This window comes from Carcharodon carcharias, chromosome 15 (genome assembly GCF_017639515.1).
Source record: "Carcharodon carcharias isolate sCarCar2 chromosome 15, sCarCar2.pri, whole genome shotgun sequence".
Taxonomy (NCBI): domain Eukaryota; kingdom Metazoa; phylum Chordata; class Chondrichthyes; order Lamniformes; family Lamnidae; genus Carcharodon; species Carcharodon carcharias.
This window is the reverse complement of record NC_054481.1, coordinates 121,000,875-121,145,053: the sequence shown is the minus strand read 5'-3', so window position 1 is coordinate 121,145,053 and position 144,179 is coordinate 121,000,875. Positions and strand designations below refer to the sequence as shown.

The 144,179-nt window shown below is 42.9% G+C and overlaps 1 protein-coding gene across 2 annotated transcripts; it reads right to left on the bottom strand.

The window, feature by feature from the left end:
* Positions 1-29,808: 29,808 nt before the first annotated feature.
* On the bottom strand, positions 29,809-138,263 carry mmel1 (membrane metallo-endopeptidase-like 1). 2 transcript variants are annotated; one of them, XM_041205783.1, is made up of 23 exons: positions 138,215-138,263; positions 118,937-119,100; positions 103,616-103,675; positions 101,332-101,493; positions 93,544-93,624; positions 88,891-88,986; positions 86,457-86,575; positions 85,418-85,483; positions 84,373-84,507; positions 79,456-79,545; positions 78,780-78,916; positions 76,516-76,609; positions 51,898-52,026; positions 50,691-50,789; positions 49,672-49,755; positions 48,330-48,433; positions 43,375-43,433; positions 40,382-40,501; positions 39,405-39,538; positions 36,564-36,629; positions 35,173-35,268; positions 34,324-34,400; positions 29,809-30,810 (listed from the first exon to the last, which is right to left on the bottom strand). In XM_041205783.1, exons 2-23 carry the CDS (start codon positions 119,088-119,090, stop codon positions 30,711-30,713), a joined length of 2,262 nt encoding a protein of 753 aa, XP_041061717.1. In that variant the 5' UTR covers positions 119,091-119,100; positions 138,215-138,263; the 3' UTR covers positions 29,809-30,710. The 2 variants fall into 2 exon arrangements, with proteins under 2 accessions (XP_041061717.1, XP_041061716.1); XM_041205782.1 differs by lacking the exon at positions 138,215-138,263 and adding an exon at positions 119,204-119,310.
* Positions 138,264-144,179: the final 5,916 nt, after the last annotated feature.

Genomic DNA, 144,179 nt, shown 5'->3' with positions numbered 1-144,179 from the left:
GTCACATCTACAGCAACAGAAATACCTGTCTGTTCCCCTAACTAATGAATGCCCTATCACCATTGCTCTTCCACTTTTCTTCCTCCCCTCCTGTACAGCTGAGCTGCTTGTGGTGCCACAAACGTACACTCCTCTGAGGAACCAGTGCCCTCACCAGTATCTAAGACAGAAAACTGATTAGCGAGCAGGACCCCAGGGGAATCCTGCACTACCTGCCTGTTTCTATTTGACTGCCTAGTGGTCACCCATTCCTTTCTGCCTGCATGGTTCCAGCCTGCTGTGTGACCACCTCTCTGATCATGCTATTCATGTAGCTCTCAGCCCCGCGGATATGCCACAGTGACTCCAGCCACCGCTCGAGCACTGAAACCCAAAGCTCAAGTTTCTTTCTGGCAGCACTTCCTGCGCATGTGGTCAGCGAAGGCACCAGCAGTGCCCACGACTTCCCACATATTACAGGACATGCATTCCATATGACTGCACTGCCCTGCCACGTCTTAACTTTACTTTCCTTATGTTAACTTTAATGTTCTTTGGTTTACTTCATTTTACTGGCCCTGGCTTAAAAATATTCCCCTATTCCTAGTGTTTCTTACTTTAATCCAAGTATCTACTTCTTTAAAGATAATGCTCTTTTCTAATTTACAGCAATTTAAAGACACTCCCAAATAGTAGTTTCTCACCAACCAATGAACTTATGTTTTTCAACGATGTCACTCTTCATTTTTCTTTCAAATCTATCATTCTAGAGCTGGAGCTGGAGCTGAAGCAGCTTTCTCCCATGTATTTTCCAACCAGGTTTGCTCTCTGCCTCTCTCCCAGGTAAATGTAGGCCCTGAGCCCTGCTTTCTCTTTATATACTTGCTGTCTCCTGTGTATTCTCCCACCAGGTTTGCTCGCTGCCTCTCTCCTGGGTAAAGTCCAGGGCCTAATACTATGTCCATGGGAAGGGGAAGGGGAATGGGGAAGAGGGAAGGGCCTTTTCTTCTTGTGTAGAGGGTATTATTACTGACAGGAAGTTTTCATTTCAGGTTGGGATGATCTTAAGGTCTGCCTGGATGAGGCTTGAGTTGTTTCTCAGCATATAGGGAGTAGGGCGGGGGTTGGGGGTCTTTTCTCCACATTGAGTGAGGAATGAGAGTTTGCTCCCTGGGGTTGGGGGGGGGGGTGCGGGGGTGTGGGAGGGGGTGGGGGGGTGGGGGGGGGGGGGGGGTGGTGGGGGGGGGGGTGGGGGCAAGAACTTGTTATAATTGGGAGAAAGGTGATGGCTTAGTTTGTCCTTAGTTGCAGGAGAGGCTGATTTGTTCTTTGGTTGAGAGAGGATGATAGTCTAGTTCCTCAGTGGGAGATTGTGGAGTGGGAGGTAGGGGATGGGGAAGGTTTGGCCATTTGCTTTGGATGAATATCTTAATGATTAAAGTGTGTTTGCTGAACCATGGGTAGATTGCTTTCCACTATTTAATGTTGTGTGTATGTTGTATTTGCATGCTAGGGAAGGAGTTTGCCAGTCAGCTGGGGGTTTTGAACAGTTGATTTACAATTGTTGGTTTATCATTTCAGCAATCTGGTGATGCATGGGGTCAGTGGGGCTGTCCACTCAGTCCAGTCAAGTTCCAGTGCAAATTTGAGTTCACCAGAGGAGGTTAAAACCACTCACTGCCGACTTTGGTGGGGTTGCGGGTGTATATTTGTGGAATGGGGGGGGGCGGGATTGTCTATTACAGATACTGAACTTAGCTGTGTCATTACGTCCTCACTTATTGAACTCTTGTCCATGTATGTGTTATCCAGTCACAATTAGTACCTAGCGGTTGTGGGACAGAAACCATAAGTCCAAAGTTACCTTTTATCTCCCAAGCATGCTATGCTTACTGCATGTCATGGCTTAAATTACTCATATACTGTCTCCCATTTTGTGATCATGGAATGGCTCTGCTTTTGTTATTCTAAGGCCCCAGAAGACACAGCAGCCTGGCCCTGGAATGATTTATTGGGAACACAAGTAACGGAAGGGGAAAATTTCTCTGCCTTTGCAGCTTTCTGGAATTGTCGGTCAGTGTGTTGGGTGCTGATTGGGCCTATTTTTAAATTCCAATGTGTGTTGTGTTGTGCACCTCTGAGAGCAAAGGTTTTTGCTGCCTTTCAACAAGAGGGAAGAGTAAGGAGTAGGATTAAAAAAAAACTGACTTGCGCCCATACTAACTGATGTTTCTGCCCTTGGGTACAACACATTCACTCTTCTTCCAGCAGCATTGGGCCAGAAGGTGTGGCAAGCTGTTACCAGGTGAGCAGCAACTCATGATTGTAGACAACCTTTGACTGTTGCAATCCTAAATGATAATCCCTGTCTTGACTGCATCTATTTCATGAAATCGCCTCCCAGGGATGAACATTTAGGTCACATGACTGGCTTGGCAAACTCCCCAGTCATTGGCATTTTACCTTTCCAGACCTCCAAAGGGCATGCAATGTTGGGTGCTTTCTGAAAGTTGAGAATAGAAATGACTGTTGTCAGGACCAGAGAGAGAAATCATGGATCCTGGTGCTTCTCCTCTTTCTGGGCCCCTTATTCCCCCTCCCTCTCACATCCTTTGGGTGCCTAGAATTGGGAACCATAGTCACAGTGGAGTCGAACTGTTTTATATATGTTTAGTAAAACCTTTTGGCTTTTGTATTCTATGCTCCTACTTATGAAGCCCATCGAAAGCTTACGTTCCAGTATGATACTTTAAACTATGGCTTTGTCAGACAATTACACACAACTTGGCCTTTCATATTATGCAACTAGCTTTGCTTCTCTGAACCTGGCTCTGTACAATATCCGACAGCAACATCCAAAAGATTTGAACCTCACAAGCACCACAAACAACAATCCTATGTACAAATGAGAATATTTTGAACTAACAGTGACATATTCTATTGGCGCATGACTCCTGATTTCATTTCCCAAGTTTAATAATGGCAAAACCTCCCAGTAAATTAGCACCATCCAATTCCTCTGCAGTCATGTGCTATTTTTACCAACACAAGTGGGTATTGTCAACAGAAAAATTACACTTTGCATTGAGTGATTTTTTTTTCTAATTTTAAATTGAAACTATCCACACTTACAAATTCCCAGCATGGAGCATATAACAGGAGAGAAAAGTACTGGAAATCTGAAATATAAACAGAAAACACTGAAAATACTCAGCAGGCCAGGCAGCATCTGTGGAGAGAGAAACAGAGCCAATGCTTCAAGGTCCCTTATCTGTTGTACTAGTTCTGATGAAGGGTCAATGACCTCTGTTTCTCTCTGGATGCCGCCAGAAGTGCTGAGAATTCCTATTTCTGTCGGAGCAAAATTAACCCCCTTTTGCCAGCCCTCCAAAAACCAACCAGGTTTCTTATGAGCCTCTCATTCTCCTTCAGCAAGAAACCCAGCAGCAGCTGCCTGAGATCTGGTTTCACACAACATTAAACATGGCTTTCATAAGGTATGAAGAAAATATAAGCAACTTCCTGGGAAAATAAAACCAATATCAAAGCAATAAATTGACAATTCAAAGAGATGAGTAATTAGGAAAAATAGCCAATAAGAAGTAACTAATAAAGCCTTTTTTTGGTTTTGCGCTTAAGAAGCAGAGGTGAAGACAGACAGACTAGGCCCCAAATCCTGGTCACCAGGGAAGGGAGAACAGACCAGGGCCAAGCTAAGGAGTTGGTTTTAACTAACACTGACCTTGCTTTCGCCTCTGGTGGTTCAGTTGGCCTTGGCGGAATTCATATGGAAGTGGGGGTTGGAAGCAGATTGCCTTTCAGTCCGGGCTATCCACTTCTCCTGGCCCAGTGTATGGATAGTTTTTAGAGAAGGAAGGGGATGGGGGTATGTGTGTGTCCATCTGTCCGTCCATCTGCATCTGGTCCTTTCTGTTTGTGAATCTTGCTAAGTGCAAATTGGGTGTCAGAATTCCCTACATAACAACATTGACTACAATAGTACTTCACAGTAACTGTGAGAAGCACTTTTGTGAGGTTGTGAAAGGCACTGTATAAACCAATTGGCATGCAAAGTGGAACCAGGGCCATATCATCGACTCGAGGGAGGAGAGGTCAGTACTGACCGAGCCATTGATGGTGGAGCAGTTTCCAAAGTCCTTTACTGCTGAGCACCTCCTATCATGATGCACTATCATTACATCTCACACAATTTCGATGCCTCTTCTAGCCACAGGCTCAGGAATTCATAAAATAATCTATGTTCCCCTGACAAAACTTCCCAATATATTAAGTCAGTCTTGGGAAAGTGAAGTAAATAAACTTGTGTAAAGTGATTTATAGCAACAATGGAGCCATCAGTAACATTTCTGTTAAAGATTATTGTGCTTTCTCTTTTTACTAATTAGAAGAACTATCTTGGATAAAATGCTACTCAGCAGTAAAAATGAGTTCTCATGAGCTTGTCAAGCGAAGTATATAGATTCACAGTTTAACATGAATTAATTGAAAGTTTAATAGGTATAAATAGTCATCTTAACTAATTTCATTAGGTTTAAAAACTGATCTTATCTACACATGCAACGTGATAATGTCAGACGAGATCCACGTCCATAATATGTCTTAAGACAGCTGCATGTTAGAGCTCAGAATGGTTATCCTTCATATTTGTTTGAAAACAATCAAAACACTAAGCAGACTCTTTGGGCTGAACCTTGACAGGGATGGACTATTGTGGTCAGGAAGGGCCAGGACCACACAATTGTCGAAGGAGGAGAGGTCGGGAGGGGAATTGCCTTTTGGGGGTAAGTTAAATGTCGAGGCACTAGGTGCTTCACCTTACCTTGCACTCCAGCCAGGCCTGAAGAAGAGTGAAGAAAGCAGCAGCTGATAACAGCCAACAGAAACAGAACCATCACAAGGTGGGCAAGTAAGGAAGGACTGGAGAACCTGGTGTGTCCTACCCAGCCAATGATTGCTGTTGTTCAGAACAACAGGTTGGCTGCTTTGGACACTGCCGCAGGGGCCTTGGTGTTTTGCATTTTGTGCACCTCCCCAGCTCCCACCCCCATCCCGGACCTGGCTGTTAAAGATCTCACTAACGTGACAACATATTGCTTGGTGATTATTCGTTGTATCAGCTACAAACGCACATTTGATATCCCTGACACTGCATGTTGCAGAGCACAATGTGGATTGTTCTTGCTGACTAAATGCCCCCCTCCCCCATCCCCACCCCCTTTCTGCTTCCCCCTTCCTTTTGTTTTTTTTTCCAATAAATTATATAGATTTTTCTTTTCCCACTAATTTCCATTATTTTTAAATATTTAAAATCTTTTATGCTCCCCCCACCCCCACTAGAGCTATACCTTGAGTGCCCTACCATCCATTCTTAATTAGCACATTCGTTTAGATAATATCACCAACTTTAACACCTATGTGTTCTATTGTTGGTGACATCTTTTGATGATCTGCTTCTATCACTGCTTGTTTGTCCCTACAACCACATCAACCCCCTCCACTTCTCTCTCTCTCTCTCTCTCTCCACACCCCCCCCCCACCCCCCCGCACCCCCAGCCCCACACACACACACACACACACACCTTAAACCAGCTTATATTTCAACTCTTTCTTGGACTCTAACTCAAGTTCTGTTGAAGGGTCATGAGGACTCGAAACGTCAACTCTTTTCTTCTCCGCCGATGCTGCCAGACCTGCTGAGTTTTTCCAGGTAATTCTGTTTTTGTTTTGGATTTCCAGCATCCGCAGTTTTTTTGTTTTTAGCCCCTTGAAGGTTGTTCACCTCACCCCCACCTCTCCCCTCTCCTCAATGCATTATTTATTCAAAGCAAAATTAGGGGCAATTTTAATTTGAATCACCATCGGGAACTGATGGGATCAGGTGCAATGCTGGGTTTACACCACACCTCATTTTACTCTCCATTGAAGTTAATGGAGCAAAATAGCAATATTGAGCAGGTATAAAATTGGCATTCCACCTAATACTATCAGTTACCTACCCACTGAATTAGGTTCTAATTACCACCCAGAGTCCATAGAGTCATAGAGGTCGACAGCACAGAAAAAGGTCCTTTGGCCCATCGAGTCTGCGCTGGTCAACAAGTACCTAACTATTCTAATCCCATTTTCCAGCACAAGACCCATAGCCTCGTATGTCATGGCATCGCAAGTGCACATCCAAATACTTCTTAAATGTTATGAGGGTTTCTGCCTTTACCACCCTTTAAGGCAGTGAGTTCCAGATTCCCACCACCCTCTGGGTGAAAAAATTCTTCCTTACATCTCCTCTAAACCTCCTGCCCCTTACCTTAAATCTATGCCCCCTGGTTATTGATCCCTCCACCAAGGGGAAAAGTTCATTCCTGTCTACCCTATCTATGCCCCTCATAATTTTATACACCTCAATCATGTCCCTCCTCAATCTCCTCTGCTCCATGGAAAATAACCCCAGTCTATCCAATCTCTCCTCATAACTAAAACTCTCCAGCCTAGGCAACATCCTGGTAAATCTCCTCTGCACTCTCTCTAGTGCAATCATATCTTTCCTATAATGCGGATTCCAGAACTGCACACAATACTCTAGCTGTGACCTAACCAGCACTTTATACAGTTCCAGCATAACCTCCCTGCTCTTATATTCTATGCCTCGGCTAATAAAGTCAAGTACCTCATATTCCTTCTTAACCACCTTATCTACCTGTCCTGCTACATTAAGGGACCGGTGGACATGCACACCAAGGTCCCTCTGATCCTTGGTGTTTCCCAGGGTCCTACCATTCATCGTGTATTCTCATGCCTTGTTTGTCCTGCCCCAGTGCATCACCTCACATTTATCCAAATTAAACTCCATTTGCCAGTGATCAGCCCATCTGACCAGCCCGTCTATATCCTTCTGTAATCTAAGGCTATCCTCCTCACTATTTCCCACCCACCAATTTTCATGTCACCTGAGAACTTACTGATCAACCCTCCTAAATTCAAGTCTAAATCATTTATATATATCACAAACAGCAAAGGACCCAACACCAATCTCTGTGGAACCCCACTGGACAAAGGCATCCAGTCACAAAAACACCCATTGACCATCACCCTCTGCTTTCTGCCACTCAGCCTGGATCCAATTTGCCAAATTGCCTTGGATCCCATGGGTACTTACCTTCGTTATTAGTCTCCCATGTGGGACCTTATCAAAAGCCTTGCTGAAGTCCAGGTAGACTACATCAAATGCATTGCCCTCATCTACACACCTGGTCACCTTTTTGAAAAATTCAATCAAATTTGTCAGACATGACCTCACCTTATCAAAACCATGCTGACTGTCCCTGATTAATCCCTGCCTCTCCAAGTGTAGATTAATTCTGTACTTCAGAATTAGTTTCCCCACCACTGAGGTTAGACTGACTGGTCTGTAGTTCCTTCGTTTATCCCTTCCTCCCTTCTTGAATAATGGTACCACATTGGCCGTCCTCCAGTCCTCTGGCAGCTCTCCTGTGGCCAGAGAGGTATTGAAAATTATTGCCAGCGCCCCTGCTATCTCCTCCCTTGCCTCACTCAACAGCCTGGGATACATTTCATCCAGGCCCGGAGATTTATCTACTTTTAAGCCTGCAAGACCACTTAGAACCTCCTCCCTTTCTATGCTAATTTCTTTAATTATATCACAGTCCTTCTGCCTGATTTCCATACCCACGTCGTCCCTCTCACTTGTGAACACTGACAAAAAGTATTCATTTAGAATCCTACCTACGTCTTCCGGCTCCACACACAAATTACCACTATGGTCCTTAATGGCCCTACTCTTCCCCTAGTTCTCCTCTTATTCTTAATGTACTTGTAAAATAACTTTGGATTTCCCTTTATTTTACCTGCCAATGGATTTTCATGCCCCTGTTTTGCTCTCCTAATTTCCTTTTTAATTTCTCCCCTACACATTCTATACTCCTCTAGAGCTTCTGCTGTTTTGAGCCCTCAGTATCTGCCATAAGCCTCCCTTTTTCTCTTTATCCAATCCTGCATATCCCTCTACATCCAAGGTTCCCTGGATTTGTTGGTGCCACCCTTTATCTTTACTGGAATATGTACTCTCCCTATTTCCTTCTTGAATGAGCCCCACTGCTCTGACGCAGATTTACTTAAAAGTAGCTGCTCCCAGTCCACTTTGGCCAAATCATATCTGATCTTATTAAAATCGGCCTTCCCCCAAATTAGAACTCTGATTTCTGGCCCATCCTTGTCCTTTTCCATAACAACCTTGAATCTAACGACGTTATGATCACTGTCTGCAAAATGCTCCCCCACTGATATCTCTATCACTTGCCCAGCTTCATTCCCTAAAATTAAGTCCAGGACCACCCCCTCTCTTGTGGGACCTTCTACGTACTCACTTAAAAAGCTCTCCTGAACACATTTTAAGAATTTCATTTCCTCTAAACCAATCACACTATAACTAACCCAGTTAATGTTGGGGAAGTTGAAATCCCCCACTATTACTACCCTATTATTTTTCACTTCTCTGAAATTTGCCTACATATCTCCTCTTCTATTTCTCTCTGACTGTTTAGGGGCCTATAGTACACTCCCAGCAATGTGATTCCTCCTTTTTTCTTTTTAAGTTCTACCCATATGGCTTTATTTGAGGAGCCTTCTAAGATGTCATCTCTCCTTACTGCTGTAATTGATTCCTCAATCAGCATTGCGATACCCCCTCCTCTTTTACACCTTCCCTGTCTCGCCTGAAGACCCTATATCCTGGAATATTGAGCTGCCAAACCTGCCCTTCTCTCAACCATGTCTCTGTGACAGCAATGACATCATACATCCCTGTGTTAATTTGTGCCCTCAACTCATCTGCCTTATTTATTAGACTCCTTGCATTAAAATAAATACCATCCAACCTTGCCAAACTCCCTTGTGCCTTAACTGGCCTATAATTTCTCTGCCTTCCAGACTCACTTGCTCTCTCTCTAATTTTGCCTGTGCATCTCCCCCTGCTAAACATCCTCTCAGGATCCCATCCCCCTCCCCAACAGCACTAGCAACCCTCCCCGCAAGGATGTTGGTCCTATCCCGGTTCAGGTGCAACCCATCCACCTTGTACAGGTCCCACTGCCCCCAGAAATGGTCCCAATGTCCCAGAAATCTAAAGCCTTCCCTCCTGCATCTTCTCTCCAGCCACGCATTCATCTGGACTAACCTCATATTGCTATACTCACTAGCGCGTGGCACCGGAAGTAATCCAGAGATTACTATCTTCGAGGTCCTGTTTTTAATCTGCTTCCTAGCTCCCGAAATTCTGCTTGCAAGACCTCATCCCTCTTTCTACCTATGTCGTTGGTACCAATATGTACCACAACCTCCGTCTGTCTGCTCTCTCCCTTTAGAATGCCCTGCAGCCGTTCAGTGACATCCTTGACCCTGGCACCAAGGAGGCAACATACCATCCTGGAGTCACGTTCACAGCTGCAGAAATGCCTGTCTGTTCCCCTTACTATTGAGTCTGCTACCACTATTGCTCTTCCCCTTATTTTCCTCCCCCTCTGTGCAGCTGAGCCACTCACAGTGCCATGAGCATGGCTGCACTCCCCAGAGGAACCATCACTCTCATCATTTTCCAACAAAAATGGTCCTCGAGTGAGATGCACCTGACTACCTGCATGACACCTTTCTTCTGTCTGATGGTCAGCCATTCCCTCTCTGTCTGCACTACTGTAAGCTGTTGGGTGACCACATCTAAAAATGTGCTATCCACGAAACTCTTGGCCTCAAGGATGCACCTCAGTGCCTCCAGCTGCTGCTCAAACTCTGAAATTCAGACCTCAAGTAGCTGCAGCTGGTGGCACTTCCTGCACACGTGGCTGGTCAGGGTGCAAGGAGCGTCTAGGACTTCCCACATGTTGCAGGTGGTGCATAACACAGGACTGAACTGCCCTGCCATGCCTCTAGTTGAAAAAAACCCTTACTTTAAGTTAAATATGGTAAAAAAATTAAATTATTTATGTACTTTAAATAAAAACTAGAACTCTTACCTTTCCTTAGCTTAATCTACTTTAAACTGGAGAAAAACACTTACCCATTACTCACCAATCAGCTCTCACCTTTGTGCTGACGTCACTTTTTGAAGCTTCCCAGCATTTGTGCTGGCTCTGATCTCTCCGCCGATCTCTCACGCTGGTCTTGTGTTGTTACTATTGTTATTTTCAACAAGAACTGACTGCAGGAAACTCTTCCCAGACCACTTCACTGCAATGCTGACTGCAGGATACTCTTCCCAGACTGCTTCACCGTGAGGCTGTCTGCAGGACACTCTTCCCAGACTGCTTCACTGCAATGCTGACTGCAGGATACTCTTCCCAGACTGCTTCACCATGATGCTGTCTGCAGGACACTATTCCCAGACTGCTTCACCCCAATGCTGACTGCAGGACACTCTTCCCAGACTGCTTCACACTGATACTGACTGTAGGATACTCTTCCCAGACTGCTACACCACGATGCTGACTGCAGGACACTCTTCCCAGACTGCTTCACCGTGATGCTGACTGCAGGGTACTCTTCCTAGACTGCTTCACTGCGATGCTGACTGCAGGACACTCTTCCCAGATTCCAAAGTGGAGAATGTGGGCAATGCCCAATGCCATCTATTTTAATACTGATGTGCACTTTGACCCTGAAAGGAAAAGTCTTGCTCTGTGCTGGACTAAAGTTGAGGGAGCCATTCAGCTCTCTCCCTGGATTGCTTTCCAGATAAGGAGAGTTGCACAGGAGTAACTTGGACCTCTGAGCATTTAACAAAATCACTTCTTCAAAGTAGGTTCCAAATGATCTGAACTGGGAAAGTTTTATATTTTTAATGCTGAGAACCCAAACTAACCAACAGCAAAGGAAAAATCACCAGAGACAGCAACTCCCCATATAAATTGTACTGCAAGCTAATAATTCGGTTGTGTCTTCCCATCCCTAGTTCCCCTAAGAAGGTGGTAAGGGATCTTCTTGATCTATTGTAGTTTGTAGTGGTTTGCTAGGCTACTTCAATGGGCAGCTAAGAATCAACCACAATAGTCTGGGACTGGAGTTGCATTAAGGCCAGTCTCTGTAAGGACAAGAGATTTCCTTCCCTGAACCACTTGGGTTTGTGTGACAATCCAACAGCTTCTGGATAACTTTCACTGCCACAACTTTTTATTTCCAGGTTCTTTGGTCAGCTTCTCAAACAGCTGTTAGTGGGCTTTTGAACTCACGTTTTCTGGATTAGAAGTCATGCACATAACCACAATACTGCTGTAATACTAGAATGCATAGGTTTCCAAATAGGCAACTCGGAGACCATCGGCTTGCATGCCAAATTTCAGTGCTTGTTGGCATAATGGCACACTAAGGCCAATTTTAACTTGGCCTGTCTGGTCGAAATAGGATATGGAGTTAAAATACTGTGTACCTCTTACAGGACAGCTGGAGAGAGCTGTTTCTAAAGCATACCGTATTCTAGGCCTCATTTAATAGCGGCATTGTGTGCAAGAGCAGGAAGGTTATATTACACACTGCTTAGACCTCAGCTGGACATTGTGTACAGTTCTGGGTGCCACACTATAGGAAGGCTGTGCGAGAATGGTTTCAGGGATGAGACACTTCAGTTATGAGGAAAGATTGGAGAAGTTGGGACTGTTTTCCTTGGAGAGGAGAAGGCTAAATGGAGACTAGATAGAAGGTTTCAAAATCATGAGGGGTCAGGCTGGAGTAGATAGGGAGAAATTGTTCCCACTCATAAATGGATCAAGAATCAGAGGGCACAGTTTTAAAGTGTTTTGCAAAAGAAGCAAATGTGAGGTGAGAAAAAACTCTTTCACACAGCCTGGAATGCACTGCCTGGCAGAGGGAGGTTCAATTGAGGCATTCACGAGGGCATTGGATTATTATTTAAATAGAAACAATGTGCAGGGTTACGGGGAAAAGGCAGGAGTTGGCACTAAGTTAAAATGCTCAGAGAGCCGGTGCAGACACGATGGGCTGAATGGTTTCCTTTTACACTGTAACAATTCTGTGATTCTGTTTCATTCCTCGTTCTGCTGCTGTATCCGCTGGTTCCTCCATTGCATGGTCCAAACACTGCCCTAAATCAGGTGGGAGCCTCAATACTATGTGTAAGTTAAGGTCCCACGCCAAACATGGAACACCAAGGAACTTTGGAGGGACAGTGGGGCTGAGCACCCACCGTGCATGCTCCACCCAATTGAATTGGCTGGAAAAGAGGAACAGGCAACAAAAACCTAAGTAAGTAACAATTATTCTGAGGCCAGGAAGAGCGGGAGTCCTTCCCCAGACTCAACAAGTATAAAGTGGGCTACTGTCACCCTGGGTTACCCCTCCCTCCACTATCACACCCCACTCCCACCAAAACTGTGTTACTGCCATTTGGTGCAGCCCTTAGGAGCCTGGAGCTTGCGAACTGTGTAAGGTAATGCGATCCAATCTTCAAGAACTGGACTTCCCACTTGTGAGTTTTCTGTCTGCTCATTGCGTGCTGAAGATTAAAATCTATCTTAAAGTTACTTCTGTTGTTGTACACTCCTAAGACATGTTTTATGCAATGATAGCACAGTTCTCTGATGGAAACTGACCTGAATTTAGGATAAGATCACTGGTGGTATGTGAACAATTGCAGCCAGCCCCCCTGCACACAGAAAGCCAATGCAATAATGTACAAGTGCAGACAACTTTGCAGCCCACAGAGGGCGCTATTGCAGCAAATGCATTGCCTGTGATTAAAATTGTATTTCTAATTTGGTGCTGCGTTTAATAACTAACTCTAAAATACTTGCAATCTTTTGCTTCATGGGAATTTAAGAACAGGCAGAGGCCATTTGGCCCTTCATGCCCATTTTGCCATTCAATCAGATCTGTACCTCATCTCTGGTTTTCTGCCTTTGACCCATATTCCTTTGTACTTTCACCCAACAAAAAATCTACTGATCTTGAAAATTGCAATTGATCCCCCAGTGCCCATGTCTTTTTTGGAAGAGAGTTTCAGATTCCCACCATTCTTTCTGTGAAAAAGATGCTTTTGGTTTTCCCTGCTAAATGGCCTTGCTGTAATTTTATGGTTATATCCCTCTTATTTTTGATTTTTTCCAAATGGAGAAAATAGATTCTTTATATCTGCCTTATCAAATCCCTTTATCATTTTAAACACCACAATTACATCTTCTCCATGATTTCTGAGTTAACTGTTAGCTAAATGGACTGGAATTTTTCTTTCTTTTTCACCAGGACATCAGTATTACTGACACTCCCTAAGACTGTGCACCCTGTGGAAATTCTTGTCTGACAAACAAAAAGTTCTTTCCTTTCCCCTTCCCCGGTCAAAATAGTTAGGATATCGGGAGATTTCTGTGGTGATGTGATGCAGAGCGGAGGCATGTTTATTGTCAGCGAAGGTAAATATTCACCTCAGAGTCTTTCCACAAGGTTCAATACGGGCAGGAAGGAAATTATTTCCTGTCACATGTGTGCTGAATGAAGTAACCCCTTTAGTTAAAAACAAAAAACTGCGGATGCTGGAAATCCAAAACAAAAACAGAATTACCTGGAAAAACTCAGCAGGTCTGGCAGCATCGGCGGAGAAGAAAAGAGTTGATGTTTCGAGTCCTCATGACCCTTCAACAGAACTAGGTGAATCCAAGGAAAGGGGTGAAATATAAGCTGGTTTAAGGTGTGTGGGGGGTGGGGGGTGGGGGGTTGGGTGGGCGGAGAGAAGTGGAGGGGGGTGGTGTGGTTGTAGGGACAAGCAAGCAGTGATAGAAGCAGATCATCAAAAGATGTCAAAGACAACAAAACAAAAGAACACATAGCTGTTGAAGTTGGTGATATTAGCTAAACAAATGTGCTAATTAAGAATGGATGGTAGGGCACTCACAGTATAGCTCTAGTGGGGGTGGGGGGAGCATAAAAGATTTAAAAATATTTTAAAATAATGGAAATAGGTAGGAAAAGAAAAATCTATATAAATTATTGGAAAAAAGAAAAGGAAGGGGGAAGAAACAGAAAGGGAGTGAGGATGCAGGAGGGAGTTCAAGACCTAAAGTTGTCGAATTCAATATTCAGTCCGGAAGGCTGTAAAGTGCCTAGTCGGAAGATGAGGTGCTGGTCCTCCAGTTTGCGTTGGGCTTCACTGGAACAATGCAGCAAGCCAAGGATAGACATGTGGGCAAGAGAGCAGGGTGGAGTGTTAAAATGGCAAGCGACAGGGAGGTTTGGGTCATTCTTGCAGACAGACTGAAGGTGTTCTGCAAAGCGGTCGCCCAGTTTACGTTTGGTCTCTCCAATGTAGAGGAGACTGCATTGGGAGCAACGAATACAGTAGACTAAGTTGGGGGAAATGAAAGTGAAATGCTGCTTCACTTGAAAGGAGTGCTTGGACCCTTGGATGGTGAGGAGAGAGGAGGTGAAGGGGCAGGTGTTACATCTTTAGCGTGGGCATGGGGAGGTGCCATAGGTGGGGGTTGAGGAGTAGGGGGTGATGGAGGAGTGGACCAGGATGTCCCGGAGGGAACGATCCCTATGGAATGCCGACAGGGGGGGTGAAGGGAAGATGTGTTTGGTGGTGGCATCATGCTGGAGTTGGCGGAAATGGCGGAGGATGATCCTTTGAATGCGGAGGCTGGTGGGGTGATAAGTGAGGACAAGGGGGACCCTATCATGTTTCTAGGAGGGAGGAGAAGGCGTGAGGGCAGACGCGCGGGCGATGGGCCGGACACGGTTGAGGGCCCTGTCAAGGCCCTCGGTTAAGGAAGAAGGAGGACATGTCAGAGGAACTGTTTTTGAAGGTGGCATCATCGGAACAGATGCAACGGAGGCGAAGGAACTGAGAGAATGGGATGGAGTCCTTTCAGGAAGCAGGGTGTGAGGAGCTGTAGTCGAGGTAGCTGTGGGAGTCGGTAGGCTTGTAATGGATATTGGTGGACAGTCTATCACCAGAGATTGAGACAGAGAAGTCAAGGAAGGGAAGGGAAGTGTCAGAGATGGACCATGTGAAAATGATGGAGGGGTGGAGATTGGAAGCAAAATTAATACATTTTTCCAAGTCCCGACGAGAGCATGAAGCAGCACCAAAGTAATCATTGATGTACCGGAGAAAGAGTTTTGGAAGGGGGCCGGAGTAGGACTGGAACAAGGAATGTTCCACATACCCCATAAAGAGACAGGCATAGCTGGGGCCCATGCGGGTACCCATAGCCACACCTTTTATTTGGAGGAAGATTTAATATTCTAAGCCAGAAGGCTGTGGGTTCAAGCCCCATTACAGCCATTCTTCAGATGAGACATTTAACTGAGACTCTGTCTGCTATCTCAGATAGATGTTTAAGACCCCAGTATGCTATTTTGAAGGAGAGCAAGGCAGTTCCCCCTGGTGTCTTGACTAATATTTATCCCTAAGCCAAAATTTCTAAAAAAAAAATGATCTGCTCATTTATTTCATTGCTGTTTGTGGAAAATTGCTGTGCACGAATTGGCTGCCACTTTTCCTCACATTACAACAGGGGCTACACTTCAAAAACACTAATTGGCTGGAAGCACTTTGGAACATTCTGAGGTCATGAAAGACATCTTACAAATATAAATTTTGATGGCAATGTATTTTTCCAAACCCATCCCTCAATATATGTTGTGTTAAAAGTTTGAATTTAAAATATGTTAAATATCTTTATATGAAAGATATGAAAGACAGTTTTTTTGCATCAGTATTTACTGAGGAAACTGGCATAGTGCATAAGGAAGGAAGGGAAACAAGCAATAGTGTCATGGAACATATAGAGATTAAAGAGGTGGAGGTGCTTGCTGCCTTACAGTGAATAAAGGTAGATAAATCCCCTGGGCCTGACATGATATTCCCTCGGACCTTGAGGGAGACCAATGTAGAAATTGCAGGGGCCCTGGCAGAAATATTTAAAATGTCCTTAGCCACGGGTGAGGTGCTGGAGGATTAGAGGGTAGCTCATGTTGTTCCGTTGTTTAAAAAAGGCTCCAAAAGTAAACCAGGTAATTACAGGCCAGTAAGCCTGACGTCAGCAGAAGGTAAATTATTGGAAGGTGTTCTGAGAGATCGGATATATAATTATTTGGACAGCCAAGGGCTGATTAAGGATAGTCAGCATGGCTTTGTGCGTGGTAGGTCATGTTTAATGAACCTTGTAGAGTTTTTCGAGGAGGTTACCAAGAAAGTTGATGAAGGAAAGGCTGTGGATGTTGTCTACACGGACTTTAGTAAGGCCTTTGACAAGGTCCCACATGGGAGGTTAGTTCAGAAGGTACAGACACTTGGTATCCATGGAGAGGTTGTAAACTGGATTCAAAATTGGCTGTGTGAGAGAAGACAGAGAGTGGTAGTGGATGATTGCTTCTCAGATTGGAGGTCTGTGACTAGTGGTGTGCCTCAGAGATCTGTGCTGGGACCATTGTTGTTTGTTGTCTATATCAATGACTTGGATGATAATGTGGTGAATTGGATCAGCAAGTTTGCTGATGACACTAAGATTGGAGGCGTTGTGGACAGCGAGGAATGCTTTCAAAGCTTGCAAAGAGATCTGGACCAATTGGAAAAATGGGCCAGAAAATGGCAGATGGAATTTAATGTGGAAAATTGTGAGGTGTTACATTTTGGAAGGTCAAACCAAGGTAGGACATACACAGTAAATGGTAGGGCACTGAGGAGTGTGGAGGAACAAAGGGATCTGGGAATTCAAATATAAAATTCCCTGAAAGTGGCATCACAGGTAGACAAGGTTGTAAAGAAAGCTTTTGGCATACTGGCCTTCATAAATCAAAGTATTGAGTATAAGAGTTGGGATGTTATGGTGAGGTTGTGTAGGACATTGGTGAGGCCAACTTGGAGTATTGTGTGCAGTTCTTGTCGCCTAACTACAGGAAGGATATCAGTAAGATTGAGAGAGTGCAGAGAAGATTTACTAGGATGTTGCCGGGTCTTAAGGAGTTGAGTTACAGGGAAAGATTAAATAGGTTAGGACTTTATTCCTTGGAGCGTAGAAGAATGAGGGGAGATTTGATAGAAGTTTACAAAATTATGAGGGGTATAGACAGAGTAAATGCGAGTAGGCTCTTTCCACTTAGATTAGGAGAGATAACCATGAGAGGACATGGCTTTAGGGTGAAAGGGGAAAGGTTTAGGGGGAACATTAAGGTGATCTTCACTCAGAGAGTGGTGAGAGTTTGAAATGAGCTACCATCTGACGTGGTAAATGTGGGCTCACTCTTAAGTTTTAAGAATAAATTAGATAGATACATGGATGGGAGAGGTCTGGAGGGTTATGGACTGGGTGCAGGTCAATGGGACTAGCGGAATAATATTTCGGCACAGACTAGAAGGGCCGAATGGCCTGTTTTCTGTGCTGTAGTGTTCTATGTTCTATGTTTTAACTACAAAGATTGCTTTAAAGAGGATCTTTATCAGCAAGTGACTTAAATTGAGTTTGAAACCATCGCAGTAAATGGCAAATTATCTGAATCTGTTTAAAATTGAGCTCATTTTTAGTTATGTCAAAACAATGTAAGTCTCTGGCCACAAGGTGGTGTAGTTACCCAACTACAATCAGCCACAGCCCTACTGTGGGACTGATAAGAGATCCCAGGACATAATCAGTGATAGCTGCAGGATACTGGATATGTGCAGCAGCCAGCAAAATTGAATTGGTGCATGTTTTGGTATTTATTAGAAAAATTTGATACCTGTCAATTTAGCTCAGCGATGGAACTCTTTTCAAGTTGGAAGCTTGTGGGATCAAGCCCCACCTCAGGACTTAACTACAAATTGAGGCTCACAGTTAAATGTAGCACTCCTCTTGAATTATCAGAGGTACTATTGTTGAATAAGATGTTAAACTGATTTCTCACCTGCCTATTCAGACAGATGTAAAAGATTCAAAGGCACTATTTGAAGTAGACTAAGGTGATCTCCCAGTGTACTGGCCCATATTCCTCCCTCAAACAACACCAAATAGCAATAACAAATTTGCTGTTTGTGGGATCTTGCTGTGCATAAATTAGCTACAGTTCAAAAATAATTAATTGAATTGAAAATGCTTTGGATGTTCTAATGTGAAATATATATAATATCCCTTTTCTTTCCTTAAGACGTGGTTTAATGTCTCATTAAAAGATGGCACCTGTGACAACAGCAAACACCCTCAATGTTATCCTGGACTGTCAGCCTGTCTAATGTGGTCAAATCCTGGAGTAGGTTTGGAACCCATAAACAATTCAGTTCATATACAACTGAGTGCTACCAGCTGAGCTAAGCCATCACTCAGTTAAGCCTGTCCTTGTGTTTCAGGTGGAGAAAAGGTGCTGTTTCATTTTGTCCAGGATTCTCCAGGTGACCTATAATCCATTGGATACCATGCTCCAGATTCTGGACATTTTGGCCAAGGTTGGGGTCGAAGAGGCAAAAGTGTCACAGGTGAGAAACCAAATGTATTCTTTTAGAAGTAAACATTCTAAATTTTCTCAATATATCTCCTAATTTTTCAGCCAAATGACATTTGTGGAGTACATGCATCCACACACAGAAACATGTACACAAATACTCATGAGAACATATACTAGTGTGCTTGGTGACTGTTTTTAACCCACTTTCTTTCCTGTGCTCATGGTTGAGGGTGGTGACTCCAGTTTATTGCTACTGCTTTGGTAATATCTATAACACTTTAACTTGCCAGAGCAATGCTGAGGAATGATTTTGTTTCTGCCCTGCACACAGTTTATGCTCGGGAAAAATAGATAAGGCATTTACTCTCAAGTTGCCCCTGTTGTTGGTCTGTGCCTAAGTTTACAACCTGGGAGGGAACCATGAACATCAAGTTGGATTTGCTCTAGAGCCTTGGGGTGGTAGCATTCTTGCCTGTAAGTTAGAAGGTTGTGGGTTCAAATCCCCCTTCAGGACTTGAGCACAAAAATCAAAGCTGACACTCCAGTGCAAGACTGAGGGAGTGCTGACCTGTCAAAAGTGCCATCTTTCTAATAAGATGTTAAACTGAGACCACCTCTGTTCCTTTTTGGTTAATGTGAAAAATCTCGTCACACCCTTTTGAAGAAGAGCAGGGGAGTTATCTCTGGTGTCCTGGCCAAGCTTTAGCCTTCAATCAACACCACAAAAAACAGATCATTTGGTCACTGTCACGTTGCTGTTTGTGGGAGCTTGCTTTGTGTAAATTGGCTGTCACGTTTCCCACATTACAACAGTGACTGTACTTCAAAAGCACTTCATAGGCTAAGTGCTTTGGGTTGTCAGGTGGTCAAGGAAGGCACTATATAACTGCACAACTTTTTAAAGGGGGAATTGGAATTATGAGGTAGATTTTGAGGGACTGGGCCTTCTTGTTGAAGAAAGCCTTGAGTTAATCGGGTTAGAAAGCTCTTTATGCATGCCATATTTGCATGACAGCATTCTTCAATCAAGCATGAAAATTTATGGAACAGAAGGAGGCCATTCAGCCCATCATACCTATCTGGGCGTATAGTCTGATCTGAACTTCCAACCTGACCATTGGAGCTGAGGCTTAATTTGTCACTGCAAGGGTAACTCAGCACCAAAAATAACATTAGAAAAGAGCCCAGTCTTAATTTTGTTCACTTCAAATTTTGAGCTTCAGCTTTGATAGTTTTTTTTTCTCCGTTTACAATCCAGTTTTGTCACTGAACAAGTTTTTCTGTTTGCTTCTTTTTGTGTGCTGATGCTTGCACCAGATAAAACAGTGAACTTCAATGGGCTGAGGGACTGATAGCATGACAGCCTCCACTGTAGGAGAGAGGATTGCCATATTTTGTGTGCTGATGCTTGCACCAGATAAAACAGTGAACTTCAATGGGCTGAGGGACTGATAGCATGACAGCCTCCACTGTAGGAGAGAGGATTGCCATATTTTGTGTGCTGATGCTTGCACCAGATAAAACAGTGAACTTCAATGGGCTGAGGGACTGATAGCATGACAGCCTCCACTGTAGGAGAGAGGATTGCCATATTTTGTGTGCTGATGCTTGCACCAGATAAAACAGTGAACTTCAATGGGCTGAGGGACTGATAGCATGACAGCCTCCACTGTAGGAGAGAGGATTGCCATATTTTGTGTGCTGATGCTTGCACCAGATAAAACAATGAACTTCAATGGGCTGAGGGACTGATAGCATGACAGCCTCCACTGTAGGAGAGAGGATTGCCATATTTTGTGTGCTGATGCTTGCACCAGATAAAACAGTGAACTTCAATGGGCTGAGGGACTGATAGCATGACAGCCTCCACTGTAGGAGAGAGGATTGCCATATTTTGTGTGCTGATGCTTGCACCAGATAAAACAGTGAACTTCAATGGGCTGAGGGACTGATAGCATGACAGCCTCCACTGTAGGAGAGAGGATTGCCATATTTTGTGTGCTGATGCTTGCACCAGATAAAACAGTGAGCTTCAATGGGCTGAGGGACTGATAGCATGACAGCCTCCACTGTAGGAGAGAGGATTGCCATATTTTGTGTGCTGATGCTTGCACCAGATAAAACAGTGAACTTCAATGGGCTGAGGGACTGATAGCATGACAGCCTCCACTGTAGGAGAGAGGATTGCCATATTTTGTGTGCTGATGCTTGCACCAGATAAAACAGTGAACTTCAATGGGCTGAGGGACTGATAGCATGACAGCCTCCACTGTAGGAGAGAGGATTGCCATATTTTGTGTGCTTCTGACAATAAGTGAGGATTTAAAGGACTCATCTTCACTCTTGCCTAGAGTTTCAATGTAATCAGTCATGGCATCCCTTGTATTCTGGGGTACGGTGGCTGAATTCACCCAGATCTCTATAACAATAGTGACTCCACACACAAAATAATTTGAGGCCTGTGAACAGCCTCGGGTTGTGAAAGATGCTTGCCCTTCCTTTTATGACTGGAATTGAGTCCTTGCTAAGTCCAGCAAAATATTGGCTGGAGACAAGATTGTGAAGTAACAGGCTGCCTGTCTGAGCCACGTGAACATTATACTACCTTGTAGAATTTTATTTTTTTTTTAAAAATCCCATGCGTCCTGATTTATAACGAAACCAGAAGCCAATCTCCAGTCATATGTAATGTACCAGTGCTGCTTTTGACCAGCCAAGTGCCATGAGATTGAGCCGCACGAGGCAATAAAGACACCGAGGGAAAGGTAGTTAGAAATTCAGTGAGGAGAAGCTATCCAGACTCATTTTGTAGACGACAGAGAAATTGTAATTATTGACTAATTGTTAGAGGTTGATTGCTATGGTTTGTCAACAAGTCCATTACCATTATTTCACGTGACTAGCAGGATGGTAGAAGGTGAACTAGATGGACTTCCTATGTTGCTATAGGTGATTCTTTGCTGATGTAAGTGGATAACCATGTGTATCCCAAAGACGAACGCTCCAGGTTGGTAAGCTATCTACCTAGAGGTAGTTCAATAGCAACAACAACTTACATTTATGTAGCACTTCCAAGGTAGTAAAACATCTCAAGGCATTCACTACAGTGTTATCAAAATACTCTGACATTGAGCTACTTGAGGAGATATCAGGACAGAAGACCAAAAGCCCGGTCAAAGGGGTTTTAAGGAGTGGAGAGGTATTGGTAGGGAATTCCAGAGATTAGGCCCTCCGAGGCAGCTGAAAGTGCAGCTGCCAGTTTGGAGAGATTAAAATCAGGGATGCACAAGAGGCCCTAACTGGAGGATTGCAGAAAGGGAGGATTTTCTTTTTGCTCTTTCATGGAATGTGAGCATCACTGGCAAGGCCAGCATTTGTTGACCATCCCTAAGATAGTGATGGTGAGCTGCCATTTTAGGCCACTGTAGTCCATGTGTTGTAGGTACGCTCACAGTGCTGTTAGGAAGGGAGTTTTAGGATTTTGACCCAGCGACAGTGAAGGAATGGCGATATAGTTCCAAATCAGGATGGTGAGTGGCTTGGAGGGGAACTTGCAGGCGGTGGTGTTCCCATGTACCAGCTGCCCTTGTCCCTCTAGATGTTAGAGGTCACGGGTTTGGAAGGAGCTGCCGAAGAAGACTTGGTGATTGCTGCAGGTGCACACTGCTGCCCTTGTGCATCGAAGGTTGAGGGAGTGAATGTTTAAGGTGGTGGATGGGCTGCCAGTCAAGATAGATCCTTTGCTCTGAACGTTGTTGACCTTCTTAAGTGTTGTTGGATCTGCACTCATGCAGGCAAGTGAAGACTATTCCATCACACTCCTGTCTTGTGCCTAGTTGATGGCGGGCAAGCTTTGAGGAATCGGGAGGTGAGTTACTTGCCGCAGAATTCTCAGCCACTGACCTGTTCTTGTAGCCACAGTATTTAAACACACCATTAACACCATCACTTTCAAGTTTCCTCCAAACCACACACCATCCTGACTTGCAACTATGTTGCCGTTCCTTCACTGTTGCTGGGTCAAAATTCTGGAACTACCTTCCTAACAACACTGTGGATGTGCCTACACCACATGGACTGCAGTCATTCAAGAAGGCAGCTCACCACCACCTTCTCAAGGATAATTAGGAATGGGCAATAAATGCTCATCTAGCCAGTGACACCCACATGTCGTGAGTGAATTTAAAAAAAATATGGCTGATCCAGTTCTGTTTCTGGCCAATGTTAACCCCCAGATGTTGATAGTGGGGTATTCAGCGATGGTAATGCCATTGAATGTCAAGGGTAGATGGTTACATTTTCTCTTGTTGGAGATGGTCATTGCCCTGGCACTTGTGTGGCACAAATGTTACTTGCCACTTATCAGCCCAACCCTGAATGTTCTCCAGGCCTTACTGCATATAGACACAGAGTGCTTTAGTATCTGAGGAATTGCAAATTGTACTGTTCACGGCAATCATCATTTCTCATCCCCACTTTGGACTTTATGATGGAGGGAAGGTCATTGATGAAGCAGCTGAAGATTTTTGGGCCTGGGACACTGCCCTAGGAACTCCTGCAGTGATGTCCTGGGACTATGATTGGCCTCCAACAACCACAACCATCTTACTTTACTTTGTGCTAGGTATGACTCCAACCAGTGGAGAGTTTTCCCCCTGTTGCCATTGACTTCAATTTTTCTGGGGCTCCTTAATGCCCCACTCAGTCAAGTTATGCCTTGATGTCAAAGGCAGTCACTCTCATCTCACCTCTTGAGTTCAGCTCTTTTGTCTGAGTTTGGATCAAGGCTGTAATGAGGTCAGGAGCTGAATGGCTCTGGCAGAAGCCAAACTGAGCATCAGGAAGTGGATTCTGAGATAGGGGGTAGTACAGAGATAGTGAGCAAATGTTAGAATGGAAAAGGAAAGGTGACGCGGAGAAATCCAGTGGTGGTAAGTTCATGTAGGGGAAAGCAAAATGCAATGGAAACCTTTAAATATATGATAATTCACTCAAAACACAAAAGATAGAGAGTACAAGGTAATGTTCTCTGCCATATGCCCAGTATTTGAGGAAAGAGGGGAGTTGGCAATGAATTTAGGGGGTTGACATGTGGCCAATATTGGCATGAGAACAACGACATTATGTTGGTCAATAGCCTGGACTCCCTCCACAATAAGAAGGAATATAACAGGGTGCACATAAACCAGGTAAGCAAAGAACTTTACAGTAACAATAAAAAGCCCATTTAAACTAGACGTATGAGGAGGAGAGTAGAGGGAGGCAATGAGATTCCAGATGAGACAGGTGGTACTCAGGGAGGAGGATGGGGAGGACAATTATTACAAGGGAGTCAGTGGCAGGTATCTATAGGCTGGGAACATGCTACAGTGGTGCCCACATTCAGAAAGGAGGATAAAAAAAAATTTCCATTCGATGTAAACTTTTATAAAATAAGGAGTAAATTTGATGGTCAGTACAACAATCTCACTAAGAAAAGCGAGTATGGATTCGGAAAGGAAGATCCTGCCTGACCTCTTGACTTTCAAAAGTTTTTTTACAAAATTCCACATGAAATTGCACACATTAAACAAACTCAAAAGCTTTGGAGATTCAGGATAAAGCTTGGGGTTGATATAAAAAAAACTGGCCGAAGAGGAGAGGGCAATGGGGATAGAAATGTTTCTCGCGCAATGGTGCAGAGTGGATGGAACTGGATTGGTCGCCTGTTACAATGAAGCACCAGATATTCAGTTCCACTGCAATGGAATTGGCACCAACACCCAAGACAAATTTCTAGCCAAATCTATTATGTTTGAATAGTTATGTCAGAGGTGGGGTGGGAAGCACTAAATGCTTATTAGAGCTTGATAGCACGTCTTGTGCACTTGCATAAAAAGCCAGGATCCATAAATTCGCAATGAGGTCAAATCTCAAATAATCTCCAATTAAGGCGGAGCAATGAAACCGAAGGTACTTCCTCAGGAATTACAGAATGAATTGGACAAAATATGTAATTGGCAGAACCATGAATGGTGCTGAAACAACTAAGACTGAAGCTGAAGGAGACCAAGGAGTTGCAGTGAACTCAACCCTAAACTTGGGCAACCAATGTAGAGCAGCTGTCAACAAACACAATAGAATGTTGAACTGTAAGGCTGAAGCATGCAGCATCCTGGGCTTTATCTGTGGGGCGTAGAGTACAAAAGCAAGGAAGTTATGTTAAACCTGAATAAAACACTAGTCCAGCCTCAACTGGAGTGTTGCGTTCAGTGCTAGGCACCACACTTTAGGAAAGATGTGAAGGCATTAGAGAAGGTGCCAGAAAGATTCATGACAATTGTTCCAGGGATGAAGAACTTCAGTTACATAGGGCAGGATCTTCAGCCCTGCTTGCCAACGCATAAAATGATGAGCGGTGACCTGGAGCGTGTGTCCTGACATCACTGCGTGTCATTCTGATCCTCAGTTTGGCGGGCGCGCAGCGGAGTTGGCTGCGCACCCACTGAACTGTCAAAGACCTATTAAGGCCATTTAAAAACTAATTAAAGTAAATAATTAAGCTGCCCATCCAACCTTAAGGTTGGCGGACAGGCAAAGAGCCCAGCTGGCCTTCACATTTATCATGGAACCTCATCCACGGGTGGGATGAGGTTTCATGAAGGGTTTGTAAATTGAATACATTTTTAAATTAAAGTTCATTGACATGTCTCAGCTCATGTGACACTGTCACATGAGGGGACATGTCCAAATTTTTTTTTTCTTTTATTAAAATTTTTAAAAATCACACTAATCTCCCTGAGGCAGCTCCGTGCCTCAGGGAGGTTTCTGTGCTCTTTCGCACACATGCACGAAAGAGTGCAGGCCCCGACTATCCCTCCTCCCCCCGCCTGCACAGGCAGTGCTCAGCACTTCCAGGTGTGCCCAATCTATTATGTTTGAATAGTTATGTTGGAGGTGGGGTGGGGAGCACTAAATGGCACGTATCAGAGCTTAATTGGCCCACCCACATAAAATGGCGGCGCCCAACCAATCGCAGGCGGTGATCGGCTGCGAGCTCACCTGGGCCCACTCCCGCCCAACACCCCCCCGCCGCACCGACAGGGAGAAAATTCTCACCACAGACTGGAGAAGTTGGGATTGTTCTCCTTGGAGAAGAGAAGATTGACGGGAGATTTAATAGAGGTATTCAAAATCATGAGGGGCCTGGACAGAGTAGTAGATAAGGAGAAACTGCTCCCATCGGTGGAAGAATCGAGAACCAGCAGGCACAGATTTAAGGTAATTGGCAAAAGATGCAATGGAAACATGAAGAGAAATATTTTCATGCAGCTGGTGGTTAGGATCGGGAATGCACTGCCTGAGAGTGTGGTGGAGGCAGGTTCAATCGGGGCATTAGGAGGAAATTGAATTATTATCTAGAAAGGAAGAATGCACAGGGTTACAGGGAGAAGGCTGGGGGTGACACTAGGTGAATTGCTCCTTCAGCGGGTCAGCACACACATAGCGGGCCGAATGACCTCCTTCTGTGCTGGAGCCATTTTATGCTTCTAAACAGTGGAATGGGAGTGAGAGGGAGTTATATTCAAACAGTATAGTGCTCTGGTCTGACTGCACCTTGAATATTGTGTCCAGTTCTAGTTGCCATGAAATGAGGGAGATATTCAAACACTAGAGGCAGCGGAGAGAAGAGTCAAGTGGCTGAGTTATGAGGCAGATTTGTGCTTTTTATCCCAGGAAGGTCATTTGAAAGTGACCTGATAGAGGTAGGTAAGATCGTTAATGGTACAGGAAAAAATAACTTAGAATATTATTTTAAATTAAAATTATGGGAGTAGTATTAACAAACACACGTTCCAACCAGTAATGGGTAATGTCAGGATAGTTGCAGAGAAATCGTCTTCACACAGAGTGAACTTCCACAGGAGGCAAAATCCTGGAAATATATATTTTTTTAATTGGATGCTACATTCAGGATCTCTCTGGATGGATGGCTTAATTTGGCCTTCATCATCCAGTCATAAGGTAATTTTAATCTAAAGTCACTGGATCGGGTAGAATGGCAGTTTTTCCACCTTGGCTGGCATTGCTCTCCTTTGACTTCAGTGAAGGGTAAAATCGGGCCGGATATAAAACCAACATTGTAGCTGATCCCGCCAGTTTCCGAACAGAGGACTGGGGTTAAAATTGACCCCAGAAGTGATCTTGCGATCTCTGCACTAGCGATTTAGAAATGTTGCTGGACAGAGGCTGAAACCTGATTACACAAGTGATTGGAGGGCGATTGCTTTCCTGGCAGGACTGCAGCAAGTGGAGGAGAAAACACACTGCAATTTTTTGCTGCTGCTTCCCCACCGTCCTTGGCTAGCTCTCTTACTAAACACACAGATGCACAATTAATACTGTCAGCTTGATTATTGCAGTGGGTCAGAGTTTGGGCTGTGTTCCAGCCGAGCACCTACTGCTGGTAATTACATGTCTGCAATCTGATTGCGCATCTGATCGCTTCAGATGTCCCATGAGTTCAGCTCGCTTGTTTTAGAAACCTTTTCTGGTTTCTGAAACAAAATGCTAGTACATCAGTAAAGGGCAATCACAATAGTGACTTCTTCCTGTACTGTGCTGAAGCTCTACATTGTTACTGCTAAACTGCCCATTACAATTTGGAGACTAATTAAACACCGGCTGATTAGGGCTCTTGAGTTTTTTTTTTATAGATTTCATTCTGAGGCAAGCGATTCAGAAAAACACTTTCCACGGAATGTCTGCAGACAACAATAACTTGCATTTATATAGTGCCTTTAAGGTAGGAAACCAGCCCAAGGTGCTTCACAGGAGCATTGTCCCTAGCCACATAAGATATTAGGACAGTTGACCAAAAGCTTGTTAAAGAGCTAGGTTTTCGAGGAGGGTCTTAAAGGAGGAGAGGTAGAGAGGTTTACAGCAGGGGTTCTCCAGCTTAGGACCTGGACATGATATACCATTCTGGGATACAGTATATGAGTTAAGTTGAGACATGGCAGTAGTAAATGTAGCCTGGTTGGCAAAAACAGGTGACATTGGACCTATGGATTAGCAAAACTTTCCACCAGTGGGAGCTTCCTCACCTCATACCTGGGTCTGTTGTAGACTTACTGATACCTGTGATTACTAAACAACTCCTATTTGTCATCATATCACATGAATACCAGGATGGTAGAAGGCAGACTAGATGGACCTTGGTCTTTTACCTCAAGCAATTCCAACGGAATCATGCATTAAATATGGTTATGGATAATGGATTGAGTGGGAAACACACAATGCAGACTGTGCCAAGTATACCCCTCATTTCCTCACCCTTGGCTATGTTTAGAAATTGCAGACCATGGCGTATGATGGATCACTCGACTTAACTATCTGTCCTTAGTTGTCCTGTCGATATTGCATTACTGTGCTCATCAGTAGTCTAAACTCAGGCCAGAAATGATCTAGTTAATATTTTCTTAAGTCAGCGTTGCTGAATGTTGAAGATCAGAGTAAATAGGGTGGAATTCACCTTGGGCAGTATCCCGAAACAGGCCTCTGCAGCTCTTGTTTTACACACCACCCGATTTATTTTTCCCACAGGAAAGCTGTTTCCACTCGTAAAAGGATCAAGAACGAGAGGGCACAGATTTAAAGAGATTTGCAAAAGAAGCGAATATGACGTTGTGTGAAAAAGTTTTTTTTCTCACGAGTGGCTCGGGTCTGGAATGCACTGCCTGGAAGTGTGGTGGAGGCAGGTTCAACCAAGGCATTGAAGAGGGAATTGGATGGTTATTCGAATAGAAACAAGGTGCAGGGGTATGTGGAAAAGGCAGGGCAACGGCACTAGGTCATAATGCTCATTGGAGAGCCATTTCCCACACAGTGGGCTAAATGGCCTCCTTCTGTGCCATTAAGATTCTATGATTCTGAGGAACAAAGAACGTTTCGTCATTCAATCAGATCCTGGCAGATCCTGTATCTTAATCTTCACCTACCTGCCTTCTGGTTCCGTAGCCCTTAATACTCTTGAAGTAAAACAAATGACTGATTTGCTGCTGTGTTTTGCAGGATCAATTTCACTCCCTAAATTACCCCATTTAGAATAGAATTTGCTCAAACCATATACATGAGCAGAAATGGAATCAAGTAGGATTTTTATTTCACATATTCCATTTTTTTTATGTGGGGGAGGCGGGGTTTAAAGAAAAATATTAAACATGTTTGAAATACCAGATTCCCCCGATCTTGGACAGAAATATCTCTGATTCTTGAATTCTTGAAAAGTCGTGTCACTTGGAAAAGATAATGCACAAACGCCTTTCCCACAGATGCAAGAAAATGGATGCAACCTTTTAAAAGCTAAACCGTGCACTTAAATTTATCAGCCGTGAAAATAAATGCTGCAATTTGTTTGTGGGTCTCAATGTTAGACTTCAGTAACATTCCTGAGAATTTCACTGTATAAGTCCTTCCACAGGATGAATGTTCTCATAGTGTTATTTTTTGCAAATCTCTGTTGACACAATTTGGAAGTGCCCTGTCCAGATCGTTTAATACATGTCTGGGAGGCCTAAAGGGTCAACTCCTGATCTTTACCAAGTTGGTTGATCTCAGCCAGAAATGGTAGGGCCATATAGTCAGAGAGAAAAATGTCAATTGTGCTTTATAAAAAATTCTAAAATGCAAGGGGACTGATAAGTGAGGACAAGACAAATTGCTCACACAGGTGAAGGTTTCAAAAAAATTAGGGGACGTCAGACAATTAGGAGTCAATAGGGCAAGTTTCCCTCTTTGAAGGTGTTGATTCCTTGCCCATTGGGTTGAGTCCAGACTGTGAGTGATAGTAGGCTATTCAACTGCTGCAGGCATCATTGATTACCAATCATGCTTTGGCCTGTTAGCTCGCTTTGTGCCTCTGCTGCCAGCACTGGGTGCTCTTTCTGGACTGCTGTATGTAGCATCCAGTGTTGTCGAGGTGATAACGAAAAGTTGAAAAATACCCTGTCATTATTGCCTCAATTAAACATGGCTGCCCATAGTTAGGTGAGCATTTTGGGCATTTGGTGCCTTTTTTTTTTTAAATTCATTCTCAGGATGCAGGTTGGCATTGATACTCCATCCCTTGTTACAACTTAGTGGCTTGCTCGGCCACTTGAGATAGAAGTTAAGAGTCAGTCACTTCTGGAACTGTAGTGACAGCAGACAGTATGCAAGTATGCTGCCAAATCCTTCATCACTGCCCAGCAAAGTACTGCTGCTAAACTGAAGCCAGAGCGGAAGATAATCCTGACTCATGCCTTTACCTCTGTGCAATCATAGGAAGTCCACAGAAACCTATTTTAACCTGGCTCAACTCCTCATAAAAAGCAGCAACAATGTATAATGGTCAAAGTATTTATCTGAAAATATTGACAGAACAGGAACATATTAAAATTGACACAATGCATCAAGATTAAGTACAGCAATAAAAGACAATTTGCCAAACAATTTTCTGGATATAAACAATACAGTATAAATCATAGATATATATGTTTAAATATATTACAAATAAGGTGCAGCTAGTGAAGGACTTCATACTTTGACTAAAGCACATTGAACTGAAGGCTATAAAAAGGTTTTCAAATACCACTTATTGAAATTTATATTATAGAGCAGCACTGGAGAAATTTTCTTATGAAATATTAACACCAAAATGACACATAGTATGCCTTGAGCTATGAGTACTTTGGGAAATAAAGTAGTTGAAACAGTTATAAGCAACTGGGACACATCATTTTAACAAGTCATAGCCTTGGCATGCAGAAATTGGACATTCATTAAGTCTTGCTCTTGAGACAGACTGAGTTAGTGTGTAACAATAGCCCCAGCTAATCTTCCCGTACCTTCTGCAAAATGGTGGCTCTGTTCTTAAACCAAATTATTAGAGTTTGCAATTTGTGTAAACTCCTGGAACTACAACTCATGAACATAGCTGTCTCTTCTCGAACAAGGAACATTTAGCAGGCTAAAGCACCTTGATGTTATTACTGAATGCAAATATTAGTTAACAGTCATGTTAAGGTATAAAACAGTCAGTGTTTAAAGGACTTGCTTAAACAGCCTAAAAACCAATTCCCCGCTAATTATCCCCTCTGTTTGCCAACACATGGAGCAGCAGAGAACGAGAGCAATAACCTTGGACTGTGATTGATTGAAGGATTATTAGGCACATCTATTGGCTTCTGCCAGCATTCATGTAATCCAACGACGTAGAAGGTTTTGATGTGTGAATTAACAGTGCTGTTGGTCTTTGGTTACCACACTCGACATTTCTTGGCTGGGTGCATTGCATTGCCTCTTTTACACTGGAAGGCCTCAGCAAAGGCTTCAAAGTTCTGGAGGGAACCGATGACTCTGCACAAAGGGAAGAAGAGAAAAGAATTTGCACTTGCACAGCACCTTTCATAGCCTCAGGAGTTCTCAAAATACCATACAGCCAATTAAGAACTTTTGAAGTATGACATCTTATTTGTAACATATGTAAAATAGTTGAGCACAGCAAGTTGCCACAAACAGGAATGTGATAATTGACCAGATAATCTGATACTCATTGAAGGATAAACATTGGCCAGGTCACCAGAGAGAATTCTCCAGCTCCTCTTAGAAATAGGTGAGATCTTTTACATCCACCCGAGAGTGTGGACAGATTTTTAACATCTCATCAGAAAAGTGACACCTCTAACAGTGCAGCACTTCCTCAGCACAGCACTGGAGTGTCAGCCTAGATGTGTGTTCAAGTCTCAAGTGAAACTTTAATCAGTAGCCTTCTGACAAAGAAGCAAGAGTGCTGCAGTGAACCAAGGTAGGAAAAGCAACGGGAAGGCGATAATTCATGATTTCCACAAATGGGTATTGATGTAATGGTGACATTTTGCACATCGCTGTTTTTGGGAAAACAACCAATGTAAAGCTATAACAGGAATTATGCTTCTGGTGGGAGGAGATTGTCTTTGAATTATGCTCTTTTTCTCACAGGAAATAACAAAGCCGTCATATGTGGCACTTCCCAGCAGATCATCAGCAAGTGATAAAATGCATCTCAAGGCCAGTAGATTGGTACTAAGCAGCAGTACTGTTTACATCTACAACAGAGATTCATTGTGATTGTAAATTGATCAAATTCTACATTATGAACCAGCTCACAAAGTCACTACAAATGTATCGAAGGAAGAGGGGGCAAGTGGGCTGTGGTGAATTGGGAAAATACATTAAAAGGTATGACAGCACACAGACAATGGCTAGTGTTTAAAGAATTAATACATGGTTTGCAACAAATATACAATTTTAAGGCACAAAAACACATGAAAGTGAGTCAACTGTGGCTAACAAAGGAAGTTAAAGATTGTATGAAATCATAAGAGGCTTATAAAGTTGCCTAAAAAGTAGTAAGCCTGAGGATTGGGAGCATTTTAAAATTCAGCAAAGGAGGATCAAGAAACTGATAAAGAAAGGGAGAATAAAATATGAAAGCAAACTGGCAAGAGACATGAAAACAGACTGTAAAAGCTTCTATAGGTATGTAAAAAAGAATTGATGAGCAAAGACAAATGTGGGTCCATTACAGGCAGAGACAGGAGAATTTATAATGGGAATAGGGAATTGGCAGAGAAGCCAAATAATTTGTGTCTGCCTTCACTGAGGAAGGTACAAAAAACCAAATAAAACATATTTAAGTTTGCAGATGACAGAAAACTAGGTGGGAATGTGTGGTGTGAGGATGCTGCAAAAAGCATTCAAGGGGATGTGGACAGGCTGAGTGGCAAGAATATGGCAGGAGGAATATAATGTGGATAAGTTTGGTAGGAGAAATGGCAGTGCAGGGTATTTCTTAAATGGTGAGAGATTGGGAAGTGTTGATGTCCAAGGGGACCTGGGGTTTCCTTGTTTGTAAGTCACTGAAAGCTAACATGCAGGTGCACCAAGCAATTAGGAAGGCAAATGATATACTGGCCTTTATTGCAAGAGGTCTTGAGTACAGGAGTAATGATATTCTGCTTCAATTGTGTAGAATCTTGATTAGGCCACACTTGGAGTAGTGTGTACAGCTTTTGTCCCATTACCTAAGGAAGAGTATACTTGCCATAGAGGGAGTGCAGTGAAGGTTCACCATACTAGTTCCTGGAATGGTGGGATTGTCCTATGAGGGGAGATTGAGGAGACTGGGCCTGTATTCTCTAGAGTTTAGAAGAATGAGAGGTGACCTCATTGAAATTTACAAAGTCCTTAAGGGGCTAGACAGGGTAGATGAAGGAAGGATGTTTCCTCAGGCTTGGGAGTCTAAAACCAGGGAACACTGTCTCAGAATAAGGGGCAGGCCTTTTAGGTCTGAGATGAGGGGAGATTTCTTCACTCAGAGGGTAGTGAATCTTTGGAATTCTCTACCTCGGAGGGCTGTGGAATCTCATTCAATGAGTACGTTCAAGACAGAGATCGATACATTTCTAGATTCTAATGACAGTGACAGTGAATCAAGGGATATGGGGATAGTGTGGGAAAAATGGCATTGGAGGTGGAAGATCAGCCATGATCTAGTTGAATGATGGACAGGCTCCAGGAGCTGAATAGCCTACTCTTGCTCCTATGTTCCTATCCAGCATACTGGGTTATCCCATGGGCTTATTTTTGTTTAGCATTAGCATTACCAGCCTCTGCCATCTCCAGAGATTGTGAGTTCAAGCTCTGTTGAACAGATTCCCTCAATCTGCAAGCTGTGAAAACTCAAGCTTGGCATCACCTGGCCATTACATCTCAATGAATATACCGTACAGAAATAAGCCATTCGGTCCAACTGGCAGTATTTATGTACCACATGAACCTTCTCCCATCCTACTTCAACTTACTCCTTTCTCCTTCAAATGCTTATCTAGTGCTCCATTAAATGCATCAATATTATTCACCTCTACTAATCCCTTTGGTTGCATGTTCTAAATTCTCTCCAGTCTCTGGGTCAATAGGTCTCTTCTGAATTCCAATTTGATGTATTAGCTTTTATATTATACTTATGGGGTAATCTAAAACTAGGGACTATAAGTGGAAACATCTTCACTATGAGGGTAGTGGATGTCTGGAATTCGCTGCTCAAGTTGGCGGTAGAGGCAGAAACTCTAAACTCTTTTAAAAAGTATCTGGATCTGTACCTTAAGTGCTGTAAGCTGCAGGGCTATGGGCCAGGTGCAGGAAGGTGGGATTAGGAAGGGCACCTGGGTGTCCTTGGGCTGGCATGTACAAGATGGGCCGAATGGCCTCCTTCTGTGCTGTAACTTTTCTATAGTTTCTATGTCTACCCTGTCAAACCCCTTCCTAATTTCAAAATCCTCTATTAGGTTATGCCTCTTTAAAAAAAAAAAGAGGCACCGTGCCCTTTAAATTAAAGTGAACCATTTCAGAATGGGGAAATAATTCCTGGTGGGCAGCAGTCCACATTCTTACTGAATTTCTAGTGGACCTGCACCCACAATATCTGTTTAACCTGCATGTCCACAGTTTCTGCTGATCTCTCGGGTGATTAGTGGCCATGCAGTAAAGCTACCCAATGCTCATACTATATCCAGTTATTAGTTTGAGTTTGAGTTCAAACAAGCCCAGGAGTAAGAAGAGGAGAAAGGTTATGCTGCAAGAACAGAGATTGCTGTTCAAAGGTGGAAGAAAAGAAACAGATACTATTCTTCCCTCAGTCAGGTAATAACTGTATTAAATATGTTCAGTGCCCCAGTAAGCTGATGTGCATAGATACCAGGCAGCATTTTCTCTTTGTGGCTGAAGTAAAAGGTAAAAAAAGATTTTTTAAAAATTGGTTAAATTCCACATTACATTGTCAATGTCCAACATGAATCCCATGATTACACTGTATGGACAATAGTCATATACCTGAACTTCAGTGGGCTGTGAACATCGGTTTTAATTGATTGACTGGCATACTCAGGCCGATATGACCCACACCATACCTAGAAAATATAAATAATTGTCAAACAGAGGCTGAAAAGGCAGCAGCAGTTTGTATACATAAATATGTAATCAAATGGACCGAACAAACGATTTTCCTTGCAAACCTAATTGCAGCTTTATATCAACCAGGAAATGAGATGAATATGCTATCCTGACAAGTTATCTCAGCAGAAATTCTTGGTTGCTTGAAGGAGATAGGTTTGTATTTGGATTAAAAATAATGTTCCAAGTTTTGTGCTGTTATTGGGGGAACCTCGGTAATTGACAGTAAGCCGGGAGCTTCAACCTTAGGCCACATATATTTGACATCATGGGTGCTCAGCTCCCGACCCAACCCACTGTCAATGAGCGAGGTTCCCCTAACAGCAGGAGAAAATGGGAGAATCAGTCCTTAAATATCAGGTCAATCCAGCGTTGAAATTTTCACTGACTTAGAAATGGATTTGGTTCAGGCCTGCTTTTGGATCCCTAGGATCAATCAGCTTGGATGAGATAAGCTCATACCTGGTTGAGATACTTGGAGGTCTACTTAACTAGGTTCAACATTACCCGATTATGTATAAAATGAAGGACTTAGTAAGAAATCCAAAAATTACTTCAATATTCCCCACTGTATCATAGCACAGTAAAGTGATGGCCAAGGTAAGAATCTTTTCTTAAAGTCCCTTCACTTTACCCTACTCCTGCACTATATATAAGAGGATATCCCATTCCTTTGCCCTCGTGCCCCATTCTGCATGATCACGCACTGTAGGACTGTCCCTGTATTACCTGTGCAAAGTTAAGGAAGAAAAGTTGTTTGTGTGTCAGATCCAAGCCGGGCAGTTTCACTTCTTCACCTTCTTTCTTCACCCATTTTAAATAGGCCTGGAAAATACATGGTGCAGGCAATAAAACCAAATCCAAATTGACTCAATGGGAAATTGGAAGAAAAAATATTCTTCTATGTACAACGTCTTGTCAAATTGCCCTCCCAAGCTGTGACCCTAATCTGCAGCTCACCAGCACCTTCTCAAGGGCAACTAGGGATGGACAATAAATGCTGGCCCAGCCAGAAAATGACATCCCATGAATGAATATATATATATTTTTTAAATCCCGTGGTTACTACAGCAAGCAGTTGAACTACTTTCATTATAATTTCTTTTTTTTAAAAAAATCTTTTTGCATTTAGTTGCCTCCCCTCTCCTGAAGCTGTTGATTTGTGCTAGCATGCAGTTCCATGGTGCTGGCATCTGTGCAGTACAATGTCCAAATGTGTGAATAGACAGTAAATAGTGGCAGGCTACCTGACCAGAGGGAGTTGGGTGGAGTTTGTATCACAACCGACAGTGATACTGTTCTCACCCACTATTCAAAAAGACTGGATGGCATTCAGGGCATCCTGACTGATTTTCTTTTAACCTTAGCTGACACATGGTGAGATGAATTGTAGAATGTCCTTAACAAAAATAAAAATACCTGGAAAAACTCAACAGGTCTGACAGCATCTGTGGAGAGGAACACAGTTAATGTTTTGAGTCTGTATGACTCTTCGACAGAACGTGTTCCTCTCCGCAGATGCTGTCAGACCTGCTGAGTTTTTCCAGGTATTTTTATTTTTATTTTGGATTTCCAGCATCCACAGTTTTTTGCTTTCATTTATGTAGAATGTCCTTATTTACTCTGGCTGAAATGAACTAGCTCAGTGAAGAGTTGGAGTTCTTTGTAGTTGGTATGGTACTGGGGTAGTGGAAGCAAATTCAATAGTAAGTTTCAAAAGGGAATTGGATAACTACTTGAAGGGGAAAAACTTGCAGGACTATGGGAAATGAGCAGGACAGTGGGACTGATTGTATGGCTCTTTCAAAGAGACGGCATGGGTACAATGGGCCGAATGGGCTCCATCAGCATTGTATCATTCTATGATACTGCAAACATCCAATGCAACAAACATGATAATACTTGTTAGTACTTGATAATGCAAACTCAATCAAGCACAGGATTTAACGATTATCTTAAACAGGACTAGCCATAATTCTGTGATCTGGTATTGCCAATGGGGAATGGCAGTCACAGGAGTGCTTTTTCTGTCCATTATTTCTATTGGTGGGATATATTTTTCTGTAGAATATCACTGACTTGTGAATCTGAAGTACGACTGGCAGATTTCCGTGCTGTACCTTGTATGCCTGTCTGACACCTCCATTGTCTGCGATATTTTCACCCAAAGTACTGATCCCGCTCACCTGTGTCAAAAGAAACTCCAGAATGAAATGAAACATTGCATGCCACACATTGGAAAACAAACTGTTACAGGCAGCTGGGGCAAAAAAAAAAATGGGATATCTTGAATTCTGTCTTCAATTATTTGTCTCTGAAAGACATGCACATCATCGTTCTCCAGATCAGGGAACTGAAAGGAGTTAGGTTCATGATCAAAAATAGTGCGACTGGTGAAGTGAGGAATGACTGATGTCAATGATAGAGGACAAACAATGCACATCTACATGACTTTCCTTTGGCTAATACTTTGAATGGAGGTACTAGCTTGTTTAAAATAAACATTAATTTAAAAATTAAAATAAATAAATATACGTTAAAGCAGCAGACATGACAATATAATCTGAACACAACAAGTGTCACCTGATCCTGTTTTTGCTTGCTCGGTTGTGAGCGAATGTAACATGAGACTTAGAAAATAAATGAGAATTGATAGATCTGCACCAGGGCATTCGAAGGGAGAGGGAGTTGGTGATAGAAGGACAGTCAATTCCTATGGCAGCCTTACATCTCAGAGGATGATGGTTTACGTTGCATTGGTCAACTCTGTGTTAATCATTGCTTGGTGTGGCTCAGGATCCCCACTCTGGTATGGAAGTCTCTGTCACATTTGCTGTAGAGGAAGACAGCCTGAGAAGCTACACAATTCGCTGGTCTCTGTTTTCTCTGGGCCCTCTTGGTCGGCTGAACTTCTCATTTCTGCTCACCCCTTCCAATGCCCTTCCAAACAGTTAGTCACCAAAGGTCATGGCCATCAGTGACTGTCTCCCAGTTGTCTGTGTCAATATCGGCCTTCTTCATATCTCACTGCCAGCATCCTTGTAGCACAAGTCTGGACGCCTCCAGGAAGACGTGATCCAGTGGCCAGTTCACTGTACAGAAGCTCTTTGGATATACGGCCATCATCCGTCTGATGAACGTGGCCAAGCCAGTGCAGACGTAGTTGGCTTAGCAATGAGTGTCTTCTGATGGAATTAGCATGCTCCAGGACCCGGATTGGTGACTTTGTCCTGCCAAGAGATGCCAAGGAGACGTCCGAGACAGTGAAGGTGAAAACTGTTCAGCCTTTTCACCTGCCTAGCATTTGTTGTCCAGGTCTCGCCACTGTAGAGGAATGCACTGAGGACGCAGGCTTGGTCGACTCAACAGTTTGGTGTTTTCAGTCAGGTAGCTTTTGTCCTACACACACTTACTCAGCTTGGACATAACAGTTTTGTGATGTGAGTGTTGATTTCAGCATCAAATGACAGATCGCTGGTGATTGTGGAGCCGAGATATATGAAGCTCCCAACAACTCTAGTGTAACCTGAATGCTGACAGATGGTGATACGGCAACTTCTCTGGACCATGACATTTGTCTTCCAGATGCTGATGGTCAAGCTAAACCCTTTATAGGCATGAAAGAGTCTTTCCACTTGCTGCTGAAGGTGTTCCTCAGTGCGACATCATCACCATAGAGCAACAGTCTGATGAAGACTTGGCACACCTTTGTCTTGGATCTTAGGTGGGCAAGGTTGAATAACTTTCTGTCAGTTCCTGTATGTAAGTTGATACCCTCTGTTGATGACCTGAAGGCATATGACAGTAGCCTGGATGAGTGCAGCTCCAACAACACTCAGGAAGCTTGACACCATCCAGGACAAAGTAGCCCGTCTTGATTGGCACCCCATCTGCAAACATTCACTCCCTCCATCACTAATGAACAGTGGCAGCAATGTGTACCATCTACAAGATGCACTGCAGAAACTCACCAAGGCTCCTTATACAGCATTTTCCAAACCCACAACCACTACCATCTAGAAGGACAAGGGCAGCAGATAGATGGGAACACCACCACCTGGAAGTTCCCCTCCAGGCCACTCACCATCCTGACTTGGAAATATATCGCCATTCCTTCAGTGTCGCTGGGTCAAAATTCTGGAACTCCCTCCCTAACAGCACTGTGGGTGTACCTACACCACATGGACTGCAGCAGTTCAAGAAGGCAGCTCACTACCACCTCCTCAAGGACAATTAGGGATAGGCAATAAATGCTGGTCTAGCCAGCGACACCCACATCCCCTGAATGAATAAAAAAAAAGTAAAGAGAAGAATATGCCAAAGAGTCAGCACCAGAGCACAACCGTATTTGGCCCCACTTCGGATCTCAAAGGGTTCCGATGTTGCTCCGTCATAGTTAACCTTACCTATCACTTTATTATGGAAAGAGGAGATCACATTCAGCAATATTCAGTGGGCAGCCAGTTTTCTCCAGCAGTGAATTTATTGACTATACAAAGACATAGCCCATATTTTAAAACATAGAAAGGGTGTATGGATGAAACAGAAAAAGGTTAAGAAGAGAGGGGAATTTTTTTCTCAAAAAGGTCTAAGGAAAATTCTTGACAAAAGTGAGAAAGTCACCGTTGACTGGAAAGATGAAAGAAAAGCAAAACTTTCATCCATATAGTGCCTTTCTCATCCACAGGATGGCCAAAAAGCACCTTGTAGCCAATCAATTTATTTTGTAGTGCAATTACTGCTGCAAGATAAGGGGGTGTAGAAGCTAATTTACATATAACAAGGTTCCACAAACAGCAGTGAGGTAAGTGAATAGTTTACCTGTTTTGGTATTTCTCACCACTACTGACTGACTAGGAACACTGCCCCATCTCTCAGCTAAATAGGAATTCCACCACATTTATTGCTCTTTGCTCTCACTTGAGAAAGAATGAAAAGTAGAGCGAGGATACAGTACTCACGTTCTGTCCACCAGCTAAATCCCATGTGTAGTTTCCATACTGATGTGCCATGCAACGGGATTGGTCATTGAAATGCGTGGCTGAGAAATTGCTCCACCAGTCATACAAGTTGCCATCTTTATCGTAATTTCTTCCTGGAGATGACAAAATGTGATGAAGACAGTTTTTTTTATTGAAATGAGAGCCAAATTAAAATGAAGGCTCTTATGAGGTGTAATGGACAATGTAAATTGGCAGATAATCCTATGTCTGCAAATATTGGTTGTGCATGCATGTTACAGCAATAATCCTGGACACAGCAGTGAAGCTAATTTAAAAACAACAAAAACATTAAAACAAAATGCAATAAACAAAAAAAAGCTGTGTCAAAGGAATGCTTCGCTGGATGTTTTGTCCTGTGAACAGTCTGGTGTATGATTGAGATTATGGATAATGGTTTCATCCTGAAGGATATTTCAATGCTTTAGTGAATTACAAAATGTCCGTGCAAAAGACTGGGAGACATTATAAATGAAGAATTTTTCTTCTGTCCTTGTTGGTTCTCTACTTTCAGATTAAGAGGGTGATTTTTCCAGTGCGGAGCCTTGTCCGTCAACTGCAATTATCAGGAAATTATCGGGTATTAGCTATTTCCTGGTATGTAGGACAGTCAGTATGCAAGGAGCTCCTTGGGAAAACATATTCAAAAAATCTGTCCACTTAAATCAGGTCAACTCAGACCACACCTCTCAACCTGCAACCTATCAAAAGGTCAGAGGGTGTGGCGCCAGCCACAGGGGCAAGACTACCAGTCTCTGAATCACCTAATTTCAGAAGCTTGGGAGTCAGGCTGGCAATTTTATTCTTAAAACTCAGTTGCATGCTTTAATGTCAGGATAAGAGATGCAATGCAGCATCATGGACAAGTAGCTGAGTGCCACATCAGTGATGTCTTTGAACCTATACCACAATCAGATAACCAGTCTGTTCATGCCCACCATTGTCATCAAATCCATGTGTTATTTCATGGCCGATCACCATGCCAATTCCTCCAAAGTTTAGTGCTTGAAGCTGGTGTTTACTGAAGAACGGGGGCTGTAGAATCCCGGCTGGAAATACTGCAGGAAACAAATAACCTGGTCAAGTATTGACATGCAAAACTCCTGAGAAGTGCTTTTGTAAAATACAAGATGTAGTAAAAATATATGAAATAAAGAAAAAAATAAAGTGGAATAACGTAAACATGAGAAAGAAAATTCAATTCAGTTTGTGCTTCATTCTGGACTAGTTTTAATAGAGTAAGTAGGAAGAAACTGTTTCCACTGGCAGGAGGGTCAGTAACCAGAGCACACAGTGAAGGTAATGGACAAATAGACCAGCAGAGAAATGAGGAGATTTTTCTTTTTGCACAGCAAGTTGCTATCATCTGGAATGCACCACCTAAAAAGATGGTGGAAGCAGATTCAGTGGTAACTTGCAAAAGGGAGTTGGTAAATACTTGAAAAGGAAAACAGTTCCATGGCTATGGGGAAAGATCAGGAGCATGGGCATAATTGGATAGCCTTTTTAAAGAGCTGACACAAGCAAATGGCTAAGTGACCACCATCTGTGCTGCATCATTTTATGATTCTACCTAATATAGTGTCAAGTGTCAGCCTTGGCTGATTGGTAGCATTCTCATTTCTGAGACACAAGATTGTTGGTTCAAGCTCCACTTAAAGACTTTGACCCATAATGGGATTTGATATTAGCCCCCAATGATTGATTGGTAGTGGGGGGATAAAAATTTTTCAAGGGGTAAATGGCAGGAAAATTGACTAGTTAAGTAGTTAATTGGAAGAGCTGGCACCGGCACAATGGGCTAAATGGCTGTGTCTGTGCTCTCTGACTCTAATTCAATGTAGGATCAATGTGAACCTAATCTAATGGTACCCCAACAAGATGTGAACTCAGATCTCTATGAAGAACAACTGAACAAAGGGCATTTTAATGTATCTGCAAACCTGATGCAACTCAGTGAGCTCATCTGAAATTAAGTCAATTCAATATGAAATATGATTCGATAGGAGTCTAACCAAATCCAAACTCAACTCAGTTCAGTCTCTAATAAGTATGAACATAGCTTTATGCAAACTCAAGTCAATACAAATCTAAGTTAATATGGATTCACTCAAACCAGGTCCACCCTTTGTGAACACAACTCCAAGTACAGTAACTATGGATTTACAAATCTTCCAAGCTATGAGAAGTAGCTAGCTGAAACCCATCTTGTCCTTGCCCTTGTCATAGTAGTCTAAAAATTCAACTGTGCCAATTTTTGGGAGCAATCCCTGTGCCTGAATAGATTTGCCAGAGGAGCACCTGATATTGGGCCTCTGGCCTCATTATCAAGGGGCCGGTAAACTGCAAACATTTAATAGGGGATCAAAGTTGGGTTTCCAACCCTCCCAGAACTGCCAGAAGTCTCCTGGAACCAGCATTAATCTCCCAGTGGCCAAAGAGAGCCTTCCATGAGATTTTAAAACAATATTTAATTGACGCCATTGAATGAGTTGGGCCAGTTTGATCTACAAGCATCATCATCCCCCAAGCCAAGGAGAGGGGTCCTGCAGTGTTGGCTGGGAAGTGTAGTCTCTTTATCCCTACATGGGAGAGAGTGGGGAACTGGGTGGAAAGCAGACTACAGCTCCCCAGGGACACTGCAGCCAGAGGTGGGGTGGGGGCTGAGGGAGGGCTGGCGGGAGGAGATGGTAATGTGACCTGTCAAGTGGAATACCAGAAGTTGAGGTAAAAGGTAAGAGTTGCGGCTAGCTACAGGTGTGTACAGGAATACAGAGGGTAAGGAGCAGCTCAGCTGAGATTGAGATTTTCTTATAGACTCATAGATGTTTACAGCGCAGAAGGAGGCCATTCATGTCCATGCCACTCAACTAAGATCTGACTACACTAATCCCATTTTCCAGCACTTGGCCCATAGCCCTGGGGGTCATGGCAATGCAAGTGAATATCTAAATACTTAAATGTTACAAGAGTTTCTGACTCAACCACCCACTGATGTTTCCAGTATCTCTCCCCACCAACCCCTGCCAATTATTGCACATCAAAAGCAGTAAGAGGAGGTGGAGCAAGATTTGTATTTATGTTCTTGATTTGTACAGCTAACTTATAAACCTAGAACCCACTTGCGCCACACCATCAGTTTTCTGTGACTTACAATATTCTCCGTCAGAGTTGGCAATCATGGATCAAAGGCAGTTCACCAATAAAGAAGAATGACAAATCAGATAGCTGCAAAGCCAGATACAGCCATCAGCTGAGAGTTTAAAGGGAACCGGGAAGGGGGCATGATGAATAGGAATGGAAGGTAAAAAACCTGGCTGGGAGGGGGTGACTGTGTCAGGAGTTCCTAATCATCAGGCTGGGGAGGGGCTGGGATCAGTGGCAAGCAGTGCCCTATGTACATTGAATGTGGTGTCAGCTCTACAAATCGTAATCATAGTTTAAAATTTTACTTAGTGATTCTGGTATTACAGAGAGGGCTTCAAAGAGATGTTAGGCCCTTTACTTGCATGTACAAAGGGCCTAATGTCTGGGTCAGGCTTGGGTCCTTGATGTTCGTAATGAGCATGCGCTTCCTGTCCGCAAATGTTTAAAACTTAGGAGCCTGTTTAGTGCCCTAAAAATGGGCACTGTGCAGCTGTAATTCTAGGCAACAGAGGTTGCTGGATATTAATCAAGATCAGGGATCCTAGCTGATTTACCCCTTCACAACACTCGGAGGTAGAAGTCACATGTAGCACCCACTACGACTGATCTGGTCGAGATCAGCTGAGTAAAGCACACAATGAGCAATAAACTTGAGACCTTCTTTGTCTATGTGGCTTTGCTAGTCACAGCTTTAAACAACTTAACAATAAGGGGAACCTTAAACATTTATTTCCACAGTGGAACCAATATTCATTTTATGGCAGTGTTTATAATTGTGACATACCTATTTGGTTTTGATTAGGTGAATAAAAAGCATTTATAACTGCAGCTCCAATAACCCATCTGAAATAAAGCAGACATAGTAGCATGAGATCAGAAATATAACAAGCAGGTTTTATAATACCTGCATATTTTACTTGTCTTTATAATGTAAAAACTTGCCTCATAAAAGATTGAAAATGAACATGGTTCAAAGTAATAATGGCTCAAAATGATAATGGGAAGCTATGCTAGGAGGGAGCAGGGAACCAGAGTTATAACTCCTCTGACCTATGTTCCCTGCACTCATGCATACCTGATCATAAGGCAGCTTTGATGCTCAAGTCTTTCAAATAATAAAAGAAACTAAAGATATGGAGGTAAGTAGGTTAAGTTTGCAAGACTAGAGGATCAAAGATTCAAGCTAAGAAACTCCAGCCTCGCTTGAGGTTTCATTAGGAATTTATTTTATCAATGTTGGCAATGGGTGGGATGACTGGACATCAGGGTCTATCACTAAGCTGGTTCAAAATAAAGTTGGAAGATTATTTGGCATGAAATGAAATTACGGTTATAGGTGCAGATGATCATATAGTTTGGGGACATGGCGATAGCGTATTTTGTATATGGCAGGAATGTTCAGAGGAAGCCTTTTGGAAATTTTATTAGGCCTTTCTCAAGTTGGTTGGAGTACATTGGAGAGATTAGACATAATGAGTCAAATGGCCTTTTGCGTCCTTATGTATAGCTGTACAATAATTCTTGGTACCTTCACCATGGCCAGAATTTTATGTCAGGTGTGCATCCTGACGTCTCTGCGCATCCTCGCGATATTTCGCTAGGCAGGCATGCAATGAAAATGGAAGTGGGCCCGCCATTAATTAACGGGCCAATTAAGGCCCTTGAGGCTCCAACTGTCGGGGAGTTTACGTAGCCCGTACGATTTCCAGGGCATCGCATGGACATAACAGACAGGCGGGCAGGCCACATTTTCAAAAACCTCATCCACGGGCGGGATAAGAGGGGTGGGTGGGTTTGCTGATGCGAGTTGTTTGTACTTTAGCTTGTAAGTTGCTGCTGCTTGCTTGTGTGAACAGGACATCTTCACTGCGCTTCAGAGCTGCTTTGACAGAAATAAGAGGCTTCAGTTCAGGATTCCGGAAGAGTCATACCACTTAGGGCCTTCCAAGTATCAGACAGCCTTCCCTTATCCTGGGAATGGGGATTGTGGTCTCTGCTGGAGGCACTTCCTCTGAGGAGGAAGAGAGGGCCAGAAGGGGGAGGAGCCCAGGTGCCCCTTTTCAGCCTCCAGGTGAGTGACCTGTGGGAGGAGAGGCGCAAGCACAAGGGGCGCAGGGCCAACAGGAAGCCCAAGTCAGAAGGGACCGCAGAAGACCTGCTGCTAGGGTTTACAGGCGGCGATGCAGCTACCTCAATATGCCTGAGGTACAATGCCGAAGGAGGCTCTGCCTCTCAAGGGAGAGGGTGACCCCCATCTGTCAGATGATTGCCCCTGAGATCATCTCCGACCGTGTGGATGGACACCCCAATGCCAGTGGCGCTGAAGGTCACAGTAGCCCTCAACTTTTATGTCTCTGGCTCTTTCCAGGGGTCGGTGGGTGATCTGTGTGGAGTCTGCCAATCAGCTGTCCACAGTTGTGTCAAGCTGGTGACAGACGCTCTGTTCAGTCGTGCATTGACTTTCATTCAATACCACATGGACAAGGCCAGCCAGGCAGAGCGAGCCAGAGGCTTTGCAGCGATTGCTGGGTTCCCCCGCGTCACTCATAACATCATGGGTTACCCTGCACCTGCAGAACTAATGAAGCACCCAGTGGCTTGTTGAACAGAAACACATTTAATGCTGTGCTGCCTGGCATACATAATACAAATTAAATTGAAAGGTGTTATCCATCACACCAAATAATATTTAATGTAAATGTGGGAGAAAAAAATATCACCAGTGATAAGCCTGTGTTGTGCTTAAGGTGCTTTAAATTTTCGCTTGCGGGTGCTACGTCTAGGTGCTCCCCCCTCACTGACACTGGCATTGGAGACAGCCTGCTCACTCAGCTGTCCTGTTGGTCATCAAGACCTTAGTGGGGGTCCTTCGGCCCATGGAGCCTGTGCTGGCCCCGCCTAGGAGGGAGCAGCCAGTGCCACAGCTGGCATTTCCCTAGTCGCCACAGCATCATTGGATAACATGGTCACTGGCAGAGGGGCGGAGGAGCTGCTGCCATCGTCCACAGCACCCTGAGAGGAGCCCGCAGAGACGACAAGTAGCTCCTGCGCCAACATGAGGTCGCTTTGGACCTCCCTGCGCACCATTGATGGATAGGCACCTAGCTGGAATACTGGATGCCCAATCCATCTCCCACAGTGACCACCTGAGGTCATTGCTGGTGTGAAGGCTAGCAGGTCCGAGCACATCCCCAAGTACCCCTGATTCAGCTCCTGGAGATGCCTCTCCATGAGAGTTGTCATGCTCTCCATGGAGGGAGCATTGTGCTTGGCCATGAGGGTCATTGCATTGAATGTGTTCCGTAAGGACTCCTCCACAGCGGACACCATGGCACATATTCCCTCATATATCTCCTCCACCAGATCCTCCAGCACACCCTGCTGAACTTCCAGCATCTGCTGCCTCAGGGATGACTCCAGAGGCACATCATCAGCTATTGACTGAGCATGTTCTTGGTCCCCAGCAGTCCTCCGACTGCTGGCAACCTGGGCACTCTCTGCCTCCGTCTGCAACTCAAGCGAGTGTGAAGTGCCCTCACCGCTGTGCACCAAGATACTGCTGCCGATCTAATGCCCACCGAGGTGCTGGCATCTGCTCTGGTGCCTACTTGGCTGAGAGGGTGTGGCGCAGGTGCATTTCCATGGTTGCTGTCCTCTGAAGTCAGTAGTGGGCCTTCAGGCTCCTCAACCCGATGGCTGCTGGGGAGTCTGAAAGGAAGAACAAGGACATGTCATTAGTTGACGTCATTACACTGTTACTGTGCATGCCTGGCACCCGGATCAGGGTGCCTTCATCTTCCCATTATCAAATGGGGATTCCATGTTCAAGGCTCACATCAATATAGAGATTATAGTGGAATGGTTGCTATTACAGACATTCTGACCCCAGTGCATTACACTCTTGCCTCCCTGTGGCACCCCAACCTCACTGCAGCCAGTTGACCTAGGCGCATGGTGTCTCTCCAGCTCCAGGGCCTTCTGCTCATATCTAGTTAGGATTAGAAGGTGGGGGGCGGTCCTCCGCCAGTCCGCAACCCCTCGGCATTGTTTTGGGCTGTCTTCTCCTGAAAGGACAGAGGAGCGTTGATTAGTCCACCCTGTACCTGCATTGCCATTGCAGCCTGGCCAACCCCACCTGAGGAACACCTCGCAGGGCTCAGCCGATTTGTGACCCTGGAGCCACGAGACGCTCGTTCCAAGCAGCTAGGGCTCACCCCTTTCCCAAATGCTGCCTCATTGACATTTGCCACTCACACTGTTAAGAGCTCTGAGGTTTGGGGTGGGGTGCTGCTCCTAACTGCTGTGCTAAGTGACCCATGCCGATACGGTACTCGCCCTTCCTGATCGCAGGAGATCATTGAACCCGCTTACAGCACTGCACCCATGTGCATCTCACCACATCATCAGAGCTCATGTTGGATGCCACCTCCTCCCAGGCATTTTTGATGAGGTGGGGGAGGCCTCCTCCTCCAGTCCCTGGGGACAAGGGTGTCTCTGCACGCTGCCACCTCCTCCAGGAGGGCAGCGAGACACCCATCAGAAAAACATGGGGCCAACTGCCCCGCCGACCTGCTGTGCTCACCAGTAACGAGCTCCATGACGAGGTGCATCTGCTTCACTGGCAGCCTTGGCATGGCTGCCGTGGCTGCTTTTGAATTGGCCGCTGGGTCGCCATTGGACCCAGCAGACATTGAGTTCCTGCCCCCGCCACTTCTCCCCGTTGCCGCTGTCACATCATACACTGGGCGGGCCTTAATTGGCCCGTCCATGTAAAATGGCGGTGCGGAGCTGATTGTGGGGGCCAGTTGGCTTCCTGACTGGCCCCACCCACTCCTGCTAAGCCTGCACGCTGACCGTGAAATTCTGGCCCATAGTTCAAAAAGGGGTGTTAATAGCTGTAATGCACGATAAGATTCCTTTATCCCACTTCAGTTTTCCCCTGAAGGTGCAAATTCGTCCTGTGGCAGGGCTTGCTCACCAGTATCTTGCCTATCATTCATATCTGAGCCAAGATCATAGCCTTGTCAGGCAAAGCAATTGTAGGAGGAATTACAGACCAGCACAATGTTACCATCAGCTAGCGTTTATGCATCCACACATTCCAGCAAATGTCAATGGATAGTGATCAGCAGCATGGGCACAGTTTGTTTCTTTCTCTCGCGTTTATTAAGGCCAATTCTAACACTTCCACCACTGTCCAAACTGGAACAAATAACTAAGAGCAAACTAGGAAACAACCTGAAACTTTGTCTGTACGTCTTAGTGCTACACCGGACAGTACGTTTACCCATTAGCCCAGGGGTAAATTTGTGTAATTATACAGATTATGAACCAGTCTGCTGCTGCAATGAGGATGTATATACCATCTTTAATGTAGTAAAACACTTCAAGGCCCTTCACAGGAGTGTTGTCTAGCTTTGAAACTGTGCCATGTAAAGAGATATTAGCGCAGTTGACCAAAAGTTTGATGAGAGAGGTATGTTTTAAAGAGCATCTTAAAGGAGAGAGGATGGGGGAGATGTATAGGCTTAGGGAGGGAATTCCAAAGCTTAGAGCACAGGCACTTGGAGGTTGCTACATTCACTAATGGTGGAGGGAAGGGAATCAGGGATGTGCACTAGGCCAGAATGGAGAAGTGCAGAAATCTCAGAGCTGTAAGACTGAAGGAATTTAGAGATAGGGAAGGATGGCTCCATAGAAGGATTTGAATACAAGGATTACCACTCACTAGATACTTACACATCCTGATCCACTTGCTCCCGTAGTTTCCCAAGACTTTTTTGCGCTGCTGCCTTCAGATTTTCAAGGACATTTTCAAAGTATTTGTTTTCATTGAAGTTTAGCTGGATAAAGTACAACAAATATAAGTGCTACAGTTTGCAACTTCTGTTCACGCATCTATTAGCCTGAAGATTGAACTCTGATGTGAATGATAGAGTTGGCATAACCTGTAAAGACAGTGCTAGTGCTTTGCCAATATACAGTGGATTACCACTCCATACTGTTGAAACAATTGGTCACAGTTGTTAATCCTTCAGTGTGATGCATTTGTGCATAAACTGCATGAAATACACTGGCACTTGTTGGTTGCTATGACACCTATTGACAGCAACAAGATAAAGAAAGCATTAAAATCAGGATAAATCTCTTTTTGTGACTCTAGTATGTATATTATGAAAGATAATGGATGTATTGGAATGGGTACAAGTCGATGATCTCACTTCTTTGTTTGGATAATGGTTTCAAACTGCCTGAGTTATGACATTACCTTAATCACTTATTGAGATTACTATCTTGTAATCACTATGATCTTGTAATCTTATTATTCTCCATTACATCAATTTAATTATCTCACGTCAAGAAATTTTGCAACAAAGGAAAGCTTTATTCGGTTTCCCAGAATACACAACCAACCCTGATAGATCACTGCCAAAGGCCAAGAAATCAATTGTCCCAAATTTGAAGGTGTAGAAGCCAATGGCATAAACCTGGCATGGAGATGAAGGACTGAAATCAGTTTAACTAAAAGGAGCCTATTAAAACTGCTCTGGAGAACAAAGTGACCACTGGTCACAATTATTTAACAGACAGAGTTGAAGACTCATTTAGCAAATTTACTCTGCGCTTCTTCCCAGACCTCCCTGGATTCCTGACAAAGGTAAAATACTTGCCCTGCACAATTTGGGGACAACATCTGTACCTGAAGACACTTCGCAGTCCTGACTCCAGGTGGTTCTGGCAGTGAAACAGGGGATCTGTAATTTTGACCCCTTAACATTTATCAGATGTTACATGTCACTGGATTTCCTAAAGAGCAGATTTCAGTAGGCAAGACAAGGGTATGTCCATTGTGGATCCATCCCATAATCTGTAATGCTTTAATACTGGTACTGCCAATAGCATTTTAAAGATTGATCAATACTCCTGTAGGCGCGGAGGTGGTTGACATTGTGCTTTTGTTTATTTTACTTCAACAACTGAACTAACAAAACAAAATGGATTCTGTGATCCCATGATGCACTGGCTTGCAAAGTACAGCAAGCTAAACAAGGCATACAGTAAATAACACTATCATACTCACGTGTTCATATTCCTGATCCAGCCTGGGATTGTCCTCTTCCAGAATGTAGTCTGGATATCCAATTTGCTCTTTTATTGCCAGGGCCTTTGAGGTAAACAAAGGGATGTTCAAAATAATTAACAAGACATTGGTGCTACAATAAAACAGAAAATGCTGGAAAGACTCAGCAGGTCCAGCAGCATCTGTGAAGAGAGAAACAGAGTTAACGTTTCAGCTCTGAAGAAGAGTCATACGGACTTGAAACACTAACTCTGTTTCTCTCGCCACAGATGTTGCCAGGCCTGCCGAGTTTTTCCAGCATTTTGTTTTTATTTCAGATTTCAAGCATCCACAGCATTTTGCTTTTCTTGTTAGTGCTAGGATCTTTGCTTGTTACTGACTGACATTTTTATGGTTAGGGTTAGGGTTGTGCAATGGCCTCAGTATCCTGGAACAGGCTTCCCAATGCTGATCCCTATTCAGTGGTTTCTGATAAGAACACTGTGTAAGGAGAGGGCCCAGTTGCGATATCTTTCATTCATGAATAGCCCAATGCCTTTCACGATCTGAGGTCCTGCAAGGCCATAGAATTGGAGCTCATCAAGACTCATTGCCTTCAAGGACAGAGAGAAGAAAGAAAGAAAGCAGGGTCACCCTGGTTGATTTATCTTTTCCCCACTCTCTCTGATAAGGGGTGCTGAGACCAATTGTTGGAACCCAACCGTTACCCTACTTGAGGGAAGCCTGTCACAGCACACAATGGAAGTTTAACCAAGGACCAAATGGTCTGTGTGGCTCAGCACCAAGATGGGGGACACACTTACTAAATGTAAAAGGGAGCTCAGGATTATACTTTTCCCATGACAATGATAAACTGAAATCTTTGAGGCAACAACATCCTGGGATCCAGCCTGATTTATTCAGTGTTTCACTGAATGGAAAACACCGACAGATTTTTATCAGACCCCCTCACCCCCCAGTAACCATTAGCTATCGTAGGAAGTTAAAGCCACGTACAAGCATCATAAATAGAAATTGACCTTTCCCTGTGCTTTCTGCTTGGAAGCTGCATCCATCCACTCCAGCTCATCCAATGTTTCGATAAACACTTCTCGAATTTTATCAATTAAATCCTTTACCTGAGAAAAGGAAAAGTGTCCAATGAAAGAAACTAATAATAAGCTAACAACTCAATCTCTTGCACCTCTCAGTCAGCAGATTGTGGGTTCAAGCCCCACTCCAGAGACTTGAATGCAAAATTCATGCTGACGCTCCAGTGCTAATGGTGAGGGAATGCTGCACTGTCAGAGATGCCCTCCTTTGGATGAGATATTAAACTAAGGCCCCACCTGCCCTCTCAGGTGGATGTAAAATATCCCATAGCACAACTGAAAGAAGGGCAGGGGATTTCTCCCAGTGTCCAGGTCAATATTTATCCCTTAAACAACATCACTAAAACCAGGGCATTATTTCACTGCTGTTCATGGGACCTTGCTGTACGCAAATTGGCTGCAACTCTTCCTACATTTCAACAGTGATTACACTTCAAAAAGTGCTTCATGGCTGAAAGGTACTCTACCAATGTAAATCTCTCTTTCCTTTTATAAAATCTAGAAAGAAAGCACCAGGAGATTGACCTTGTCATCACTACATGACCAGATCAACCTTTAAGTTTCTGAGCCTGGAGTGGCTGAAAATCTGACATTTGGAATAGGTTTTATGTGCCAGCACAGGCTTAGTTGTTGGCAGTCACACCTCTGGGCCAGAAAGCTGTGAGGTGAAGCTACTCAGCAATGTTTGAACTTAGGTTGACGTTCCATGTTGTACTGAGAGAGTGCATTGCAGGATGTGTCATCTTTTGGATGAGTCCCAAAATTGATACCGTCTGCCAGTTCTGCCTAATTCAAAGGAATGCTAAAGGTCTCAAGGCAAGATGAAGACTCATCCGAGGGACATTGTTGCTAACGAACAGCCTACATAACAGCCTATTGGTCTACATAACAAGTCATTGCATGTTATTGTGTGCAGCAATTTGAAGAATGACTTGGGAGTTATCCATGCCATTGCTGCTGTTCTCAGTGATGTTTTGAGCTATCGGAATATACACCAATTAAAATGGAACAGTTGAGAAGTTTGACACAGTTTGCAGCATTCTTGAAAAAGGCTCTCGAATAAAACTTTGGTTGGAATTGTGATCCCTGCCAAAAACAAAACCTAATGACTGACATTGATTTGCGATCTCCATACCATTCTCTTGCTCTCGCCAGCAAATGCCTCTCTTACATAAAGTGCTCCCACTGCATTTTCCATATTGCTGTTGATGTAGCTGGCACATTCTCGCCAACGAGCTTCTTCCACAGTGGTACCATACAGTGCCTGTGGTAATGAAGATTAATTATAGGTTAGTAATAAGATTGCAATGGATATGTTCACAAAGATTGATCACTGCATTACAATGTGTGAAGAGGTTTGAAATGATTCCATCATCAGGATTAAACAACCAATCTTACCCAATTTAGTAATCATAAATTGTGATAACTATCAGTTGTAACTCTGAAATGCAAGTGCCAATCTTGTGTATGTAAAGAGCTCATTTGCTTGCTTTTGGGTCAGAAAGTTATGGATTCAGAACTGCACAAGCACTTAAGACAGTTACATTGGTCATTACTTCAATGAAGTACTGAGAGAGTGCTGCATTGTCAGAGATGCCTTTTGATAGATGAAGTGTTAAACAAGGGCCCTACTCAGGTGGATGTTAAAGATCCCATGTTGCTATTTGAAGTAGGATTCTCCAACCCTGTGAAACATACTTGGTTCAGACTGATGGCATGTTTAATTATTCAAGTGTTTTGAAATACTTTTAAGACCAAAAGATACAATTATGCTAGTCTAAGTATGGTTGTTATTGATATCAGTCAACGAGAGTTTCAGATGACATTCCTCTTTCCACTATTTTAAAGTAGTCACTGAGCTGTTTATTTAAAACAATTGAAACCTCTTAAAATTGTGGATGAAGAATGCCACACTTTAAACATTCACCAAGAATTATTTCTAGGACAAATTATCATTGGTGCCAAAATTCCTCAGGATATCTACCAGTCCTCTCACATAACTTTGATGAGAAACCAGTGTAATGCCCAAAGAAATATTTGTTACAATGAGTCTCCACCTTCACTGCAAACTAGTTTGATGTGTCGGAGGTAGAACTTCAGTTCCTCCTTGCCAGGCAAATGATAGGCTGCAGCAGGGACTCCCAAATTTGGGAGTTTATGCCAAGTGTATTAGGAAGAGAAGGTGTACTGTTTTCACAAGAGCACATCTGGGCACTACCAGTGGGGCTCACATTGGCAAAGGACACAAACATGAGAAAAGGATGTATCATTAAAGTATTCTTTGTTATTTTTGCTTTGGGTCAATTGGAATGCTGATGAGGTCAGCTGGAGGTGAATCCCCATTACCTCTCCACTTTTTAAAAAGTTATTTTTTTATTCATTCATGGGATGTGGACTTCACTAGCTGGGCCAGCCTTAATTGCCAATCCTTAGTTGCCCTTGAGAAGGTGGTGGTGAGTTGCCTTCTTGAAGCGGTGCAGTCCATGTGGTATAGGTGCACCCACAGCACTGTTAGGTAGGGAGTTTCAGGACTTCAATGTTGGGCAACTGCCTTTTATTCCACATGGTTCAGGTGGGCTAGGATGATGTGGTCCCCTGCAAATTGCAGCAGAGGTTAGGGTTCAGATCATGGTTCAGAAAATTCCAGGGCCATTTGTTATTGCTAGTAAATTGCCTGTTGTGTGGCCCATGGTCTGATGATGAATAAAAGTTTTTCTAAGTGTACAAGATAATGACAGCGGAAAAAAGACTTTGTAGTATAAAGGGTGAATGCTAAACATGTAAATATATAGTCTACATCATCAGTGACATATGATGATGATAACAGAGCAGGGAGAGAGAGAGTTCTATGCAGAGCTTCATGCTGAGTCTACCGTGTAAATTGTTAGCATAAGGTTCAATAAAAGATAGAGGCCCAGATCTTCCATTCTCTGAAGGGTGGTACCCCAGAGATGCACCAGAAGATACACTGGGGAACCTCTAGGAAGGACTGCACAGGAATTGCCCAGGAAGTTTTAACTTTAGATGGGCATTTACCTTGTCTCTGGAACCCTCCAAAATTCTGACTGAAAATCGGAGACTTTGTATCATTCTGACTTACTTAGCAGGATAGTTACCAAAGAAAAGTCAGAAGGATTGAAAACAGTTCTAACTCCTGCTTACAGACCCAGTTCCAACATAGACAAAAGAGCTGAATTCAAGAGGTGAGGGGAGAGTGATTGTCCTTGATATCAAGGCAGCATTTGACCGTGCGCGGCACCAAGGAGCCCGAACAAAATGAGTCAATGGGAATCAGGGGGAAAATTCTCCACTGGTTGGAGTCATGCTAGCACAAAGGAAGAAGATTGTGGTTGTTGGAGGTCAATCATCTCAGTCCCAGTACATCACTGCAGGAGTTCCTCAGGGTAGTGTCTGAGGCCAGCCATCTTCAGCTGCTTCAACGACCTTCCCTCCATCATAAGGTCAGAAGTTGGGATGTTCACTGATGATTACCCAATGTTCAGCACCATTTGTGATTCCTCAGGTACTGAAGCAGTCCATATGCAGCAAAACCTGGACAACATTCAGGCTTGGGCTGACAAGTGACAAGTAACATTCACACCACACAAGTGCCAGACAATGACCATCTCCAACAAGAGATGAATCTAACCATCGCCCCTTGACATTCAATGGCATTACCGTCGCTGAATCCTCTGCTACCAACATCCTGGGGGTTACCATTGACCAGAAACTGAACTGCCCTAGCCACATAAATACTGTGGATACAACAGCAGGCCAGAGGCCAGAATCCTGTGGGAGACTAACTCACCTCCTGACTCCCAAGGCCTGGCCACCATCCACAAGGCACAGATCAGGAGTGTGATGGAATACATTGTTACTCAGAATAAGAGGTGGCGAAGAAATTAAGAATTGATCTTTTGGTTCAAGCTGGTTTATTTTCAAGACAACTCCTCAGTACTACAAACTTCCAAATAGCTTCCACACAAAATGTTCCAGCTGTATCTTTTTATTCTATCTCGATAGGATAATCAATGCTCATCACCTGTTTAACTAGCAATTGTTTTTAACAAGGTGATTGCCATATTAACATACTCCCCGCTTGCCTGGATGAGTGCAGCTCCCACAATACACTAGGAACTTGACACCATCCAGGTCAATGCAGCCCGCTTGATTGGCATCACATCCGCAAACATTCACTCCCTCCACAGTGGCAGCAATGTGTACCATCTACAAGATGCACTGCAGGAATTGAGCAAGCTCCTTAGACAGCACCTTCCAAACCCACGACCACTACCATCTAGAATGACAAGGGAGCAGATAGATGGGAACACCACCACCTGGAAGTTCCCCTCCAAGTCACTCATCATCCTGACTTGGAAACATATCGCTGTTCCTTCACTGTCACTGGGTCAAAATCCTGGAACTCCCTTCCTAACAGCACTGTGGGCGTACCTACACCACATCAACTGCAGCGGTTCAAGAAGGCAGATCACCACCATATTCTCAAGGGCAACTAGGGACAGGCAATAAATGCTGGCCCAGATAGTGATCCCCACATCCAATGAAGGAATATTTCTTAGATAGATTGTAATTTCCCGGATATTATAAGGGTCCAGGTGAAACTTCGCAGTAAATATTCTCCCGCTACAAGAAAACTGGATTGGAGGTTCGTGAGTCTTTGATACAGAAGTCTAAATGAGATGATTAAAGTTTTAAGTACGCACAAATTTATTCTAATAAGGAAGATTGCAATTGTGGTGGTTATACAAAAAGGTATAAATCACAAGCTAGATAAATCCCAAAAAGATAAGATAACTAGTTTTTATTTCTATAAGAGAATCCTAGGTTTAGACTTCACTTGTTACAGATATTTCATTTCAACAGAAAGTAAGGATATCCATCAAATATTGAAGTAGTATTACCTTAATCCTTGAGTATGTGAGGTTTGCTAGGTTCAGAACAGATCTGAAGTCAATCTATAAGAATCTAATGAATCTGAAAATTCGCATTTGGGTTGAGATATTTATATGGTTATATGGAGATATTTTTGGGGTTGAATAATTAATGATTATGTCAGAGATGTTCATTTGATTAGTAAAAGACCAGCCATAGTTAACATCCCATATTTGGTGAAAGGACTGCCCATTATGATGAGGCTGCCCATTCAATTTCTAAGAAATGTTATTTTGAATTTATTCCTGAAAACTGGACTTTATGTACAATCATATTAGTCAATGTTGCTTATTCAAGGTCCAGTGTTCAGCAAGAAAATTAAGACGTGAGACCTAGCATTCTTTTTTCTGATTTGTTTTAATTATCAGGGGTAGAATTGTATGCATACATGCTAGTGTAATGGCAAGAACCACAGAATACCATTTTTCTTACTGGTGAATTCACATTACTGTGAAGGGCATTAATCTCGTTGATTTTGCAAGCCAGTTTTGAATCCTGTTAAAATATGTCTTACTGTGAGTCGACCCAAAGTAACTGTTAATGTAACATTCCTGCATATTATTTGACCCATATTCCTTCACAACAAAAGGAGCAACAAGTAAAGAGCCCAGCGACTGGTAGGAGCTGGAACAGAAACAACTGCGGGGCAAGGACAATGCAGGAAAATCTTCAACCGAACTCCAGAAAAGGTGATAATAAAAGGAAGAGATAGAAAAAAAATCCTACCTTTACCAGAGTGCTTCGACCACATGGATAACTCGGATCAAACAGAGAAGTGGCAAACTGACATCATGGGTTTATCAGGTACACAGAACAGCATCGGGACGAGCAGAAAAGACTAGCAAGGAGCAGGTCAGTAACTTAGTCTATGCCATAGGCAGTAGTGCAGATGATGTTATGGTCAGACAAGACATAAATGAAGACACAGTGACTTAAAAAGAAATTATCAAAGCCTTTGATACTTTTTTCATTCTTCAGAAAAACATCATCATCAAGAGAGCAAAATGTAATAGGCGCATCCAAAGACCGGGAGAGAGCATAGCCTTCTTTATCAATGAGCAATATCGATTAGCTGAAAATTGTGAATATGCAGCCCTGAAAGACAAATTAATTATCCGTTGTTGTGGAAGTCTTAGAAGAGTCACCATTGCATTTTTTGCAATTGAGGGAAGACTTGACCCAATCGAAAGCTGTGCAAATAATGAGGCAGGCAGAAGAGAGAAAGCAAAACAAAATTTTTATTCAAAGTGGAGAAGAAATCTTATGGAGAAAACTGCCTGATACTGTTCAGTTTATAGCACATAAAAATTGCAGTGCACTGAACCCCAAACAGAGAAAAAGAAAATAGGGTGCGGTAGCCGCCATTATTCAGTGATCTTGCTGTGGCAGGAAAGGCTACATCAGTGCGAAGAATGCCCTGCCAAAAATGCGGTGTGCCATTCCTGCAAGAAGATAGGCCATTTTAAATCAATTTGCCGCATCAAACGGCTCTTAACAAAACAATTAAAGGAAGAACCAGTCAAGATCATCCACCATTCAAGAAATTGTAAGCATTTAGGAAGTTGAAGAAGAAGAACCAGAAGTACCATTCTTGGGAGATATTACAGGATCAAACGGGAATATTGGAGCACAGATATTATGGCCAACAGACATAAAACAAACTTCAAATTAGACAATGGAGCAGGAATTTCAATTCTGTCAGACACAGAAGAAAATACTCCAGCCATTGATCATAAACCATCATAGTTCAGGAGGCATTCAGCTGAAAGTCAATTTGACTGGTAAATTCCAGCACAAAGGAAGAGAAATCACAAAAACTTTGTATGTGATTCACAATCAAGAATGTTCACTGTTAAGTCGAAGAGCTTGCACAGATCTAGAACTCATCTTTGAAAGAGATGAATTTAGAAAACCTTGAGGAAACCAGACAAGATTTCCCTGGAATAGGAGATGAAAGAACTAAGCAAATATGTGTGAGGCAAGCAGCTAACAACAGCAGATGCATTGTCATGCATCCTGTTGGGAGGCCTGAACAAGAGGACATAAATCCTGTTGAGGAGGCAGAGACTTGGGGGAGATGTAGGATATTGTAAATAGCATTTATTGAGTCGGAGACGTGGGAGGAGATGTAGTCTAAAGGGTTAATGTTAAATATATAAATATATAGGGCCAGAACTCCTGTGGAGTGGCAATCACAGTGCAGACAGCAGGTTCCCGAGGCCTTCAGTCGAGTACAGGAGAGTCAAGGGAAAGGAAGCCATGGCCCTTTTACACAGCACTAGCTCTAATTAAATAAATTTTTAAAACTCTCAGAACAATATGTTACCAGCAGGAATGGGATTCTACAGTTTGAATTGTTCCCTTTCTGGACCTCCAAGGTTGAATGTCTTTGCTGAAATATAAATCTCATCAGTAAGTGGGTCCTTAGATTGTGAAATACCAGCCCTGATTCTCTGTGGCAAGTCTAGTTTGTTTTAAGAGCGTAAATGTGACAATAACTCGAAACTCACCGAGCCAGACCAAGAACATACCAGGTTATTGGCAGGGCAAAGCAACAAATTGTTCAGCATTTTGTGGTGCCTCGCAAAACTAAATGTTTGTCTCTTCCTTGCACAAGTTGCTGTTTGTTAATTTTTAAAACACATTAATAACAGTGTGTGCATTAAACTTGCATCTACTACTGGAGAGAAAATATACATCTTTCCACAACATTTCTAATAATACTTACTACTCCCTGTGGTCATGTAAATAAGCAGCACATAATGGAGCTTAAGTTATTTGGCTGCAGGTTTAACAATGCCCACTAGTTTCCTTCTTCATACTAAGATTGAAGTCATAAAGTCTAAAAGTCTGATGAAGCTACAGGGTGCCTCTCACAAACACAAGCAATACACTTGTAAAAACCTTCAGAGTTATAACAACTTCTTAAAAGGCAGAAAACCTAGCAACTAAATCGGATAATGATGAATATCAGAACAATGATTCTGATAATAGCTTTTACTGTTATATTCTGACAAAGAATTGTCCCCAAAATGTGAACTTGCCTTTTATCTTAACAGAAGCTGGCTGATCTGCTTCATCTGTTTACTGAGTTATTCTAGTTAATCGAAGATTGAGAGTTATGAAATGCTTTGATGTAGCTGTGAAACTGTGCTCCACTGAAAATTATTCCTTGGTCTTTGGATTTATGCTATAAGGACATAAGCAGAGATGATTTAACCTGTGTCCTGTGCATTAGCAACATTGTAAACATAACTATTGAACAGGAAAAACTGCCAAGGCTACTAGGTCAGATGGGAAGCTGGGTATTCTCAAAGCCTTTCCGTCACCTATAAGGCACAACCCAGAAGGAAAAAACAGTAAAAACTGGGAAATAAGAATACTGGTGTGAACTGCACTTGTATAACTTAAAATGGAACACTAGTAAGACTGGGAAATAAGAGTACTGGTCCAAATTGTTTCTTGCTTCTGGGAAGTCATGTGTATGATTGAATAGTCTCACTTGTCTAGGTGGGTTCAACTACAACAACACTCAAGAAACTCAACACTGCGCAGGACAAAGCAGCACCCTTGACTGGCTGCCCAATCATCACCTTTAACATATAGTCTCTTCGACACTAGTGCTCCACGGCTGCAGTATGTATCGTGTAGAGGATGCATGGTAAGCAACGCACGAAAGCTTCTTCAACAGCACTTGCAAACTTGTGATCTCCACTACCTAAAAGGACAAGGACAGCAGGTGCCTGGGAATACCTTCACTTCTAAGTACCCCACCAAATTACACACCATCGCAACTTGCACATTTATCACTGTTCCTTCATCATCACCAGGCCAAAATCCTGGAACTCCCTGCCTAATTGTTGGAGCACCTACACTCCATGGACTGTAGCAGTTCAAGGAGAAGACTTGTCTTCACCCTCTCAAAGGGAAATAAGGATCAGCAACAAACGTTGGCCTTGCCAATGATGCCCATATTGGAACAGGAGTGAGCTATTTAGTCCTTCAAATCTGTTTGGCCATTCAATGAGATTATCAATCAGATTGTGTTAGCTGTGGTTCAGTTGGTAACACTGTCATCTCTGAGACAGAAGATTCCAGATTCTAAACCCATTCCAGGACTTGAACAGTAATGAGGGAGCACTGCATTGTCAGGTGGGATGTTAAACCGAGGCCTGGCCTGCCCCCTCAAGTGGACATTAAAAAATCCCAGGGCATTATTTCAAAGGAGTGGTGATGGGGAGGGGGCGGGGGGGAGAGTTATCCCTGGTGTCCTGGTCAAGATTTATCCTTCAATCAATTTGTTTGCAAATTGGCTGTCATGTTTCCTAAATTATGACAGTGGCCACACTTTAAAAGTACTTCATTGGCTGTAAAGCGTTTTGCGGAGTCAGATGGTTATGAAAAGTGCGATATAAATGCAAGTCTTTCTTTATTGCTGATCTGTAACCTAGCTCCCTATACCCCAAGAATGAATTTTTTTTAAATTTTAGTGACAAAAGCAGAAATTCTTTTTTGTCAAAGAATTCTTAAAACTGAAATTTTCTACAAATTAATTTCACTTAATCACTCAGACAGCAACATATTGATGCCCAGGTTGGTGTGGAGTGCTGGCTCCCAACAGTTAGCCAGCAGTGATGATATTAACTGATGGTAGAAACAGCAGCAACTAATATTGCTGCAGCTGCTGCTCTGACAGAACAGTTTTATCCTCTTGGGACGCATTTTGATTTTGCTTCAGGAATGTGACCGAGCATTTTATGGTCCAATTAACAATTTAAGTGGGCAATGGAGGCTTTTTAAGGGCAATAATCCAGAGATGATGAGGGGGCCCACCTCACCGATTGCCTCTTCCTTCTAGTTTATGATAATTTATGCCCAGGCCTTGAGGAAACTGCATGAAGGGGAAAGGCCCATAGCCCAGAATACCCCAAGGATGAAGACATAAGGAGCGAGGTTGAGAAAACTATTACAAAGAGCTTTTCATCAGCATTGCTCTCATATTATAGATACCAAAAGAACAATATCCAGGACACAAAACTCACGTTGTTACTAATTTCAATGACAAAGTAGCTATGGATAAAATGAGTGGAGTTTGCAGGGATTGAGCAAATTGATCAATAATCTGTTTTTAGTGCTTCTGTAAGGAAGTGACAATGTCATTTGACTGTAGAAATCCCTGAATTCATGTACAGTGTCTCCATTTTCAAACTTTGTCCGTCTGAAAGGTTTTTGTGAAACAAAATGCTGTCGGAAATCAAGTCATACCCTAGGAATGCATAAAATAAATTTGCTGCAGAGTGGAAAAGAATGAATACTTATTAAAGGAGGTTTGGAAGAAATTACCAAGTGGGGCGCCCCAGCACTCAGTTAGGATTCCTACAGTTTCTAATTGACCTTAGTGACTTGGATTCTGAAATTCAGTACAAAATGGAAAAATTGTAGATGACTAGGAGGGGACAATAGAATTGAAGGAGGCATCACTGAAACTACAGAATGAGCTGATAGGATATGTAAGTGAGCAGCACAATGGCAGAAGAAATTTAATGCAAACAAGCACATCAGTAGAAAAAAAATGCTTTATAAGTGGTGTTGCAATGGCTGAGGGTGGAGTTGAACTAGACTAGTGTGTCCGAGCAGACTTGACACTAAACATTTTCAACAAGTGCAGAGCAGCAACCAACAAAACCAATGTCAAGTTACATTGAATGTCAAACTACATAGCCAAGATATCAGAACACAATTCAGAAATAGTAATGGTCAAATTGTATAGTTCTCTGATCAGATTATAACTTGATTAACTGTACCTGGTTCCAGTCATGGGAACACATTTATTCTTTAAAAGCAGGGTAGGGATACACTACAAGGATCGGCCTTGTAATCTTTCCTTGAGGAAAGATTGGACTTTTCAGCCTGGAGGGTATGTTCAGAGAAGGTGATCTTATAGCAGTGCAGTATAGTGGTAATGCATGGCCAGGTCAGATCTCTTTATTGATGACTAGGCCAGGTGTGTGCTATGTATTTTTTAGTTCTGATGAAGGGTCATATGGTTTCAAAATGTCAACTATAAGACCATAAGACATAGCAGCAGAAATTAGGCCCTTCGGCCCATCGAGTCTGCTCCGCCATTCAATCATGGCTGATAAGTTTCTCAACCCCAACTGTATCCCTCTCCGCAGATGCTGTCAGACCTGCTGAGTTTTTCTAGGTATTTTGTTTGTGTGCTGTGTACACTTGAGCTTGCATTGCTCTGTATTGAGAAAGTGGAGATAGGAGTTGTACTTGGGGGAGCAGTGATTGATTTATCAGTGTTCCCCATCTCATGTTTCTCCCCCATACATCGCAGTAGTGGCAGATTTACAGTTAGTGGGGCCCCTGAGCTTCATTTCCCCTCCCCCCCAACCCCCAGGATCCCCCAGGGCCCAAAGGCTGAAGCCAAGAAAATACACAAATTGATCAGTGCTTCTTCACTTGTTAAAACATGCCTGTGTACAGTAATTGTGAAATAGTCTTACCACCAGAGTAGGACACCCTTGGCATGTCTGTGCTGAAATCCTGTTCGAGTGCTGTGGCTTGGATCATAAACTTGCTTCCTGCCTGTTTTATATCAACCTGGGTGATTAATATCGCATTAACCGTCTTGAACATTTTCAAAACGAGCGATATAATGTGCACTAGGAACCTATTCCCATCAAAAACTAATCACCTGTTCGGACTTGCTGGGAGCAAGTCGCTCCCTAACAACCTCTTCCAAAAACTCTGCAGAGCCAGGGTGCCGGTGGAAAAAGAGGGCTGGTGGCACCGCAGAATACATTTTTCAAAAATATTGTCCGGTGATCCAGTGGTAAGGTAACATTTGCAGCAATGTGCTAAGGCACTTTATTGGATTGGATATTGATTGACGGAACAATAGTCTTTATCCCCTGAGCATACTTGTGTCTCCTTTACTTAATCCCCTTTCATTCTGCACACAGATAGATTAATAAATCTATCTGACTATATATTTAAAGGTGTTGTAAGGTAAAATAACACTCTAAAAATTGGGTATCATTTGTGCTACCACAGAGCAACAGTGAGTGTCAAAAGCAGTGAATTAAGGAGTCTGACAATAAATGAGTCCGATGGGGAATGTGCAGAGTACAAAGATTTTAAAGCAAAATTCATTTTTTGGGAAACGGTTGCCGCCTTGGCGCTAGCGCAAACCAAGGGCAGATGACAGCTAACTCCGAGGAAGTTGCAGGGCTCAATCAGAACTGACCAAAGCATTTGCAGAAGGAAGGGAATTCAGGACAGTTTCACCTGAAGCATTCTTGTAAATCCAGTTTCAATCTGCTGAAATGGACATTGGAATAGACATTTAGAATGCAGCAGAGTTCCAGACATTGAATAAATGAAATTACATTTGGTCTGTGTAAAGGATAATGTGGGAGCTGATATAACCTATGCTGTTACTAATAACATATCAACTATAAAATTCGCCATGCTTAACACATAGTCCTTTTCAAATAGTACTCAATCTAAAAATAACATTGCAATCTAAATATTATGTGTGATATTCCCAAAGCTGCAGCTGCCAGTTTAAAAAGAGAAATTGCTTCTTTATAGGTTACAGCATTTAAAACACATTTACATATGTACCTGTAAATACTCCTACATATGTAAGGAACTTTACTTGGAAATTTAAAAAAAAAATTGTATAACTCATTATCCCACACAATATCTTGTACATTTAATGCTTATTATATTTGAAGAGCTGGGGAAATGTTAAAAAGACATTTGCTTCTGTGGGTTTTATATATATAGCTTATATCTGTTTGGTACAATGTGTTGTTACTGGTAGCCTACCTTGTGATCAGGGGGCTGTTGAAAAATGCTGTGATCTATCCGAATCTTGAGTGAAGAGGAGAGTTACCGTTTCCCTGTATTCGCTAACCATTCAGCCAAAATTCAGAACCAGAGCGGATCAATTCACAAGCCCACTAACTCCGTGGTATTTTTCTTGCCATTACGGGTCGCTGTTACTCCTCATGCATTGGCATCTCTAACCCCAGTACCACCTCAACACCATAACTCAGGCTTATCCAACCTTTTCGCTTGAGGGGCCACATTTCCATTTCTTTCACATTCAAGGGGCTGATGAGCAAATTTTGGAAAGGTAAGGTTTGGCACAACATCAAACTGAATTTCAACAAAAAGTTGTGATTTTAAGAAAATAAACAATTGCTGAGCAAAAATAAAGCAATGTCAAAGCAATAAATTGTCAAGTTAAAAAAAAAAGCGATTAATAAAGATGCCCAGAGTATGACTCACACTCAGTCTCAGGGTGCACAATCAATCACCTTCACCCACTGTGACTGGGTGTGAGTATGTGTTGGTGTGCGATGGTGAGAATGAGTGAGTAAGACAGACACTCTCACTCCCACACACAATCCCGCTCCCACACAAACACTCACTCCCATATACTCACATACTCCCATACTCCCACGTCCACAAACACCCACTCCCACACTCTCAAACACACCCAAACACTCACTCCCACACACACTCCACACACACCCACATGCACACATACTACAGCACACACCTTCACTCCCACACACACCCATTCACTCCCCTACACCCACACATACATTCACTCCCAAACACACTCCACTCACCCACACACACACTTAATCTCTCACATGGACACGTCAGCCAGCCTCTTCCCCAAGCCCCTCCCCAGACCACAGGCTCAGCAGCGTCTTGGTCCTGGGCCTCGCAAACAGCTTCTCCTCCATGGGAACCAGGCCCTGGGGCCCAGGGAAACAGCCTCTCCTCCCTGGGGAACTCTCCCTTCTCTCCCCTCCTTCGCTGAAGGGAAACCTCTTTCTCCCCAGCAAACTTGCCGCCTATAAGCAGCAAACACGGGAGAGGAGCAGCCTATGATTGGAGGATCGGCTCCGAGAACGACCTTGCAATCCAACTCTGCTCTGGAGAAGGGTCATACAGACTCAAAACGTTAACTCTGTTTCTTGTTCCACAGACGCTGTCAGACCTGCCGAGTCTTTTCAGCATTCTTTGTTTTTATTCCACTCCAACTTACCTGTTTGACTGGCATTTTGAAAACTAGATTGGGGGGCTGCATAGAGGAGCTTCGGGGGCCAGATGTGGGCCACGGCTGGATGAGCCTGCCTTTACCAGGCCCCCTCTCCTTACAGTTTGAAACTCATTCATTGATTCTCAGCCTTATGGCTAAGGTCAAGTGTAGTCGTGAAGCGATGGCTATTACCAGTCGAGCCCTATACCATGGGGTATGTAACACTATTCGGGTGGCGGTGAAGGACAGCGAAGGACGAGCACCCATGGATTGGGCCTTCTTCATCAAGCGGATCCTGTTGAAGGCATGTGGATTTGAAGCTGCGGAGATCTACTCCCTGCAAGACTTCCCCAGCGCTGGATTTTTCGACGTGACTTTCAGGAGTGTGGCATCTTGTGTCAAGTTCCTGAAGGTGTTCGAGGAGAAGAGAGACCAGCTGGAGATGAAGATCCTGACGGTGGAGTCGCTCTTTGCTCTGCTGTTGCAATGGGACCATGTGCTGACGGTGCATCTCTACAACCCCCACGTCCCTGCCGCCGATGTGTTCACCTTCCTCACCAGGTATGTCGACAAGGTTAGGAGCTGCACCGAGGTTAGAGATGCCTTCAGGATTTGGACAAGCAAACGCCAGGTCAAGGTCATGCTTCGCTATCGGGGGAAGCCATGGCTACCTTGTCTACGCTGGGCAGCCCATACTTTGTTGCTCATGCGGCAAGTCTGGTCATGTGGTGGCCAATTGCAGTGCCGTCCTCTGCAAGAACTGCAAGCAGGAAGGGCACCAGACAAAGGACTGCAAACAGACTAAGTGCTGCAACCTGTGTGGCGAGGCAGGTCACCTCTACAGGAACTGCCCCAAATGCTGCGTCACTTATGCACAGACAGGCAAAGCCAACGAGGGGGAGGCAGATGAAATGCTTTGTGTCACTACTACAAAGGACACTTGCTACCCCCCAACCACCAAGGCCCCCAGTGAGGACAATAGGGCAAAGGAGGGCACAGAGAGAGACAAGGTGGAGGAAAAGATTGAGGCAGCAGACAGCCAATCAACTGCACTGCCTTTGAACCTCCCACTCCTCAGGAGAGCAAATCAATGGAGGAGGAAGCAGCGGAAAATCAGCAGGGCGAGGGGCAGCTGGTGAAGAGAGCCAAAAGGAAGAATGGCTAAAAAAGGACCAAGCCACTTCCCAGACAAGTGGCAAGAGGCGTCTCCCATCAGACACGGATGACAAGGGCAGCTGCTCTTCAGACAAAAAAAAGGCAAGGGCGGCACCTACAGAAGAAGCGGCAAAGCTCTAGGGAGTTGGAGGACGAGACACCCGAGTTCCAGAACATTGGAGACAATGAGGAGACCAGCGCACCCCAACCTTGCCCACAACCCAAAGAGGCCAGTGCACCCCAGCCCCAGGAATCTGGGAGCAGTGAAGGGCTCAGTGCACCCAGCTCCGGGAAGCTGGGAGCAACAACACCTCAGAGCGGGAGAGGATCGGAGAGTCTTCTCCAACAGAGAACATTTCAAATCTCGTCCCTTGCACGAACCCCCAGATGCCACCTGAGTGGAACATCTCCAATGGGGTGATTCTAGATAGTTTCCTCAGCCCATCCAAAGTGAGGCAATTTGTGAACACTATGGATATGCAGGAGCAGAACTCTCAAAGACAACAGGTTTGGTAAGAGACTAAATGCTTTAAAATGGGTGTAAAGATTGTATCCATAAATGTGCATAGCATTAAATCTACTATGTGATGTGTTGCGACCTTGGATTACCTTGCCAAGGTCAAAGCTGACCTGTTGTTTCTGCAGGAACGTGCACTGCCGCACCTCAGCTCCTACAGGCAATGGTCACGATGGTGGTCCCATGGGCCATCGATCTGGTCGGGAGGAAATGACTCTCATTCCTCTGGCCTGGGTATTCTGCTGCGGGGAGGCAACTTCACTGTCTCCGAGGTTAAGGAGGTGGTGGGCGGGCGCCTCCTCGTAGCAGATGTAATGTACAAGAATGCTCCACTCCAGTTAATTAACGTGTACGCCCTGGCACAAAAGGGTGAGCGGCAGGCGGTCTTTCAGCAGCTTCCACTGCTGCTGACGATCTCCAGGCCGGTCATTCTGGGCGGTGACTTCAACTGCAGCATCGATGCGGCTGGACGATCCGGCAGGGCCGACAGCAGATTGGACACTACGTCCAGATCCCTGATGGAAACAGTAAAGGATGCCAAGCTGCACGATTTCTTCAGCAACCCTGCAGACAGAGCGCAGCATAGATACACCTGGTCGCGGCCAGACGGATCCATCCGTTCCAGTATAGAGTTCCTGTTTGTGTCCCATGTGTTCACAGTCAGATCCACCGACATCAAGCTGGTGTTCTTCTCTGACCACTGCCTCCTACTGGCTGACCGTCACTTAGAGGAACACCAGAGGGTGGGCAGGGGGGCATGGAAGCTAAACGTGCAACTGCTGACCCCAGACAACATTGAGGAGCTCAAGAGGGATCACAAAGGTTGGAGAACTGTGAAACCCTTCTTTGAGTCCCTGACACACTGGTGGGAAGCGATCAAGGGAAGCATCAAGAGGTTTTTCATCCTCAAAAGCGCCCAGAAAGCTAGAAAGAGGGAAATGTCCCGACTCCAGAAAAACATGCAGAACCTGCTCTGGCTGCAGTCAATGGGGGTCAATGTCAAGGAGGAACTCCAAGAGGTGAAGAGCCAGCAAGCCTCACTCTTTGCCTCTGAGGCCTCCAAGATCATCTTCCATTCCAGAGTCTGCTCCGTGGAGCAGGATGAGATGTGCTCACGTTTCTTCTTCCAAAAGGTACACAAAGAGAGCTCTGTGATCAGCAGCCTGAAGGAACAAGACGGCTCAGTAAAGTCATCACAGTCCGACATTTTGATGATCAGCAAATCCTTTTATGCCGGATTGTATGACGTGAAGCCCACAGACAGCACGGCCTCCCAGTCCTTCCTGTCCTCTATCACTGAGGTCTTAGACAACAGTACACAGAGAGCCTGGACAAACCGCTAACTCCTGACGAACTGACTAAGACCCTTGAGTCTTTTGAGAACAGTAAAACTCCCGGAAGCAACAGCTTGCCAGTGGAGTTGTATTCAGCTCTGTGGGACTGGATTGGCCCAGACCTGCTAGAAGTGTATGAGAGTATGCTTCTGGCCAGCAGCATGTCAGAATCTATGAGGAAAGGCATCATCACCCTCATCTACAAGCATAAGGGGGAAAGGGAGGAAATGAGAAATTGGCGACCCATTTCACTGTTGAATGTGGACTATAAGATTCTGTCCAAGGTCATCGCCAGTCGGGTCAAGTCCGCTCTGGAATTGGTGATCCACCCTGACCAGACCTGCACTGTGCCCGGCAGGAAGATCTCTGACAGCCTCGTGCTGCTCAGGGATACGATTGCCTATGTACAGGACAGGGGTGTGGATACCTGCCTCATCAGCCTGGATCAGGAGAAGCCCTTTGACAGAATATCGCACACCTACATGGTGGATGTGCTCTCCAAAATGGGGTTTGGGGAGGGAATTCACAATTGGATCCAACTGCTCTACACTAACATCAGTAGCGCAGTCTCAATCAATGGGTGGGAATCAGATAGCTTTCCTATTAAATCTGGAGTCAAGCAGGGCTGCCCTCTCTCCCCTATCTCATTTGTGTGTTGTATAGAACCCTTTGCTGGGTCCATCAGGAAGGATCCGGGCATAAGAGCAGTGATGATCCCAGGCAGTGGAGGCACTCAGGTCAAAGCCTCCCTGTACATGGACGATGTTGCCATCTTCTGCTCAGATCCGCAGTCGGTGCGCAGACTGATCCACATCTGCAACCAGTTCGAACTGGCCTCGGGAGCCAAGATAAATCGTGGGAAGAGTGAGGCCATGTTCTTTGGGAACTGAGCCGACTGATCCTTTGTCCCCTTCACCATCAGGGCTGACAGCTTGAAGGTGCTGGGGATATGGTTCGGAGTGACCGGGTCATACGTTAGAAACTGGAAGGAGTGAGTGGGTATGGTGCAAAGAAAACTGGGCATGTGGGAGTGATGCTCCCTCTCCATTGCGGGTAAGAACCTGGTCATCAGGTGTGAGGCACTCCCGCTGTTGCTGTATGTGGCACAGGTCTGGCCCATTCCACAATCCTGTGTGGTGGCGATCACCCGAGACATTTTTCGCTTTATCTGGAGGTCGAAAATGGATCGTGTCCGCAGGGACGCGATGTACAAGCCTCTAGATAAGGGGGGAAAAAAATATGCCCAACATTGCCCTCATACCTTTGTGTGCGGCTGCATCAAGCTGTGCGTAGACCCTCGGTTCGCAAACACCAAGTGTCACTATGTGCTGAGGTTCTACCTATCCCCGGTGTTGCGAAGGATGGGTCTGGCCACTCTGCCGTGGAACGCTCCAAGTAGTTCGACAGTGCCGTACCACCTGTCCCTCATGGAAAAATTTATGCAGAGAAACACCAAGTCCATCAGGCAGTGGTCAGCACAAATCGCCTTAGAGGCCCTGCGGGAAAAGGAGAGGGTGGATCCTGTGGGATGGTTCCCCGAGCAGACTGTCAAAGTCATTTGGCAGAATGCCTCATCACCAGAACTTTACAACAAGCACCAAGATGTAGCTTGGCTGGTGGTGAGAAAGGCCCTTCCATCAGATCCTTCCTACACGCCAGGAGTCTCACCCCCTCTGCACGTTGCCCTCGAGGTGGCTGTGATGGGGACGAGACCGTTGTTCACCTCCTTGTGGATTGTGCCTTTGCAAAGAAGGTCTGGAGAGAGATGCAGTGGTTTCTGTCGAGGTTCATCCCGAGCAGTTCTGTGACACAGGACTCTGTGCTCTACGGGCTGTTCCCAGGGACACACACCAAGACAAACATCAACTGCAGCTGGAGGATCATCGGTGAAAGACGCTCTTTGGTCTGCCCGAAACTTGTTGGTCTTCCAGTGCAAACAGTTCTCCCCGACTGAGTGTTGCAGACTGGCACATTCCAAGGTCCAGGACTACGTGCTGACAGACGCACTAAAGCTTGGGGCAGCTGCCGCAAAGGCGCAATGGGGAAAAGTCGCTGTCTAAGACCTTTCTGCCACAGTGCACTGAGGGGCTGGGAATTGTTTAGAGTCCCTCGGGCTGTACAGCTCAAAATGAACGTATGCGTTGAATACTAGTTGTATTATAATTGTATTGAAGCACCTCAGAGTGCAACATGATGTATGTTGATAACTCCAAACCCATTGTCTGATTGTCTGTAATGACCATATTGAAATGATTGTAATATTCATTGATTGTATTGATGCACCTTGTGATACATGTGTAAAAGTTGAATCTGATTGTACTTTTGTGATGGTGATTTTGAAATGTTTTGGAATGTTCTTCCAGATATTTTACGAATAAAGTATATTTTTCAAAAAAAAAGTTTGAAACTCATTCATTTTGGGGCTTCCCCCATCCATGGCACAGTGTGTTTCATTATAAAAACCGCCCCTGCATCCCAGCATCCAAATGAGTGCAAAGATCACAAAGGTCAGGATTTTATATTCCGCGGGCAGGCGTGCGCCTGATCTGATCGGGCATAAAGTGACGCGCGATCACGTCGGGCAAGCGTTCCCGACATCATCATACACTTGCGCGATATTTCGGTCGGCGGATGCGCGAGGAGTCGGAAGTGCGCCCGCCTACAATTAAGAGGCTATTAAGGCCCTTAATCACATAATAATAATTGAACGCTATTTTCCACTGCCTGTCCAACTTACCGGACGAGCGGGCAAATCAGCCAAGCGGCCTTTGGATTTTTTATGAAACCTCATCCATGGGTGGGATGAATTTTCCAGCAGTAATTTAAAAAAAAAATTTTTCAACGTCATTTATGACATGTCCCTCTTCATGAGACTGAGTCACATTTCTTTTAAAATCTTTATTTTTGATTGTAAAATTCTTCAGCTCCCTGGGGCAGCTCTGTGCCTTCAGGGAGCTTTCAGTGCACGCTCCCCTAGTGCATGTGCAGACTTTAGCGCTCGCGCTCCTCCCGCACCCCCCCCCCCCCAACCCAGCAGCGCTGAGGTTGTCAGCGCACGTTTCACGCAGGCTGACTGTTAGTTGACCAGCCGGCGTGAAATCGCACTTGGGGCCCAATCGTGGGCGGTGGTCCGTTTTGCAGCTGCTTCCAGGCCCGCCCCCCCCCCCAGACGGAGGGAAAATCTTGTCCAAATCTGTGTATGGAAGAACAGCCAATTGAAACATAGCAGGTCAAGAGGGAAGGAGTAGAGATGGACAACATAAATAAATTCAGAATTACCTGGAAAAACTCAGCAGGTCTGGCAGCATCGGCGGAGAAGAAGAAAAGAGTTGACGTTTCGAGTCCTCATGACCCTTCGACAGAACTCGAAACGTCAACCCTTTTCTTCTCCGCCGATGCTGCCAGACCTGCTGAGTTTTTCCAGGTAATTCTGTTTTTGTTTTTGTTTTGGATTTCCAGCATCCGCAGTTTTTTTGTTTTTAATAACATAAATAAATTGCTAGTCAGACAGAGGGAAGCTGCTTAACAAGCAGATAAATCAAGTGCCATGAAAGATGAGAAAATCCAGATGAGGTAGTATTCCTTTACATGTTACACTTTTGCAGAATTTAATGGGTACGGGGAGGGGAGGGGATGTTGGTGCTGAGTGAAAACACATGTTAATATATTACATTTAAAAGTTGATCATTCTACAACATTAAAACTCATACAATATTTGACTGAGGAAATGCCCTAATTATTATTAACAGCTGAACTATACCAGATGGCCAGATTTGTAAGGAGTGGGTACATCTCTGTTGTTTAAATTGCTTTTATTATTACAGAATGCTCTAGGTCTGACACACTTTCTATCGCTTGCACACATTTTCTTTCTACATGGTTTAAGTTTCTCTAGTAGCACATTGGTCAATGGATTTGTTAACATTTCCTTGTGTACTATTCTAAACAGGTCAATAAATCTGTTAAGATTTTTTTATATGCAGCTGATTGTTTCGAGCTTTGCCATTCTGGTTGAAGTGGAGATGACTGCATCCTTCATGAGAAAATTGGCTAATATTTGAACAGGAAAGGACAAGACTACAGGCAGACATTGGGAGCAGTGGGATAAATTCTGAATTGTTCTATTAACAATCAAGTACAGGCATGTTGGACCAAATGACCTCCTTCTATACTGTGGACATCAGTGTTTCTATGACATTTTAAATGACTCCATTAACTCATTACCAGAGGGATAAAGCCTATAAGTCTCTCTCATTCTGCATTTGTCCCATCTGTCTGCCTCACACGTTACATTTAAAAGCTGAATATTCTACAAGATTAAAACTAATACAATATTTGACTCGGGGGAATGCCCTAATTATTAACAGCTGAACTATACCAGATGACCACATTTGTAAGGGAGTGGTACGTCTCTGTTGTTTAAATTACTTTTATTATTATAAGAGGAAGTGGTGACATAGTGGTAATGTCACTGGACTAGTAATCCAGATGTCAAGGCTAGCTCATGGTTCAAATCCCACCATGGCAGCTGTGGAATTTAAATTCACTTAATAAATCCAGAATTGAAAACAAGTCTCAGTTCTTGTGACCATGAAACTAACATCGATTGTTGTTAAAACCCACATCTTTCACGAAATCTGTTGTCCTTATCTGAGGCCTACGTGGGACTTCAGACTCAGAGCAATGTGGTTGACTCTTAAAAACCTTCAGAAAGGGCTAGGAATTCTAATAAAAGGAATGAAACTGGACGGACCACATGCATCAACCTGGGCACTGGAAACAACAATGGCAACCTCAGCCCTGTCACCCCTGCGAAGCCTTCCAACTGTGGGCTTGTGCCAAAATTGGGAGAGATGCCCCACAGACTTATCAAGCAACAGCTTGGAATCATACCTTACAGGCAATGTCCCAGGCACCACCATCACCATCCCTGGGTATGCCCTGTTCCACTGTTAGAACAGACCCATCAGAGGTGGTGGCACAGTGGTATACAGTCAGGATGGAGTAGTCCTCAACATTGATTCCTTACCCCATGAAGTCTCATGGCATCAGGAAACTTCCTGCTGGTTACCATCTACCATTTACCCTCAGCTGATGAATCAGAACTCCACCATGTTGAATACCACATTGGAAGATGCACTGAGAGTAGCAAGGGCACAAAATGTACTCTGGCTGGGTGTCCATCATCTGGTGTGGCTCGGTAGCACCGCTACAGACCAAGCTGGCTGAGTCCTAAAGGACTTGGCTGCTAGATTGGGTCTGCAGTAGCTGGCGAGGGAGCCAACAAGAGGGAAAAACCTACTTGACCTCATCCTCACCAATCTAGAAGCATATGTCCATGGCAATATTGGTAGGAGTGACCACCGCATAGTCTTTGTGGAGAAGAAGTCCCGTCTTCACATTGAGGATACCCTCCATCGTGTTGTGTGGCACTACCGCTGTGCTAAATAGCATAGATTTCAAACAGATCTAGCAACTCAAGATTGGGCATCCATGAGGCACTGTGGGCCATCAGCACCAGCAGAACTGCATACAACCAGAACCTGTAACTTCATTGTCCAACATTCCCCCACTCTGCAATTACTATCAAGCCGGGGGATCAGCCCTGGTTCAATAAAGAGTGCAGGAGCCATACCAGGAACAGCACCAGGCACACCTAAAAATGAGGTGTTAAATTGGTGAAGCTACTACACAGGACTGCTTGCTTGCCAAACAGCGTAAGCAGCATGCAATGGTCAGAGCTAAGTGATCGCACAACAAACGGATCATATCCAAGCTCTGCAGTCCTGCCACATCCAGTCATGAATGGTGGCTGGCGATTAAACAACTAACTGAAGGAGGTGGCTCCACAAATATCCCGATGATGGTGGAGCCCAGCAGATCAGTGCAAATGACAAGGCTGAAGCATTGGCAATCATCTTCAGCTAGAAGTGCTGGGTGGATGATCCATCTCATTCCCCTCCCAAGGTTCCCAGCAACACAGATGCTAGTTTTCAGCCAATTCAATTCACTCTACACAATATCAAGGAACAGCTGAAGGCACTGGATGCTGCAAAGGCTATGGGTCCTGACAATATTCCAGCAATAATACTGAAGACTTGTTCTCTAAAAATAGCTGTGCCCTAGCCAAGCTGTTCCAGTACAGCTACAACACTGGATTCTACCCGACCATGGGGAAACTTGACCAGGTATGTTCTGTCCACAAAAATCAAGACAAATCCAAGCCGGCCAATTACCACCCATCAGTTTATCTCGATCATCAGCAAAGGAGGGGTCATCGACAATGCTATCATGTGGCACTTACTCAGCAATAACCTGCCCACTAACGCTCAGTTTGGGTTCTGCCAGGACCACTCAGCTCCTGATCTCATTACAGCCTTGGTTCAAACATGGAGCTGAATTCCAGAGGTAAGCTTAGACTGACTGCTCTTGACATCAAGGCAGCATTTGACAGAGTGTGCATCAAGGAGCCCTAGCAAAACTGCAGTCAATGGGAATCAGGGGGAAAACTCTCTACTGGTTGGAGTCATACCTAGCACAAAGGAAGATGGTTGTGTTTGTTGGAGGTCAATCATCTCAGTCCCAGGACATCACTGCAGGAGTTCCTCAGGGTAGTGTCCTAGGCCCAACCATCTTCAGCTGCTTCACCAATGACCTTCCTTTATTTGATGCTCAATGATTGCACAATGCTCAACACCACTCGCGACTCTTCAGATACTGAAGCAGTCCATGCCCATGTGCAGCAAGACCTGGACAACAGTTAGGCTTGGGCTGATAAGTGGCAAGTAACATTCGTGTCACAGAAGTGCCAGGCAATGACCATCTCCCAAAAGAGAGAATCCACCCATCTCCCCTTGACATTCAATGGCATTACTATCACTGAATAGCCCACTATCAACACTCTGGGAGTTACCATTTACCAGAAATTGAACTTCCCTAGCCATATAAACTCTGTGGCTACATAAGCAGGTCAGAGGCTAGGAATTCTGCGGAGAGTAGCTCAGATCCTGACCCCCTATATCCTGTCCTCCATCCATAAGGCACAAGTCAGGAATGTGATGGAATACACTCCACTTGCCTGAATGAGTGCAGCTCCAACAACACTAAAGAAGCTTGACACCATCCAGGACAAAGCAGCCTGACTGCTTGACTGGCATCCCATCCACCACCTTAAACATTCACTCCCTCCACTACCAAAGCACTGTGATAGCATTGTGTATTATCTACAAGATGCACTGCAGCAACTCACCAAGGCTGCTTTGCCAGCACCTTCCAAACCTGCAGCCTCTACCTCTTAGTTCCCTTCAAGCCCCACACCATCCCGAGTTGGAAAAAAATCACTGTTCCTTCACTGTTGCTGGGTCAAAATCCTGGAACTCCCTCTCTAATAGCGCTGTGGATGTACCTACATCACATGGACTGCAGCGTCTCAAGAAGATGGCTCACCACCACCTTCTCAAGGCAATTAGGGATGGGCAATAAATGCTGACCCAGCCAGAGCCACCCAAATCCTGTGAAACAATCAAAAAAAATCATCTCTGTATGCTTCTCTTCTTTTGTGTTTAAATCTCGCTTTTTTTCCTCTATTTCTCTTCTTCTCATCCTTCTCTAGGACAGTTAAAATACTTCCAACATAGGCTCGCGTTCTAGGCATCAGTCATCCCTCAAAATCAAAGTCTAACATGAGAGCACATTCGGCCTCAGAGTGAGTGCGGGACAGGTTCTGTGGTCCAGGAATGGGTAGTGGAGTAATTAGTGGTACCTAGGAGGGCTGGGACCTGAGCTTGGGAGAGAGTAGAAATATTAGCACAATTTAAACCCACTACTTTCATTCAAGTTCTAAATAAACTACAAAATTTTAAGTTCATATAGGGCAGGATTTTCCTGTCGGCAAGTCGGGGGGGGGCCCGCTCGCCGACGCCTAAAGTGATGCCCGGTGACATTGGGCGGAACTCCTGATGTCACCATGCCTCATTTAAATTTTCAGGTAGGCGGGGGCACAGCAACATCAGCTGCGCGCCCGCAGACCTGTCAATGGCCAATTGAGGCCATTGACAGAGTCATTAAACTAATTAATGGACCTGTCTGTCCAACCTTAAGGTTGGTGGGCAGGCCAGGAGCCCCAGCGGGAATTAGAAAAAGCACGAAACCTCATCCACGGGCGGGATGAGGTTTCATGTAGGGTTTAAAAAATTTTAATAAAGTTCTTGTAAAAATTATGGACATGTCCCAACTCATGTGACAGTGTCACCTGAGCAGACATGTCAGGAATTTTTTTTTCCCTATTTTTAATTTTTGTCACAGAACAGCTGATCTTCCTGAGGCAGCACTTAGCCTCAGGGAGATGAGTGTGCTCTTTCATGCGCATGTGTGAAAGAGCGCATTCTCAGGTTTAGGGAATCCCCCACCCCCCGCCCGCACAGGGAGCACATAGCACTTCCGTGCAGACGTCGCGCTGGGTGGGCCTTAATTGGCCCACCCACGTAAAATGGCGCTGCGCCCCCAATTTGGGGTGCGCCTGTGCACGCCTGCCATTCAACTTCGCCCCCGATGGGGGGCAAAATCCTGCCCATACAAGATGACATGAATTTTATCCCCATCTTTTGCAATCATGATCAGGACATGTAGGAATGAAGAAAGCTAAAAAAAGCAGCAGTGAGTACTGTACTGACAAATACTAACTCCATGAGCAAAATCTAATAACATTTTTGAAATGTGTACCTTTCGGTAGTTGGCCCGGGCATCTTTAAAACGTCTGTTTAAGTTTCTAACACGATCAATAACCAGCCGCCAAGCCAGGTAGTTCTGAAGAGTGCTAAAAACATGAGAGAGTTAAAGGCATGAGGGTCAGTTGGAGAAATCCAATATCGACAAGGCAAAGAAACTGGCTGTTAAAATGGCACCTTATTTACCTTTTTTCTCGACATATACCTTAATGAGGAAAGGCTAAGGAAGTTGATTCTTGGAAAAAATAGTTTATCCAAACATGTAAAGGAGTTTGTTAATACTGCTCCAGAAAAAAAAGAGTTCATAGTGAAATTGTTCAAAAACCAGGATGGCTTAATTTAAAGATTAGGGGTCAGCATGGTTTTCAGGCTAGACTAGGGTTAGGGTTAGGATTAGGGCTAGACAAGAGGGTTGATTATGCCCTGTGTGATGTTAGTGACAAACATGATAGCATGTTTACAAGAAGTTCCTTTATCCACTATTTTATCAAAGATGACAATTCACTTAAATCATCCAAAATGGCTCTATGCATCCATGGGGATTGAAATTATTTTTGTCAGCATGGAATTGGTTTGGAGCCACCATGCAAACCTTCTCTACATACTGTATCTGCAGCACACCCCACAGTTCTTGATTAAGCAAGTACCGAATCATGCAGAAGTGTCTTTACAGATGACACTTAGTTTATGTGATCTCCTGGATTGTTTTCGATTGCCTGTAGGGATCAAAGAGGAATTTTCCCCAAGGTAATTCCCTCTTATTAGTCCTGGGATTTTTTCCTACTACTTTTCCCTCTCCCAGGAGATTATATGGCTAACGGAGGGAGGGGTAAAGTTTAACATGATGCCGCAGCCATCATGATGTGGGGATGGGTTTGATGGACCAGCTGGTCTTTTCCCATCTGTCAATTTGTTTGTTTGTATATAAACAATTAAAATAATGAATAACAGAACTTCATACTAGTATAATAATGCAATTGCAGTGGGATAGTAACCCAAAAGGCTATCGCCATATCAAATACTTAGCAAATGGTATAAATAGGTTTGAGCCACAATTAGGTTGGAGGGAGGGGTGCCTGAAATTTCCTTTATTTTAATAGCTTTATAAATGTTGTGCGAAGATCATCTCTGACTGCATTTATTAATTGGCTTAAATAACAAAGGAGATCTTCCCACTGCATTTACAGTGCTGCTAACATACAGCAGACAGAGGAATACTTGTCCGTGAATTCTGAGGGCGTTGGAGGATATAGTGAGAAGTCACAAGGGTCAGGTTAAAGATCAACGAAAGAGCGGAGGGGCTTTTGTGCTGAAAATGTTTTGCTGAAATTTTCTAAGTTCCATTTGAATACCAATCACTGAAGTAATGTATCATATGATGAGTCCAAACATACCTCATATTAATTTAAATTCCATTATGAATTTTGAACCCTTCTGATTATGTACATGTGATATACGTATATATTGTTTAAAGGCTGAGTGTGTGATTTGTAAACTTGACATAAATAAAAGCGTCAGGATTTCCAAACTTTTCTGGATGGACGAAAATATTAAGACAATCCACATGGTCCCCACTTTGTAACATTTTTTAGGCAGTTACACCAGCCACACCAGAAAACCTTTATTTTTAGTGTAGGGCATAATGTGCCCTGACGTATACAATAAAAATGGAGGGCAACATGATTGTGACACTGGCTTTGAAATCTCATGTGAGGTAGGGGAGGGACTGGCCAGTTTTCCACTGTCACTTCCATGGGAGGTTGCCGAAGATGCATCCAAAGTTGCTCTCCTGCCAGCCTGTCCCATGCGACTGAGGTTCCCTCATGCTGACCCTGTGAACTCTGATGGAGTCAGCACTGGTGGATATCATCAGCAGTACCAAGTGTGATCCCAGCTCAAGCACCATCATCACGAGCTGAGAAATTTGACCGTTCAACTCTATGTGGTCAAAAAGCTGATGATTTCACTAGTGGGATTTCTTTGTAGTCCAGGGGCAGTGGCTTCCGATCAACATACCCCAACAGCTCAGTCTGAAAATAACATGCACTTAGTTAAAACACTGTTTTATTTGCGGCACACCATTTTGAATCTCCTTCCCTCTAAAGTTACTTTGGTGATGTCCGTTAAGTGGAAAGGCGAGTGCTTTTGTTGCAATGGAATGTTGGGTTTGTCCACCAGGATGGAATCCCCAATTCCTAAAATGAAACTGAGCAAGTAGCACATACCATTATAATACTGTTTAGAATCAAATGACTTTACCTCTTGGAGTATTTGGGGAGGATATACTTCAGTTTCTGAAGATATCCAGTGCCATAGACCACAATTTCTTCTTCTGGATAGATGTCAATGTTAACACTAGACATGATCTCTTGAAGAAACTCTGTCCAATTAAATCCCTGAGACACAAACATGAGATCAATGAATTTAAGAAACTAACCCTTATCTGTATGTTTAACAAAACCTCAGAGAAAGCTGGATATTAAAATGATACAAACTGGGTTCAGGTACCAAGAAGCAGATCTGCCAGAAGCTGTATAGAAGGCAACAAAGCTAAGAACATAAGTTGGAGTTAGACTGCTCAATATTTTTAGCAATAGCCAATATATCCTTGCTCTTTGACAGTCAGATAAGGCAAATATAACAGGGAAGTACAAAACACCCAAAGGCATAAATAATGATCAACACTCAACATGAGGTGGAAGGGGGAATAGTGGACTAAAGAAGACAATGAATTACATCTATATAGAGAGCTACCAGGTAAAGTATACAGGTGGGAGATGGATGTACAAAGAGGCAAAGGAATGAATGTGAACACTATTGACATTTCTGGAAATGGACAGTAAAAGAATCATTACATCTCTCCTCAGTATTAGCCAAGATATCTGATGTACAGTGTGTGCCTACAGAAAGCAATCACTAAAATAAAATCACTCACATTGAGATCAAACGTTGCTTGAAGCTGAGGAAGTGTCATTTTGTTGTAGAGTTGTGTAATATCGTGCCTTTCCTCTGGCGGTGCAGTAGCCTATGAAGAGAGGGACAGCTTTAATTAAGCTTCTACCAAATGTCTCCCTGATGGGAGAGCAGGAATCAGTCAATTTACCTTAGGGTGACAACCTTAGGCAGCTCAATAGAGAAATTTAAAATTATGAAGTGAATTGATAGGTTAGATGTTTCCACTTGTGGGGGCTGTTCAAAACTTGGGTTCATAAATATAAGAAAGTCACTAATAAATTCAATAAAGAACTCAGGAAAAACTTTATCCAGTGAGTGGTCTAAATGTGGAACTTGCTACTGGAGGGAGTTGGTGAGGTTAATAACATAAATGCCGGGGGAAGCTTAGGGAAATAGGAATCAGGGTCGATCAAGGCCTGGCTAACCAGGTGGTCACCCGGGGCATAATATGCTGAGAGGTGCCAAAAAATGGAGAGATGGAGAGAAAAAGAGATAAATGAATAAATGGAAAATGGAAATACTTAAGGTATCTGATATTATAATCTTAATTAGTGTTATTTAACTTCATTTTAGCCAACAGTACACTTAAGGCCGCCTTAACCCATCTTGTGACTTGGTGCAGGTGAGCGTGGGGAAGCACAGGCTGTCCCCGTGCATATCCTGTGCCTGTGAACAACAATTAACGGCAATATTTATTTATATAAGGTAAGATGTATTCATATATAGTTAATATTGTTGTTGGCCACATAATGCTAAAACTAGTGGCGTTAGTGGTAACACAGGCCATGTGGCTAGTATATTCAGAAAGCGCCGATAAAATTTTTTCTTTTTGTTGGAAAATCTTTGATGTCACAACTAAGTCATCTTTAGGAACATTTGAAATTAATGACTGGAAACACACTCATGAAATGTCCAGAATGGGATAATTAATTTGCTGGGAAATGCTGTTCAAGAAAATACATCAAATCATACTAAAGAAGCCAAATATTTTAAGCCTTATTTTAGATTGTACTCCAGACATAAGTTATACTGAGCAAACTTCATTTACAGTAAGATTTTTAGATGTCGAAAACATTTCAGTTTAGGAGCATTTTCTGAGCTAGAAACCATGTATAGATACTACTGGAAAAGGATTGCAGGATAGGATACTTGATTTTTTTAAGAGAAAGCAGTCTGAACTTACAAAACTGCGGAGGTCAGGGATATGATAATGGGCCCAATATGAAAGGAAAAAATAAAGGGGTTCATGCATGAATCTTAAAAGAAAACCCACAAGCATTTCATATGCCATGTGGATGTCATTCCTCGAACTTAGTAGTTGGGGATTGTGCCTCAAGTTGCCTGGAATCAACTTCATTTTTTGGAACTCTCCAGCGCAGATATGTTTTGTTTTCTGCCTCTGTTGTGCAATGGCAGAGACTGAAAAAGCACGTTGAATGTCTCACCAAGCCTTTATGTGAGACCCGATCGGAGTGCAGAATAGAATGTCTCAAAGCTATTAGATATGAAATTATTGGAATCTGAGATGCTCTTTAGGAGCTTTCAGAAATGCCAGTTTCTGATCCTGCATTGAGACATGAAGCATGAACTCTTACATCACAAATAGAAGATTTCAAATTTTTAGTTATTCTCAGTTTTTGGTATGATATCTTACTCAGAACAAACGATGTCAGCAAAGCTATGCAGAGTGCCTCTGTGGAATTGTCTACTGCAGTTTCACTAATGAGTAGAGTCACTAATTACTTAATTGATTATCGTGCAAATGGTTATGAAAAGACACTAACATCAGCAAGGAATTAACTGCAGAACTAGATGCAGAGGCTATTTTTAAAAATACAAGAGTAAGGTGCAAGAAAAGGCAATTTGAGCATGGGAATGTTGACAAAGTTCCTAATGCAGAAAATCCTGCAAGTCTGTTCAAAAATTGTGTGTTTAATTTTATAGTAGACACAGCCATAATATCTCTATCATAAAGATTTGAACAGTTACAAAACTTAAATAATTCATGGAGATTTTTAAGTGACCTAAGAGCTTTGCCAGGTAAAAGTGAACTGGCATGTGCATGTCAACGGTTGGAGGATAAGTTAAAGTATCAAGAAAACAGTGATAATAATGGATGTGACTACTGAGTGAATTATAAATTGCAAATGCAATATTTCTTGAAGTTGTAAATTCCCCAATACAAGCAGTTAGATTTATCAGCGGTAACAAATTGCAGGATGTAATGCCAAATGTGTGGGTTGCATTAAGGATAATGCATACAGTTCCAATAACTGTGGCCACGAGAGAAAGATGCTTTAGTAAGCTGAAGACATTGTTAATGTTTTCCGTGACACAAGGAAAACGAAATTCTCTAGCAATTTTGTCAATAGAAAATAACTTTTGTCAGATATATAAATATGGAACGTGCTTTAAAAAAATTTGTAGATGCAAAGTCGAGGGATATAAAATTTAGTTAGGATAATATAAGAATTTGCATGTCTGTTGTTGCGTTTGATTTAGCTTTGTTTTTTCTTTTTCTTTCGCTCTATTTACTTATTTGTACAGGGTAATAGCTTAAGTTCTCTTTTTCCTTTCCTCTATTTTGTTATGAAAAAAATTATTAAAATTTAAAGGTCTTAAAGTTTCAGTTAGGTTAATGTACGTATGTGGATGTCTGTTGTGTTTGATTTTTTTCATTTATCTGTAATAAATTCTTCATTGCTATATTTGTAGAATTTTTGTCATTATGAAACAATTATGAGATAATTATGAAAATGGCAAAAAAGCTTCAGGGTGCTGAAATTCAACTTGTCCAGGGTGCTAACAAACCTCAAGCCAGTCCTAAAAGGAATGGAAGGGTATGCCCACAGGTGAGATGAAGGAGGATGGCAGGAGGCTCACATGGGGCATAAAGAATGGCATCAACCACTAAAGGTTGCACCAAATGTTAGCAAGGCCATATAAAAGCAAGACAAGCTCTAGGCTTTATTTCTAGAGGGATAGAATTGAAAAGTAAGGAAGTTATGCTAAATCTGTATCAAATCCTGGTTAGACCATACTTAGAGAACTGTGCGCTGTTCTGGTCACCATTTTATAAAAAGGATATAGACATACTGGAGAGGGTGCAAAGAAGATTTACAAGGATGATAGAAGAAACATGCGGTTATGCATATTCAGTAAGGATTGACAGATTTGGTCTCTCTTCTCTTGAAGAAAGAAGGCTAATAGAGACTTTTAGAATTATGAAAGGTTTTGACAGACAGGATATGGAGAGAATGTTTCCTTTTGTGGAGAAGAACATAAATAGAGGCCATCAATACCAATCATCATTAAATCCAAGAGGGAGTACACAGGATTGTTACAGCACAGAAGGCGGCCATTTGGCCCATCGTGCCTGCACCAGTTCTCCAAATGAGCAATTCCCTTAATGCCATTCTCCCACCTTCTCTCTGTAACCCTGTAATTCTTCCTTTTCAGATAACAGTCTAATTCCCTTTTAAGTGTCTCAATCGAGCCTTCCTCCACGACACTCTCAGGCAGTGCCAGTGCAGAACAGTGTGTGGTTAAGGTGCCAGATTCAGAAGAAACTTCTTCACCCAAAGAGCGGTAAGAATGTGGAACTCCCTACCATAGGGAGTGGTTGAAGTGTATAGATGCATTTAAGGGATAGCTGGACAAGCATAGGATTGTGAAGGAAATAGATGGCTATGATGATAGATTTAGAGGGATAGAAGATGGGAAGAGGCTCATGTGGAGCACAAAAGTCAGCATGGACTGGTTGGGCCAAATGGCTCATTTCTGTATCTCATATCCTATTATAATCCTACAATAAATTAGCTGATTTTAGCAGACGCTGTGGAAGAATCTCTACAATCAGCCTCAGTAACCCCTGGGCTACAGAGTGGAAAATGTCAGCCAGGTTTCTGGCTCCTAATCACTATCTGTGACTTTCCTCAGGTGAGGCCAGAATTGGGCTCAACTATGATGCCCGCAAAAATGCTGCTGACATTCACTAGTAGATTTTTGCGTGGGAATTGGTGATTTGCCATTGGGCTAACGTTACCTGTGGGACTGTCCTCCATCAAGAGAGAACATCTCCAGGGGTGGTGTGTCGAGTGGTGGAAGGGAGGGGCAGAAAAATGAGAAAAACAAAACAGTAACAGTTTGACCTCTAAATCTACAGAGACGCTTTTAGTTTTATTTATGAATGTATGAGAATATTAGCCAGTTTATTTCCGAGAGTACATCACAGAATGATACAGCTGAACTGACCAAGCCTTCACACTTCATTAAGCATTTGAATCTTATTCAAATATTTATGACACATTTAAACATGTATCATTTAACTGTCAAATTAATTGGTCAGGAAAGTATTTGTGAATCCAGAAGCAGCTGTTTAATTGCACAAACTGTAGGAAAATAATCAAGCAGTATAAATACACATTAATGTCACAGAAACAGTTTCCAACATTTTGTAAAGGCAAATTGCTTCTCAAACACATGTCCATTCCTTATTTTCCAATGAATCCACTCTATTGCTTTGTGAACAATCTATTCCATGTTTTCTGAAATCTATTTGCTGTTTGAGACCATTTTTTCAAACTGTGAACCTTTGGCTTTGTGGTAACATTCCTGCCTCTGGTTGAAGAGGTGGAGGATTGAGTCCTGCTCCACCTAGCCCTGGAGGTGACTAAAAACCTCATTTACACTGCTGAATTCTCATTCCACATTAAATGGCATTAAGTACCCAACATGAGGCCTTAAGACATAACAAGAGGGATGGACATGTGTTCAGGGAGAGCACAATCTAGGAGCACACACCTAAGGAAACTCTTCAATGCAATTAGTGCATTGTGGAGAAAGCAGAGCACACATCTTCATGGAAAGGATACAGAACTATCTTTCAAATACTTACATTTGCCATTTCAGTTTCAAGCTCCAGGACTTTTGTCATCTCTTCTTCAACAAAAGTGTCATTTTTTGTCATATTTCTATCTTCTCTGATCATCTTAGCAATTAAAATCATAAACTGCAAATAAGCTTCACGCACCTTCAATAAGAGTAACACCATTAAGTTCAGGGAGCGATTTATCTGACAGATACAAGCACACAAGTCTTTACATTTGTACGTCCTTATACTGTGGGGTAAACTGTTGTCTTGCACACTCCCAACACAATGGAAATGCATTTATCTTTTATTTGTTCTTGGGATGTGTGCAACACTGGCAGGGCAGTATTTATTACACCTCTGTAGGTATCCTAAGGGCATTTAAAGTCAGACACACAATGTGGAACTTGAGTCACAAGAAGATCATTCAAGGTACGGTTGGAAGGTTAGTTAATTACTTGAGTTTTTATGACAATCCCATATTTATTTTCTGGTGCCAGTCCAAAAATTTACAAATGTTTTGAATTCCATTCACAACTTGTTCAAAGGGATTTGAATTCATAACCTCTGGGTTACTGATCGAGTATCATAACCACTGGGCTACTGTGCCCAGAATTTTGGGACATTAGGCACATGTCCAATATTCAACCCTGCATTAAAAGCAACATACAGTTAATCATTGAGCCATAAGTCAGATATATTCCTGAGTTCCAGCATGTGCTGCCAATAATCTTAGTTCTGCGCTATGAACACTAAGCAGTGAACATGACACATCAGCTAGCAATCTGAAGAAGATAGAGGTGAATGAGAGTGTTGTTTTCTGTTAATTTTATAAATTAGTAAACAATGATGGTGATTTCCCATAATAGATCTTCTGCAACCACCAGGTTGTGGAATGAGCCCACTTTTAAAAAGATTATATGACAACTGCACAATCCCCCTTGAAACAAAATAGTAATGAGTGCCCTTAAAGTGAGGAAAAGTGGGAATAGGAAACTCATGAATGAAAGAAACTAGATAGTAGATTGCACTAGTAAAATCTATGATATGTTCTGTCAGTTTCAGTGCTCACCCTCTTGTAGTTTCCATCTCTGAAGTAATAATCTCTGGAAGGCATCCCAAGGTTAGTTTGATCAACCTGCAAGAGTTAAGGGTGACATATTAAGCAAAAGGCACTAAAGAACTGAACACTGGCCTAGCAAAGTGATTTCTGCTCTTCTGTGATTCAAAGAGAAGAGTATGGGCATCTCCAATGAAAATGCATGTAACGCTCCAGCCATTCATGTTGGACATTTGTTGGTAAAGCATTCCTGGCTTTCAGATTGGCGTTGCCGGTGAGTGAATTTCCTAGTTGGCAACACAGGCTCATAAGGTGACAGTGCCTAGCTCTTGAATGAAATCAGTAATCTGACTGCATTGTGCATGGAAGGCAATTGGAAGGGTTTCAAATCAATTTTCCAGCTTGCAGGCCACAATATAACCTCGGTGATCCATATTTCAGGTGATTAGTCTGGTGAATTCCCAGTCCTCTACCTCATCAACAATTGTAAGTACATAATCCCTGACTACCTAAGATGCTTGAAAAGATCTAACAAAGTGTGAGAGAAATATTTTGATATTGACTCCTGGCGACTAATGTTCACCATTAGAAACACAAGGTCAAAAAATAAACCCCATGCATCAGATAGTCTGATTGAAATTCATAAATTCAATTATCACAAGTTCAAATATTTTAAACAGATATTTGAAGTTTCTATGAACAACTGATAAAGGAAACCTGGTGCATCAAGTGTCAATCATTCAGAGTGACAATCACTCATATGTGTCTTTAAAAATATTAAGTTTCTTTGCTGGAAGCGCTTGTACATTAGATACTATATAATCACTATGCCATTGCGAAGAAAGGGTTTAAATGCTTTTTTTTTAAAAAAAAAGTGTTACATACCCTTAATCCTCAAGTGGCAAATTCATGGTAACCTTATATGCAAACAGAGAATTCCTTACATACCAGTGTCATTCCACAATATCACAGAGATTACCTCTCCAACCAGGCTGCAAAACAATGTTCAAAACACTTAACTTAAAGTGCAAATGAATGACATTTTACTTACACAAATGATATGTCTACTCGAGTCCCTTTCATCAATCCAAACAAACGTGTCCAAAACAACTCTCTTATTGTAATTGGCATTGAGCCGTGGTAGGATGGTCTCCAAACTCCAGTCAGGCTCTGGAGAAACAGATTGAAAGCAACACCTATAAATTTGGTTGGAAGTTTTAACACAGTGCAGAATGCATGGTGGACTTCGCCAGAATCCAACTCACCCTACCGAGCATGAATCAGCAGAGCAAAAGTAATGTAATACCTTACGAGGTGGTATCATTTTTAGTGGCAAGGGTATCACAGGGCACAAGGGTGGCGAGTCTGGACAATAGAAATGTTATTCTGACAACATCTATTGCCAACGGCAAAAATGTTCCAAAGCACTTCACAAGAGCATTATCAAACAAAATAGCACTATAAAAATCACATCAAAATGTCTCCCAAAATATTGTAGCATTTTAGTTGAGTGAAGATAAAAATCACTTTAAATTGGTTTGAATCTGGCTGAATACAAACTTGCTTGTTTGCAAGCTAAGGAAGTGACAGTGGAAATGCCGATTAAAATCAGGATTCCTATAAGGGACCTCACAATCCACCTGAGATAGTGCACAGGGCCTTAACTTAATGCATCATGTAGTTGCTTGGTTGTACAGAATTTGAGTATTGTTGAAAAAAGAAACATGCTGTCAAAGCTTTTCATCCTGCACTCTACAGACAAGCACAAGAATACCAAATTTCAAAGGAAGCAACAATTTATATTGCATGAGAAAAAGGTGATCAGTTGGCAAGACATCTCTGATTGATCAAGATGTTGCCATGGAGAATGCACCAGGCAGCCATTGTCCCAATGCTTTAGTTTAATTCAAAAAAGCTGTGATAAATTCCTTTTGGCTACAGTGGACAGGTCCCGATGAATAAATGTTTCTTCTAGCATGCAAGAGTAAACTACATTGTGAGCCCGACTGATAATCTTAAATTGGTTGTTAGTGTAATTCTTAGCACACTTGGGATTGTTCAACAAGTTATGCCCAACTGCCTGAATCACATTTAATGTTAGGCAGTTTCCACTAACAGGGTGCCGCTGTCAAGCCAAAAAGACATTCTGCCTACCAAACAAACGAGTAACGTGGTATATGATTTCAGTACTGGTGGGATGTCAGATACGTAGGCCGTATGTTTCAATGACTGGCGGATCGTATCAAACAGCACATCCCTTCAGCTGTTCGCAATAGGCAGACTACTGACTGTACTCAACCAACCCGTGCTTGCAAAACTCAGAACATAATGTCTAATGTTAGATGTGATTCTGCAATTAGGTAGCATTTGCTGAACAATCCCAAGTGTGCTAAGAATTGCATTAACAATCAATTTAAGATATTCAGTTAGGCTCGCAATGTAGCTCATTTACACTTTCTAGAAGCTACATATATTCATACCCAGGGTCCTGTCCTCTGCAAGCAGAAGGAATTTGTCCAGGCATCATGGGGGACAATGGCTCCCTGGTGCATTCTACATTGCAATGCTTTGACCAATCAGAGCCAATTTACCAACCAATCAGCATCCTTTTCTCATGCAGTAATAAATTGTTGCTCCCTCTGAAATTTGGCATTTTTGCATGTGCCCTGATGAGTGCAAAATGAAAAGTTTTGACAGCATGTCTCTTTTCTCAGCAATACTTAATGTACCATCTAAGGGTTGGTACCTCTAACACTGTAGCGTGCCCTCAGTACCACAGCGGTGAGACAGTCTAGATTATTGTGCTCAAGCCTCTGGAGTTCAAACCGACATTTTGCTGAATCATAGGCAAAAGTGCTATCACACAGGCCAGATTAATACACAGGGATAAATGGTAACATTGATTGTGATCCATAGGGAAATAACAGCACTGACAGAGGGAATGATAACTCAACTAAATGGTCTGTTGGAAGGGCCCTATCTTTAATGAATTAAAAACATTGTCATTACTCAGTGCCTGTGAACCTAACCTCACCCTGCTACCTGGCATCTCTGGAAATGGTATCTTTGTACCCTCCTCCTCTTCAGAAAGGTGTAGATCTATGGCACATATATGGCATTTGCTCAGCTAACGTATTCTTGGGGTGGATTTCAAAGTGCTGTCATAACATTAAAAAGTGTTGCTTCAATATCCTAGAGGTCAGATGGATCTACATGTACAGTACCTAGCACTGAAAAAGTGAGAGAGAGAGAGAGAGAGTGAGAGAGGGAGAGAGAAAGAAGTTGCATCTTGGGGTGTGCAGTTCTCTGCAAGTGTGGCTCCCTCTGATAGAGCTGGATTCCAGGATCACCCTATTAAGAGTCCATGCAGTAATAATAGAAACAGATAATTCCAGGCTCACAAAAGCTTCAATATCTTGCAGAAGTGTTAAAAAAAATAAGTTAATAATAGCCAAGCATGGAGACTTACTTGAAAACTTGCATACCTTTAGTGATATCCCAGTCGGTTGTGGTGACTGGCCATCCTCCTATTTCATCCAATAGATTTAAGAGTGGCTCAGCATCCCTTTCCTCTATTAAACCTACAATAAAAAAGAAAAACAAGACTTGCATTTATATAGTGGCTTTCACAACCTCAGGACATTGCACTTTACAGCAAATGAAACACTGTTGAAGCTGGGTTACCGTCATAATGTCGGAATTTACACAGAAGCAAGGAAAAAGATGGTGAGTGTTTCTTTTAACCACATTTAATATTTTATTAAGCAATTGGCAATTCCATTCACACGTGATGCCAGAGAGAACTTAAAATTCATGAACTAACCTAAAAAAGTTTGCAATCTCTTTTAAGGGGTATAATCACTATATTGTTCCTATGCTTTTTTTTGCATGTTAGTGGTGTGTGGTTGGAGGTTTGATAGCTCGAACAAATAAATCTTTCTGCTCAGAAGGTCCCTGTAATTTGCAGTGAATTGAATGATTGTTGTTGGGGGAATCCCATTGCTATGTAAGTGTGCTAAAACATAATTAACAAGTCCAATGCTTCATTTGAACCCAATAACCTTTGTGCTTGCAAAAGTCTTCATCAACTTGAGAGATAGTCATGCCCTACAACAACATATTTTTTATCTGTCTTTTGACTACTGTTTTTTTATTTGTTCACAGGACATGGGCGTTGCTGGCCAGGCCAGCATTTACTGCCCATCCCTAATTACCCTTGTGAAGGTGGTGTGAGCCACCTTCTTGAACTGCTGCAGTCCATGTGGTGTAAGTACACCCACAGTGCTGTTAGGGAGAGAGTTACAGGATTTTGACTCAGCAACAGTGAAGCAATGGTGAGATACTTCCAAGTCAAGATAGTGTGTGTCTTGGGAGGGAAACTTAGAGGTGCTGGTGTTCCTATGTACCTCCTCCTCTTGTCCTTCTAGGTGGTAGAAGTCATGGGTTTGGAAGGTGCTACTGAAGGATCCTTGGTGAGTTGGTACAGTGTATCTTGTAGATGGTACACGCTGCTGTCACTGTGCATCAATGATGGAGGGAGTGAATGTTTAAGGTGGTGGACAGGGTGCTAATCAAGCAGGCTGCTTTGTCCTGGCTGGTGTCAAGCTTTTTGAGTGTTGTTGGAGCTGCACTCATCCAGGCAAGTGGGGTTTATTCCATTGCAGTCTGGACTTGTGCCTTGTAGATAGTGGACAGACTTTGGGGAGTCAGGAGTTACTCACTGCAAAATTCCAAATGTCTGATCTGCTCTTGTAGTCACAGTATTTCTAAGACTGGTCTAGTTCAGTTTTTGGTCAATGGTAACCTGTAGGCTGATCCATTGCCATCTGTTTTGCACCCACACTGAAGTCAAATTTCACCCCCAAAACCTTTTCAACTCTTTGACAGGCAGCAAGCTTGTAGAAACAACTTATTTCCCTGCATCAACCAACTTTATTTATTTTCAGCTGAGGCACTGTGTCCTTGAAATTAATATTAAAACAATAAAAAAAGGACTCAAACATCAATTAGAACAACTTGTACTTAAATTTGTGGCTTTGTCAAAGAAAAGTATGGCCAGGCATCTCACAAAAGAGAGAGCTATTTGGGGTGCAGTGGTGAAATTAGATACAAAATAGGAATGGGAGAACAATTCAAGGAGATGGTAAATGAGTACTAGAGAGGTTGGTTTTGAGGAGAGAAGGGAATTAATGAGATGAAGGTTCTAGGAAGGATGTTCAATTGCGGAGATGTGCTGGCCAAAGGTTCCAACAAGGATGAATGCAAGGGAGAGAAGGGATATACAGAAAGTGGAAGCTGAAGGCTGGGACACAGAGCTGGTCCTAGGCTGCACAAACAATGTGACCTTGGTCATGGTGAAATTTATGACCAACGGTGGGTATTTAGAAATCAATGAGTGGTAGACAGCCTTAGAGATCAGAAACTGCTCAATTCTGTAACGTTAAAAGTGGTTAAAAAGGCAAAAGGGATCCTGGGCTTTATAAATAGAGGCATTGAGTGCAAAAACAAGGAAATAATGATGAACCTTTATATAACTCTGATTTAGTCTCATTTGGAGTGATATGTCCGATTTTGGGCACTGCACTTTAGGGAGGATGTGAAGGCTTTAGAGAGGCTGCAGAAAAGGTTTACAAGAATGGTTGTCAGAGTAAGGGACTTCTGTTATGAGGGTAGATTGGAGAAGCTGGGGCTGATCTTCTTGAAGAAGAGAAGGTTGAGAGGAGATTTGATCAGAGTGTTCAAAATTACAAGTGGTCTAGATGGAGCAGATAGATAGAAGCTGTTCCTTTTGATGGAGGGGTTGAGAAACAGTTGACACAAACATAAGGTGATTGGGAAAAGAACCAACGGTGACCTGAGGAATTTTTTTTAATGCAATGAGCGAGTAGTGTTAGGATCTGGAATGCACTGCCTCGGAGAGTGGTGGAGGCAGATTGAATCGTGGCTTTCTAAGGGATGATGAATTTGCAGGGTTTTGGGGAAAAGAGCTCGTGAGTGGGACCAGCTGAACTGCACCTGCAGAGAGCTGGTATGGACTCAATGGACCGAATGGCTTTCTTCTGTGCTGTAACTATTCTATTTTTCTGATTAACACTAAACTACTAAATTTCACAGCAAAAGCACGTAGGTCAGTTGAACGGGCCTGCAGAATGGATAGGGGAGAACCAGTGGATGTGGTGTATTTGGATTTTCAGAAAGCTTTTGATAAAGTCTCACATAAGAGGTTAGTGTAAAATTAAAGCACATGGGATTGAGAGTAATACATCGACATTGATTGAGAATTGGTTAGCAGACAGGGAACAAGGAGTAGGAATAAATGGGTCTTTTTCAGAGTAGCAGGCGGTGACTAGTGGGGTACCACAGGGATCAGTGCTTGGGCCCCAGCTGTGCGCAATATATATCAATGATTTGGATGAGGGAACCAAATGTAATATTTCCAAAGTTTGCTGACGGCATGAAACTTAATGGGAATGTGAGCGATGAGAAGGATGTTAAGAGGCTCCAAGGTGATTTAGACAGGTTGAGTGAGTGGACAAATACATAGCAGATGCAGTATAACATGGATAAGTGTGAAGTTATCCACTTTGTTGGGAAAAACAGAATGGCAGAGTATTATTCAAATGGTGATAGATTGGGAAATGTTGATGTACAAAGGGACCTGGGTGTCCTTGTACACTAATCACTTAAAGCAAACATGCAGGTGCAGCAAGCAGTTAAGGAGGCAAATTATATGTTGGTCTTCATTGCGAGAGGACTTGAGTACAGGAGCAAGGATGTCTTATTGCAGCTGTACAGGGTCTTGGTGAGACCATACCTGGAATATCGTGTGTAGTTTTGGTCTCCTTACCATAGAAATTATATACTTGCCATAGAGGGAGTGCAGTGAAGGTTCACCAGACTGATTTCTGGGATAGCAGGATTGTCATATGAGGACAGATTGGGTCAGCTGGGCCTGTATTCACTGGAGCTTAGAAGAATGAGAGGAGATCTCATTGAAACAGATAAAATTCTGACAGAGATGGACAGACTGGATGCAGGGATGATATTTCCTCCGGCTGGGGTGGAGGGGCGGGAGGGGGTGGGGGGGTGGGTGGCGGCATCAGTCTGGAACAAGGGGTCACAGTCTCAGGATATGGGGTTGACCATTTAGGACTGAGATGAGGAGAAACTTTTTCACTCAGAGGGTAGTAAACCTAAGGAATTCTCAACCACAGAAGGCTATGGAGGCCAAGTCACTGAATATATTTGGGAAAGGAAATAGATTTCTGGACTCTAAAGGCATCAAGGGGAATGGGGAGAGAGAGTATGGCGTTGATCATAGTCGTGAATGGTTGAGTAGGCGCGAAGGGCCGAATGACCTACTCCTGTTCAAATTTTCTTTGTTTCTATGGTACACTTTCCTATTCATTAATAGTCAGGTTAAGGGGCAGGCCACCTTTCCTCTCTGGTCCTGTGATCACAGCAGAAAATTGCAAAAGACAATGGCCAAGAAGTGAGAAAATGAATACCAGCTGCTCATTCTTTCCTCGTTCTGTACATCTCCTGAAGACACTTGTTCCACAGACTGCTCCACCAGCATTGACTGCTTTCTCAACAAAACAATCATTCTTCAACAATGCATTTAAGGGGAATTTGCTGCATTTATGGGGAAGTTTGATAAAAGTAAGGGAGAAAGGAATAGAATGATATGTTGAAAGAATTAGTTGAAGCAGTGTGGAGCATAAACATTGGCATGGACCAGTTAGGCTGATAGAACTACATCGATTTACTTTGTGCTGCACATTCTATGAAACTATATTATAAATGTTTGTAGACTATTTGGCTGTGAAAGGCAGCATGCCCCAACTTGCTCCTCTCATCATCCAACATTCATAACTAGTAGCTCCTGCTGAAAGATGTATCAGCAGCAAGAACTTCATATGATCCCACCCTCCAGTTCCATCTCAATCCAAGGATGATCAATCTTAATGGTTCCATGCCACCTCTGTCATTGAACTCAGTAAAGACTGGGGATTTGACCTTCCGTGTCTGTGTGCCTCTATTCTATATGTGACAGTACATTTACTCTTTGAACCACCGAAGGAAATATGGACATAAATATATTTTTAAGAAAACAAATGAACTTAAGTTGAACTCACTGTCATTTATGCAGGATTTGTACAGTTGTTTAGCCTTCTTAAAAGCATCACGGTCTCCATCGTCTGATCTTTCTAAAACACCTAAAAGGGCAGGGAAGTTGGGTTAAATATGACTCTAATCAAAGGATCAAAATTACCTTTAAAGAAGCAGATCACTCTTCCAGACCTACATATATATGAACGTAAGAATTAGGAGCAGGAGTAGGACATTCGGTCCCTCAAGCTTATCCCGCCATTCAATAAGATCATAGTTGACCTGATTATAGCCTCAACTCCATATTCCACCTACTACTGGTAACCTTTCACCCCCTTGTTAGTCAAGAATCTATCTACCTCTGCCTTAAAAACATTCAATAACCCTGCCCCCACCACTCTCTGGGGAAGAGAGTTTCAAAGGTTCATGACTTTGAGAGAAAAAAATATTTTCATCGCCATCTTAAATGGGAGACCCCTCACTTTTAAGCTGTGTTCCCTAGTTCTAGTCTCTCCCACAATGGGAAACATCCTTTCATCAACCACCTTGTCAAGTCCCCTCAGGATCTTATATGATTCCACAAGATCACCTCTCAATCTTCTAAACTCCAATGGATACAGGCCCAGCCTGCCCAACCCTTCCTCATAAGATAACTCTCCCACCCAGGCATCAGACCTACGCCTGTACATCTCACAAATCAAAACCAATTACTAGATAGTGAATTACACTTCTTTTAATGAGACAGGGTAAGAGGTTACAAGATAAAGTTAACCCAGTTACCTGTTTTGTGTTAAAAGCAAAAAACTGCGGATGCTGGAAATCCAAAACAAAAACAAAAATACCTGGAAAAATTCAGCAGGTCTGGCAGCATCTGCGGAGAAGAACACAGTTAACGTTTCGAGTCCGAATGACCCTTCAACAGAACTAAATAAAAATAGAAGAGAGGTGAAATATAAGCTGGTTTAAGGGGGGGTGGGACAAGTAGAACTGGATAGAGAGCCAGTGATAGGTGGAGATAACCAAAAGATGTCAAAGACAAAAGGACAAAGAGGTGTTGAAGGTGCTGATGTTATCTAAGGAATGTGCTAATTAAGGGTAGAAAACAGGACAAGCAAGGTACAAATTGCCCTAGTGGGGGTGGGGTGGGTGAAGGAATCGAAAAAGGCTAAAAGGTAGAGATAAATCAATGGATGGAAATACATTTAAAAATAATGGAAATAAGTGGGAAAAGAAAAATCTAAATAAATTATTGGGGGAAAAGGGGGAGGATCGGAAATGGGGTGGGGATGGAGGAGAGAGTTCATGATCTAAAATTGTTGAGCTCAATATTCAGTCCGGAAGGCTGTAAAGTGCCTAGTCGGAAGATGAGGTGCTGTTCCTCCAGTTTGCGTTGAGCTTCACTGGAACAATGCAGCAGGCCAAGGGCGGACATGTGGGCATGAGAGCAGGGTGGAGTGTTGAAATGGCAAGCGACTGGGTAATGCTTGCGGACAGACCAAAGGCGTTCTGCAAAGCGGTCACCCAGTCTGTGTTTGGTCTCCCTAATGTAGAGGAAACTGCACTGGGAGCAATGAATGCAGTAGACTAAATTGAGGGAACTGCAAGTGAAATGCTGCTTCACTTGAAAGGAGTGTTTGGGCCCTTGGATTGTGAGGAGAGAGGAAGTAAAGGGGCAGGTGTTGCACCTTCTGCGGTTGCTTGGGAAGGTGCCGTGGGAGGGGGTTGAGATGTAGGGGTGATGGAGGAGTGGACACCAGGGTGTCCCGGAGGGAATGATCCCTGTGGAATGCCGCCGGTGGTGGGGGGAAAGATGTGGTGGCATCATGCTGGAGTTGGCGGAAATGGCGGAGGATGATCCTTTGAATGCGGAGGCTGGTGGGGTGATAAGTGAGGACAAGGGGGACCCTATCATGTTTCTGGGAGGGAGAGAAAGGTGTGAGGGCGGATGCGCGGGAGATGGGCCGGACACGGTTGAGGGCCCTGTCATCCACCGTGGGTGGAAAACCTCTTAAGAAAGAAGAAAGACATGTCAGAGGAACCGTTTTTGAAAGTGGCATCATCAGAACAGATGCGACGGAGGCGAAGGAACTGAGAGAATGAGATGGAGTCCTTACAGGAAGCGGGGTGTGAGGAGCTGTAGTCGAGGTAGCTGTGGAAGTCGGTAGGCTTGTAATGAATATTGGTGAATAGTCTATCACCAGAGATTGAGACAGAGAGGTCAAGGAAGGGAAGGGAAGTGTCAGAGATGGACCATGTGAAAATGATGGAGGGGTGGAAATTGGAAGCAAAATTAATAAATTTTTCCAGGTCCAGACAAGAACATGAAGCAGCACCAAAGTAATCATCGATGTACCGGAAAAAGAGTTGTGGGAGGGGGCCGGAGTAGGACTGGAACAAGGAATGTTCCACATACCCCACAAAGAGACAGGCATAGCTGGGGCCCATGTGGGTACCCATAGCCACACCTTTTATTTGGAGGAAGTGAGAGGAGTTAAAGGAGAAATTGTTCAGTGTGAGAACAAGTTCAGCCACATGGAAGAGTGGATGGGGATTGTTCGGGCCTCTGTTCGAGGAAGAAGCGTAGAGCCATCAGACCATCCCGGTGGGGGATGGAGGTGTAGAGGGATTGGACATCCATGCTGAAGAGGCGGTGATTGGGGCCAAAGAACTGGAAATTGTTGATATGATGTAGGGTGCCAGAGGAATCACGGATGTAGGTGGGAAGGGACTGGACAATGGGAGAGAGAATGGAGTCAAGATAGCAAGAAATGAGTTCCGTGGGGCAGGAACAGACTAACACGATCGGTCTGCCGGGACAGTCCTGTTTGTAGATTTTGGGTAGGAGATAGAAGCGGGCCCTCCGAGGTTGGGAGACTATCAGGTTGGAAGCTGTGGAAGAAAGATCTCCAGTGCAGAAGGGGTCAGTAACAGTCCTCGAAACAATGGCTTGATGTTCAGTGGAGGGGTCATGGTCCAGGGGGAGGTAGGAGGAAGTGTCTGCGAGTTGACGCTCAGCCTCTGCAAGGTAGAGGTCAGTGCGCCAGACAACAACAGCACCACCCTTGTCAGCGGGTCCGACATCACCACCTTCAACACCTTTGCCCTTTTGCCTGTGACATCTTTTGGTTATTTCCACCTATCACTGGCCCTCTATCCAGCTCTACTTGTCCCACCTCCATTTAAACCAGCTTATATTTCACCCCTTTTCTGTTTTACTTAGTTCTGTTGAAGGGTCATTTGGACTTGAAACGTTAACAGTGTTCCTCTCCACAGAACAAAAACAGATTTACCTGGAAAAACTCAGCAGGTCTGGCAGCGTCGGCGGAGAAGAAAAGAGTTGACGTTTCGAGTCCTCATGACCTTTCAACAGAACTGAGTGAATATAAGGAGAGGTGTGAAATATAAGCTGGTTTAAGGTGGTGGGGGGTGGTTTGGGTGGGGGGAGAGAAGTAGAGGGGGGATGATGTGGTTGTAGGGACAAGCAAGCAGTGATAGGAACAGATAATCAAAAGATGTCACAGGCAAAAGAACACAGAGGTGTTGAAGGTGGTGATATTATCTAAACGAATGTGCTAATTAAGAATGGATGGTAGGGCACTCAAGGTACAGCTCTAGTGGGGGTGGGGTGGAAAGGCTAGCAGGGCATTAAAAGATTTAAAAATAATGGAAATAGGTGGGAAAAGAAAAATCTATGTAAACTATTGGAAAAAAACAAAAGGAAGGGGGAAGAAACAGAAAGGGGGTGGGGATGGAGGAGGGAGTTGAGGTTCTAAAGTTGTTGAATTCAATATTCAGTCCGGAAGGCTGTAAAGTGCCTAGTCGGAAGTTGAGGTGCTGTTCCTCCAGTTTGCGTTAGGCTTCACTGGAACAATGCAGCAAGCCAAGGACAGACATGTGGGCAAGAGAGCAGGGTGGAGTGTTAAAATGGCAAGCGACAGGGGGTTTGGGTCATTCTTGCGATCAGACCGCAGATGTTCTGCAAAGCGGTCGCCCAGTTTACGTTTGGCCTCTCCAATGTAGAGGAGACCGCATTGGGAGCAACGAATGCAGTAGACTAAGTTTAGGGAAATGAAAGTGAAATGCTGCTTCACTTGAAAGGAGTATTTGGGCCCTTGGACAGTGAGGAGAGAGGAAGTGAAGGGGCAGGTGTTACATCTTTGTGGGCCTGGGGAGGTGCCATAGGTGGGGGTTGAGGAGTAGGGGGTGATGGAGGAGTGGACCTGGGTGTCCCGGAGGGAACGATCCCTACAGAATGCTGCCGTGGGGGAGAAGGCAAGATGTGGTTGGTGGTGGCATCATGCTGGAGTTGGCGGAGGATGATCCTTTGAATGTGGAGGCTGGTGGGGTGATAAGTGAGGATAAGGGGGACCCTATCATGTTTCTGGGAGGGAGGAGAAGGCGTGAGGGTAGATGTGCAGGAGATGGGCCGGACACGGTTGAGGGCCCTGTCAACGACCGTGGGTGGAAAACCTCGGTTAAGGAAGAAGGAGGACATGTCAGAGGAACTGTTTTTGAAGGTAGCATCATCAGAACAGATGCGACGGAGGTGAAGGAACTGAGAGAATGGGATGGAATCCTTACAGGAAGCAGTGTGAGGAGCTGTAGTCAAGGTAGCTGTCTGAGTCGGTAGGCTTGTAATGGATATTGGTGGACAGTATATCACCAGAGATTGAGACAGAGAGGTCAAGGAAGGGAAGGGAAGTGTCAGAGATGGACCATGTGAAAATGATGGAGGGGTGGAAATTGGAAGCAAAATTAATAAATTTTTACAGGTCCAGACGAGAGCATGAAGCAGCACCGAAGTAATCATTGATGTACCGGAGAAAGAGTTGTGGAAGGGGGCCGGAGTAGGACTGCAACAAGGAATGTTCCACATACCCCATAAAGAGACAGGCATAGCTGGGGCCCATGCGGGTACCCATAGCCACACCTTTTATTTGGAGGAAGTGCGAGGAGTTGAAGGAGAAATTGTTCAGTGTGAGAACAAGTTCAGCCAGACGGAGGAGAGTAGTGGTGGATGGGGATTGTTCGGGCCTCTGTTCGAGGAGGAATCTAAGGACCCTCAGACCATCCTGGTGAGGATGGAGGTGTAGAGGGATTGGACGTCCATGGTGAAGAGGAAGCGGTTGGGGCCAGGGAACTGGAAATTGTTGATGTGACGTGTCAGTGGAATAATAATCAACAATTTCCAGTTCCCTGGCCCCAACCGTCTCCTCTTCACCATGGACGTCCAATCCCTCTACACCTCCATTCCCCACCAGGATGGTCTGAGGGCCCTTAGCTTCTTCCTCCAACAGAGGCCTGAACAATCCACATCCACCACTACTCTCCTCTGTCTGGCTGAACTTGTTCTCACACTGAACAATTTCTCCTTCAACTCCTCGCACTTCCTCCAAATAAAAGGTGTGGCTATGGGTACCCGCATGCGCCCCAGCTATTCCTTCTCTTTATGGGGTATGTGGAACATTCCTTGTTCCAGTCCTACTCCGGCCCCCTTCCACAACTCTTTCTCCAGTACATCGATGATTACTTCGGTGCTGCTTCATGCTCTCGTCGGGACTTGGAAAAATTTATTAATTTTGCTTCCAATCTCCACCCCTCCATCATTTTCACATGGTCCATCTCTGACACTTCCCTTCCTTTCCTTGACCTCTCTGTCTCAATCTCTGGTGATAGACTGTCCACCAGTATCTATTACAAGCCTACCGACTCAGACAGCTACCTCGATTACAGTTCCTCACACCCCACTTCCTGAAAGGACTCCATCCCATTCTCTCAGTTCCTTCGCCTCCGTCGCATGTGTTCTGATGATGCTACCTTCAAAAACAGTTCCTCCGACATGTCCTCCTTCTTCCTTAACCGAGGTTTTCCACCCACGGTCGTTGACAGGGCCCTCAACCGTGTCCGGCCCATCTCCCGCGCTTCCGCCCTCACGCCTTCTCCTCCCTCCCAGAAACATGATAGGGTCTCCCTTGTCCTCACTTATCACCCCATCAGCCTCCGCATTCAAAGGATCATCCTCTGCCATTTCCGCCAACTCCAGCATGATGCCACCACCAAACACATCTTCCCTTCACCCCCCCCAGCGGCATTCCGTAGGGATCGTTCCCTCCGGGACACCCAGGTCCACTCCTCCATCACCCCCTACTCCTCATCTCCCACCTATAGCACCTCCCCATGCCCACGCAAAAGATGTAACACCTGCCCCTTCACCTCCTCTCTCCTCACCGTCCAAGGGCCCAAACACTCCTTTCAAGTGAAGCAGCATTCCAGTTGCATTTCCCCCAACTTAGTCTACTGCATTCGTTGCTCCCAATGCGGTCTCCTCTACATTGGAGAGGCCAAACGTAAACTGGGCGACCGCTTTGCAGAACACCTGTGGTCTGTCCGCAAGAATGACCCAAACCTCCCTGTCGCTTGCCATTTTAACACTCCACCCTGCTCTCTTGCCCACAAGTCTGTTCTTGGCTTGCTGCATTGTTCCAGTGAAGCCCAACGCAAACTGGAGTAACAGCACCTCATCTTCCGACTAAGCACTTTACAGCCTTCTGGACTGAATATTGAATTCAACAACTTTAGATCTTGAACTCCGTCCTCCATCCCCACCCCCTTTCTGTTTCTTCACCCTTCCTTTTGTTTTTTCCAATAATTTATATAGATTTTTCTTTTCCCACCTATTTCCATTATTTTTAAATCTTTTATGCCCTGCTAGCCTTTCCACCCCACCCCCACTAGAGCTGTACCTTGAGTGCCCTACCATCCATTCTTAATTCGCACATTCATTTAGATAATATCACCATCTTCAATGCCTCTGTGTTCTTCTGTCTGTGATATCTTTTGATTATCTGCTCCTATCACTGCTTGCTTATTCCTACAACCACACCACCACCCCCCCAAAACTTCTCTCCCCCCACCCAACGCCCCCTCTCCCACCTTAAACCAGCTTATATTTCACCTCTCTCCTTAGATTCACTCAGGTCTGTTGAAGGGGCATGAGGACTCGAAACGTCAACTCTTTTCTTCCCCGCTGATGCTGCCAGACCTGCTGAGTTTTTCCAGGTAATTCTGTTTTTGTTTTGGATTTGCAGCATCCGCAGTTTTTTGTTTTTTCCTCTCCGCAGATGCTGCCAGAACTGCTGAGTTTTTCCAGGTATTTTTGTTTTTGTACCCGTTTTGTGCTACTGATATATCTGGGTAAATTTATGGTGTTTCATAGCAGGACTAGATATTTCTGTAAACTTTTACATATAGTATAATCACTGGATCTCTCCTTGTATATTGGTTGCCACATTCACCAGAATAAGAATATGTCAAGAAATGTGCAGAAACTATAGCTGAGTGCATCCATATATGAAAATATCCATTATAATCCATGGGAATGTGCTATGCACACAAAAACACATCTATGTAGAATTTAAAAAAAACTTTGTGCATAACCTTTACCCAATCTACCTAACAGGAAGCTTACGGGATTGAATCAGCCTCTTGTTTTTGTACCTTGTCTGATTTTACTTTCCAGTGAAGTCAACAAAATGTAAAATCACGTCAGATTTAAAAACAAGTTGCCAATCAGATCCTGTCAGTCCTCCACTGGATGGGTTGGCTTAAAATAACATACTTTATGTTCATGAACTGTCCTGCCCATCGCCTTTCAAGTGCCATGCACTATCTGATAATCATTTCTGTTGCATTTGAAGGAAATTAAGTCATTTATCTGTAATTCCCATCAGAAGGACAGCCAGTGTTTTTGTTTCGCCTTATTTGAAAATAACATAGCTTTTTGAGTTCCAGTCTGGTTAGTCTTGGATTTTTACCTTTTAGAATGATTTCCATTTCATCTTTTAGAATATCAAATATACTGTATCTAGAGCTGGTCTCTGGTATGATGTGCCTGTTCAGCCAACCCCCACAGGCGTATCTGTAAAAATCTTCACATGGTGAGACAGATGGATCCATATTCTGGATTATCCGTGCAGCTTAATAGGAAAAATAAAATAATTGTACAGTTTATCCAGTTCTTTGGGACTGTGTTATCTATGTTTCTACATGTATTTCAACATGATGAAGTATTTTGATAAACTGAACAGGGATAAATCATTTCCACTGGTCAGTAACTAGACAACGTAAATTGAAAATCATCATTAATAGAATAAAGAGAGAAATTAAGAAAAATATTGTTGTAGGGTGGGTTGTTAGGACATGGGCTTCCTAACCAGGAAGAGTGTTGGAGAATTCAATTCAGAATTAGCCTGATACAAAAATGACAACTTTCTTCCAAATGAACAGAGTACATTGCTCTACTCCTTGAGGGGAGGTGGCGGCATAGTGGTGATGTCACTGGACCTGTATTCCTATCAAATGCTCTGGGGGAACATAGGTTCAAATCTCACCATGGCAACTGGTGGAATTTAAATTCAATTAATAAATCTGGAATTGAAAGCTAGTCTCAGTAATGATGACCATGAAACTATCATTGATTGTCATAAAAACCCATCTGGTTCACTCAGATCCCATAGGTAAGGAATACTGCCATCCTTACCCAGTCTGACTTACATGTGACTCCAGGCCCACAGCAATGTGGTTGACTCACTGACCTCTGAAATGGCCCAGCAAACCATTCAGTTCAAGGGCAATTAGAGATGGGCAACAAATGCTGGCCTTACCAGCAACGCCCACATCCCATGAAAGAATAGATTTAAAAAACTCCCGAGGAGTGTTTCTTTTCAACTTTCCCTACCCCATCATCAATTTTTCATTCCCAACCCTTCTCACCAAAATGTACTAACCTATGCAGGATTGTAGCTTCATGGAAACTGGTAACTTTCTGCTCTCTGGCCTATGTGCCCATTTTTCCCCTATGAATCTTTGCTCCTCATGCGCTAATCTAGACTGTGTCAGGGGGCTGTTTAACTATGGAGTTTGTATTCTGGGAATATGAAATTAAATAGGCTCAAGGATCTTCTTCAGCTAAACTAACTTTGTGATCTTGTAAATGGAAGAAACTCCAAGGAGTCAGTTAAACCAAATAACAAAGAAACAAGTTATATGTATGCTGCCTATCCTGATGGTATTATGCCACTGTAATATTTTATGATTATTTAAAAACAATTTTCAAAATTATATTTGGTTGTATTATTTTATTTCTTTTCATTCCCATTTTCTCCTGTTCTCACCTGAATATAAGGCATCATTGCCAACTACTATTCCACATTTGCAACCTCTAATTTGCTCCTCATGCACTAATCTGGACAATTAATGTTAGTGTGTTATTTAATCATGAAGGATATAAACCCTGACTGGTTCACATTGTGCATCAACTGCTTTAGGCAGTGGTGGATGCCTTTTGGAGGTTGAGAATGCAGCACATCAGGCTCCAATGTGTGCTACCACGAAGCATTGTGTCTCTCACTACCACAGAAGGTATCAATAGCCAGAGTACGTCTAGTCACAGGGGTCAAGAAACCAGGGAAGCTGGGATTGTTCTCCTTAGAGCAGAGAAGGATAAGGGGAGATTTAAGAGAGATGTTCAAGATTATGAAGCATTTCAATAGAGTTTATAAGATACTATTTCTTTGGAGGAAAGGTTGATAATCAATTTAAGGTAACTGGTAAAAAAAAAATCCTTTAATTATGAAAATTGGCTGCCTGCCTTCTCGGAGTGGCAGCCAATTCACTTCGATGGCCACCGTTCAGAAAACACTCTGACGTCAGGACTGTATCTGGGAGCCATCCCCACACAGCTCCTTGCTATTTTACGAGACCCCCGGGGGCTGAATGGCCTCATTAATGCTGTAAGGTTCTATGAGTTGATGGCTATACATAAGAATTACTATTTAACATTTAAGGACACATTTTCCTCTTCAGTCTCATCTTCATGAGAGAGATGTGGGTTTAGCAGTGCAATTTATGCTTTGCATTTGCATCTACTTTTCCACTAAAATGAATTATTTTAGGAAAATGTAGTCCATATTTATTGTCACCTTATCAACAATTTATTTCCATAAGGCGGTACACAAATTTTTAATAGGATTTAAAATTCAAGTGTGAGTGATGTTACTTATTACTCATAATTAATGCAAGGCTCTGAAACTCACTCACCCGCAGCCACACAGCCTGTGGTCATGCATACATTGTCCAAGCTGCTGGAGAACTGTTTGTCTGAGGACCAAGGACACAATAAGACTTCAGTCAGAAAACTGCAACATCTATTTAGTTTTGATTCACCAACAAGAGGCAAAAAGGTATCAAGCAAGCTACGATAAATGATTCTCCCCCACCAATCCCGTACCTTTATCTGTCTCTATGTGAGAAAAGAGGCCCTTCCGGGGAGAACATGGGAATTCTCTCTGGTGTCCTGGGCCAAAATTTACTTCTTGATAATCATTGATTAACTGGTCATTTATCTCGTTATTATTTGTGGGACCTTGCTGTACACAAATTGTGACAACCTCAAAAGTACATCATTGGCTATGAAGCGCTTTAGGATGTCTAAAGGATGTGAAAATTGTTCTATAAATGCAAATTCTTGTTCCTCTTTCTTTTATCAATACTCCACTGGTCATTCCTTCCCAAACTTCCCTCCTGAGCTTCAAACGCACCATCCTACATGCTTTCATCCACCTACGATTCCTGTGCTTAAATCAAGAATTGTTGCATCATTTTCTGCTCCAGCTCATTATTTTGCAGGAATTCAAAGCTGGGGAACTTCTTACCTTCTGCAGCTTTTCCTCCTTTCTATAATCCATCAAGCTTCCAAGACTCTTGTCTCGGGTAACTTTAATCTAACCCACCTGACAGGAAACTAACACAATCAGCTATCTGTTTTACACCACGCCGATTTTAAATTCCATTTATGTCAACAGGGAGTAAAATCAAGCCAAAACAAAAACACCTGGAAAAACTCAGCAGATCTGGCAGCATCTGCAGATAGGAGCACAGTTAACGTTTCGAGTCCGAATGACCCTTCAACAGAACTAAGTAAAAATAGAAGAGAGGTGAAATATAATCTGGTTTGGCGGGGGGAACAAAAAGAGCTGGATAGAGGGCCAGTGATAGGTGGAGAGCAATGAAGGTGAACAGCCAGTCCAGGTATTTTTGTTTTTGTTTTGGATTTCCAGCATCCGCAGTTTTTTGCTTTTATCTTATTGTAAAATCAAGCCAACCTGATTGTGCGAGTTTCCCACTGCGAGGGTTAAGTTAGTCTTAATAAATGTGTTACATTTATTCAACAGTCTCTTCTCAACTTTTGCTGTTGTCCTACATTTATAAGCCTTGATCCTTCAACTCAGCTTTTCAATGTGAGGAAACCCCCTCAGAACCATCCATTTCATTAAAAGTTATTCACGTAGTACGTAACAACTAGCAAGTGACAACTGTTCACAGAATGACCTCCTGTACTGACACACTTAATCTCACAGGTAATTTAAAAAACAGGTGTTTGGCAAAAAAATTTTAAATTCTATTTGTAAACAGCCCATGAAGTTGCATATAAACAATATTTAGTTCAAAGTATTAAAATTTGGGGAAGAAAAACTGTTACATCTTTGCAACATTGAGCAACATCCAAGGTTTTACACATCCAATTTGATTTTTGAAGTGTTGTAGTCCTGCTTGTTATGTAAATAAATGGAGCAAACAATTTTAACATAGCAAGATCTGACAACCAGCAATTGAGGTGAATGACCTGAGTCACGAGTTGGTCGAGGAACAAATATTACCCAGAATAGCAAAAGAGCCTCTTGCTCTTCTCTGAACAGTGCAATGGAATCTTTTGCATCCACCCAAACCACTGTGGTGGACAGATGGGATCTGATTTAATGTATAATTTCAGCAACAGCACCTCTGGCAATACTTTCTCAATACTGCACTGAGGAATTAGTTTAGATTATATAAACAGAGGGTGGGTTGAATGCGCAAGATACTGAAATTTTCAATGTGGCTTTAACAAGCAAGACTTCAGCTGTCAGAATTCTGCTCCACCCCCCCAACCCCCACAAAGATGTGTGGATTTATGTTTGATCCAGATGTTATGAGCAACTGGAATGGTCTTGCAATCAAAATCTAGAATGCATTTTCCATGGTTTGATTTTTGGAGATTAAATTGTTTGTAGAAAGCAATAATGATCAAGAGCATTATCAGCAGAAATGTTAAAAATGTACTACAAACCCTTGAGAAATGAGGCCAAATTACTTCATGACATAGTTTTATTACCTTTGCATTCAATTATCACGTGAAAAACAGAATATTAGGTGTGATTAATGAAATGCTTTTTGTGAATGCTGCAATGTTATTTTTTAAATTTATTCAATCACGGGAATGTGGGCATCACTGGCTCGGCCAGCATTTTTTTCCCATCCACAACTACCCTTGAGAAGGTGATGGTGCGCTGCCTTCTTGAACTGTTGCAGTCATGTGGTGTAGATACAACCACACTACTGTTAGCGAGGAAGTTCCAGGATTTTGACCCAGTGACAGTGAAGGAACGGTGGCATATTTGCAAGTTAGGATGGTATGTGATTTGGAAGGGAACTTGCAGGAACTTGTGGTGTTCCCATATATTTGATGCCCTTGTCCTTCTAGGTTGTAGAGGTCATGGTTTGGAAGGTGCTGTTGAAGGAGCCTTCATGAGTTGCTGCAGTGCATCTTGTAGATGGTACATCCTGCTGCCACTGTGCATCAGTGGTGCAGGGAATGGATGTTTAAGGTGGTGGATGGGGTGCCAATCAAGCAGGTTGCTGTGTCCTGCATGGTGTTGAGCTTCTTGAGTGTTGTTGAAACTGCATTCCTCCAGGAAAGTGGAGAATATTCCATCACACTCCTAACCTGTGTCTTGATGGTGGACAGGCTTTGGGGAATCAGAAAGTGAGTTACTCGCTGCAGAATTTCCAACCTCTGACCTGCTCTTATAGCCACAGTATTTATATGGTTGGTTTCTGGTCATTGCTAATGCCCAGGATGTTTATAGTATGGGATTCAGCGATGGTAATGCTATTGAATGCCAAGGGGAGATGTTTAGATTCTCTCTTGTTGGAGATGGTCATTGCCTGGCAGTTGCCTGGCGTGAATGTTACTTACCACTTATTAAGCCAAGCCTAAATGTCTTTAGGTCTTGCTGCATATGATTGCAGACTGCTTCAGTATCTGAGGAGTTGCAAGGTGCTGAATATTGTGTAATCATCAGCAAACATCCCCACTTCTGACCTGATGATGGAGGGAAGGTCATTGATGAGGCAGCTGAAGATGGCTGGGGCTAAGATTTTACCCTGAGGAACTCCTGCAATGATGTCCTGGGACCGAGATGATTGTCCTCCAACAACCACAACCATCTTCGTTTGTGCAATGTATGATGCCAACTAGTGGAGAGCTTTCCCCTGAATCCCATCGACTGCAGTTTTGCTGGGGCTTCTTGATGCCGCACTCGGTCAAATGCTGCCTTGATGTCAAGGGCAGTCACTCTCACCTCACCTCTTGTGTTCAGTTCTTTTACCCATGTTTGGACCAAGGCTGTAATGAGGTCAGGAGCTGAGTGGCAAACAGTTAAGCAAACATGTACAATGGAGAAAAAAATTCCAAATGTGACATTATCATATACTGTACACCAACAATAGTAATGAAGTGCAAAACGGTTTTTCCCACACTTCATGGCCTTGGGAACTCCATAGCTGTTTCCTTTAAACCAAGCTGATTTTGTTTTGGTGCTTTCATCTTGATGGTCTGCTTGGCTTATTTGAAGGCAAGTGAATGAGAGAAGACATCATTTAGATTAACATTTCAGTGCAGTAGCAAGGGAATGCTGTTTTATTGGTGAAACTGTCAGAGTAGCTCACAATATGGAAAGGAATTGGCCATTATTCACATGCACCAAAATTGTAAAGCTGAAAGATTTAATTGGCCATTCACAGAGCAAGTCAACAGTACCAATGAAACAACTAATTTCCATAAACATTGTTGGGATAGATTTTCAACCTGCTAACAGTTGTGATAGGGATGTTGTGAATCAGCTGCCCATTATAGAAACTACAAGATCTTAATTTCCATTGATTTCCCAGCTTCAAGTTGAAAATCTGCCCCATCTGTTTCTTAGAATTTGACAAATACAAAATATTTACAAAACAATTTTATATACAGGTCACCATTAATGATATAATGATCACCTTTTAAATCCATCTATAAATAACCAACAAATACTGCACCAGAATTGAATAAAGGAGATTTAAAAATCTTCTCACCTGAATGTCAGAGGTATCCAGCCATGAAAGATTGGCAACAAGATCCTATATGGACTAAATGTTTTAGTCAGTGAGATCACACAACAATGAATATGTGATACCCAATTTACAACTGTTGAACTGAGATCCCGTCAGGAGAAAAGGTGGTCTCAGTCTTAACAGTTCATTTAGTTTAACATATTGCTGCAAGATTTTGAATAATGCCTTCTGTGCTCAATGTCACTGAAAACTCTGCACAGTGCAGAATGTATAGAAGTGCTGACTTCTCACCCATAGTCAGTGTTTTATAACTAGTCTGTGCGCATTGATTAGTGTTACTGTTTTATTGCTTAGAACAAGGGGAAATTGTCCTTGTGTGGTAACAAAGTGTAGACAGGGTTCATAACCTTAACTTTTCCACAAATACTGATGTTTTAACTTCACCTAGCTCTCTGTTATACTCACTCACCCCTCTGCTTGCACTATTGATCAGTTACCTTCTCATTTACACACCTTATGCTTGCACACTTGACTAATCATTTTCACACTTCCTCAGCCAAGAATTTGTTCTTTCACTGATATGCTCACTCTCATGTACCAGTGCTCATTCACACATGTTCGAGCAGGTATTCATTGAACCAGCTTGCTCACACACATATTTTCACACTCACACACCAAGTCACACTCTCATCGACTCATCCAACTCATTGACACAGATCCTCCAATAAACAAACTCTCACAAGCACAAGCAAAAACAATTGGGAGACAGGAATCTTAGGGAGTGATCCTGTCAAAATAGCAGTTTTTATCTAATTAGACAATCACTTTGCTTGACCTCCAGATAACCATTCATATTTACTTAATATTCAACTTGAGAACACATGCAATTGAAGACAGTCTTGCATGTCAGACTATTCTTGACTGTTGTCTGAAGCACTTCATCACCAAATAGACATCTTACATTTATATAGCACCTTTAATGTATCAATATGTTCCAAAGGAGATCACTATAATATTAAAAGTTTAGTAATACAACTGTCACACTGTCATGCAAGCAAGTTTCTGATTCATATTTTTTTTAAAAAAGAGAAAATAGGAAAGCCAATCATTTCCAATCTATCCTGGAACTTTCTCACCAGCTCGGATTGAAAAGACCAAATTCATGAGGCTGGAAGATTCACCTAGCTTATGCTGGAAGAAGAATCACCAAGGTAAAAAAAAAACTCATTGTGAAAGACTGAGATTAATAATTCCCAGGCTGCAAAAGGAAAAGAATCACCAAAGCAAAGAATCACCTTGGTCTGGGTCTGGGAGAATTGAATGGCTACTTAAAGGATGGTGTAAAGTATATCAGTGAAGTATATTTTCAGTTGTGCTAAAAGAAAAAGAGGAATTTTCTGTTTTGTGGTTCAAAGTATAAGTGCCTAGTCAATAGTGCTTTTGATCTTGCTACAGTAAAAGGTTTCAAATGTGAAATCTTGCTGTGTCATTCTTTCAGCTGTTATGTGGAAGTTCAAATTAATTTTTTAAAGTTATCTTTCGCTCTCTACAGAGATTGTAATACTTGGCATGCTGTTAAAATCTCAAAACAAGGCTCATCTTTATTATTGCTTACATTGAGAACCTAGTGTGTAAATAGTTGGCATTCACAACAAATCAGTAATTTCTAAATGATATAATCTGCAAAGATTGCAACAGCATACCCTGTGGAAGAGCAGGGTATCACAGACAGCAACTTCTGAATTTCCATGTTTAATTGCATGAGTATGTACACTGGACATTGCTGTGGGTTTTACACAATAATAATAGAGGGCTGGCAGCTCACTGTAATTCCTGCTGCAAATTCTGGGCCATTATCCCAGTCCAAAGGAAATGCACCTAACTTAACCAAAGATAATATAAAGAAAGATTTTCTAAATCCATACAAATGGTTACTTATTCCATTGACATCAACTTTGAAAATGAGTAAAATTGACTTAATAGCTTAGAAGATCTGACAACTCAAAAACACCCTATAGCTATAATAGAAGTGTGGTGGGACACTGTCTCATCATAACCAATGGCACAGATGTACCTAACTTTCTATCACCTGTATAGTGGAAGGACACAGCAAATGTTGCAGGAATTCTCTCTTATTTCCTGGACTGAAATTGTGAGGCTATGTACTGATACTCTTAATAAATCTTTTTTATATATGGTTGTCACGGTGACCTGAAAACAGTCTTTCTTCCCCCGCCACCCCAACCTCCCCACTCACCCGAGTTCTCTGAGGCACTCTTCTTCTCCCCTTCTCCTAATTCAAACTGGCACTCACTCCAACCCCAGCCAGTTCAGACTGGCCCTTTTCCCCATAGCCTGCTCTTTCTCCCCTAGTTCACATTAGCGCTTGTTCTTTCTGCTACTTCCCAAGTCACATTAGATTTTGAGAAGTCAACAATTCCTGCTTACACCAGAACTGGAAGCATCAAGTAGAAATGAGGGGTATGTGGACACGCTGATTTCAAATTGCAAATGTGGTTAAATGGGCACTGAGTTGAAAATACAGACTGTATAAGATATAGTTTTTCAGCGTATTTTACAGAAAACAGACTGACCCAAATTTCACAAACATATTCTCAGGAGGGAAAAAAAGACAAAAGATACTCCTACTGCTTAGAAAAGATGCTGCCTGTCACCAGGGACAATGATCACATCTGAAACAATAATCACATTCAGAACATTGATAAAATTTGCTGCTGCTTTGTCAATTATAAGTGACACAATGGTGACTGTAGTGTTTTTTTCTTTTACAATTTCCTTCCCATGCCTTCTGAGCTATATTGGCGGGCAGTGCCATGAGCATCGGGAGTCACCCAGTATCTTGTTCGAGTAGCCAATTTTTATCTATGAGTTTGGACTGCCAACAATGTTACACATGGAGGGCTAATATCAGTCTCACCCAATGTCCATATACATATACTTTCTAGCAGGAATCCCAGTTGACATGAACATAGGAACAGGAATAGGGCATTCAGTCCCTCAAGTCTATTCCACCATGGCTGATCTTCCTTAATCCCATTTGCCTACTGAATCAAAACATGTGCTTAGTGAAAAATTGCCAGAGTGTTCTGGAGAAGATTACATCCATTGAAGAAAGACACTTACAAACAAATTAATGATATACTGTCCTCCAAAGCTTGGGGATATACAATGAATTTAAAGGGTTAATAATTTCCTCCTTGATCATTCAGAAAGGAAGACATGCAAAGTGCTTGCAAGTCATATAGACTGGACTTCCATTCTGCCCTCAGGAAATGCCAGCCAGATATTTGGGGCAGTTCCTGCTGCTGATCTGTTGGAAGGAAATACACACTTCATGAAAAACTATTTACTTTCTGAATTCATTGTGGCAACAGGTGGCCCCAGCAAATGCAGGGATCGGGAATTACTATTTGAAAGCAAGTAATTATGCTGCAAATTATTGGCATAAACAGACACTCATTAATTTTCCGTGTGGCCTGCATGAAGAATGCTTTGCTTAAGAGTAGACAAAAAAACAGCAGAGTGGTAAGGGAGAGTTTAAGACATTTTTTTAAATATCCCTTTAAATATCATGTTGCTGTGTATGAAAACACCAGCAGAAACTAAAGTCTGTCAATCACCCTTCTGCAAAGATAACATTCCCCCAGGACAATGTGTGTGTGAGTGTCCTATTAGCAATGTGCTGTATTGCTGGAATGGCCCACTGGAAGCTAAGTTCTCTCTTTTCCATTCGCATTCTTCCCAGTTAGATTTGCAGTTCTGTAGTCATGTTACACATCATTAATAGTAGCACAGTGTTTGTTCTCTACATGCTAAAGTGCTTCAAATTTGTGACTGAGCTCTGGGTATTTTGTACTTATATAAAAACATACGAATTGGCCCCTTGAGCCTGCTCTGCCATTCAATAAGATCATGGCTGATTTGATTGTGGCTTTATTGCCACATTCCACCTACCCCTGATAACTTTGACTCCCTTGTTAGACAAGAATCTATATACGTCTGCCTTAAAAACATTCAATAAGCCTACCTCCGCCAGTCTCCAGGTAAGAGAGTTCCAAAGGCCCACAACACTGAGGGAAAAATTTCTTCTCATCTCCATCTTAAATGGGAGACCCCTTATTTATAAATTATGTCCCCTAGTTCTAGTCTCTCCCATAAGGAGAAACATCCTTTCAGCATCCACCTTGTCAAGTCCCCTCAGGATCTTATATGTTTCAATAAGATCACCTCGCAATCTTCTAAACTCCAATGGATACAGGTCCAGTCTGTCCAACCTTTCCTCATAAGATATCCCCAGCCCCCAATCCCAGGTTTCAGTTGAGTGAACCTTCTCTGAACTGCATCTAATGCATTTATATCCTTTCTTAGATAAGGAGTCCAAAACTGTACACAGTACTCTAGATATGGTCTCACCAATGCCCTATACAACTGTAGTAAAACATCCCTACTTTTATATTCCATTCCCTCTGCAATAAGCAACAACATTCCATTCGCCGTCCTAGTAATTTGCTTTACCTGCATACTAACTTCTTGCAATTCATGTATCTGGACACCCAGATCCCTTTTTACCTCAGAGTTCTGAAATCTGTCTCCATTTAACTAATGTGCTGCTTTTCTATTCTTCCTGCCAAGATGGACAAAATCACATTTTCCCACATTATACTCCATCTACCAAATGTTTGCCCACTCACTTAACCTATGTCCCTTTGCAGATTCCTTATGTCTTCTTCACAACTTATCTTCCTGCCTATCTTTGTGAGATCAGCAAATTTAGCAACCATACATTTAGTCCGTTCATCCAAGTCATTGATATAAATTGTAAATAGTTGAGGCTCCAGCACTGATCACTGTGGCATTTTACTCATCACATCTTGCCAACTTGAAAATGACCCATTTATACCTACGTTCTCTTCCCTGTTAGCTAACCAATCCCCTATCCATGCTAATATGTTACCCCCACCCTCCCACCCTACACACCATGAACTCTTATTTTGCATAGTAACCTATGATATGGCACCTTGTCAAATGCCTTCTGGAAATCCAAGTACACCACATCCACAAGTTCCCTTTTATCCATGTTGCTTGTTACTTCCTCAAAGAATTCCAATAAATTAGTCAAACATGATTTCCCTTTCACAAAGCCATGTTGACTCTGCCTGATTTCATTGAGATTTTCTGAGCACCCCGCTATCACCTCCTTAATAATAGATTCCAGCAATTTCCCTATGACAAGTGTTAAGCTAACTGGCCTATAGTTTCCTGCTTTCTTTCTCCCTCCTTTCTTGAATAAAGAATCACATTCACTGGGCAGAATTTTGCCCTTGGATGGCGTGTGGGCCCCACCGGTTTGGCAGCGGGCGGGCAGCCGACCCCCGCCACTGAAATGTAATGGCAATCAGATCATACATATTTATTTCTATTTGGAAAGAAATAGCACAATGTGTAGATATGTCCCCAACATAAATGACGCTGTCTTTTAATGTCATGCATGCTATAAAACTCAAATCTTGTGGAACAAGCCATTATATAGTGTTGTAAAATAGATTTAAAAAAACTTATGGCTGAGATTTCACCTCAGGGTTGCAGTGAGTGTATGCAGGCTAACACATCAGCAGGAGTGCATCACATGCAGGCTAACACCCACAGGAACGGATTACATGCAGGATAACATCCCAGCAGGAATAAATGTTGCACAGGATTCCTGCAATCAAATGATTAGTTGAACTGTGTGCACTACTGTACAATATCACTTGAGTTCTACTGTGCAGTTCATCAGACAAATTTGTGTTTTTATTGGGGGTGTCTATCATTGAAAACAATTATTTATGTGATTTATGTCAGATTAGTGCAGCGGTATGGGTGACTTGACTTTATCAACACTTCAACTCTTGGTCAAAGTATAGTGACTGGAGAAAGTCCAAATTGGTCCCTAAGACACTCTAATTGTTAACACTGCTTAAACTTAGAGAGATGAAAAGATTATAATAATTAAATTACAGTGTTCTAAATGGGATAAATTAAATATATTTGACAAATATTGTGCTGGCATAGTGTGTTTGTACACTAATATGCCCCACTTTGAAGTCATGGAATAAAGTCATTGGACCTCAGTTTCCCTAACTTCATGACTGCTGCTTTGACCTTGCTGTGTTCAGACACAGGATTCAGATTCAGCAGGTCTGGCAGCATCGGCGGAGAAGAAAAGAGTTGACGTTTCGAGTCCTCATGACCCTTCAACAGAACTTGCGTTCGAGTCCAAGAAAGAGTTGAAATATAAGCTAGTTTAAGGTGTGTGTGTGGGGGGCGGAGAGATAGAGAGACAAAGAGGTGGAGCGGGGGGGCGGGGGTGTGGTTGTAGGGACAAACAAGCAGTGATAGAAGCAGCTCATCAAAAGATGTCAACGACAATAGTACAATAGAACACATAGGTGTTAAAATTAAAGTTGGTGATATTATCTAAACGAATGTGCTAATTAAGAATGGATGGTAGGGCACTCAAGGTATAGCTCTAGTGGGGTTTTTTTTTATATAATGGAAATAGGTGGGAAAAGGAAAATCTTTATAATTTATTGGGAAAAAAAAAGGGAAGGGGGAAACAGAAAGGGGGTGGGGATGGGGGAGGGAGCTTACGACCTAAAGTTGTTGAATTCAATATTCAGTCCGGAAGGCTGTAAAGTCCCTAGTCGGAAGATGAGGTGTTGTTCCTCCAGTTTGCGTTGGGCTTCACTGGAACAATGCAGCAAGCCAAGGACAGACATGTGGGCAAGAGAGCAGGGTGGAGTGTTGAAATGGCAAGCGACAGGGAGGTTTGGGTCATTCTTGCGGACAGACCGCAGGTGTTCTGCAAAGCGGTCGCCCAGTTTACGTTTGGTCTCTCCAATGTAGAGGAGACCACATTGGGAGCAACGAATGCAGTAGACTAAGTTGGGGGAAATGCAAGTGAAATGCTGCTTCACTTGAAAGGAGTGTTTGGGTCCTTGGACGGTGAGGAGAGAGGAAGTGAAGGGGCAGGTGTTGCATCTTTTGCGTGGGCATGGGGTGGTGCCATAGGAGGGGGTTGAGGAGTAAGGGGTGATGGAGGAGTGGACCAGGGTGTCCCGGAGGGAGCGATCCCTACGGAATGCCGATAAGGGGGGTGAAGGGAAGATGTGTTTGGTGGTGGCATCATGCTGGAGTTGGCAGAAATGGCGGAGGATGATCCTTTGAATGCGGAGGCTGGTGGGGTGATAAGTGAGGACAAGGGGGACCCTATCATGTTTCTGGGAGGGAGGAGAAGGCGTGAGGGCGGATGCGCGGGAGATGGGCCGGACACGGTTGAGGGCCCTGTCAACGACCGTGGGTGGAAAACCTCGGTTAAGGAAGAAGGAGGACATGTCAGAGGAACTGTTTTTGAATGTAGCATCATCGGAACAGATGCGACGGAGGCGAAGGAACTGAGAGAATGGGATGGAGTCCTTACAGGAAGCGGGGTGTGAGGAGCTGTAGTCGAGATAGCTGTGGGAGTCGGTGGGTTTGTAATGGATATTGGTGGACAGTCTATCACCAGAGATTGAGACAGAGAGGTCAAGGAAGGGAAGGGTAGTGTCAGAGATGGACCACGTGAAAATGATGGAGGGGTGGAGATTGGAAGCAAAATTAATAAATTTTTCCAAGTCCTGACGAGAGCATGAAGCGGCACCGAAGTAATCATCGATGTACCGGAGAAAGAGTTGTGGAAGGGGGCCGGAGTAGGACTGCAACAAGGAATGTTCCACATACCCCATAAAGAGACAGGCATAGCTGGGGCCCATGCAGGTACCCATAGCCACACCTTTTATTTGGAGGAAGTGAGAGGAGTTGAAGGAGAAGTTGTTCAGTGTGAGAACAAGTTCAGCCAGACGGAGGAGAGTAGTGGTGGATGGGGATTGTTCGGGCCTCTGTTTGAGGAAGAAGCTAAGGGCCCTCAGACCATCCTGGTGGGGGATGGAGGTGTAGAGGGATTGGACGTCCATGGTGAAGAGGAAGCGGTTGGGGCCAGGGAACTGGAAATCGTTGATGTGATGTGTGGTCTCCTCTACATTGGAGAGACCAAACGTAAACTGGGCGACCGCTTTGCAGAACACCTGCGGTCTGTCCGCAAGAATGACCCAAACCTCCCTGTCGCTTGCCATTTTAACACTCCACCCTGCTCTCTTGCCCACATGTCTGTCCTTGGCTTGCTGCATTGTTCCAGTGAAGCCCAACGCAAACTGGAGGAACAACACCTCATCTTCCGACTAGGGACTTTACAGCCTTCCGGACTGAATATTGAATTCAACAACTTTAGGTCGTAAGCTCCCTCCCCCATCCCCACCCCCTTTCTGTTTCCCCCTTCCCTTTTTTTTTCCCAATAAATTATAAAGATTTTCCTTTTCCCACCTATTTCCATTATATAAAAAAAAACCCCACTAGAGCTATACCTTGAGTGCCCTACCATCCATTCTTAATTAGCACATTCGTTTAGATAATATCACCAACTTTAATTTTAACACCTATGTGTTCTATTGTACTATTGTCGTTGACATCTTTTGATGAGCTGCTTCTATCACTGCTTGTTTGTCCCTACAACCACACCCCCGCCCCCCCTCTCCACCTCTTTGTCTCTCTATCTCTCCGCCCCCCACACACACACCTTAAACCAGCTTATATTTCAACTCTTTCTTGGACTCGAACGCAAGTTCTGTCGAAGGGTCATGAGGACTCGAAACGTCAACTCTTTTCTTCTCCGCCGATGCTGCCAGACCTGCTGAGTTTTTCCAGGTAATTCTGTTTTTGTTTTGGATTTCCAGCATCCGCAGTTTTTTTGTTTTTATAACAGGATGCAGATTACCTGTTTCCTTACACAGGGAGAAGAGTCACCTGGAGCAATCTCATTGCCCCTTCGAAATCAATAACTCAGAATTGCATCACTTGAAAAGTAAGAGGGGGGAAAATTAGAGCTTCAATGACCAAAAGAATATTTGTCAATACTTCCCATAACAAAATCTATTCTACTCCTTTCTGTTGTAGCCTTTATCATTTGAAGTGATTTTACACAAAAAAAATTGAATTAAGCCATGCTAAGCAGTTCATTTTTTTTAAGATAAATTGAAATAATTAACTCTAAAATCAGATTGAACTATATAAACTGAAAAACTGCAATGAAGAGCGTAATGTCACATGCAGATCCCAATCACACAGATGCTACTGTAATCATTGTATTGCTGTTATCATTAGCATTATTACTAACACTAGCATAAATGTCCCTAGTGTTAATATACCTTAACACAGAGACAAATGCTTAACATTTGGAATCACTGTGGTAGATTTTAACTTCAAGCAGATTTCAGGTAGCCTGCTCGGGAAGCACATGGACCCATCAGTACTGAGCTTTAGGAATGAGGATGTTCTGTTTTCCTCTTTTATTCTCTAAAAGTATCACTGGATGAAAACTAACATTATGTCTAAAATAAGCACTGACACAAATGTGATTGCTAGCATTATAATTTGCACTTACACCCTTACTATCACTGTCATTGTGACTTACGCTATCATTTTTCTCTAACATGGCCAATGTTCCTAACACTACGTTAACTCGACAACCGACGGTACCATTAACAGTTTTAAACAAAGATGACTAACAGTTTCAGTAAAAGCGTCAAAATTAATTTCAGCTGCTTAATATCAAAAATATAATCTTAAAGTCCAACATATCTTTTAATGAGCATTGAGAAAAAAATGCAAATGGAACATTTTATATGCCACTGGGAAACCTAGATTTGAAAATAGGAAGACAGCTGTGCTGTATTGTCTCTGGGCCCTATCCTTATAGGGTGCAGTGGGGCACTAACAGAACCAAGCTATACTGTCGGTCCTCCTGGAGGTTTCATCCAGTGTCAACAGAATGAAGGCTTCAAAATGTCAGTTTGATTTCAATGCTGGGAATCCTGTAGTTTAGCACCTCACTGCAGCTATAATGCAACAGATCTGAAAGCCATGTGGTGTGACTACCTCCTAGCTTTAGGGCAGCCCACAGTTAGATCTCCATTCTGATTGCAGAGATTGAGTTTCTGCATTGATGCACAGACAAACATACTTCATGAAGGTCAAGATGCAGTGAAATAACTAGCTCTTGGGATACTTTGGTCACTGTGACTATCTAAGATAACATAGTCGGGACTTGTGCTTTTGCTCATTCTCTCCCCTTGTCTGCAATGAGTCAAAAAGGATTATGGTTCCACACGTGCCAACTACCCTCAGATACCCCAATACCTCGCTCAAGTGACTTCTTCATATGCGAGAAAGAAAACAAAGTCTTGCATTTATGTGGCACCTTTCACAACTTCAAGATGTCCCAAAGTATTGTACAATCAGTGAAGTAGTTTTGAAGTGTAGGAACTGTTGTAATGTAGGAAAAACAGCAGCCAATTTGTACATGGCCAGTGCTCACAAACAACAATGTGATAACAACCAGCACACCTACCCTGCTCTTTGAAATAGTGTCATGGAATCTTTTACATCCACCTGAGAGAGTAGACAGGGCCTTAGTTTAACGTCTCATCAGAAAGACAGCATCTCTAACAGTGCCAGTCTCCCTCAGTACCGCATTGGAGCTTCAGCCTAGATTTTTGTGTTCAAATCACTGGAGTGGGACTTGTACACACCACCTTTTAAATCAGACACAGCAATGTTACCAACTGAGCTGCCAATGAGAGACACCACAGTCTGGGCTAATGCAATTCAAATTCCATACATACACACTTTACAGCAGAGGTCATTTCACTGGTGTTCCTCTCACTAGATTTGAAGCTAATTGTGGTGCCTCCAGTACTAACCAAATTTGGATTAATTCACCAAATATAATCCAAGAAACATTCCAGGGATCTTCTGTTCCACATAAACACACTCTTTAACTGTCCTCTGAAGTGGTCTAACGAACCACCCTCTTGTATCAAACGATTACAAAGAAAACTAAGCTGCTCTAGAAGATGGCCTTGCACCAGCTTCAGAGAAATTAGGGATGGGCAATAAATGCCAGTCTTGTAAACAATGTCCACACCCTGGGAATTCTTAATAAAATGGAGATATGGTTTAGCTACAAGGCTGCATTAATCGTCCCAACCATCAAGGGTAATATTTTGGGAGCAGGGTCTGTTGGAAACTAACCAGGTTATTTCTCATGGGTCACCTTACCTCTTTGCGTTGTATACAACACAACCAGCGCCACCACTGCGCATGTCATGAGAAGGAGCAGCACAGTTAATGCAATTTCAATGAAAGTCCAACTTTTCTTGACTGATTTTGTCGACTTCTCCACGATGTCCATCTGGCTTTCCGACTTGCCCATTATAGTGACTCTATACGAGAAAAGATAGCGAGTGCAGTTACTGAAACGTACAGCAAGCACCGGCTCTATCAGAACAGGCTGGAAACCGACAGAACAAAAATAAACCACTTTACATCTGCACTTTCGCCTGATCTTCCATCTCCCCTTCTCTTGTGGCTGTCCTATGGATAAATCCCCCAATTTCTTATCGATGGGTGGGGTCTTCCTTAAAGTAACATATTGATCCGCGGAACCTGAGGAATGGAAAGTGGGGCTGCGAATGACATTGAATGTTGTATTCTCCCAAACCGGGGACACTGAAATGTGAACGAGTAGGAGACACCGGCTAACTTTGTAATGGAGTCGTTCTCTTGTGATTCAAAGGTAAGAGGGAGCGAATGTGGAAGTGGGGTACAAGAGTCAGGGAAAATACTTCGGCTAACCAGCATTTATCAGCCTAGTGACGGAAACTCCCCCTAAGGATTCATTTCTGACATTGTTCCTGCAAAAAAAGGGGGTGGGAGCTTATTATGGATTCAACACGCAGGAGTAACTCCGTGGGTCCTTGTCTTGAGGCTTCTGACTTCACCAGGTAACAGAAGCAGTTGGGCGAACGGACAGCACTGGAAGAGGAAGAACAACAAACTCCCCAGTCCTGAGCCCAAGCATCCCTACTTGTCAATTTCAGTTCCGTTTCATTCATTCGTATCCTGAAGCATTCCATCACCATCCCCCACTTCTTAAACTGCACTGGAGTCAGTGCTGTGTGCTCGGAGAGATCACTGCAATGCAGTTTCAGTAACTTTTAACAGAGAGAATGAGCAGGTCATCGAACTGCGGCAATTTACGGAAAGACTGGAGTGTGATTATTAAAATAAAAATGATTAGGCAGCTTTGAATGTTGATCAATTGTCTGGGTAATGGAACTTTTTAAGTTCAATTGTGAGAGAGTGCATGTACATGCAATCAATTTTAGTCGTGAGTACTAAAATAAGTGCAAGTAAATGGGTTTTAGCGTCCGTTCAAATAATAGAGGAATTTGGCAGGGATTCATTTCACCTGGAAATGACACTACGATATTCTGAGGCAAGAGTGCCACTATATCTGACACTGAACAGGAAGAAACAGGTCCCAAGTGACATCTTACAATGTAAAATATCATTGGAGTGCATGAAAATTTAGGAATTTGATATTACTGTTCAGTTTTGTCCGGGTGTGATTTCTCAAAATAATTAAATTCATGTACTATCTGTGCTTTATAATATTGGGGTTATAAACCTGACTAATATGGGAAGATTTCCTTGAACATGAATTTACAGTTTGAAGGCGTTACCTTATATTTAAATAGCACTTTATCAAGTTCCAAGTTGTCCAAAATGCCTTGCAATCAATGTTATTTTGACGTGCAATCATTTGCATTAAGTAGGTAAACAGGGTGGCCAACTTGTGCAATAGCAAGATTCCATGAACAGCAATGAGAATGGCAGATTGGTGGTTAAGTTACTAACTTCATAATCCTGAGCTAATGATTTAAGACACAAGTTCAAATCTCACCATGGCAACTGGGGAATTTAAATTCAATTAGTTCACAGAATCACAGAATTGTCACAGTGCAGAAGGAGGCCACTTGACTAATCATGTCCGTACCAGCACTCTGAATAAGCAATTCAGCCAGTGCCACTCCCCGTAACCCTGCACATTCTTTCTTTTCAGGTAGCAGTCTAATTTCCATTGAATGCTTCAATTGAACCTGCCTCCACCACACTCTCAAGCAGTGCAATTAGACCTTAACCATTCACTGTTTGAAAAAGTTTCTCCTCATGTCACTTTTGCTTCTTTGCCAATTACTTTAAATCTGTGCCCTCTTGTTCTTGATCCTTTCATGAGCAGGAACTGTTTCTCCCTATCTGATCTGTCCAGAATCCTCACAATTTTGAAAACCTTTATCAAATATCCTCACAGCCTTCTCTTCTCCAACTTATCCAATCTGTCTTCATAACTGAAGTTCTTCGCTCCTGGAATGAAGGAGCCTTCTCTTCTTGTGAATCTTTTCTGCACTCTCTCCAATGTATTCACATCTTTCCTAAACAGCAGTGCCCAGAACTGGACGCAATACTCCGGCTGAGGCTGAACTAGTGTCTTATACAAGTTCAACATAACCTCCTTGCTTTTGTCTTCTATGCCCCTACTAATAAACCCTAGGATACTGTATGCTTTATTAACCACTTTCTCAAGCTGTCCTGACACCTTCAATAACTTTTGCATATATACATCCAGGTCCCTCTGTTCCTGCAACCCCCATTTACATTTGTACCGTTTATTTTATATTAGGCCATAACTTCCGAGCTCCTGTGCGTTGTATTGGCGGGGTTACCCTAAAGATGAGCAGGGGAACCCACACCGCCACCCCTTCCCCCCAGAAGATCACACATAAGGTTTATACAGCAATTGCCCGAAAGTGCAAACTTCCCCTGGACAATTGCCCTGCACTGGGAATCATCCGAAAATGCTATTTAAATCACAAATTTCAGATGGCTCCAACCGGATTACATCAATAGTGACCCAGAAAAAGTTAGAAGGATTAAAGCCACTTCTAACTATAGCACAGGCCCACACTGACCACCACCACCCCACCCCCCCACAGGACCCCACCCCACACACCTGAACCCCCAGAAGTGTCCTCCCATCTACTGCCTACCCCACCCCCCCATGGGACTCCCCCACCGCCCCCAAGCTCCCAGGGATTCCTCCCCATCCCCTGACCACTCCCCCAACGGGACTCCTCACCCCTGACTCCCCAGGGGTCTGTCCCCATCCCCTCGATTATCCCCCCAGGGACTCTCCCCCCACCGCCCCCCACCCCCAAGAGAGTAAAAGACTATAATGCTCCCTGAAGGAAACGCCGCAACCCACGGGATTCTCCCCACACCCATGGGGAGCCATCGCCCTCCGCCAGGCCCTACCCTCACCCACCAGGCTTGATTCTCATCCTCACCTCTCCCAAGGCCCAACCTGACACCTTCCCCCACAAGACTGACCCAACAAAACCCCCCTTCCCACTCCAGACGCCTGGCCCGACCAAACACCATCCCCCCCCTCCCCCAAATCCTACCCACTTACCTTATTACCTGGCCTGTCAAGGACCATTAAACTTGGCGGGATCTTAAGGCTTACCTGGTTTACGGCAGCTAGTGTTATAAAAAAAGAGGGTATGGCCTCCTTGCATCCAACAGAGCTGCACGCAACGCTAGTCTCCAGGGACGTACTGCACTGCCTGAATCTCGCCCAGCCAGAGTCGGAATGTTGGACGAGACAGGATGGGAAAAAAATTTGGGGTAAGAAAGTAGGAGCAGAGTGACAATCCAACACTGATTACCACTCTGAGGAAGTTCAGGCCCTTTGTGTCTCCATGATGCCCCTACCAAAATGAATCACTTCACCTTTCCCACATTGAACATCATCTGCCACTGTCCACCCATTCTGCCAACTTATCTATGTCCTTTTGAAGTTTTACGCTATCCTTCTTGAGTTCACAATGTTTCCAAGTTTCGTATCATCGGCAAATTTTGAAATTGTGCTCTGTCCACCAGGGTCTAGATCATTAATATATATCAGGAAAAGCAAGGGTCCCAAAACTGACCCCCGGGGTTACTCCACTACAAGCCTTCCTCCAGCCTGAAAAACAGCCATTAGTCATTACTCTGTTTCCTGTCACACAGCCAATTTCATATCCATGTTGCTACTTTGCCTTTTATTTCATGAGCCAGAATTAAACTTAAAAAGAATCTATCTGGATCACTAATATAATTTAGGGAAGGAAGTGTGCCATCCTTATTTTTTCTGGCCTATGTGTTACTCCAAACTCACAACAATGTAAGTGACTCTTAACTGCCTCTGAAGTGACCAAGAAAGCCCCACCTTCTCAAGGACAATAAAGACTGGTCTTACCAGTGACACCACATCCTGTGAGTGAAGAAAATAAATAATTAGGTTTATGGAGGGGTTGGTTGACTATTGACCCAGCATATTGGGGGAACTCCCTGCTCCTCTTCAAATGGTGCCATAACATTTTTAACATCCATTTGGGCACACAGATCGATCTTTGATTTAACCTTTCATCTCAATGATGGCACCTCCAAAAATGCAGCACTCCCTCAATATTGCACTGACACATTAACTCAGATTGTGTGTACATGTCTTGGAGTGGGGTTTGACCAATAACTTTCACAACTGAATCAAGATTAATTTACAATTTTTTTCCCTCTCTCTTCCTCTCCCACAGGTACTCAGTTTGGAATTGCACAAGTGATAATTGCTTTCCAGTACATGATCCACGTGACCATTCTTCATATCAAAGGCTAGATAGTAACTATCAGAGAGCTATTTAATATTGGGTATGAATATTGCAGCTGGGACTGATTCCTGAAGTCTGCATGTAACTATTCCACTAGCAGTCATTGGTTGGTGAGGAGGAGTAATACTTCAGTTGATTTTTCCATTCCCTAGTTCTGAAACGAATTGTAACATTACTCCTGTTTTGGCTGAGATCAATAACCCCACAGAGATTGGGGATCGAGTTTGGGGTCTTCCTGGTCTTCTTCTTTCATTTGGCTTTAGGAGCAGAAGCTGTAGTCACAATTTTAATGTCAAGTTCCCTAACCAGTCCAATGCCCTGCTGAAGAGCAAGTGTAACTCCAGGATGTTGCCTCAAACTTGAGCTGGGGGCAAGATTTTATTAAGTGCCCCATAGTTCAGTCAGGGTTTCCACAGTCACAGCCAGGCAAGGTTTTCAGGTGCCACTTGTACATCAGGTGGCCACATTGGTCATGTCCAGTCTGAATTCTATTGAGGGTTGTCCACATGCCCTGGGGGAGACTGAAGCCTGGTTGTTGAGATGTTAAGTCAGAGACAATGTATTTATTTGGGAGGGTGTTTTCTGCACAAGCTTTCCTCAAGGTTTCATCAGTGTTATGGAGTTGAAGATGTTTGCTTCATATCCAGGGGGGTTTTGTAGAGCCATGTGGTGGGTTGGGGTGTCTTCAAGGTCTCTGTGGATGGGGAGGTCCATGTTGCTACTGATACGAGTTATTTCTCTGTGTGCTGCAGCATCCTGTCGAATAGGGATGAAAGGATGGATGATGACAGTCTTCTTGCGGCCCACCCTGTCAAGTGGATTCTTGAACTCTCGAATCTATAACTAATGCCATCAAAACGATGACTGAACGCCTCTTATGGGCCTTCAGGTCAATGGAACAAAACTAAAAATTAGTCTTCTTGGTGATCGTGTTTGACTAAAGATTTTGGACTGCTGATAAGTTATTGAAGATCATTGAAAGGAGATAGGGACCAAATGAGGGAGGAAATGCTCTGGTTGCTGCAGTGACATTGTAAACATATCCTTTTTGAACACAATTAGGATGCTGGCACATATAATGAATGGAGCAAATCTACACCGTTTGTTATTATTTCCATCAAGAAGATTGCAGGCCAGGAAGGAAACATGCGGGAGACAGACAGCCACAAATGTTATGAGTTTGCACAAGTGATCTCGGTCACCACACTAGAGCTAGATAAAGAAAAGCTTTAAAACAATGACTGTTAAACCATTCAGAAGCTAACATTTAATGAGAATGTTTATAGATACTTTTAATAAGCTTGTGACCATGGTATTTATGACCTCAGTAAACATAACAAAATCTTCATCTGGGATGGGAAAAGTCCCATTGCAGATTTAAAACATTTTCAGGCATGTTTTAGAAAGTAAAAGGTCATGTTAAATGTATTTCATGGCTGCTGTTATAGATATATTAAAATTCGAAGGATTCCAAAAGCTGAAAAATCTCCCTGTTTGTCACATTTAAGGTTCCTAATGCAACTTGAGGCCCAATATTTCAAGTAAGGATCTTGTGACATACCTCAGTTTGCTATTTTAATGGGGATGTTACACATTTAAAATAAATTGATTAATGCAGATGATGAAATGGTCAACAGATGAATATCATCTGAACATGTTAAGGGCTCTTATTCAATCCTATCTCTTGTCATATTTCCCAACATAAGAGTCTTTGTCTTCAAATGATTTAATGAAATATTAGCCTTTCAAGATTCTTAGATTTCTTCCTTTAGTAGTTGCCTAGAGATGTTAAGTCATTTTCAATTTAGACATATTTCAGAAAGTAGTCCTGCAGTACATACATTTGTGAATGTGAGAGTTGTTAATTATATACTAATATCCCATAGTTTCCAGTATGTTAGCAACCTGACTGATGCTAATAAAGCAGAGGAATGAATTTCAGATATGTGTATTCAGTGTTCATATCTAGTGCCTAAAATGCAATTTTAGGACCCTTAGATTTTTAAAAAATCTTCATCAGGTTTATGTGCACCAATCACCTTCTGCTCTCAGTTAGGAGTACTATCCTTCACATGTGAACTTAAGTGTATTAACAGGTTATTTGACTATTGGAGGAAACCACAGTCAATGCCAATGCATCCCTGGATGTAAATCCACACAACTGTACCTCATTGGAAAAGTTACTGAATAGCAATCAGGTTAGAAGCCAGGTCTGATTTTTCTCCCTGCCCAACTCCAGCACATTGAGGCCTATTGTTTTGTTCCTGTCATCAACTTGGCTGTAATTAACAAGCTCAGCACATGCATTTATCAACATACTTTTAAAAAAGTTTGTTCTTGGGGTGTGAGCATTGCTGGAAAGGCCAACATTTATTGAAACCCTAATTGCCCTGGAGAATATGGTGGAGAGCTACCTTCTTCAAATGCTGCATTCCATGGTGTGCAGATACACCCACTGTTAGGGAGAGAGATCCAGAATTTTTACCCAGCTGTAGTGAAGAAATGGCAATATTGTTCCAAGTCAGGATGTTGTGTGACTTGGGGGAAAACTTGTAGGTGGTGGAGCTCCATGCTTCTACTGCCTTTGTTCTTTTAGCTGGTAAAGGTCATGTGTTTGGAAGGTGCTGTTGAAAGAGCCTTGATGAGTTGCTGCAGTGCATATTGTACACACTGCTGCCACTGTGCATTGGTGGTGGAGGGAGTAAATATTTAAGGTGGTGAATGGGGTGTGGATTAATGGGCCACCTTGTCTTGGATGGTGTCAAGTTTCTTGAGCGTTGTGGGAGCTGCACTCATACAGGCATGTGGAGAGTATTCCATCACACTCTGACTTGTGTATTGGAGATGGTGGACAGGCTTTGGGGAGTCAGGAGGTGAGGTACTCACTGCCAAATTCCTAACCACTTACCTGCTCTTGTAACCACAGCGTTTATATGGCTGGTACAGTTCAGTTCAGTTTCTGGTCAATGGTGACCCCCAGGATGTTGATGGTGGGAGGCTATCTTTTTTATTAATTTACAAGATGTAGGCATCACTGGCTAGGCCAGCATTTATTGCCCATCCCTACTTGTCCTTGAGAAGGTGGTGGTGAGTCACCTTCCTGAACCGCTACAGTCCCTGTGGTGCAGGTACACCCACAGTGCTATTAGGGAGTGAGTTCCAGGATTTTGACGCAGCGACAGTGAAGGAACAGTGATATATTTCCAAGTCAGAATGGTGACTGGATTGGAGGAGAACTTCCAGGTGGTGGTGTTCCCATGTATTTACTGCCCTTGTCCTTGTAGATGGTAGTGGTCGTGGGTTTGGATGGTGTTCCTAAGGAGCCTTGGTGAGTTTCTGCATTGCATCTTGCAGATCGTACACATTGCTGCCACTGCTCATTGGTGGTGGAGAGAGTGAATGTTTGTGGAAAGGGTGCCAATCAAGCGAGCTGCTTTGTCCTCAATGGTGTCAAACTTCTTGAGTGTTGTTGGGGCTGCGCTCATCCAGGCAAGCAAATAGTATTCCATCACACTCCTGACTTGTGCCTTGTAGATGGCGGACTGGCTTTGGGGAGTAAGGAGGTGAGTTACTCACGGCAAGATTCCTAGCCTCTGACCTGCTCTCATAGCCATAGTATTTATATGGTTAGTCCAGCTCAGTTCAATTTCTGGTCAATGGTAATCCCCAGGATCTTGATATTGGGGGATTCAGTGGTGGTAATGCCATTGAATGTCAAAGGGTGATGGCTAGGTTCTCTTTTGTTGGAGATGGTCATTACCTGGCACTTGTGTGGCACGAATGTTACTTGCCATTTGTCAGTCCAAGCCTGGATATTGTCCAGGTCTTGCTGCATTTGGACATGGACTGCATCAGTGCCTGAGGAGTCACAACTGGTGCTGAACGTTATGCAATCATCAGCGAACTTCTGACCTTATGATGGAAGGAAGGTCATTGATGAAGCAGCTGAAGATGGTTGGGTCTAGGACTCTACCCTGAGGAACTCCTGCAGTGATGTCCTGGAACTGAGATGATTGACTTCTAACAACCCCGGCCAACTTCCTGTGTGCTAGGTATGACTCCAATCAGCAGAAAGTTTTCCCCCTGATTCCCATTGACTCCAGTTTTGCTAGGGCTCCTTGATGCCACACTCAGTCAAGTGTTGCCTTGATGTCAAGGGTGGTCACTGTCACCTCACCTCTGGAGTTCAGCTCTTTGTCCATGCTTGAACCAAGGCTGTAATTAGGTCCGAAGCTGAGTGACCCTGGCAGAACCCAAACCGAGCATCAGTAAGCTGGTTATTGCTAAGCAAGTGCCACTTGATAGCACAGTTGATGAGCCCTTCCATCACTTTACTGATGATGGAGAATAGATTGACGGGGTGGGTTGGATTTGTCCTGCTTTTTGTGTACAGGACATACCTGAGCAATTTTCCACTTAGCCGGGTAGATGCTCGTGTTGTAGCTATACTGAAACAGCTTGGCTAGGGGCACGGCGAGTTCTGGAGCACAAGTCTTCAGTACTATTGCCAGAATGTTGTCAGGGCCCATAGCCTTTGCAGTATCCAGTGTCTTCAGCCATTTCTTGATATGACGTGGAGTGAATCGAATTGGCTGAAGACTGGCAACTGTGGTGCTGGGGACCTCTGGAGGAGGCTGAGGTGGATCATCCACTTGGCACTTCTGGCTGAAGATTGTTGCGAATGCTTTAGCCTTACCTTTTGCACTGATGTGCAGGGCCATTCCATCATTGAGGATGGGGATATTTATGGAGCCCCCTCCTCCAGTGTGTTGTTTAATTGTCCATCACCATTCACGACTGGGATGTTGCAGGACCGCAGAGTTTAGATCTGATCCATTGATTATGGAATCATTTAGCTCTGTCTATCACTTGCCGCTTATGCTGTTTGGAACACAAGTAGTCCCGTGTTGTAGCTTCACCAGGTTGCCACCTCATTTTTAGATATGCAATGTCATTGAACGTCAAGGAGAGATGGTTAGATTCTCTCCCGTTAGAGATGGGCTTTGCCTGGCAATTGTGTAGCACAAACATTACTTGTCACTTATCAGCCCAAGCTTGAAGGTTGTCCAGGTCTTGCTGTATGCAGGCAAAGACTGCTTCAGTATCTGAGGAGTTGCAAATGGTTTTGAACACTGTGCAACCATCAGCAAACTTCTCCATTTCTGACCTTATCTGGGAGGGAAGGTCAGTGATGAAGCAGCTAAGATGGTTGGGTCTAGGACACTAGAGGAACTCCTGCAGTGATGTCCTGGGACTGAGATAATTCATCTCCAACAACCATAGTCGTCTTCCTTTTCACTAGGTATGACTCCAACCAGTGAAAAGTTTTCCCCCAATTCACATTGACTCCTTTTGCTACAATTCCTAGGTACCACACTTGGTGGAATGCTGTTGTGATGTCAAGGGCAGTCACTCTGACCTCACCTGTTATTCAGCTCTTATTTTCATGTTTGACTAAGGTTGTAATGCAGTCTGGAACTGAGTGATCCTGGTGGAACCTAAACTGAGCATCAGTAGGTTGTTGCTGTGTAAATGCTGCTTGATAGCACTGTCGACAATGCCTTCCCACACTTTGCTGATAATTGTGAGAAGACTGATGGAGCAGTAATTTTCCAGATTGGATTTGTTTTGCTGTTTGTGTATAGGACAAACCTGGGCAATCTTCCTCATTGTTGAATGGATGCTAGTATTGTAGGTGCACTAAGGCTAAAGGCTCAGTTCATTCTGAAGCACAAATCTTCAGTACTATAGCCAGGATGTTGTCATGGACCAGAGCCTTTGCTGTATTCAGTGCCTTCAGGTGTTTTTTTCATATTATGTGGAGTGATTTGAATTGGCTGACAACTAGCATTGGTTATACTGGGGATCTCTGGAGGAGCCTGAGATGAATCATCCACTTGACACTTCTAGCTGGAGATGGTTGTAAAGGTTTCAACCTTTTCTTTTGCAGGTCTTCACATCATTGAGAATGGGGTGGTTTTTGGAGCCTCCTCCTCTGGCTAGTTGTTTAATTGACCAGCACCATTCACGACAGAATGTGGTAGGACTGCATTATATTCGTCTATATATTGGCTTATAAATAAAAAGTTGCCTTATTAAATAAAAATTGGGGAACTGGTTTGGGCAAGTTACCCAGGCCAGATGACCAGAACTTGAGGTTTGCATTCCATCCAGGCCTGAATAACTCTATAATTGAGCTCAGTGATCCTAGCTTTACCACAGGGTCAAAAACAAACCAGCCAGGACCCCATTCCTGATTGCTATTCAGTGTGTCCTCCTGGAAAGTGTGTGAATATTTGGGTGAGAACAGAAGCGGCCAGACTGCGATGCCCTTCGCGGTCCAATATCTTGCCGATATGTGAAAAATACGGAGCTCCTTCGGCAGAAGTTAGCTCAAAGTTGGTTAAAAGGGCGGGGATAAAAATACAAATTTGCTCTTAAAAGGCATTTTAGCACAATAAGTAACTCACAATCTTGGTGCACAAAACTCCTCCAGGGTTCTTACAAAGCTTACTGGCCAGGCTCATTTAAGAGGATATACAGAACGTGAATTGGTTTTCAAGGTAGTCCGATCTTGTTCCGTGAAAAACATCATGCTGTAATTTAAAAAGTCATTAATGGAAATTGACTGTGGTGAGGTGGAAACTGACTGCAGTTTACAGGCTTTATTTTGCAAATTAATTCGAAAGCTTTCGTGCCATTTTAACTAGTTAGGAGCCTTCGTAAACGTCATTTCACGGAATGAGAAGTAATGAACCTCTTAGGGCGGTGGTGGAACCGAAGTCGAAATGTTCGCATCCAACTCCGTTGACAAGGCAGTTCGGTTCTCCCCTGTGCTTCCAGTGGTAATTTTGGAAGTAAATAATGCAAGTGAGCCTATGTTAATCGCGAGTCAGTTTCCGAAGAACCGGTCCAAATAAAACTAGGAAAATGATCGCAGATAGATTGAACTGTTGTGTGTTTCACCGTTTAGGTTGTAGACCAAGATGGGTAAAACAGTCCCCATGCAAAAAGAGAAAACCGGTAGCAAATCTGAAGGGAGACTTAGTATCCTGTTCACCCGCTTCCTCTTTTTATCCTCTTTTGAATTTGTCTGTCATCGCTCTGGTGCTTCATTATAGGAAATAGGAGCCGCAGTAGGTTATTCAACCCCTCAACCTGCTCCCCCATTCAACTAGAATAGATCATGGTTGATCTTCTATCTCAACACCATTTTCTCACTCTATCTCCATGTCCTTTGATATCTTTAATATTTCGAAATCTATCAATCTCAGTCTTGAACAGATTCAATGACCGAGCCTCCGCAGCCCTCTGGGGTAGAGAATTCCAAAGATTCAGCATACTCTGAGTGAAGAAATTCCTCCTCCTCTTCAGTCTTAAATGGTCTACCCCTTATCCTGACACTGTGTATCCCCTGGTTCTGGACCAGCCCCCCAGCCAAGAGAATCATCCTTCCTTGGAGCCTTGTAAGAACTTGTTATGTTTCAACCAAATCACCTCTCATTCATCTAAACTATAGGGAATACAGGCCCAGTCTTCTCACAGGACAATCTCGTCATCACAGAGGTCAGTCTGGTGAACCTTCGTTGCACTCCCTCTATGGCAAGTATATTCTTCCTTAAGGAAGGAGACCAAAACTGTACACAGTACACCTGGTGCAGTTTCAACAAGGCTGTATACAATTGCAGCAAGATTTCTTTACTCCTGTACTCAAATCCTCTTGCAATAAAGGCCAACAAACCATTTGCATTCCTAATTGCTTGCTGCATCTGCACATTATGTGTAAGCCCAGACAATATCAGGCTATTTGACTGTGAAGGGCATCATAATTGATCCTGATTGCATCCTCAGCATTGGCTCATGTTCACCATCTCTAGTCTAAGCATATTGAAGTTAGTTGTAATGCCCCAAATGCAATCAACTAACTCATATCAACTGGGAATTGAACTGGTACCCTTCTTCTCTCTGTAGTTTTCTGCCATAGTAAGGTATTTAGACTGAGTCAATAGATAACCAAGACTGTAGTAGTTCTAATATATCAACACTGATAGACTAACCTAAGACCATTGGTTATTTTATGTGTCCTTCATCCCTCCTATACCTGATCAGAATTTTATCTCTTTTGAAGTGCTTTCATACTATAGCAGTGTAGCCAAATGCATACATGATGCTACCCTCGGTTTGCTCTGCTCCTTAGTGTAACTGAAAGCTGTAATTCAGTGTGTAGCACACCTGCCTTTAAGAAAGAAGGCTTTGGGTTCAAATTTCATTCTAGAGATTTGAGCATATTATCTAGGCTGACCCGCCAGTGAAGTGTGAAGGTGTGCTGTACTGTCAGAGGTGCAGTCAGAGATATTAAATGGAAGCTTGTCTGCCCTCTCAGGTGGATGTAAAAGATCCCATGATACTATTTGTGGAAGAACTGCAGTTCTTCCCAATGCCCTGGCCAACATTTATCCCCCAACCAACATTGCTAATATCAGTATCATATTACTATTTGTGGGATTTGCTGTGCACAAATTGGCAGCTGTGTTTTCTACATTACAGCAGTGACTATACTTAAAAAGTACTTAATTGGCTGTAAAATTCTTTGGGGCATCCTGTGGTTGTGAAAGGTGATATATGAATGCAGGGCATTTTTTTTAATGAATGTGTGTCTATTCTTTTAATGGAAGGTTTCAGAAGTCGATATGTAATGATATATGAATGTGTTTTGTGGTTAAGGTTACCAGTTTCAGTACACAAACATGAAGAGTTCATTGCAGATGGTTGTTGCTGCATAACACAGATAAACATATCAGCTCCTTTTGTGAAATAACAGCCAAAGAGCTTGCAAAAGTAAAGACATCGATAAATGATCAATATCACAGCATTAATTCTCTAAGCATTTTGAATATACATTGTACTCTTCTGGAGTTTGCATTTACAGGAATGGTCACAAAGTACATTGTAGGGAGAGATGAATAAATGAGAATAGTGGACTTCATTAAATATACCTTTTCTAATTTTTTAGCTGCCCAGGATTAGCCTCTTCATCCCATTTGCTGCACAACAGACTTTACAGGGTCAGCTCCTGTGACAGTGTTGGGAACAGAGACAGAATGTAGGGTAGGGGCTCTTGGTAGAGGTGCCTATGTTTTTCTTTGGCTTGAGCAGCCCAGTGGTTCTGTACTCACAACTTTGTGTGAACCTTGGCTTGCCTCTGGGCAAAGCATGACAGGAGGTTCCTTCATGAAATACATTCTTAAAACAATTGTGCATTATTCAGTTTGCTTTTTTCCAATTTCTTTTGCGTATCTACTGTAGGATCCAGCCTAAAATATCAAGGGGCCATGATATGAGAAAAAACTTTTTCTCACAATGAGTGGTTAGGGTCTGGAATGCACTGCCTGGAAGTGTGGTGGAGGCAGATTCATTTGAGGCATTCAAGAGGGCATTAGATGATTATTTGAATAGAAACAAAGTGCAGGGGTATGGGGAAAAGGCAGGGCAATGGTACTAGGTCATAATTGCTCGTTTGGAGAGCTGGTGCAGATACAATGGGCCAAATGACCTCCTTCTGTGCCATTAAGATTCTGTGATATAGATGGTACAGCTCCCCCACACATTTAGCTAGCTTGAGTGTTGCCTCTTAGAATATAGCAGTGTGCCAGCTCCTGTGGTCCTCGCATTATTTCCAGTAAATGCTTTCAAGCCCTTGAACAAAAAAAAACCTATATTTCTAAAGAGCCATTATAGATGTTGTGACACAAAAAGAGACATGGCTTGATGCCAAAGATTGACGGAAAATTAATTAAAGCACAGGGTGGTGCTTGGTGGGTGTACGTCACTTGACTTTCTGCCACATATGTTCCAATGCTGCACCTTGAGGTCAACCCTGACCACATGACACTGCAGTGCTGGTTATATTTCAGCTGTCATACTCCTGCCTGCTCTTGCGCGCTGTGGGATGTCCCATGAGCAGGGTTTCTTTAATTATTCTTCATTGCCAGTGCAGTTTAGCATTCAGGACCCTTCTGAGAGTTCAGTGAATGTGGAATATTGAATTTATTTAGAGTTTCTCCCAAAGCTTAATAAACAGCATTTATTCAGGTTTCTTCCCAGAACCCAGTAAGTATGGGATATTGTCTGTTATTTATTGGGCAATCCACTTTGCATAATAATTTGGGAATATGACTTGACATTTTGTTCAGAACCTTTTAAGAATCTGTTAACCCAGGGAATATCGTACAATTTACTTATGGATTTTTAATAACAAATATCACACAGCATTTATCTGGGATCATTTCCAGAGTCTGCTAATGGAGAATATCATGAATTTTTATTCCTGTTTAGTATTTTTAATGGAGCTGACAAGGAATTTTGCTTCAAGAAGGACAAAATTTAATTCTGTATTCATGCCTAATAACTCATCATTACTACAAATGGAGTTCATTAGGAGCACAGCCTCTCCTGCGATGAGCTCTTTAATTGAGTAGAAAGCTTACGTTTGGAGGCATTTTAATGCTGCTCTAATTCAATTTCACTGTTCTGCACTGAAAAGAAAAATAATCACATTTATATAGCGCCTTTTATGACTCTAAGAATATCCCAAAGCACTTTTACAGCCAATTTGCAGACAGCAACTGAGGAACAGCAACTTATTAATGACCAGACAACTTGGCTAGATTGTAAGATTAGTGAAGATACCCAGGAGAATTCCCCTCCATTACTTCAAAAGTGGCACATGGGATCTTCTACATCCATCTGAGAGAGCAGACGTTGGATTAACGTCCCATCTGAAATATGGCAGCTCCGTTAGTGCAGTATCCCCTTTATATTGTACTGGAGTGTCAGCCTAGATTTCTGTGCAGTCTAGATGGATACTTCAATTGATAGCTATTATCACATGCCCAACTTTTGTATAGGATCAGAAGTACGCCATTCAGCTCCTCAAACTAGTTCTGCCATCCAACTTAATAATGGCTGACCCTGTCCTGGTTCTGTGTTGCAAATGTTATTCAATATTATGTACCACAACCCAATTATTCATTTTTCCCCATATCTCTTGATAACCTTACCTAACACAAAACATATTGAATAAAAACAGAAAATGCTGGAAATACTCAGCAGGTTATGGCAGCATTTGTGGAGAGAATTAACATTTCAGGTCAATGATCTCTCGTCAGAATTGGGAAAAGTTATTAAACGTTTTGAACTAGGCTTGATGGAACAAGGACGAAGGAAGTTCTATGTTCAAAAGAAATATGTTGATCTCAATCTTAAGATATTAACCCAAGTTCCTAACCGTTCACGTGGATGTTATGACAGGCGCTTATGACATTGGTGGTCCTGGCCAATGCTCTTTCATTAATCAATATCCATCCATTCCCACATCACTTTTCCTGGTGAAGGTTGCAGTTAAGCTGAGCAGGGCCAACCAGACTTCCCTTTCCTCAACCACAGATTTCAGCTCCTCCTGGGGGATTCCCAGGCATTAATCAATATTAATCAACATCATAAACATATTAACTGGTCATCCATCTCAATGCTGCTAGTGAAATTTTCCTTGGTGCAAAATGATCACCACATTTGACTGCATAACAACAGTCATATACCTCAAAGTAATCTACTGTAAATGAAGTCCTTTGGGATGTTTCAGAGAGATGTGATAAAGTTATATATAAATGCTAGTCCTTAGTTATTTCATCAAACTAAAAGTTAATTGAAAATACTTCAATGCCACAAATATTAAAGTAACTTTTAATTTAATTATATCAAATTAATGCATAAAGTAAAACAACTGGGAGGTTATAGGTGTGTTGGTCTTAGCAACACCCCTGTTTGTAATCTTATTCTTTAATCATATACTGTGGCCTTGATAGAAAGTATACACATGGATGGCAAGTAAGGACAGGATCAAGATTTGTTCATGATAGCCCCTGTAAGAAACAAGAAAGGGACTTTCCTTTCATAGCCTTTTAATGTCTCAAAACACTTTACAGCCAATAAAGTGTTTAAGTGGAGCAACTGTTATAATAAACAACGTGATAATGACCAGATAATATTTGGTGTTGGTTAGGTGATAAATATTAGCTAGAATATTAGAGAGAACTCTCCTGCTCTTCTTCAAATTCTACCATGGGATCCTTTATGTGCACCAGAGAAGGCAGGCTCTGTTTAACATTTAATCTAAAAGATGGCACTTCCAGTAGTGCAACACTGCCTCAACGCTCCACTGGAGTATCAGTATGGGTTTTGTGCTCAAGTCTCTGGAGTGGAGCTTGAAACCTCAAGCTCTGACTCAGAGAGAGCATTACCCACAGAGCCAAGGCTGACATTAGTTAGATGGAGACCATCGCACCAAATCCCAGTGCTGTCTTTATCCTTTTTTTAAATATAGCATAATCTTCACACACACTTTGTTTCCCTTTGAGGAATCGTGGGGAGGCAGTGGTGGAAATATTCCTGGGCTGAACCACATCTTAAACACTCCTGTGGCCAACAAGTCCTGGCATGGGTCTTGAACCCACAGCTTCTGGCCTGAAGCAGGGATGCTACCACTGTGCCACAAGTCCTGCCTTTATCCAATAACCACTACGTGTATTTTGCAGGATAGGTCTTTGAATAGTTACTGTGTGAAACACCTATTTGATATTTTCCATCTCCCTAGGCAAGGGGTACTGTGGCCAATTGTGGTGCTTCAAATACTGTCACAGATAATTCAACATAGACTAGGAATTGAAACTGACATTTCTGGCCATTGTGGCTCATTATTATACTGACTTCTAGCTCTTGTGTTTCTATGTATACAATAGTGACAGCCACTGCACAGAACTCCTGCCACTGTCTTTTAATGTGTAACCATATTGGGTTCGTCATTAATTCAGCAGGATATAGATTTGTCCTTAGGGAACATTAGAGCAAGGTAATCCATGGCCTCAGTCGCTCTTAGTCTCCCTCTTTCTGTGCAGTGCTTCTTAAAAGCTATCTCCTTCGCCCAGTTTTTGGTCACATGTCCAAATATCACTATGTGGGTTGGTGTCAAATTTTGTTTGATAACATTCCTGTGAAGCACTTTGAGACATTTTACTATGTTAATGGCACCATATAAAAGCATGCTGTTACTGTAGTAATCCTTTAAACACCTTTCCCTTTGAGATAAATGTTCTAAATGTTTGTTGAAATAACAATATCTTCAAGTGCAGGATCTATAATTTCTCAGGTAAGAAAAGCCCTATTTAACCATGGATGGATATCAGTCAGTATCTGCACTGCCTTAAATACTATAAATGAAGGACTTTCTTATCCATTAGTCAGTGTACTCACCCTTTATTCAGTAAAATACCTTTGATGTGAGCTCCCTGACAGCTCAATAAAGCCTCTGTCCTGTATGTATCTGAATTCTGCTGACTAGCAACTTGGCCTGGGCTAAGCCAGCCATCTCAAGTCAGATAGCAGTAAAGGGGTGATTCTGTGATTCCAGCAAGAAGCATCCAATTAGAAACACATCCTGGATATTAACAGGCTGAGTGCCCACAGCTTTGCCAAGATCTGATCCCTATTTTCTTTGCTCTTCACCAGCAGCGCTGATTGTGAAATAAACAAACAAAACTGAAAGAAAAAACTTGCACCTACACAGCACCTTTCGTAACTTCAGGATGTCCCAAAGCACTTTACAACTTATGATGTACTTTTGAAGTGTTGTCACTATTGTAGTTTAGGAAATGCATCAGCAATTGTCTACGAGAAGGTTCAATAAACAGCAATATGATAACGATCAAATAACCTGTTTATAGTAATGTTGTTTGAGGTATAAAGATTGGCCAGGGAAAACTCCAGAGCTTTTCTTCAAAATAATACAGGAGGATCTTTTACTTTTATCTGAGAGAGCAAATGGAGCCTTGTTTAACATCTCATCCGAAAGGTGGTGTCCCTGACAGTGTAGCACTGGAGTGAATGCTTGGATTTTGTACTCAAGCCTCTGGAGTGGGACTGAAAAACACGAGAGGAGGGTGCTTCTCGCTGAGCCATGGCTGACCATCGTGATCATGGAATCATCCTTTAAAAGCTGCTGAAATTTGCTTCAATGTCCCTGGCTGAAGGAGAGTGAAATTAGTCAATGTTTCCTCTTCTGCTTTGTTATCAGTGTCTCCTGCAGTAATTGCAATTGTGTGAACCGAGTGCAGTAACTGGAAAAATAAATCAACGCATGAGAAAATGTCCCCTTTCTGCTGAACCCTGTATCTACGGAGTACTTTCATTCCTCTGCAGTTTTAAAATTACAGCCTTTTTTTGCAGCTGAGAGCAATTGCAACCATGACAGATAGGAACTACCACAATCTAATGGACCATCATATAACATTCATGCTAAATATACTTCTGCTTACTATAATATATTGTAGCTTTATTACTGCAATTGTCAGAGTAACTGCTGCAAAATGAAGTGTGCCATCATAAGCCAGATTTCTGCTACAGCTTCTTTTAAAAATGTTTTGTGCTATTTTTATTATTGATGGCATTCTCTTTATTTAAATCTCACTCTGGGCCACCTGTATAATGGCAACAATTTCTTTACACAGCTTTTGGGACTTATTAATTCATCCTTCAAGTTCAGCCCACGCAGTGGGTTGTTTTGTACATTCTTCATGTGAGAAAAATTTTATAAGATCGTACAGGCTTGCTGGAATTTGGAAAACAAGGCACGGACAGTTCAGATTTACAGCAAAGGTTCCGAAAAGGAAGCAGTGGGGAAGAGAGAGAGAGAAAGCAGACCACAAGAGGGAGAAAAACTTATTTTTTTTGTACTCACACGGGTTGCCTTTGTGTTGCCTGTAGGAGTCCGTATGTGGGGAGGGAGGCTCGTGTTCCAGCACAATGCTCTCCGAGTGTTCAGTACAACAGTCCAGTTCTCTTTGATGCTGATCTCAGATGGTGATGAATTAGGCACAAGTCTTGAAATGTAAATCCCCTAACAACCTTGCCTGAGCAAGTAGCACAGTGAGGGGAGAGGGAATTCGCTCATTCCACACAGGTGGATCAGAATGCCAAGTGAACTTGGGGTGTAATGAGTGTGGGCTCAGCTGATGGGTTGAAATGATACATACATATGGTAATGAGTACTGTGGTTCTGTTCTGTCACACTTGCCTGCTCATACTTAGAGCCATATTATTAAACTTTCAAATATATTTTAATATGAAAGGGATAACATAGAAGAAAATAATACTATGTTGTGTACTATTTGGAGTTTTTATTTAGCCTTTTTCATCCCCTGCTAATTTTACCTCATGAAACTGGGATTTAGCTGGGTAGAAGCTAGCAATCCCTGGCAAAGTAGCCATTCTTCATGCACAAATTCAGACAATGAATGTAAGGGTAAGGTTATAATCAAACCCAACTCTGCCCTTACCTCACATCCATACAGGTGTGCTCTTTCCAACAGGAGTTGTTGGATGGTGGTCATCTTTTTATTGTATTGAAGCACCTTGGAATGCAACATGATCTATGTAGACAATTTGAATGTCATTACATTTTCTGTGATGGCCATTTTGAAATGTTTTGTAATGATCTTTTAGACATTTTATGAATGAAGTATATCCTTGTTTAAAAAAGGTGGTCAACAGTGGAATTTCTGGGTTAATATTTTGCCTATTTCCTTGGCCTGAGGACTGAGACTCATCATTACCACAGCTAAATTGTGTAACTAAACAGACACATCAGGGAGTGAATGTGAGATCTCTTTGGTTTAATACTGTGACAGACCTACAGACCAATGAGTGTATCAATCCTCAAGTTATGTCATTGTGTTATATGTTTAAGTAAAGGAAAACCATTAAAGATTAAGTGCAGAGGGAGCCTTCTGTTGGGTATTTCTTGAAGAAGAACTTCAATCACTCGGAAGATTACTGACAAGGGTTATATTGTACAAGAATGTTTAAAAGACTCATTATACTATACATGAAAGCTTGAGATCAATACTTGTTTGGAGAAATGAACACTAATTTACTCAAGTTATACTACCAGCTTTGTCACTCTCTGAATCAGGTTTGCACACACTTACCAGTGTCCAAGAACTGCTTAAATTTTATTGTCAGTAATGAGCCAGTGGGACAATCAACTCTGCTGTCATTCAAGTGGTTAAGAACATAAGAAACAGGAGCAGCAGTAGGCCATTCGGCACCTCAAGCCTGCCCCACCATTCAATAAGATCATGGCTGATCTGCCTAGGCCTCAACTCCTCTTTTGTGCCAGCTCCTCCTAGCCCTCCCCCACTAGTGGAAACATCTTCTCAACATCTACCCTGTCAAGCCTCCTCAGAATCTTGTACGTTTCAATAAGATCACCCCTCATTCTTCTAAACTCGAATGAATAAAGGCCTAACCTGTTTAGCTGTTCTTGATAAGTCAACCCCTTCATCCGAGGAATCAGCCGAGTGAATCTCTTTTGAACTGCCTCCAATGCCAGTATATCCTTTCTTAAATACTGGGTCCAAAACTGTACACAGTACTCCAGGTGCAGCCTCACCAGTTGTAACAAGACTTCCCTATTTTTAAACTCCAACCCCCTAGCAATACAGGCCAAAATTCCATTTGCCTTCTTAATTACTTGCTGCACCTGTATGCTAACTTTGTGTTCCATGCACAAGAACACCCAGATCCCTCTGTGCTGCACTTTTTTGGACTTTCTCTCCATTTAAATAATAGTCTGCCTTTTGATTCTTCCTAACAAAGTGCATGACACACACTTTCCTATATTAAACTCCATCTGTCAAGTTTTTGCCCTCACTCAACCTATCTATAATCCCCTTGCAGATGCCTTATGTCCTCATCACAACATGCCCGCCCTCCCACCTATTTTTGTATTGTCAGCAAATTTGGATACGTTAAGCTCTGTCCTTCCTCCAAGCCATTAATATAGATTGTAAATAATTGAGCCCCTAGGACTGATCCTTGTGGCACTACACTAGTTACGTCTTTCCAGCCTGAAAAAGCATTAATCACGACTCTGTCTTCTGTGTGTTAACCAATCCTCAATACTTGCCAATGCATTACCTCAATACCGTGAGCTCCTATCTTGTGCAATAACCTTTTATGTGGCACCTTATTGAATGCCTTCTGGAAATCCAAATACACTACATCTACTGGTTCCCCTTTATCAACTCTACTTGCTATATCCTCAAAGAACTCTAGAAAATTTGTCAAACATGATTTCCCTTTCATAAAACCATGTTGGCTCTGTTTGATTGCATTAAGCTTTTCTAAATGTCCTATTACTTCCTTAATAATGGATTCTAGCATTTTCCCAACAACATTTGTTAGGCTGACTGGCCTAAAGCTTCCTGTCTTTTGTCTCCCTCCCTTCTTGAACAGGGGTGTCACATTAGTGGTTTTCCAATCTGCTGGGACCCTTCCAGAATTCAGAGAGTTCTGGAATATTTCGATCAATGCCTCTACTATCTCCGCAGCCACTTCCTTTAAAACCCTTGGATGCAAGCCATCGGGTCCTGGTGACTTATCTGCCTTTAGTCCTATTACTTTCAATATCACTTCGTCCCTCGTGATAGAGACTGTTGCAAGATCTTTCCACCCATTAGCTCCTTGCTTATCTGATATATTTGGGATGTTTTTAGTGTCCCCCACTGTGGAGGCTGATGCAAAACTGCGATATCCCTTATTAATTACACATTACTAGATCTAAAATAGCCTGTCCCAGGTGGAATTTAAAAGTTAGACTCCTCAAGACCATTTTACACTCTTTGCACAGAAGTGGGAGTGATACTATAGAAAGCCCAAAGCCAGAGCAATATGAAACTATTTCACCTGGATGTCAGGTCAGAGAACAATTGGGGTAAGCAGTGGTGCTCTACAGTGATCAAATAGAACAGGTGATGTACCAGGCTGTTGCTGTTGCTCACAAAACTATTGTCCCAGCAGCCTCAGGAAATGAGGGGAAAACACACATAGAAAACCCAGTGATCTGGTTATAATCGAATTTTGACTCTCCCTTAACCTTTTTCATGATAAGTCAGATGATAGGTTCACAACGCTGTGCATTGTTCTGTTGCTATGGTGCAAGCGTATTAAGTTAGCCTGTCCCTTTAAGATCTCTAAGCCTAATTGCTGTAAATATGTACCAGCATCAATTTGATGTTAATTGCTATTGGCGAGGGCAGATTGGCAGAAGGCTCATCAATTCCTGGCTCCAAGTTAGAAGAAGCCAAAATAAATGACTGATTTTCTTTTTCTACAGCATTTGACACTTTTAAATATGAGGAACACATACTGGGTGCAAACCTTTTACATGTACAATTGATTGACATTCTCCTACACTGCTCTGTCCTCTGATGTCAATGGCTGAAGAGTGCAAAACATAGTTGGTAAACCTGTAATTGTTAACTATGCAAACACCTGACTGAGGCTGCTTGAAGACTTGGCTTTGGCTGAAATCAGCATTGCTTTTAAAGTGATAAATATGAGGGATTAACAAATCAACTCAGGTACAATACCTTTCTCCATCAAATTTGTCATCATCACCTCCTCCTATAAAAATTAACCTTCGATCCCTGTGTCCTTGTAAATTATCATTCCATCTCCAAGCTCACTTTCCTTTTCAAAGTCCTTGAACCTGTTGTTGTTTTCCATATCCATAACTGCCTTTCCCAGAAATCCATGTTTGAATCCTTCCTACCTCTGCTACAGTACTGAAATGGTTCTTATTTATGTCACAAATGACTGTGACCAGGGTAAACTATCCCTCCACATGCAACTTACTGCTGAGGCTCTAAGCTCTGGCATTCTCTTCCTAAACCACTCCGCCTCCCTTTTCTCCTATAAACTGCTCCTTCAAACCAATTCTTTAACCACAGTTTTGATCGTTTGCCCTATTATCTCATATGGTTTGGTGTCAAATTGTTTGGATAATTCTCCTGTGAAGTGCCATGAGGCATCTCAGTATGTTAGGTACTATACAGATGCAAGTTATTGTTGTTGAGTGAATCATCATCACTTTGTTTCTCACATGGAGGTAAAGAATTTATTGAACTGATCAAAATAGAAGATGCATTTAATAAGTGGCGCCTTTGTAATTGGCTCCTAGGGTATTAACAAATGGTTAATGCTATTTGTCCAATGTGGGTGGCTGCCTAAGTTCATATGGTATAAGTAATGGGGACATGGTATAAGTGGTGGGGACTGAATATAGCAGATTACAAATGGTCCTTTGCACACCTGGATGGAGCTTTGCACAGGAATGTGAACACATACTCTCCAAACTCCCTCTTCATGGTGCCTTTTGTTAGGAGGGAGTAGGCAGATGAAAAATTTTGCATTATGCGACCATGAAAAAGACACTGCATTAAATTATTGAAGTGTATATGAAATCCACCCAATACTTGGAAATTAAAAGGCACCCACGTGATTTTAAAAATCCACCTCAACCACACTGCAGTTTTACTCCACTTAGGACTGTGCCCAAAAGATACAAGATGGTATACCTGAGGGCAATCTCATTATGCATAGTTTTGGTATATCGTAGGGTAATCAGAACGGGACCTGAGGCTCACCTGAAATTGCTTTGCATCTTCACAAGTCTGGCAGCATAATTGCACTCTTGGCATATTCATTTTGGACAAAGATCAGTCTCTGCCTGTCTTACAAACAAAGAAATAACAGAACATCAGCGTGCTTGCTGTCTGTGATGTGACTGATTTTCCCTTTTCCCTGCCTGTGGTGAGGCGATGAAACTCATTAGCCCATTTACAACACACTGTAATTAGATTGCAATAGAGTGGCTCCACAGCTGCCTGTGAGCCACTGAGAAGGTCAATTAAAGATCGGGACTCAGTAAATGTGACTAACATTGCCTTAAATAACACATACACGTACTTTATATATGTATCATAGAATCTACAGTACAGGCACAGGCCATTCGGCCAGCTGGTCTATGCCAGTATTTATGCTCCACACAAGCCTCCTCCCATCTCTCTTCGCCCAACCCAAGCACTATAAACTTCCGAAATAAAAACAAAGTGTTGGAAAAACTCAGGTTTGGCAGCATCTGTGGAGAGAGAAACAGAGTTAGCATTTCAAGTCCAATTTGACACTTTTTATTTCAGATATCCAACATAAAACACAGGAAGGAACAGAAGTTTATGTTATTCACCACAGCGGCTCCTTGTTCAACTCTTTTTTTTACTACTCCTTGGGTAAAGCAATTTCTCCTGAATTCTTCATGGATGTGAATCTAATTTGCACTTTTTCGCCAATACTTCTGTTTTTATAATATGGAGACCTGCACCATGCACAAGGTTTTTAAAAAAATTCTTTCATGGGCTGTGAGCATTGCTGTCAAGGACAGAATTTGTTGCTCATTCCTAATAATCATCCCTAGTTAGAAAGTGTAGTCTAACCAAAGTTCTCTATAAAAGTTTAACAACTCTTTTTAAAAAAAATCTATCCCTTTAGAAATAACTTGTGCTTTTCTAAAAGCCTTATTAACTTGTTTTGTTACTTTTAGTAATTTGCATATCTGTACTGCTAGATCCTTTTGCTTCCCAATTTAGCCTCTCGTTATTGAAATTGAATGAGGCCTTATTCTTCCTACCAAAATGTAACACCTCACAATTATCTGCATTAAAATTAATTTGCCAATTACACACCCATTCTACAAGTTAATTACTATCTTTGATAGAGGTATTTAAAATCATGAGGGGTCTGGACAGAGTAGATAGGGAGAAACTGTTCCCACTTGTGAAAGGATCAAGAATGAGAGGGAAGAG

What these genes read in the sequence shown, in the direction of transcription:
- mmel1 (XM_041205782.1), bottom strand. Translation starts at nt 119,229, where the DNA reads ATGGAAGATCAGGCGAAAGTGCAGAT. An exon ending in AAGCAACGTTTGATCTCAAT is followed by an intron (nt 78,917 to 79,455) that starts GTGAGTGATTTT and finishes TTTGTGTCTCAG; the next exon opens with GGATTTAATTGGACAGAGTT. An exon ending in ATTTAGCTGGTGGACAGAAC is followed by an intron (nt 36,630 to 39,404) that starts GTGAGTACTGTA and finishes CTTTTGACACAG; the next exon opens with GTGAGCGGGATCAGTACTTT.